The 144,179-nt window shown below is 42.0% G+C and overlaps 1 protein-coding gene and 1 pseudogene across 3 annotated transcripts; one reads left to right on the top strand and one right to left on the bottom strand.

The window, feature by feature from the left end:
* Window positions 1-44,371: 44,371 nt before the first annotated feature.
* On the bottom strand, window positions 44,372-118,706 carry LOC148026964 (putative potassium transporter 12). 3 transcript variants are annotated; one of them, XM_087691516.1, is made up of 10 exons: window positions 118,416-118,706; window positions 117,675-118,046; window positions 117,344-117,584; window positions 116,808-117,056; window positions 95,974-96,024; window positions 95,608-95,868; window positions 72,497-72,549; window positions 70,197-70,311; window positions 69,804-70,058; window positions 44,373-46,569 (listed from the first exon to the last, which is right to left on the bottom strand). In XM_087691516.1, the coding sequence occupies exons 2-10, from the start codon at window positions 117,909-117,911 to the stop codon at window positions 45,470-45,472; spliced, it is 2,562 nt and encodes an 853-aa protein (XP_087547642.1). In that variant the 5' UTR covers window positions 117,912-118,046; window positions 118,416-118,706; the 3' UTR covers window positions 44,373-45,469. The 3 variants fall into 3 exon arrangements, with proteins under 3 accessions (XP_087547644.1, XP_087547642.1, XP_087547643.1); XM_087691517.1 differs by lacking the exon at window positions 118,416-118,706 and adding an exon at window positions 118,153-118,312; XM_087691518.1 differs by lacking the exon at window positions 118,416-118,706 and having other exon boundaries at window positions 44,372-46,569; window positions 117,344-117,595; window positions 117,675-117,812.
* On the top strand, window positions 62,348-64,323 carry LOC148026965 (uncharacterized; annotated as a pseudogene).
* Window positions 118,707-144,179: the final 25,473 nt, after the last annotated feature.

Genomic DNA, 144,179 nt, shown 5'->3' with positions numbered 1-144,179 from the left:
AATTCTTCAGGCTTGTGGAATCAATAAGCGATCCGTAGATCTTGAGGCGTTGGGCATGCATCTTTGGAAGATGAGGTTCCAAGATCTATGCCAATGGCAGATCTATCTTGACTTGGTTCAATCATGGTAGCCATCAGCAGGCAAATGGCTGGACGCCGGCTCATGGAAAAAAGTTTTGGTCATTAAAGGATGCCGTGGGTGATCCTCTTCAGCGGAGTTGCCATTTATTGAAACTCAAACATAACCTGCAAGAAAAGTTGTGCACTCTGTAAGGGGTGTGTCTGCCTCTCCGTGTAGTGTGTGGTGGCTATGGTAGTGGAACTGGAGATGGGTCTAACCTTGGGCAACCCCTTGGTAAAGTCCCACACTTGAGGACCCAGTTCGTGCGTTGTTGGAGGTGTGGTGCAAGTCTTAGGGTGACAGGTCTAAAAGTACTGCCCTTGATGTGCCCTAAGTGTGAAGTGGGGAGGGGGCTAGGGAAGACCCTAGGTGCAGTAACTGTGATGCACTTTTTTTTTTTAATAACCAGGCCTAATTGTCTTCATCAGAATGAGAAGGGGAAGGGGGTCGGATAGATTTGCTCAAAAACTGGCGACTCTGCATGTAATCTTTCAAATTCATGCGGACATGAAGAGAAGTGGTGGAGAGGAAAGGGTGATTGCACCTAGTGAATTGGCTATCGTTCATATCTTCTAGGAGGGCTAGGCAAAAAGAGGGAAGGAGACTAGCCCTCATCATAAGATGAGCCATGGCGCAGTTGTCTATAGCGTTAGGGTCAAAGAATAGGGGAGGTAGGCCGCGCTCTTGTGGAGTCGGGTCTTGCTTAAGGAGTAGCCTAAGTAACCTAAGATAATTACAAGTTGTTATAAAAGCGAGGTCAAGACATGAGGAGAAATCCGCAAGAAAGCGCGTCATAGACTCATCTAGGCTTTCGGCGGTAAAGAGAAGGGCATGCGCGAAGGATACTATAGTGGAGTTATAAATAATCGAGAAGTCATACCGCCCGTGGAGGGTGGCATCAAAATCCACCCCTACCCTTCGAGGGTACGCCATGTAGGTAGGGTTGTTGCGCTCAAATGGCAGGGTATTACAAAACGCCATCCAGGTGAGCATGCTAATGTCGCATACTCGCCTCCTCCACAGGGGTTGGCTTTTGTAGCCCTGTACAGTGTGTGGGACTTCAAAAACTTTATTTTTCCAATAGTCAACCGCTTCTGTGTCCCAAGAGGTCGGGGTCTTTTCTCACTCGTCTAGCCATCTTTGCCCCAATCGGCCACCGATCGTGATCACCTTGTTCATCACCTTGAGCAACAGGACCCTCCGCAGACTGTTGGGTAGGAGGAAACTAAAGGTGAATGGATCCTTTCCTTCTTCCTGTATCTCCCACAACACCAGTTTTGCATGGAATCCTACGGGCATATCATCACGGCACGGTGGGAGAGGTGCGGACGGTAGCACGGCTGGTTTGGCTCTCAGTTTTTTCCTGGCTTCCTCCACCAGCTTTTTGCGTCTTTCTCTAGAGGCATCTTTTCTTTCCGCAGATGGGTCCTCTTGTGGTGGCTCTTGAGACTACAGAGCGAGGGCGGTTGTGGGATTACATCCTCCCTGAATCGATTCATATCGACTTCCAATTCTGCTTCCTCCCCCTATCGTTCTGCGTGTGATGCTTCTTTCTCGAATCCGAGGGCGTCGATTTCCTGGGGGGTTAGGCCGGCCAGCAATAGGTATTTTCGTTGCTCATCCAAGCTCAGCCTAACCTCTGTAGAGCAGGTAGGGGTGACATCTGCAGTCCAGCGTGTAAGGCCCTTCGTGCCATGCCGAGCTTTCTCTGCGTCACCTCCAATGGCTCTCCTTGCGCTGTGTGGGTGGCGTCCAGGATGGTGTCGAGGAAGGCTTTCTGTTGAGTGCTGAAGGCCACTTGGGCTACTTCTGCCTTGCTCTCTGCGATGATTTTCTCCTTCTCTACCAGAGCAAGGCGTCGCGCCAGTGTCTTCACCCTCTTTTCATTGTGCGCAGCCCACTCCTCTGCTCTTTTGTTCATCACTTCCCAGCTGTCTCCTTGCTTTAGGGTTAGCATCATGAGTTTCTGCTTGTAGTCTTCCAATTCCCTGACTAGCCTCTCTTGCTCTTCTTTTTCAGAGGTTAGCTGGTCTGTCAGGTGCTCGATTTCCTCCTGCTGTTCCTTCATGCCTTGTTTTCTCTCTTCGTCCCTGGCATTCAGCTCAACCACAAGTGCATCAATCTGAGCAGATTTCGCAGCAAGCTCCTGGTATTGCACTAACAGGAGCTTGTGCTCTCTTTGCATTTTTACTAGCTCCTATGTCTCATTTTCGAGTTGCTGCCTCCAGTGCTCCTCCCTCTCATCCTTAGCCTTCATTTCTTGTCTGAGATCTGCGATCTCCCTCTGTTGCATGGCTATCATTCTCGTTTTATCCAGCTAGAAGGCGGCCACTGATTCCTTCTCGGCTGCCAACTCAGCCACGGCTATCTTGCTTTCCTCCTTAGCTTTCTCCAATTGGGAGAGCAGCTCGGCGATGTATTTGTCGTAATTAGCCGATAGCGTCATCGTTGTGTGGATGGGTGAGGTTGAGGCTTCGACTTTCTACCTTTTGGGCTCTTGCCTGGATTCCGTATCCGTAGCTGGCCTTTTCTATCCTGTGGCCGTGGTTTCTGTGCTATGTCCCTGGCCCATCTCTTTGTTGATGAAATATTGCATCCATGCCATGAAGTTTGACACGTCGGCACTGGTCGGGATGCTAGGGGTGATGGTGGTGGGTTCAGCGAAAGGCACTAGGAGGGTAGGAATCGGATGAATCGGGGCTTTGCCCTTGCCCTCGGGGACTGGAGGTGGCACAAACTCCAGCACCTGTGTGCTAGACCATGGCCCCTCTTCTCTGTGCGGGCTCAAGTTTCCCAGTTCATCTGCTTGGCTCTATTGCTCGATGGACCGGCAGGTGGCTTCCACCAGTCCTCTTCCTCCTTCCTTCGTAGCTCTTCCTCTTCCTCATCCGCCTTTCTCTTCCTTTCCTCCTCCGCTTTTCTCTGCTCTTCCTTCTTTTTCCCTTTTTCTTCTTTTTCCCTCCTTTTCTTCTCTTCTGCTTCTTGCTTTGACGCCTTCTTTGCTTTCTGTAATTCTTCTTTTTCCTTCTCCTCCTCCTGTCTCTTCGTCCTCTCTCTCTCCTTTGCTTCTTTTGGGGACTCTTTCTTTGCCCTTTCCAAGTCTTCTCTCTCCTTCTTTCTGCCTTCGTCATCCTTCTTCTTCCTCTGCGTCGTCTTCTTCTTGGGTTTCCTGGTTGTCTTTTTGCTAGTCTGTCCCTCCCCTTCTTCTTCTGTTTCTGTTCTGTTGGTGGACTATCCTTGTCCTGGTGAGGAGGCGAGCTCTCTAGTGTTTCTCCTTCTCCTTCTTCCGCCTCCTGTGCTTCCTTCACACCCTCTTAGATGAGCGTAGTCAAGACACCTCCATTCCCGATGAAGGAGGCTCTGGAGGAGGCTTTCTTTCTTTCTGTAACTTTAGAAGCCAGAGATTCTCCTCCTGCTGGTACACTTCCTAGGGCCAACGCTTTGGCCGCTTGATCAATCGTTTTTCGCATGTACCCATTCCAATCTACTTCGTCTAGGGTATAGGCTGCTACATTCTCCAGCACTGGTATACTAATTTAATGCATCAAGGAATTGTAACGCTGGTTGGAGAAGAGCACATGTATCAGCTTGGCCTGCAACCTGGCTTTTGTGTCAGGGATGTCCTGGATGCTTATGCCGTCATTTATGAGCACCTCTTCCTTCTTCATTTTCAGCATGGCATAAACATCCCTTTTTTGTTTCCTCTCCGTCTTTGGTACCAATCCCAAAGCCTTCTCCACCAAGGCTAGATCTAACTGGACATGTACCTGCTTTGCACCTTCTCCTCTGCCCACTGTTACAATACCACATTCTTGGTCTGGGTTGTATGTTCTGAGAAACTCCATGCACTTTAGGTGGTCCGGCTTGTGCGAGAATTTTTCAAGATACTTTGTGAGGTTGCATTGTTCCACCACCCTCCTGGCTACTTCCTCCTTGGCCACCACGACTTCTATGTTGTGGATGGTTCAGAATTTGAGCTGGCTGAAGGCACGGTTCTCTAAATGGATGCAGTATTGTTCCCTTTCCTCGTCTGTGAACGGGAGTCGATGGGCGCGGTCTTGCTGCGACATTTTATGCTCCTGCCATAAATTGTAACTTTCATTAGTATTTTCCACATATCAATTCGTTGATTGCGGGAAAAGAAAAACTCTATGCTTTTTGAATGAATTCCTTAGGAAGCCATGTAGATTTTCCTTTTTAGACTTGGACTTTTGCCCTTTACTTCAACGTTTTTCCTGCCCATTTTCCTACCCCGTCTATTTTTTTTTCATACTACATGCTTATGCTTTTCACTAGCTTTACTTTACTGTATCCCTTTTGATTCATTTCTCATCTGATTCCTTCATACTACATGCTTATGTTTTTCACTAGCTTTACTTTACTGTATCCCTTTTGATTCATTTCTCCTCTGATTCCTTTCACCTTACCCTCCCCTTCCACTTTGAAAAGAATCCTTCCTAGGATTGAGGGGCAAAAGGTTAAGGGCTTTTGGCATGGTGGGGTAGGGGTTACTTGTGAAGGAGCCAAGTATAGAAATTTGGGTTGTATTCCAGTTGAGCTGCATGGTCCAAATCGAAAGGGTGAATTCCCACGTGCGTGATGTATGTGAGAACATCTATGAGGAGGTCACCAGAGTCGACACGGCTAGCAATGTGTAGCTCTTCCTCGGTCAACAAGCGATCGAGGTAGGGGTGTCCTTTGAGGTATTCTTCCATGGGTCAGCCCCGAAGAGTGGTTAACACTCTATACGAGGTGGGCGCGACGTAAATGGGATCATATTCTACCGTTTTGATGGTGCAGCGCTGCTCGGCATTGGTCATAACGCGACATCCTTCAACTTTCCATTACAACCTAAGACCGTACCACTTCCTCAAGAAAGGTGATCCAGTATCAGCCAGGTGTGATAACTCCGCGATTTCCTGGTTAGTGATAGCAGAAGTGGTCTATGGATCGTACGACGTGATAAGGCGTTGTTTGATGGCTTGCTCCTTGGAGATCTCGCTATTAATCAATTCCGCAGCGGAGCAAGAAGCTTTTGCAAATGTGAATTCAAAGGTCTCCCAAGAGCAAGGCATATTGCACACTTCCGTTGCAAAGGGTTCTTCTAATAGTCCTAAGTCCAAGCAGTCGTAGCTGAGGGCTAGCGACACGAAGGTGGCATCGAGTCTTTTAATGCATTCCACCACGTCATTCCCTGTGTCCTCCGCAAGGTCAGCGGCTAGCGCTAGGAATAATTTTCGTTCGTAGGAGGACATAAGGCCGATAGGTGGTTGCGGTTTGACAGAACAAGCATTTTTTACAACGAAGATGGGCGGTTGGAGTTTCCTTGAGCCTGCAGTTGGGCTGTTTGGAACATGGGTGGATTAGGGTTAGCTTCAACAGAGATGGACTGCTGCATTCACCTGTGCTTTGGGGAGTCAGATTGACTCGGTCGGATGATGCCTCCTGTGACGGTGGTTGTTGCTTGGGCCGATAGGTTTGTGCGACTTTCTTGGGCCAAAGCGTAGATGAGTTGGATGGGTGGGGCTCTAGAGAGCACTGCGTCTTATGGTTTTGAGATGTTAAGGGATGTGGGCTGATCAAGCTTGAGGGTGGCGTATGACTAGTGCCTTTGGCCATGGGGGCCTTAGGGATCCACAGTGAGGTATTTCCCTCATAGTAGCCTTGTGCATGCAAGAGGGCTTTAGGGACCCATCTTTGCTTATTCACACGGCTCTTCCTGTGATTGCGTCTTGGTCTCCTAGGTTTAGAGTTTTGGATCTTATGCGCATAGGTGCGTCGACTCCTAGCAGTTGTTGCGGCTGTTTAGGCACCCATTGAAAGCGAGGCTGTTGGGCCCTTGCTTTGGTTGCTGCTGGCTGCGGTTTACGGAAGTCGGGGAGCAGCAGCCACGCACTACCCCCCTCCTTAGTCTTGCTTACGGATGTTTCTACCGGTGGCTTTGCGGACGGTGATGGTTTCGCGCAGCCCTTGCTGAAAGCTGTGACAATGCGCACGTTGCCTATTGCTAGGTGGATGCGCTGCGACTCATAATCAACATTGCAATGAGTCTGCTTTTTGAAGGTTCGCCCCAGCAGTGACTCTATGCCTGTGTCTGTAGCACTTGGCAACACGTAAAAAAGCATTGGAACAGTCTCAGACTTGATGGAAACGGCGGCTCTGCACTTGCCAAGAAGTGCGTATGATTGAGCCCCATATGGGTTTAATTTGGCAGTTGTGGGTTGAAGTAGTGGTTTGCCAAGTTGGATCCAATGCTTGTGGGTTAAGACATTGAAGTCTGTTCCCTCGTCGATCAAGGCATTGAAAGAGCATGTTTGCTTGGCAGTGACCGTGACACGGAGGTAAGTGGGTTCTACGGCTTCCTCATCATCTTCGTTGATTTCAGTGATTGTAGCTACTTGTACTTTAACCGGCAGTTCTAACAATGGTGGCTCATGCAAAGGATGCATGGGAGGGAAGTACTTCTTGACACGACTGTCATTGAAGAAGCCTATTCCCTCACCGTCTAGTGTCTCAAGCTCGACATTGCCGGTTCGGCTGATAGCACGAACCTTGAAGGGTCCGAGACCTTTGAATTTCATTTTTTGCTTATGCCCCTTAACTGAATAAAGGAGCACTAAGTCACCCTATTCAAACTCGCGCTGCTTGACATGCTTGTCAAACCAACTTTTGCATCGGGCTTTCTCACAAATCAGCGTGTGGGTGGCTAGAAGACGAGTTTCTGATAGGCATTCCAGCTTGACCAGGCGTTGTGTCCATGCCTACTTCCCTTCCCATCGTTCTTGAAGTGCGATTCTCAGGCTAGGAACAAAGAATTCTAACGGTAGAATTTCCTCAGTTCCATAGGTCAGCCTAAAGGGGGTTTGTCCGACAGCCATTTTATAAGCTGTGCAGTAGGCCCATAGGGCTGCCCATCAACTTGTTGTCCCAATCGCTGCGTGAGGCTGAGACTACTTTAGTCAGGACATTGATAAGAATCTTGTTAGTTGATTCTACCTGGCCATTTGCCTAAGGGTAGTATGGTGAGGATTTGTGATGGATAATGAGAAAGGTGGATAGGAGATGTGCTATCACTTCATTGATGAAGTGTGTGCCTTGGTCGCTAACCAGTTCGATAGGGCAACCGAAGCGCGAAATCACTTGCTCCCATAAGAACTTGGCAGTCATCCTAGCGTCGTTTTTTCATGTGGCTCTTGCCTCTGCCCATTTCGTGAGGTAATTTGTGGCCACCATAATGTACTTGGCTTGTGAGTACTGCGCCGCTGGACTGATGGGTCCTATGAAGTCAATTCCCCATTTTTCGAAGGGTTGGCAAGCAATAATTGGGGTCAACTCCATTTGATCTTTACGAATCGGGACTTTTGTCTGTTGGCACTCGTCACAATGCTTGACGAATCGCTTGGCGTCGCGGAAAAGTGTGGGCCACCATAGTTGAGACTGCAGCACCTTTCCTGCTGTCGTGTCTCTACTAAAATGTCCTCCCGCAATGTTGTTGTGCGCCACCGAGAGCACATCGTGCATCCCATGCTCACACACGCACCTACGCAGCAATCCATCTTGCCCCAACCTATAGAGTTGGCCTACAACCAGCTAGTAGGGCTGGATCTTCAGGATCAAGCGCCTAAGTCGGGCCTTTTCTATTGGTCCCTCAGGTAGTCCGTGCTTGAGCACTTGGACTATGTCGTCCGCTCAATATGGCGTTAGATCAGCCTTAAATAAATCTCTCACTGGACAGGTGGAATAAGTGGGCGTCAGGTAACTCGTCAACGATGCCTTGTCCAACGGCTTCTCCTATGGGGATGCGTGACATGTGATTAGCCATGTAATGCTGTTTTCCCTTTCGTACTACCACGGAGAAATCGAACTCTAGGAGCAGGAGGAACCATCGAGCTATGCGCCCTGTAGTGCAAGGTTTGTTCACTAAATAGAGTAGGGCTTGATGGTCCACGAAAAATATGAAGGGTGTGGCCAATAGATAATGCCAGAACTTCTTCACAGCGAACACCATGGCTAGTCCCTCTCTTTCTATTGTCGAGTAGTTCATCTCCGTCTCAGTGAGTTGTCTGCTAGCAAAGCTCACTGGGTAATCTAAGTTGTGCTCACCAGGTTGGCACAACACTGCCCCCACAATAAACTTAGAAGCATCGATGTGCACGTGGAATGTGATGGTCCAATCTGGGGCTCGTAGGATTGATATTGTTGTTAGAGCCTTTTTCAATTCTTCGTACGCTCATCGGCATGCCTCGGTCCACTCGAAGACAATTAGCAGCTTGTACAATGGTCTGGCGATCAGTGTGTAGTTCAGCACAAACCACCGATAGTATCCTGTATGGCCCAAGAAGCATTGAACTCCCTTGTAATTAATTGGGGATGGAAGGTCAACAATAACCCTGACCTTCGAGAAGTCAATGGCAATGCCATTCTTCGACACCACATATCCTAAGATGCATCTGTGCTTTACCCAGAACTGACACTTCAAGGGGTTCAAGGAGAGACGATATAGGCGACACCATTCAAAGACTGCGTGAAGTTTGTCTAAGTGTTCAATCCAGGTCGAATGGACACACAGGTCATCGACAAAGACTTCTAACTCCTTGCGAAGCATGTCCTTAAAGATAGTGCACATGAGACGTTGAAAAGTGGCGGGGGCATTGGTCAACCCGAAGTGCATGACTATGTATGCAAAGACGCCCCACTCAGTGGGGGTGAAGGCGGTCTTGTGCCTGTCTGTAGGATGCACTTGCACCTAGTTGTACCCTGAGAAGCCATCCAGAAAACTGTAGGCTTCCTTGCCTGCCACCCTCTCAAGCATGTGCTTGGTGTATGGCAATGGATAGTTGTCTCTCTTCGTAGCAGCATTCACCTTCTTGTAATTGACATACACTCGGATTTTTATGTTCTTCTTCATCACAATGACTATGGGTGATACTTGGCCTGTGTGCTCAATTTCATAAATGAATCCAGCTTTCATCAGCTTGTCAATTTCCTCTTTGACAGCATGAGCATGTTTTGGATTCATAGGGTACGGTCGCTGCTTTGACCGGCGCCGCGTCCGACGTCATGGGTATGTTGTGAGTCACAACACTTGGATCTACACCATGTGGCTCCTCTAAGGACCAGGCAAACACGTCTATATACTCTCGCAAGAGAGCGACAAGACTTGTTTCTTCTTCACCAATCAAGTCGTCGGCAATGAATACTGGTCGGGGTGTTTCCCCTTCCTGGGCTAGGTCTACCTCCTTGACCTTGGCTGGTCCTTCGATTGGTTCGCTCGTCTGCCCTTGACATTTGGCACCTAACAGAACTACTACCCTATCCCCTTTTTTGAATTTCGTGAAGCGTTTAGGGAGCCCCTGCGGCTTTCGATGTTCTTCTAATCGTGTATTCCTAGGTTGCTTTGCCTTTTCCTGCCTTAACCGTCTGCGCCTCAGGTGGACGGGTAGGTCCCCCTTGGTGCGTCTAGTCATGGGCAGCCTAGGGACTTCTCGATCACTATCCAAAGTTACTTCCGAACCCTCCATCTTCGCTAGAAGAGGTGGTCTCCCCTGGTGGCCGCAGTTCAGATGGTGATTCAGTCCTAAGTATTGACGTTGTTCCTAGCTGGGCTAGGCCTACTTGCTCAAGGTCTCTGGCTCCTATGCATTCCAACCAAGTGCGATCACATTCCATGCGCATGACTCCTCTCTCTACTCTAAGGGCCTGCCTTCTCTGTGGCTTGGCGTCTGCTTGTATCTGCTCAATTTCTCGTCCTTCAGTGTCGTATTCTATGGTATCTACTTCAACCTCGCTCTCATCACTGAAGGATTGGCAGTCTTCGTATTCGTCGCTGGAATCTTTGTCATCCAACTGCTCGTCGTCTCCTAGGGCTTGGTATGCCTCGTCTTGTTGGTCAGGAACTAGGGCCCAGTTATACATGAGGTTCAAATCGTGCACCCTGGTCCATTGCCACTTGGATTCCTCTAAGAGATCCTGGAGTGGTTTGAAATTTGCAGTTGGGTTGTCAGCTAGGTGGTTCGTTAGGTATTCCAGTATCCCCTAGAGCTCCCTTTTGTTGGAAGGTACGTGGAAGGTGACAGGCTTAGGTTTTCCCCGGCGGCTTGCTGCCGTCATGTAGACTGGTGAAGAGAGTGGTTCGTTGGTCTTGTCGATCGTTTTGATGGCTTGCTCGTATGCCTCATGGTCTGGGTGGTAGGTCGATTGTAGCGAGAATGTGCATTCAATCCCGCTCATCCTCTAGGCATGGGATATACTTGGTCAAGGACCCATAAGGCTTCTTGACCTGAGTGTTCCCCTTGAGCATAGCAGAGATGGCGTCTAGGTCGATTGGTGAGGTCTTCCAAGTGTCCATCTCTATTCTTATGGCGTCCGTTCTATTTCCAAGGAAGATCAAGTTGTTACCCCAATCTTCGATGACTCTAGCGTTGCGCATCCAGGGTCGGCCTAATAGGACATCGTAGTCCACTCCCTTCATGACTATAAAGTTGACAGAGAACTGGACACCTACGATCTTCACTGGCCAATTTTTCAGTACCCCGAATGGCTTCACTCTCATACCATTTGCTAGCGTGACATTAAACCGAGCAGCTTCAACAGGCGGGTTTCCCCAAGTTTGAAGCACTGCATGGCTAAGCACACTAACCCCAACTCCCGTGTCTACAATCCCCTTTCTTGTTGTGTCGTGTAGGGCTAGGACCGGTAAGACCACATGCATCTCAGAGCCTTCCCAAAAGGCATTGACATGCAAGGATTTAGGTACGGAGTGCAGCGTCAAACTTGGTAATTGCATTTCTGCATCATGGTCTTGAGGATCTGCCGTGACCTGCTCTTGTGACCCTTCGACCCACTGCTTAAGATCTTGCCATAGAGTAGGATGCTGCTTAAGCAGATCTCCCGAGCTAAGTGTTACAGGGGTGGTCACTAGCGTGGTTAGGAGGTTGTTGGATACTCGTCCTTCCCTTAGCCTAGATTGTCCGTGCCAATGGCCACGGCTGATCTGCGGCTCTGTCGTGTCAAGGCTTTGTCTCTGCGGCACTGCTTGTGGCGCGGTTTCTTCTGCCGACCTTGGTCCAGGTGGCAATATCGGCGTGCTTACGCTGGAGAGGTCATCAACCTCATCCTTTATGATGGGCTCAGCGTCTTTGAGATGCTCTTGAGCCTCCTTCACCCATTCCTTCACCTTTTCTATGGCCTCTAACTGTCGCTTTGGATGCGGGTATTCCCCTACCTTAGCGCTTCCCTTTTCGGCTGTCTTAGGGGCTGAAGTCTCTGCCTCTGCGTGTCTGAAACCTTCTTTCCCGCAGGCACAGTCATAGTACTCTCAATCTTTAGTGCAACCTTAGCTTCTGATCTCTTCTTTTTCCGCCTGCGGCTTTTATTCCCTATGGAGGTTGCGTCAAGATTGCTGGGTCCTGGCAGAGAGATGCCAGCTTGCTTCGTTTGGGCTCGAGTCATGACCCGCAATGGGATAGGTGTGGCCTCCCCATTGGGGTTTTTGACACCAAACAGCCTCAATGGGACAGATGGCAAGTTGGTTGAGCTAGAAGATAGCTTTCACTTTGGGCAATCTATGAAAAGATGGGTGATTCCGCACTCTGCGCACCTTTGGTCAGCCTTGTCCATGTTTTGTTGCTCTCTTTCAGGACAGCGTGATGAGACATGACCGGGGTGTCTGCAAGTCCAACAAGTGACTGGATCCTGCGAATGCCCTCCTAGGCCTCTACCTCGTCCTCGTCCTAACGCCATCACCGGTACGGGTCGATAATCCATGAGGACCGTGTTGCCCTCGTCGTCGTGCGAGACATAAGGGTATATGTAGGTCTCTTCATCATTTGGCTCCTCCACGTATGTACTGGAGCGTCGCTCGGTGGGTGGGTCACGTAAGGACCAGGCGGTCTAGAAATACCTGTAGGATTTATGTCCATTCTGGGGACGGCTGGTTTTATATCATTAGGCGCGGGGAGAGCCAATGGGGCTCCCCTTCCAAAGAATGGCAACGGCCTGTTCACTAGATAAGGCTGGCCATAGGGTTGCGAGTATGGAAGTCTTCTTGGTAATCTACAATGCGCGACATCATGGCCAAACCTACCACAGTTAGCACAAGGTCTTGACCTAGGGTCTTGACACTCGGCCGGCAAGTGGTTTCCGCCACATACACGCATTGGACATGCGGGCGCATTGGTCATCTCAACATATCTTGTAGCTTGGCTAATTCCATCTTGACCTCAGCAAGCCTTAGTTTGTCTCGGTGGCCTTCCTCTTATCTTGGGATGATGGGATTGACCACTCACTAGAGGCTGACGTTCTCTCTGAGCTTCCGGGTTGGTCTCCTCTAGATTTGAGCTCCTAGAGCTCCGCTCTTTCAGCTGGTCATCGACTCTGATGGCTTCCTCAAACACTCTAGCCACCACGTCCCGCTGCAAGCTTGAATTGCCTACCAAAGCCTTATATAACTCTTCGTCTCGAATTCCACTGATGAATACAATCGAAACTGCTCTTTCAGTCGGTCGCTCGCCTAGAGGGATTCTCTTAAAGAGACTCCTCACATGGGTCACGTAGTCGCAGATGTCCTCCTTCTCTTTCTGCTTGACGTTCATCAAGCGTACTAGCAGGTTGTCAAAGTATCCGGGCTCGGCGAATCTCTTGACAAAGAGATCCTTGAGATTATTGAAGTTGCCTCGCTCTACAGCATCTAGGCTTGTATACCACGTCCTACCCTTGTCACCTAGGCAAAGCCCGAAGGCTTGCGAACGTTGAGTTTGGTCGTTGAGGCTGTTGGCTTCGTAGACTTGCTCAAACTACTCAACAAAGCTATACGGGTCGTCCTGAGGTTGGTACTTATCGAGTTGCTTGGCAACAATGGGTATTTTTGCCTAGCTTTTTGAGCCTTGGTTTGCCCCTAATCCTGCGAGCAGTGACATTGCTAGTGCGGTGGCACTCTGCTCTGCTGTGGTGTTATCAAGCAGCCGTTTCATGAGGAGTTCACTCAAAGTCAAGTCTCCCTCTAGTGCTCTCTCATGGTCAGTTTGGTTTCGGCCAGCCAAGTTCAGCACTCATTGTACCTCATGCAGCTCCATGCCTTGCCTTTGGCTCCTAACCTGCTGATCCCTATTATACTCGGCAATGCCCTGCAATGCCTTGCGGGCTAGCCTTCTCTTCTCTTCTAGATTTGCAATGATTGCGTTTGTTGTCCTGCCGCGGTGCTCGTACCGAGAGTGCGTGTCGTAACTACTCACCAGTAGCATCTGGGAATACACTCAAATCGATCTCCTCATTAGACCGATGGTCTGAGCTCTCTTCCGTCATGGTCGAGTTCTCGCGCTCCACTATGCTGTCGATCAGGTTGAATAGACTTGACAGATCCTCGTCATTGGCATTCCTTGCTTGGTCCTACTCTGTGCTTTGATGGTTTGTCTATATCTTGGGTCCTCTCCTATTGGTGGGTTCCTTGAGTGTTTTATCTGAGTGAGTCCCTTTGGTTATTGAATACAGACCTCAATTTATGGTCACTCGGTGAATGTGTCGTTTCTCGTGCACTTGTGCCCAACCAGGCTTTCAGCTTTCTTAAGTGCACTTCAAGTGCGGAAATTCAATGTGAGTGCAGCAAGAAATTCCTCAGCGTCTTACACACTCATGCTTGTTTGGGCCTGATAGGCTTGTAGGTCCATTTTCTAGCCGTTTTGTCAGGGTTTAGGGTTTCCTCATATGTTGCATTGTTCGTTTTCGGTCGATCAGGTTTTACGGCTCAACGGCTCGCGTCTAAGTCCTTGGGTCTCACCACTGTCCACTTCTAGCCTCTAAGCGGCAGCGCACTACAATTTCTCTTATCACGTGTGCCAAAATTTGGTTTTGAGTGCCCGAAGGGTTTCGACAGTTTGCACTGCTGCGTATTTGCCAGGTCAGGTCAAATTTCTAACGGATTTGACAAATAGTTGCACTCAAACCAACTGGTCCGAATTGCAGGGTCTAACTAGGTCACTCGGACGGGCCAAGGCACAGGGTCGAGGGTCGAATTTTAGGGTTTGACTCAGACGATTTTGACTCGGACGGGCCGAATGGCGAATTCGGACAGGGTGATTCGGACGGGCCGAACTGCGCTTGGCCAAGGGCCGAATTTGGGATGTGGCCGAGGGCCGAATTTGGGATGTGGCCGAGGGCCGAATTTGGGATGTGGCCGAGGGCCGAATTTGAAACTCGGACGAGCCAAGGCCGGATATGCCATGTGGCAAAAAGCTTTGACTCGGATGGCCAAGCGGATTGACTCGGACAGTTGCCTCAGGCAAGATCCGAGGGCTGAGGGCCGACTCTGGGACTCGGCCCAGTAGAGGCCACCCGGACGGCTGACTGCGGCGCGCGTAACCCGCGCGAACGCGATTTTGATCGTTCCACCAAATGTAGACCGGCGCCACGGTCATGCACTTCCAGATCCTATTGAAGGATGGATTTTAGGCCCCGGATTTTAGGCCCCGGAACATGCCTAAAAATAGGGGAAAAATATGGAAATGCGGGGGAAAATGCTCAACCACGAAGGCGGCAGCTCGACCTAGGACGATTTTAAGCATTAAGTGCTTGACGGGCGCCCGTGCGACACTCCGTGAATTTTCATAATTTTTCCGTGCGCCTGTGCCAGTCAGTGAAGCTGCAGGCCTGTCCGGGATGTTGAGACGAGCTCATAGGAATTTTCAGATCGAAGTTCCGAGTCCGGGTGCGGAAGATGGCCCGAAACCGGCCGGGGTGCCCAAGAGGGGGTCCAAAATGGAAATTTGAAAAGGTGTGAAGGAGGGGGGGTGACCTTTGGCACCCCCCCCTCAAAAAATCGTGGATATGGAGGGGGGGCGGCGGCTGAAAACAGCCGCCGAAAAAAACGCGACCCCCCCCCCCCACAATCGATTGCTGGCTCACAAAGAAGCCATGGTTATGGACCTCCAGGCCTGATGAAGATGATGTGCCGATCAATTCGCCGGTCTCCGCTCCCGCAATGGTGGACTGGTTGAAGAGAGAGAAAACCAGTCTTTCTCTCTCCTCTCTCTCTCTCCTCTTAGCCCCCGTTCGTGCTTGAAGGAATAGGATGAAGATGGACGGCCGGATGGATGCCGATTCTTGACGGGATGGAAGAGCAATGCAAAACCATTGTAGATTGCTGATTCCAAGCAGAATTCATGGCTGGAAATCAATCGTGGGACGTGCCAAATTTAATGGAAAAACCCGCAAGACACGGTAATAATTGTTTTTTCAAGGAAAATGGTCTTTTGATGCAAATTTGGTTGATAAAAATGTGTTCATATGGATTGAGTTTTGAGTATGTCGTGCTTTGAGTTGGTTTCTAGCTGTTCATCATTTAAAAATCTGGAAAACATGTGTGGGATAGCAGAAAATAGGGAACCGAGACACGAAAAACCATAAAAATGAAGGAAAACAAGGGTTTTGGGCATATAAATGGGGAAAACCGTCGATACACATCAACTAATCTTTCAATTTTGTTGCAAATGAACTAAGGGCCACAGCCCACAAACTGGTTTTCATTTTCAGCAATTTAAAAAATACAAGAAAATGAAGAAAATGGGGAAAAATGATAAAAACACCATGAAAAATAGGGGAAAAATACATTTGGGGCTACGAAAAATACAGAAAAATAGGATTTATGTTTGTTGATGTATAGCAAGGTTGGGGCATGAAGTTATGCTTCAGTTCAGCCTTGTTTATATGTTTTGGTGCGTGTTTCATTCCTTTCTCCACATAAAATGACAAGGAAACCCTAAAAGAAATGAATATAATGATGCACTATCAACGGGGAAGGGTAGAGTTGTGGAAAAATGGTTAAATGACACTGAGCATGAGGAATAATTTGCTGATTTTATATGCATTGCATCTAGGACGGAATAATAATGATAAAAATTAAAACCTAGTAGCACGAAGATCACTTCGGTGCTAGGTGTTGCAACGAAGCACAAAGCGGTTAGAAAGAAAAGCATGAAAGAGATGATTTGCACTTGCACGCTGCTGATTTTTAAGATGTTTGAGCACTAGGCATCCACCTCTTTGCATGATCATTTAGAGGAAATTAAAAGTATCAGAGTTAGCTCCTGGATATGCATTGCAATTGTTTTTGGGATATGACCTACGTTGAGAGGCAGTGAGGTTCCTATGTCGTAGGCTAGTCGTGGGATCATAAAGGGGAAGTCAAGTGAGGAAATGGTACATTCCTGGATACGTTTATTTGGTACCTTGAGTGACGTTTGTGCGAAATGTCTAAATGTTGAGCGGCGCATCGAGGGGCCAATCCCCAAGGTGTAGGAGAGTCGCAGAGGGTTGACGGCATTCAGCCGTAGGAGGAACCCCATGTGTATGTGATTCGAGCCTTTTGGCTATGTGAAAGGGACTCCCTTTGAGGAGCAATATTGGGTTAGGATCAGTTGGACTACAACGTATTACAAACGCAATGTTTAGGAAGGCAGAGATTTTGATAGACGCTCCTGGCCGCGAGGCCGAGGGGTTGTCTTGTGCATAGTGACGAGGTCCGGCTAGTGCATGAGCCAGTGCCGGCCCGTTTTTAGGTCCATCAGTGGTGCGTCTGCCGGGAGCTGCTTAAAAGTGGCGGTTCTCGAATCCTGGTTTTCTAGGGACCAACTAGCAGTTTATGCCAAAGGATACTGAGCTTGATCCGTTATTTAGTGATAAGCATCGTCTAGCAGAAATCCAAAAGCAAGAAAGAGACGAGAGAGCTAGGCGACGTGCTGAAATCTTTAGGAGATATTCCCCTAAGCGGAGCGGTGCTGAACCCTTACGAGGGAGTGGATCTAGTGGTCTTAGGACCCCAAGCAGTAAGTTAGGAGAAGGTGGAAGCTCTAGTGCTCCCCTTCTTTCCTTAAGCCAGTCCACGTCAATTGCGGGAGGTGTAACCCCACCGTTCCCTATTCCTCGTGCAAACCCAATCCTCGTCATGGCGCAGCCTATTGCAATTCCAGCAGGAACGACGGATTTGCCGGCTCTAGGCTACCCGCTACCCATTTTTAATGGGTTAGTTGAGGAAGATGCGGAACTCCACATTAGGGAGTTTCAAAAGCTGATGTTTAACTGTCGCATTCAAGAAGAAGGGCATTTAATGATGTTCTTCAACATGACTCTCAAAGGAAGAGCCGCTATATGGTATCATGGTTTAGAAGCCGGAACCATATTGAACATTGATGCATTTTATGGAGCTTTTCGAAGGGAGTTTGCCCCTGAAAGGGGTGGGCAATATTGGTTGCGTGTACTCAACGTGACCCGCCAAGATCCACACGAGGATATTCGTGCTTATGCGAAGAAGATAAAAGAGGTCTTCCGTAAGTTGGACACCTCTATTCCTATCCCCGCAGCTGCCCAATTGCAATATTTCCTACATGGTTTGGACTTTAATATCCAATTGCAGTTGAGTAGTGTTCCCTTGGGGGATATAGATACTGCCATTACACGAGCACAAGAGGTGGAATCCCGACTACAAGCAGCCTATGCTTCTAGAGGCAATTCGAACATGGGTCTAGTATTGGGAAACAATATGGCAATAGCCAATGGCAGTAGTGGCCAAGGGATAGCGATGGCTAACCCTAATGGGAGAGGGAACATGATGCAGAATGTGCCTTTATTACCAGCTCCCCCTAGCATGTCGATGCCTACGGGCAGTCAAATGGCTCCAAGTGGTGGAGGCCAGGCGGTCAATTCTAATCCCATGCCTGTGGTTCAACAACCAGTGCCTAATCGAATTGTTAGGCCGATGGAGCGACATGGTAATGACCAAGGCTATGAGTCGAGTTCTTCCAATGTTCTTGGCGAGGTTAAGGACATGATGAAGCATTATACCGACATGATTACGGAGCAGTATCGACAAATAGCTGTTGATGTCAACTTCCTTAAAAAACAACAAAATTTGATAGGAAGTAGATACCCGGAGGAGGGTGCACCGTCGAGGTTTAGTTGCAAATGGTGTGGCGGGCAGCACTATCCAAGAAATTGCCCAAATGTTAAGTGCGACATTTGTGGAAAATCCGGCCATCTAGCAGCTACTTGCTGGAGTAAGATCAGTTCTCTCCAGCGGGGTAGTCGGCAACCAGGGCCTGTTAATCATCGTGCCCAAGGAAATGATTCCCAGCGAGAGGATGGGCCTAAACAAATACTTCAACGATCAAAGACTACAGTGGAGGAGCTACCAAGTGGTAGTGGGGTTAGTTTGATTGAGGCTGTACGCGTTAATGATGCTGAAACCTCTAATCTACGAGCTGTCCTTACAAGAGGTAAAAAGGGTAGAGAAGCCGACATGGATAAGCCTGTCGACGGAAACCCTAAACAAGGCGACAAAGGAACGCAAGTTTTGGATCCTGCCCTAGAAGGGGGACCTTTGAAGCCCGTAGAGAGTAAAGCCGATAAGGAAGCACCAAAGAAGAAGGTGAAAGTTAAGAAAGAGGCAATAAAGCCAGCTCAGCGACCTAAAGAGCGGATGATTTGGCGTGAAAAGCGAGCTCTTTCGAACTATCATGAATTCGATTTGGCGGGCTCTCTTTGCGAAGTCAAGCCGGATGTGAACCTTTTGCAGCTTATTAAGCTTTCCCCAGGAGTACGTAAGGAATTTAGAAAGATCCTACGTACCGGGTATATTGTAGAACCTTTGGGTATTGCGCGAGTTGGTGATGACTGGTTCGAGCATGCTGAGAAGCATTGCCCAAGGGTTGCAGCCTATGTCGATGGGATATTAGTAGATTATGCCATTGTCGACACGGGATCATCTGTTAACATTATGAGTTCTGAACTGATGGAAAGGTTGGGTCTTGCGATTCAGAAAGATACTTCCACAATTCTCAGAATGGCAGATGACAGTTTGAGACAGCCGGAAGGCTGCATTACTAAGGTCCATGTCACTGTTGCAAATGTAGAATGCCTGTTGGACTTTAGGGTGATTCGTTTTGCAGGGCGGCCAAGTTACCAAGTATTACTTGGACGACCTTGGATCTTGCAAGCGGATTGCCAAGTGGATATACCCGCCGGTCGATTGTTATTCGGCAGAGGTGCCCAGCGTGTGGTGGTTGATGCTTATCCTGAGTCCCCGCAGAGTGAGAGAGCTCCTCTATCTTCTACAGAATTGGAGACATTAGAAGATTTATCTGCTAGTGAGACATCATCGAGTGATGAGTCCAAAGAGGGATCCACCACGGAGGACATCTATCAGATCACTTTGAACGAGCCGATAGAGGCCCAAGATCGTATAAGAGATGCAGATGTTATCGAGCTAGACCTTGGTACGCTTGATGATTCGCGGCCAATCAAATTAGGCTCTATGCTCAGCTCAGCAGAAAGGGAGGACTATGTGGCCTTGATCCAGGAATTCCGTGATATCTTTGCCTGGAGTTATGATGAGTTGAGAGGCATCCCTCCCAGTCTTGCTGTTCATACAATTCCGTTGAAAGAGGGCAGTCGTCCTGTACGGCAGAAAGTCAGGCGTATGCCTTTCGAATTAAGGGACGGGTTGTTTGAAGAGTTACAGAAGCTTCGAAAAGCGGGTTTGATTTTCCCTGTACAACACACGGAATGGTGTTCGCCAGTTGTGATTAGAAAGAAGAAGAATAATCAGATCCGTTTATGTGTAGACTTTAGAGAGCTGAATAAGCAGACAGTTAAGGACTACTACCCATTGCCATTTATTGACCAGATTTTGGATCAATTAGCGGGTAGGGAGATATATTCGTTTATGGATTGCTTTGCAGGATACAACCAAATGGCAATTGCAGAAGAGGACAAGTTGAAAACAACTTTCATCACTGTATTTGGCACTTTTGCGTACCATGTGATGGCCTTTGGTTTATGCAATGCGCCTGGTTCGTGGCAACGAACAGCCGATAAGACATTCGGTGACATATCCCCTGAAGAGTTGAGGGTGTTTATTGATGACTTAGGGGCCGCCACCGTGAGAGAAAGGCAGTTGATCATTTTGAGAAAATGCTTTGAGCGCTGTAGACAATTTTGCATCGCCCTAAACCCACGGAAGTGCGTTTTTGGAGTACCTTATGGGCTATTGTTGGGTCATGTGGTTAGTTCGGTAGGAATTGCGACAGACCCCGAAAAGGTCAAAGTTATAATTGCCATGGGTCCACCACGCACTCCGAAAGAAGTTCATAGCTTTCTGTCTTCGGTTGGTTACTACCGTAGATTCATTAACGCCTTAGCAGAAAGAACGTTGCCACTTACAAATTTATTGTCCTTTAGCTGTTCGTTTGTATGGGGTGACCCTTGTAAGGTAGCATTTGAGGACGTGAAACAAGAGCTAGCAAGAGCGCCCGTTTTAAAAGCACCTAAAAGAGGTGAGGTGTTCTATATATTCTCAGCAGCCACCATGTATAGTATCAGCTGCTGTTTAGCCCAAATTTGGGAAGAGAAGTGGTACCACCCGATTGCTTTTGCTAGTCGGAAGCTGGGGGTATCCGAAATCAATTACACCTACATGGAGAAGCTGTGTCTAGCGATGGTCTTTGGGGCCAAGAAGTTCAGGCATTACATTCTCTATGAGAAAGTTGTACTTTATACGAAGGCGGAGGGACTTCGACTATTGATGAATAAGTTACAGCCGCCTGATCGTTTAGCGAAGTGGTTGATCACTTTGCAGGAATTTGATTATGAAATCAAGAGTAAGCCACCAAGGTTGCAAGGCATCGTGGAATGTCTAGTGGACTTTGGGGAGCCGAAAGAATCTGTGGCTGAAGGTAGTGACATGGAGATGATATTTAAAATAGATACGGCATCTATTCCCTCCTGGTATGCTGCAATAACGCATTATTTATCAACAGGAGAGGCGGGATCCGAATTATCTAAGGCTGAGAAAAGGAAAATTAAGCAGCAAGCGTTAAAGTTTGCCTTGATCGCAGGTACATTATATCGGCAAGGGGTTGATGATATCTATCGCCGATGTGTGACGCCTGACGAGGTGCCGTTCATTTTGGAAGAGTGCCATGATTCTGCTTGCGGTGGCCATTTTGCTGGACGGCTTACAGCACAAAAGGCTTTAAGAGCAGGTTATTGGTGGCCTGCCATCTTCCAGGATTCGTTTGCGTATGTTAAGCGATGCGATATTTGCCAACGACATGATAGTCGAGAGAATAGGAAACGACCACTCACCCCTATTATGGCGATACTTCCATTTGAGAAGTGGGGAATAGACTTTGTGGGTCCTATTACTCCGTCATCGACTACGCAAAAGCGGTACATCATTGTAGCAACTGACTACTTCACAAAGTGGTCAGAAGCACGTGCAACAAGGAAAGATGATGCTAAAGAAACTGCTAGTTTCCTTTTAGAGCAGATAATATGCCGGTTTGGTCCACCGAAAGAATTAGTGTCGGACCGCGGAACTCATTTCCTGAATAAGGTGATCAAAGGTTTGACAGAGTTGTGGAACATCCAGCATAACAAGACAACCCCATATAATCCGCAAGCCAATGGTCAGGTTGAAAGCACCAACAAGCAGCTTGTGGGCATCCTGTCCAAAACTGTGTCGGAAAAGAAACGGGATTGGGATAAAAAGTTATACGTGGCAGTGTGGGCCTATAATACGACTTTCAAACGAGCCACTGGCCATACCCCGTTCAAGTTAGTATATGGGGAGGAGTGTGTCTTGCCTTTAGAGATTGAGCTGCCGACTATTCGGTTTGCCATCAATCATTCTTTGAGCGATGAAGACGCTCTTTTTGAGCGCTTGACGACATTGGCACATTTAGATGAGCTTAAGTTGCAGAGCTTGTTGCACCAAGAAGTGGCGAAGCGCCGAATGAAGCAGCTACACGACCTCAAAGCCAAGAAATACACCTTCAAGAAAGGACAGCTTGTTCTGTATTATGATGCACGACGAGAATTATTTCCAGGCAAGTTAGAGCCCAAATGGGATGGGCCCTATAGGATCGTTAGGATAGGAAAGAATAAATCTACAGTATTGTTAGCTGACCTTGAGGGGATAGAATTTAAAAATAAGGTTAATCTTAATAAGATTAAACCTTATTACTTCTGATTACACTAATGCTATGACTGCCTTGCAGGTCTAGGCAAGATCGATCAAACATCTGCAAGGAAATCGTGATAGAGGTTGATGGGTCGTCTGATCCCTTATTTAGAACACCCATATTTGGAACAAAGATATCATCAGGGAAAGCTCATTTGGTGGAGCAAAGGATACAAGGTGATTGAGCAAGAAGGCGGGACATTCATTTGGGAAATCAAGGTCTTCTGCCATCACTGCCTACAACTTTTGACGAGCATCCCTGTTGAATTCAATGATGATGGAGGGATGGAGCCTACAGTCCACCCGTTGAAAATGCTGAATTTCGATTACCATAATTACGAGTAGAGTTCTGGATGGCGGGATATGTAAACCCTTTATGGACGTACACCTTGTACTTTGATGGGGCGTCCAGGGGTGCATGCAAAAAAGGAAGTGTAGGAGTTGTCATCCGAGACCCCCGACGACGCATTGTCATGAAGTTAGCTGCTTATCTCGGGGCGAATTTTACCAATAATATGGCAGAATACAAAGCCCTGATTATGGGTTTGAATATTGCAAAGAAGGGTGGTATCCGCCAGTTGTTGGTGAAAGGGGACTCTCAGTTGGTTTTAAATCAACTCAATGGGACGTACATGGTACGGAACCCCATCCTTTGTATGTACCATCATACTGCCATAGCCCTGCTAGACGAATTCGATAGAGTGTCTTTTCAGCTGATTCCACGGAATTGGAATCAGTTTGCCGATTCATTGGCTAATCTTGCGTATGAAGAGGACCTCTTCTTTAATTGTGGCCCTTGTCCCGATATATCTATTGATGGTGATACAGGACCTGGTCGTTTGTGGGGTATGCTTTCTGAACATGCCCTCTTTGGCAGACGATGGTTGATTTGGGTGATGCAGAGGGTAAGCGAGACTCATCTACCTTTATTATCGGGGACCCATAGACTGATTCGACGCCATGTGATGCGAACACCTCTTGCGATATACGCAGGAGGGATAGGTCATAATTTAATGCACCTAGTTTAGGGCTACGAGCCTTTGTTTCCCTGGGAATGGTATGCTTTGATGTCTATCATGGTTGTTTCCAGGTGGATGTTCTGCATAATATTGGTTTATTTCATTAGGCCAAGAGGGCCGATTCAGTTTTGTAGCAAAGTCATGTATGATTTCATTAGGCCAAGAGGGCCATTTTCCTGTCTAGTGCGGGTGCGTTTAATTGGGTTTTTGTTGAGTGTTGTGCTGGACAGGTTTCGTGGTTCGTGGAATTTGGTGGAGCCTGGAGGAGCCTTTGCTGCGATGGAAGCTTCTTGTGGCCACTCCAGGTGATATTTCTCCTTTACAAGTACCTTTCTTTCCTGTTATATGTGTATTTGTACTTGTTGAGGGGATACTTTTTGTTGGGGACCGGCGACCAAGGCATAAAGTCCCAAGTTTAGGCTAAGTATGTTTGAGGGAGGTTGGAGTAGTCATTACCTCCTGTAAAGACATTGTTAGACATTAAAAGACCTGTTTGAGAAGGAAGTCCTAGTGACCCTGTTCTGCCAGCCTGCTAGGCAGCCGTTCTAGGCGTTCTTGTTAGTAGTGAGGCAGTTAGAGAAGCCTGCTAGAAGATAATAATAATGATGCCAAGAAATCCTGAACATCCCAAAAGATGAATATCAATACGAAGGTGTGTAAAAAGGGGTTCTAACCCCTATCACAGAAAAGCAATGAAATAAAAATATATAAGCAGTTGATCATTGCCTTGTGAAGGCCTGGTAGGTTCCTGGGGACGAGTCAGACCCGGGGCCGATACCTTGTCTTCCTAGGGGTGGCTTCTTGCTGGAAAAATAATATCAAAACAAGGAAGGTTGGAGCAAAAATAAAAGTGAGCGTTAGAAAAGGATTAAGTGTCGCCTTGCGAGGGCTTGGTAGGTTCTTGGGTGCCGAGACAGGTCCTGAGACCGATGCCCTGTTCTCCTTGGGTCACTACGCTCAGCTCCCTCCTTTTTACATGCCAAGTATGTTCATCCAATCAAAACCCTCAAAGAAGAGATATACTGAAAGAAAATATCCTTTGCTCAGGCTATAGGAGTCCTCGCCTTGTAGGAGCTCCTAGTTGCGTTGTCTTTAGTTGGTAAGTAGTTCAGACTACCATTTAGGGCAACCTCTTTGACAGTTCTTTTTAGTTTGGCTGTGTTGGAGCAGCTGGTTCGTGACTCACTTCGGATCTTCTATTAGATGATGCTAGGCCTACTCCTTGTGGATGTTATGCCTTGGTTCTGTCAGGGGTAGGGGGAGCATTGTGCTGAGTTTTATGGTGATAATTGTTTTGTATCAGTTTGATGCTTCTTTGGTTGTTTATGTGCAGATATGTTCGTGGGTTCGACGGACTGAGTCGTCCTATCCCGTGGTCGCCAATGAAGGATGGATTTTAGGCCCCGGAACATGCCTAAAAATAGGGGAAAAATATGGAAATGCGGGGGAAAATGCTCAACCACGAAGGCGGCAGCTCGACCTAGGACGATTTTAAGCATTAAGTGCTTGACGGGCGCCCGTGCGACACTCCGTGAATTTTCATAATTTTTCCGTGCGCCTGTGCCAGTCAGTGAAGCTGCAGGCCTGTCCGGGATGTTGAGACGAGCTCATAGGAATTTTCAGATCGAAGTTCCGAGTCCGGGTGCGGAAGATGGCCCGAAACCGGCCGGGGTGCCCAAGAGGGGGTCCAAAATGGAAATTTGAAAAGGTGTGAAGGAGGGGGGGTGACCTTTGGCACCCCCCCCTCAAAAAATCGTGGATATGGAGGGGGGGCGGCGGCTGAAAACAGCCGCCGAAAAAAACGCGACCCCCCCCCCCCACAATCGATTGCTGGCTCACAAAGAAGCCATGGTTATGGACCTCCAGGCCTGATGAAGATGATGTGCCGATCAATTCGCCGGTCTCCGCTCCCGCAATGGTGGACTGGTTGAAGAGAGAGAAAACCAGTCTTTCTCTCTCCTCTCTCTCTCTCCTCTTAGCCCCCGTTCGTGCTTGAAGGAATAGGATGAAGATGGACGGCCGGATGGATGCCGATTCTTGACGGGATGGAAGAGCAATGCAAAACCATTGTAGATTGCTGATTCCAAGCAGAATTCATGGCTGGAAATCAATCGTGGGACGTGCCAAATTTAATGGAAAAACCCGCAAGACACGGTAATAATTGTTTTTTCAAGGAAAATGGTCTTTTGATGCAAATTTGGTTGATAAAAATGTGTTCATATGGATTGAGTTTTGAGTATGTCGTGCTTTGAGTTGGTTTCTAGCTGTTCATCATTTAAAAATCTGGAAAACATGTGTGGGATAGCAGAAAATAGGGAACCGAGACACGAAAAACCATAAAAATGAAGGAAAACAAGGGTTTTGGGCATATAAATGGGGAAAACCGTCGATACACATCAACTAATCTTTCAATTTTGTTGCAAATGAACTAAGGGCCACAGCCCACAAACTGGTTTTCATTTTCAGCAATTTAAAAAATACAAGAAAATGAAGAAAATGGGGAAAAATGATAAAAACACCATGAAAAATAGGGGAAAAATACATTTGGGGCTACGAAAAATACAGAAAAATAGGATTTATGTTTGTTGATGTATAGCAAGGTTGGGGCATGAAGTTATGCTTCAGTTCAGCCTTGTTTATATGTTTTGGTGCGTGTTTCATTCCTTTCTCCACATAAAATGACAAGGAAACCCTAAAAGAAATGAATATAATGATGCACTATCAACGGGGAAGGGTAGAGTTGTGGAAAAATGGTTAAATGACACTGAGCATGAGGAATAATTTGCTGATTTTATATGCATTGCATCTAGGACGGAATAATAATGATAAAAATTAAAACCTAGTAGCACGAAGATCACTTCGGTGCTAGGTGTTGCAACGAAGCACAAAGCGGTTAGAAAGAAAAGCATGAAAGAGATGATTTGCACTTGCACGCTGCTGATTTTTAAGATGTTTGAGCACTAGGCATCCACCTCTTTGCATGATCATTTAGAGGAAATTAAAAGTATCAGAGTTAGCTCCTGGATATGCATTGCAATTGTTTTTGGGATATGACCTACGTTGAGAGGCAGTGAGGTTCCTATGTCGTAGGCTAGTCGTGGGATCATAAAGGGGAAGTCAAGTGAGGAAATGGTACATTCCTGGATACGTTTATTTGGTACCTTGAGTGACGTTTGTGCGAAATGTCTAAATGTTGAGCGGCGCATCGAGGGGCCAATCCCCAAGGTGTAGGAGAGTCGCAGAGGGTTGACGGCATTCAGCCGTAGGAGGAACCCCATGTGTATGTGATTCGAGCCTTTTGGCTATGTGAAAGGGACTCCCTTTGAGGAGCAATATTGGGTTAGGATCAGTTGGACTACAACGTATTACAAACGCAATGTTTAGGAAGGCAGAGATTTTGATAGACGCTCCTGGCCGCGAGGCCGAGGGGTTGTCTTGTGCATAGTGACGAGGTCCGGCTAGTGCATGAGCCAGTGCCGGCCCGTTTTTAGGTCCATCACCTATCTGGGGAAGTAGAGGGAGAGATTCGTATACCTGAACGGGCCGATAAGTGCGTCGGTGATGCAATCGAATTGATACATGCGCACAAATGATCCCTCCCTTGGCCTTCTTGCTCTTATATGCCTTCCCAAGTGTGGCCTTGATGCCCCCAATTACTCACTTGCCGATCTTAGGCATCACTAGCGAGCATTTTACCCATTTTGCATGATTTTTGCCCTGTTTTGCCCTGTTTTGAAACAGTAAACCCTACCCTTTTCTGGTTCGATTTCCTAACTCTAACCTACGCTAAATGCAACAAAGATCGAAGGCAAAAAACTGAAATAGATTCTCCATGCTTTCCAATCATCAACAACCAAAACATCCCAAAATACTTACTTGTTTTGAAGATCAAAAACACCCACACTTCCTACCTATCTCAAGCTTCGTTTCATGGATGAGTACCCTACTTCAATGCTCGATATAAGACGAAAGTGCTCAAGCTTGAATCCGTTGGTCTCGGCAACGGAACCAAAATGTGGGAGCTTTCGCTCAACCGCCAAGACCCACGGACCGCTTATTGTTTCAAGCGTTCCAAGCGAGCTCTAATGGCTATCTCTCACCTAGCCGATGCGTCATCGATCCTACGAGTGTAGTGAGCTTACCTTGATACTTGATCGAGTACCCTCCTCTCTCTTGCACTCTGGTAGCTCCACGATTCTTGAGGCTAGCTCAAACATCCTCAAGCCTCCTCCATCTACAAGCTCCATCCTCCATAGCCGCACGCTCAAGAGAAGAGAAGAGAAGAGAAGAGAAGAGGAGAAGAGGAGAAGAGGAGATGGTGAAGAGCTTCACCCTCTTGATCCCTCACTCCCACACATACTCACTCCCTCACGCTCTCACACTCCCTCTCTCAAGAGCACACACAAGCAAGAAGGAGAGAAGAAGAGAGGAAGAAGAAGACTCTTTTTGCCACACACCAAACAATGAGCTTCTCATTCACTTTTCAACTTTATATACAAAACCCTAAGTCCCTTTTGGGTGGTCATCCCCTTTTTCCCTTTTTTACATGGCTGGCCGTAGCCTAGGCCCTTTTTTCCCATTTCCCACCACTCTAATTTTATCATGTTCCCAACTAATGCATACAATTTGCACAGGAGCGAGCCTGGCACTCTTTTACAAGGATTCGGGAGCGCTTCCATATTTAATGGTGCGCTTTTTACCCTTTTGTTGCCTCGGGGCGACACTGAGACTTTCTGGGGATCATGCCCGAACATTTGAATTTTTCAGGATCTGGTTACCGATCAAGGCACCTTTTTCTGCTTTTATCCTGTGCCTTTTTGCTATTTTCTTTTTTCCGTTTTCTGCTCCTCTGTGCTGCAGGAAACACAGTAACAATAGGAATTGTAGATTTGGGATTGATTGAAAAAGAAAAATGTACTGGTAGATTGTTTACTCTTGATGCAAGTCTATCTAAAATGGATGCTATCGTGTTTGCACAAGGTTCAGGTATTGTGGCTGATATTGAAATTTTGCATAAGAGAATTAATCATGTGAATGTGCAACAACTGAAAGACATGTAGTTAAAACATGTTGTGGATAGTTTCCCCAAGTTTAAAGTTGATGGGATGCATAAAGCATGTGAAGCATATCAATTTGGAAGGCAAGGCATGCATTTCCACATGAAAAGTGTGTATGCAAGAAGCCACTTGATTTAATACATTCTAATGTGTAGGATCCTATGAAGATTGCAACTTTGAGCGGTTGTAAGTATTGTGTTTCCTTTAATGATGATTATACTCATGAAGTATGGGTTTACTTTATAAGTGAGAAAAGTAAGGTATTTACTTTAAAAGCTTTAAGGCTTTGGTTGAGAAGGAGTTAGGGCTGCATAGTGAATGCCTAAGCTTGGATAGAAGGAGTGAATCTCTCTCCAATATTTTTTTTTGTTGAAAAATAGTATACATGTAAATATACTATGCAACAAATAGAGTTATTGAGCAAAAAAATAGGCACATTGCAAAGATGGCTCATACATTGATGTCACAAAGAAACTTGCCTCATTAGTATTGGGTTGAAGCAATTGCTATTGCTATATACATTATGAGTAAAACACCCACTACTGTTGTACATGGTATGGCACCTGAAGAGAAGTTTACAGGTAGAAAGCCAAATCTATCTCATTCAAAAGTATTTTGATGTATTGCTTATATGCATATTTCCAATCAGTTACATAGTAAATTGGATCCCAAAGCAAAAAAATGTATATTTGTTGGATATTCTCTTGAGTAGAAGGGATATAGATGTTATAACCCTATTAAACGTGAGCTAAGAGTTAGCAGGAATATTGTTTTTTATGAAATGAGTAGCTGGTACAATAATATGCTAAATGTAATTGGGATTGATGAGCATGAGAGTGTGCATGTGTAGAAAATAGGTCAAGAAGCATAGACATTAAGGGGACCACAAGAGTCTCCTAGTCATGGTTCTATTTATAGATCTTAAACTGATAGATTGAGGTCATATGTTATTCCACCAAGTACATCATGGATGTTAAGAATAGATAAAGAAAAAGTTCGGGAATCACCTATTTATGATAGATATATTATCAGGCTTCTCTCATGTTGATGCTAATTCAAATGATTCTAAGTAGAGCTTGGATGAGGAGTTTGGGATTTCATCTATTAAAACACTTGGTGTGCGAAAAGCACAAGGGGATACTAAAGCATCTAGTAGTGATCCAAGTCTATGTAGGTCAAGTAGAGTAAGAAAGCCAACGTATAGCGATTGACATATGATAGCTATGTAGCTCATCACTATGCATACATAGTTAAGGTTGTACATGTTGTGGAACCCACTTATTTTGAGGATGAAGTTCATCATGATTATAAGGATTGTGCTATCAACAAAGAAATGGTTGGACTTATGAATAATGACACATGGGAGTTGATGCCTTTACCTAAAGGCAAGAAAGCTATTGGATGCAAATGGATTTACAAGGTCAAGATGGATCTATTGAGTGCTATAAGGCACACTTGGCTAACAAAGGGTATGCACAAACTCATGGTATTGATTATGAGTAGACTTTTTCTCCAATGGCTAAAATGGCCACTATTAGGACTTCGTAGCAGTGGATGTATCAAAAGGCTAGATCATGCATCAAATGGATGTTAAGAATGCCTTATTTCAGGGGGAGTTGCAAGAGAAAGTTTATGTTGACCAACCATCAGGTTATGTGGATGAAAGCCATCTAGATTATGTATACAGGATTCATAAGGACTTATATGGACTAAAACAAGCACCTAGGGCATGGTATGATAGGATTGTAGAATACCTTGTCAACATTGGATTTTGTAGAGCACACGCTAATCACTCACTCTATGTCTATGAGAGTGATGCATATATTGTGGTTATTACTATATATGTGGATGATTTAATCAGTGTGGGAGATAGTGGGACATAGATTGACCATGTGAAGGATCTCCTTAAGACTAAATTTGAGATGAAGGATTTGGGAGAGCTACGCTATTTTCTTGTCACATAGAGATAATCAAGAGTCTAGAGGTATATGGTTGTCACAAAGATAGTATGCATTGCACATGTTGAAGAAATATGGTATGGATGCCTGCAAGCCTATTGTTATAACTTCAAATATTAATGCTAAGATTAGTGCACATGAGGGTGACTTGATTGAGGATGTCACTATGTATGGGTAGCCGTATCTATTTGACAATCACTAGGCTAAACCTAAAATACAAAGTTTTCTTGGAGATTTAATTTATGCAGCTTCCACAAAATCCATATTTGGATGTAGCGCAGTGCACATTACGCTATGTCAAGTCCACATTGGACTATGTCTTATTCTATGGTGTAGGTATACCATTGAACAATCATGGTTACACAAATGTAGATTGGACTGATTATATTTCAGACAGAAGATCTACTAGTAGTTTTTTGTTTTCCTTTAGCAATGCTACTATTACTTGGAGTAGTAAGAAATAGTTGATAATTGCCTTATTTAGTAAAAGGGTAGAGTATAGAGGTGCTACAATTGCAACATGTGGGGTAGCTTGGTTACACAAGCTATTTGGTGATTTGGGGATGTAGATGGACAAAAATGTTATCATTTATTGTGATAAACTTAGTGGCATTCAATTGGCCAAGAACCCAATGTATCATGCATGAATCAAACACATAGAGGTCCATTAGCATTTCATTCAAAAGTAGGTGCTCGCAAGTGATATTAACTTGGCTTACATTAGCATAGAGGATCAAGTTGCTAATATTTTCACCAAGGCCTTGAGAGTTGAAAAGCTTCAACACTTCAGAACTATGCTTGGAGTTTAGGAACTCATGTTGAGCTCAGGGGAAAGTATTGAGATGTCGAGCTCTACATGAGTTGGCATTCACTATGTGTCTTGATGATGTGGTATGATATTACTCACTAGTAGGTTAGGTGATTGACATAAGGATACGTACCTACATGATGAGTTACCTTGCTTGCAATCAAGGGTATAGGTCAAATATGCATCTTGTCCCTTTTTCTTGCCTCTTGACAAAGCATAAAGAAATCTTCTTTAACATATTATCGTTCAATTTTCAATCATGGTTCAATGCTTTCATCAATCTAGGATCAACCAACTACAAAAAAACTCTTTATCTTTTCAGTTTCTAGAGCTTGTTGCTCCGTATTATCCAACTAATTATACATGTGCTTAAACTTCCACAAAAGCTCTCTATCGTATCAGCTAACCCTTTATTAGGTTTTATGAAACACTCCATGAAAGATTTATGAGTAACCAATCTTGTATCTTTGATGAAATATTATTCCTTGAAAGCTTTGTTAAACTCATCCCATGCATCCTCTTTTGCATAGATCTCATTTATGCCACTCATGGACTACAAGTTGCACAAAATACTAATTCATCCTAAGCAGACATATTTGCATATGAGAATCATATTTAAAGGCACACTTTAAAAAATTTTACGAATTTTTAGGTAGATTCACAAGGCATTTTTGTGCAAAATGAACCACATGATAGTGAGAAATTGACTTCATAGAATCATTATCTCCTACCTAGTCTAAGTCACACTTCCCCATCTAAAAAGCTTCAAAATTTTATGTGATACCATAGTCAAGAGTTCTCTTCAAGTATTTGAGCATCCATATTCTAGCTTTTCAATGATTCTAATACGATTTGCTTAAGAACCAACTTAAAACACCAATAACCAAATGAACATCTCACTTGGTGTTGCATAAATAGATAAGACTATAAACCAATGTCTTATATCTCCCAATGTTTGCTAATATTGATGCATCCTCAATGGATAACTTTTCATTGATCTCCATTGGTATTAGCTATCTCCTTGTAATTAGTTATACGAAATAATTTTAAGATCCCCCAACAACATACTTTTTTTAAGGGATGAATATTTTTCCTAACTCTTGCTAAACTTCAATCCCCATAAAACAATCTAATGATGCCAAGTCTATCATTTCAAATTCAGAGATTAAAGATTTTCAAGTTTGATGGATCATCTATTCATAGTCATTTGTAATAAGGAGGCCATCCACATATAGCACAATTACTATAAACATTCTACCATCCTTATTAATATAAAAATAAATACTTGAGGCATATCTTTTGAAGCTTAAGCTTAAAGAGAACTTATCTATCTATTGGTACCATGCTCAAGGGACTTGCTTTAGCCCACACAATGGATTTTTCAACTTACAAAGCTAGTTCTTAGAATGACAGGTCTTCATTTAGTAAACTTGTCACTTTTTGTGAGTAGCACTATTGTGCAAATAGTAGTCATTTTAGCAATTGCAGTAAATGATTGTTGAAAATAAAACCCTTGAGCCTATGAAAATATTTCTATAACCAATTTGACCTTTTACTTTTCTAAACGTCTAGCAACATTGTACTTTACCTTCTAAATCCACTCGGTACTAATAACCTTTCTCTTGTCGACTAATCCACTAGCTCCCAAAATTATTATTCATTATGTTGTCATACTTAGTATGCATACTTGCTCTCCATGTTTGATCTACAAGTGCTTCTTTCAAATCAATTGGCTCTTTTACTTCTCTCATAATCTCAGCCATCAAAGAAATACTTAACTATCTTAGAAGAGGCTTAGAAGAAGCCTTTCTTTTCTCCTCTACCCTTTGAGACCTCCTTGGTCCATATGCCTTTTCCTCAACAGATCATGTAGTCATAGACCTATTGCAATCATAGAGCTTCTTTACCTATCATAGCAAAGGCTTTTTCAGTGTCATAGCAACAAGTTAGTGAATTTTTTCCTCATCATGTGAAGACAATGCTTCCTCCTTCTTAGGAATACGGATAGCTCTTGGGAATCAGTTCATATTGGACTCTTTTCTTGATGATAAAGTGCTTGAGAACTTGAGTTTTCCTCATTGAAGATGGTTATTTCTTCAATACCACATCATAGCCTGCTAGTTCTTCTTTGTGTCTTAGTCATATAATTTTTAAGCCTTTTCTCATCACTACAATCCAAAAGGATATATTTGGTTCTTTTTGGTTTTAACTTATTTCGATAATCCTTTGGAACACACACACACAACATTGACATCCATAAAATTTTAAAGCACGAGACACATGATTTCTTATTAGTGTAGAATGTTGTTTTATTTGATGTACTGGGAGATGTAGTCTATGGTGGTTTAACTAGGGGGGTGGTCCCCCTTTATTGCTTGATGTGTTTTGTCCTTGAGAGACTTTATCTAGCTTTGGTTGAGAATGAACACTTATAGTATTAATAAATTTGGCCTAAACTTGGTTAAGAAATCCCTTTCCCTTGAGCATCCATATTTCCATTTCCACAAAGGTACGATTCAGGTGTTCAATAATACCATTTCTGTCAAGGTGTATGAGGCATCATCAATTCATGCTTAATCACTTTTCTCTTGTAAAATTCTTAAAACTCCTCTAAGTTGAACTCATCACTGCTATCTTGTCAAGGAGAGGGCTGGAGAGAGAGAGAGAGAGAGAGAGAGAGAGAGAGAGAGAGAGAGAGAGAGAGAGAGAGAGAGAGAAAGTTGTAGAAGAGAGGAGTGCAAAAGAGAGAGAAAGACTAGAAAAGGAGAGAGAAAGATAGAAAAAGCAAAGAAGCCATAGAAGTTGTGAACAAGGAGGTGAGGTAAGAGACAGTGATGTATTAATGTTCCAAAAAGATTCAAAATTTTACATGTCTCTCCCTTTTATACCTATGTCCGTGTGACAAGGTCTTATTATTGTTTCTACACTAAACATCTATTTTTCCCAGCTTTTAACAATCCTTTCCGTTCCAAAGGTTTTTGCCCACAAAAACAAACTTACATACTACTCTATTTTCAACTATACAAAGTAGGAAAAATAATGAAAATTTGAAGACATATGGATTGAAATGAAGAAATGAAAGTAAGCCTCAGCTATATACATGATCATGAGTTCTTCAAAAGAGTTTGGAGCCTTAAAGTCTTCAAGAAATAGACTCAAAATGAAGAAGACAATTTGATGTAAGAATAGATCCTACTGAACCAAATCTACTATAACTTCTAGTATAAGTATCCAAATGAAGCATGTCACATGTCAAAATGTAGCTCTTGAAGAGTACTTTGGCTATATGTAGGTGGCATAAGTCTGAAAATTTGACATAATAAAAATTGTTCTAAAATAGATTGATGTCAAGACCTTGATTGCATCATAACTAGCACCATAGTAATTATGCTTCAGCCACCCACCAATGTGTCTCGTAGATTTGGACCTCCAAGAAGTTCATTAGACGGTAAACCTCTCTATCTAATCAAATATTCAATGATAGAGTGAGAGCGAAGCTTCTTCTCATGCTAACCTATGATAGCCTCAAGAATGTATTGAATAAGACCTTCTTCATCTATGGGTGGCAGCTCATCAACTGTATCAATAGGAGCACCATAGAAAGGCTTGAGATGAGTAACATGGAATACATTATGAATCTTAGTGGAAGAGGGTAGTTCCAATCTATATGCCAAGTCTCCAATGTGCTTCAAGTTCCTGTAGGATCCATAAAACATGTGAGCAAGCTTGTTACTGGATCCATCCTTCAATGTAGAATAATGAGACTCGGACACTTTTAGCAAAACTATGCAAAAGGGGTTGCATAGAATTTGTCTAGAAACAAATAAGAAGATAAATGATACATGTTGGGACTATGCCTTCAGTTCCAAGCAAGGCAACTGAACAAGTAAGCAAGCATTCAATTTCTACAACAGGTCTAGTAAAAGGTGATGTAATGAATGAATCGGTAAAAGGCATGCATGACTTGCAACTTAGTCTTAAAAACTACAAGAGAAAAGGCAATCTATAGGACCAAGAGCTCAAATTTAAGAAGACTTTATGCATAGATGTATTTGGTGTGATAACATGAAGCATGAATGTAGAGACTATGAGATGTATAAAGTACCTTGGATAAAAATTTGATCTTCTTTAAGGATAGAAATTTTCATCTACATGAGACAGCTATCATACAATCCCAATTTTCAAAAGGGTAGAATGCAAAAATTAGTGGGTGGCATGGCTATGAAAAGTGTATACGTTTTAGTTGAAGCTACAACCTTTGGTTTACAAATTGAGAAATATCCTAATTGTGTGTCTATGCTTGGCAAGAAAATGAAACTTTGGATATGAGTCTAATTAGCCTTCACCTCATGTTAGGGCTACACCTAAGCATTCTATGAATGATGCATTAAAAGAAAAGAAACAAGAACATGCAAAACCAAAGGGAAAACAACCATGCTATAAATTGCAATCAGCTATTAATATTGCTACTAACTTAAAGAAGGTTCTAGAAGAATGGATATTAAATACTAAAGAGGAAGTTACACTCTTGGCATTGCCAACATAGAGTATCATGAAGAGAAAATGGTAGTCTATTTGGGATTTGACACATGCTATGGTTTAAGGAGAGGAAGACCCAAATTTATAGGGTATTCAGGCAATGCATGATGATGAAGAGCATGCTAAAAATATATTTGATGAGATAAAAATGTAGTTGTTGAGGCTGAAAATGCACTTGTTCAATAGCTATACATCAAGAGGAGTACATCAAATGCATTAAGTGAAAAAGTGGTTGTAGGGGTTATATCTAGAAGCTAGTATACTCAAAATCATTGGCCTAGACCAACCACTAAAATATTAATGAAAATTGGAGACCTTGAAGCACCTTTCATTTCTATAATTGATCATGATTTTTGAAATCAATGTTATGGTTAGAAGTGTATATGAGGACAACAAATGGATGGTGGATATAGAGCATGGATGGAGGATGTAGACTACTCCTAGGGACTTGTACGCAACCTGCCTCAATTTAAAGGTTTCTATTGGGGATATCAAGGTTAATCGACACATATTTATTCAAGATTCCTCTTTGTATCCTACCAACCTTGGACACCCATACATTACAACAATACACATGGAGACAAAGGTGTTCTACACTTTCTTACTATTTATATTAATCATGCAGGAAATTGTGATAGTCTAAGAGACCATTCTTTGCCTCCCAATGTGAAAGAGTTCTGGGATTTTTTCAAAACAATGGGTTTTCAACAAAGGTACCATAGTGAAGTGAGACTACGATGGTGTAAGATGGAAAAATATCTCACCTCATATATTAGAGTTAGGTGCTTTTTCTACAGGTTTTAGAGTAGCTTAGATCCCATTCAGTGGGTAGGATACCCAAGAGAGGTACAAATCCTAAAACACAAAAGAGGTGTAAATCCTAAAATGCAAATGGTCACCCTATCCCTAATCTCGGTCTATACAAGGGTGGGAGGTCTCAGTTGTATTGACCCTTTTGGTGCATCCATACTGCAAAAGCTCCACTAGTGTTACTATTGAAGATTTCTATTCACTTCTTATATTCTATCAACTTGCCTCCACTCTTGAGAGAAAGAGGTGTCTTAAGTGAGGGATTGATTGGAAGGTGAAGCTCTACTTCTTCTTGCTTTTCTTCCTCTTCTTTCATTCATTGGTAAGAGGATTGAGTTTGGAGTTGTGTAAAAGTATGTGAGATTATGAGAGAGTCAAGGATCTAACAAGGTGAAGCCCTTCTCCATTTGCTTTCTCTCCTTCCTCTCTATCTTCTTCTCTCATCATTGGCTACTTCGTGGTGGATGTGAAGAAGCAATGGCATTGGATCTTAAATACAATTGAAAAAGGAAAAGAGTTGTCTCATGAAGAAAGATGAAATAAAGCGAAACACAAAAACACCCACAAAAAAGAAAATTTCAAAAATTCAAAACCCAAAACACTAAACGCAAAGAACACGAAACCTTAAATTTTCTCGCTAAACAATGGTGTGACATTATTGTCTATAAACAATGGTGTGACATTATTGCCTATAAAGTGCTATTTTCTTTGTTGATATTGGAAAATTTGTGCAAAGCTTAAAAATCAAACTTTGTAAAATATCAAACCTCCAAAAACATGGGGACTCAATTTCATGGGAGCCAAGAAGATGAAAATGTGAAATGCATGTTGTTGATCATACACAAAACCCTTGGTTACTTCAACATCCGGCAGCATTGACACACAAGGTATGCTTTCTTGCATTTTCATGCATTTTTCTATTTGTCAGTGAGTGGATTTATGAAGAGAATGGTTGCTCTACCTAAGTATGTAAGGTTCTAATTGGTTGGATTGAGGGCTTGCGTCAGGTGCAAGTTGACAATCTACCTTTTGTTGTGCACTATGTTCTTGCCTTGATTACCATTGTATGTCATATCATGTATGCCATTGAGTGGCATGCACCACCCCAGGGTGCTAACTCGATACATTGTTTTGTCAATTGGCCACCAATCATTGCATGTGCATGCAATATGTACTTGCATCCTACAAATCATGCACAGTCAACTTCCTCGCCTCATGTACCATACTTGCTACCATTGCCATAATGCATGATTGACCCACCCATCACTAGTGTCTTTAAGCTTGATTTTGTGCCAAATTTACCTATAAAAACATTGAATGACCTTCAATAAGCTATTTTATTTGGCTCTTCCACCTCCATCTCTTGTATGTCTGAAATATTTTGGTCTTGCTTAAAAATGAGTTTTTTCCATACCTTAACTTGACCAGATATAGAGACTTCCATATTACTTGATGAAATATGGGGTATAGTTGTATAAAATGTGCTACATAGTTAACCAAACAAAAATTATTTAAAAAAACTATATGAGTTAGTCAATAAAGACATATAACAACATAACTATCATATCATATAGTGAGTGAAGTGTTGATTACCCCATGCTTCTATCATTGCCTTTTTAAAAAGCCTGATTGGTCTTTAAAGTCTTTGAGATCACCATATTTCCATATATTTTTATCATAGTAAAAAATATATTTCTCTTTTCTACTCCAAGCATGTCCATTAGCAGGGTGAACCTTAATTCCATCATGCAAAGATTTCCATTGATTGTACTTAATAGTTATGCCAATGTCTCTATAGTTTATCTTGAAACGTTTTTCATGAAAGCCCAAAGACTTTCTAGCCTTCACCCCACCAATAGATGGTTTTTTGGGGATGAAAATTCCATTCGTAAATTTCTAAGGATCTAGTTCAATGAAAACATTACCTCCATGCAAACCAATTGAAGATAAAAATTGCTCAATCTTGCTTATAGCATCCTTTCTAGCTAACGAGGGTTGGTTTAATGATAACATTATCTCAATGCAAATCAATTAAAGATAAAACTTATTCAATCTTGGTTATAATATCCTTTCTAGCTACTAACAAGGGCTTAACCTTCCAAGCAAATCCTATATATTTTTCAATTATTTTGTAAAGTGCATGAAATATATGGATATGAACATTGGCTAAAGGAATATCCAAAATTGCCTTGAATTATGTGTCTTTGATGTGCCAATTTCTTAAGTTCAACTTTGCTGCTAGAGACATATGATAGAGGCAAAGACATGTAGAAGTGGCTCCCTTTAAAACATTCTAGATGCATTTGAGTTTCTTCAAATCCTTGGCTATGTGTCGCTCTACTTTGTAGTTTCCAAATCCCTCAATAAAGAGCTCTTCTCTTGCTGCTTGTTGACTCTTTATCATATCAGGTATTGAAGTTTGATGGAAAACACATTGTGATACATTCAAATTATTTGTATCTACTTCCAAAGCTCCCAACCACCAAATGTTGTGTTCAAATTGAGTATTAATCACTACATGGACTTGATACTCTTGCGCCTCTTTTAGAGATAGATTACAAAATTTGATCATCAAACGTTGCAAGGTAGGCAAATCAAGGATTTATTGTTGAATTAATTGAAAATAACCTCTTTTTTCTTTCCCTTGAAGATGGCCCTGATACAAAAAGTTCACCCAAAAGCTCCATCAAATTACCATTGACTCTTTGTCTGATAGTCTTCACCAAAGATGATCTTGGAAGAAAAAAATTATGCGTTTTACATTATTTCATGTTTGATTGCATTAATTGAAAAAAATCAATATATACATCTCAACTAATGCCAATACTAACTAGTACCTTCTCAATATCCAAAGAATGATGAATAATGAAAATATTCAAGCATTATCTCTTTGCTCTTTTGAATTTTTTCATTTTAATAATATCCTTTGGAACTGTCAAAGGCAAAAGGTCACAATAAAATTGAGATGCTTTCGAAACATCTCTCTTATAAATATTCGATTGAACAAGAAACCTAAATAAGATCAATATCACAAATAAAATATGATTCTAAATAAAGCCATATGACATTTCTCAAGGAAGAGTACCTTACTTCACAAATTCTTTTAGCGCAACCACCTCCTCCTCATCCGAGATTTTCAATGTTCTTGAAATTTCTTTCACAATTTATAAGGCCTAAAATCATTTTTTTCCACTGATATGCTTTGATATGTTCTCTAATGAATGGATCTTCTAGTGGCAATCACGTAGTTTTTGCAACAAGTCATCTCTATGTTTCATTAATAAGTGATTCTCCCATCTTAGAACATCTTTCTATGCAACAAGATTAAGTCTATACCATAAAAAACCATTATAACCATCACCAATCTCATGAATGACGAGTTGTTCTAGAAAGGAGGTGCACTACTTTTTATGGGAACTGCACAAAGTACAACATTTTGATTCACTAAATTAGTGCATAGCTACATTTAAGAAGAATTTGTGTTGCCATAGTTGGTCACACAAAAAAACCTCAAAGCCTCAACCAACTTGTTCATCCCTCCACTTCTTACTTTTAATTTCGTTATATTGCTAAATCCCTTTCTCCTTTTAAGTCGCCCAAATATTGTATCTTAAAGATTTCAATGTTCTCTAAAACTATTGAATAATATCTTTGCTTGTCATAATTCTTCTATATATAGCCCATTTCTCTTTTGAAAGCTTAGCAATTTGTTTATGTTATATATATTTGTATGTCTCTATAATAACAATTTCTCCTCCAAATGTTTGATGTAATTCAATAGACCATATCTAGCATCACCTCTAAAATGCAATAAGTAATGTTCGAAAATGATGGCAGTGCATTTGTAACTAGACCCTTTGATGTTCAATGATCAATCTATCCACACATATAAATGGTCCAAATGGTCTAAATGGCACTCCCAATTCCTCCTATGTTCTTTCTCTTCATGTGATACATGAAATGCCTTCATCTATTTTCCTAGTGATTGATAATCAAACTTTATGTTTGTTTTCCTTCATCTATTTTTCTAGTGGTTGATAGTGAGACTTTATGTCAACATAAAGATGCTAGGTATCAACTTTTTGCCCTCTCTTAATTGGGTGCAATCCATGTGCCCTAAGTGTTGATGTTGATTGACATTAGCAAATGTCAAATCGGGGGCAACATTCTTATATGATGCAAAGTTTACAATCTCTACCACCATTCTACTAAAATGTTCAAATTAACTAGTAATTCAAAAATATCAATAGTGATGACAATTTACTTAATCAATAAGAAAGCATCAACTTATTCCATGACCACCCCATAGGCACAACAATCATCTCATGGGAAAATCATTCTTGAAGCATACAAATTTATATATACTTAACCCGCATAATATTCTCTTTATTAAATGTCATGTGTATGCATCTAGGAGTCAAACCATTGAAATGTAGCATATTAATACACATGAAGAGTGATTTCTAGTTTATTTTGCACTATGTAAAAGTAGATTGAAATACAAATGAGTCATTTTTTTGGGATGCTTTCCATTTTCTATTTCTCAACCAACTTATCACTTCTTAAAAGGTTTGAAAATAAGCCCATATTTCCAATGAGATTTGTGTGCTTGTGAACAAATCAAATCTAAAAAACAAGTGGGTTGAAGCATAGTGAAGTCGCATTAACTACTCTCCTAAATTGACCACTTACTTTTATACACTATATAATGTTTGAGTATCAACTTTTGCAATAAGTACATCTTGCTTTTCCCTGTCTAATGGCTATTCTCCAATTTTGAGATACATGTTCACAATTAATAGAAGATAGAGATGTACAAATCTAGGTAGACCAAATTCTAATATGGAGCATTATCTTCTTGATCATTCAATGTTTTTTTGCATAGAGCTTATCTAATTTTTAAAGAAAGAATAATGTGCCTATAACAATATGATAAATAAGACCTTGTAGATATACCATGAATGATCCACAAATCAACTAGGCTAGCAAGGCCCAACAAAGGGTTTTGATTGCGATTATACGAGTTTAAAATGGTATTCATCACCAAAGCTTAAGTGCCGAATGGAATAAGGCAACAATGGCTATTGGTACAACATAGCTAGCCTGTGTGTGTGTGTGTGTGTGTGTGTGTGTGTGTGTGTGTGTGTGTGTGTGTGTGTGTGTGTGTGTGTGTGTGTGTGTGTGTGTGTGTGTGTGTGTGTGTGTGCGTGCACGCGCACACAAGCGCGTGCGTGTGTGTGCGCGCTCGCGCATGCGCGCACACGCATGTACACGCATTCTACCTTGATGACATGACATTTCTCTCAACATTAGCTACTCCACATGGTTCTCTTTCAACACTCCTTAAATCCTAATTCACATTTAGTAATAAGCGCTCTTTTTCAAGCTTTTCCACCACTTCCCTCACAACGTGGGCTAGACTTGAGTTTTTGTTTTAATTGTGAGATGCATCCAAAGACTTTCAAAGGTCTTAGCAATACCATCCAAGCCAACACAAGAACAAAGCCCTTGGGAGGAATTCCTACCAAGTTTGTAACTTGGAAGCAAAAAATATGGTCCCAAAGGACTCACTTGTCAAAGTGCATCTATGCTCAACTAAGTTGTAAGAAAAGCTAACTACATAGGTGACTACAAATAATAAGAAGATTGAAGATGGAGGAAATGAAAAGAGAATAAGGTATGGAAAACACTATTTTCTCATTACTCAATGAAACTATATTGCAAATATTAAAATCCCATGGATATGGGGGCCTCCCTAACAAGTAGCATGAAGAAACATGAGGAAAATAGATGATAAAGATCTCCAAGTGTTTGGAGTCCAATAAAGGTGGTTTCCAATGCATCCACTAAGAAGAGAGAACAAATTTTTTATAGAACTCACCTTGTGCAAATACTTACTATTAATCAACTCGAGACATTGAATCTGAGGTGACTATTAATTTGGAAGGTTAGGAAGAGAATCAAATGAATGACAACTATCAAAAAATTGCAACAAGAAGTCCAAAAGAGAGAGATGATATGAGATTAATGATTTACTTCAAACCAAGGGAAATGCATTACAAGGTAGTGCACTTCTTTAATACAAGGGCTTTTGGATTGTGGCATGATGGAAGGCACCCCTTTAACTATGGAATATCCAAAATTAATTTGCAAACTTAGAAGAGAAATAAAATTATATATTGAGACAAAAGAATCATAGTAGTAGACCTCTAAAAAACCTAAAACGATGGGCTACTGAAATTACATGGTTTTGCATGCTTTCACCTTGCACCATATAGATGTTGATGTATTGTGCCTATTGTTCCATGTGGCTTTTTAGGTGCCCCGTGATAGTAGCATGAGAGCCTTTATTCTATATAGGTATCGTTGATCTAGAAGGATACACTTACAACAGAGAAGTACCAAACCTATTCAAGCACATTCCAACTTTTGGCATTCATTTATTCTTCATTATATGTATGTCTTGTACCAATACTTTGATACATTCTTACAACTTTCTTATTCTCGAGAAAATGGAGTTAAACAAGTCTTGGACTTTCATTTCTTATGTAGTCTACACTTGCAAAATGGTAGAAATAACACTCCAATGATAAACCATCAAATAAGTATGTTATTTTAAAGGCCCCCACCTATACAAACATAATAGAACTTGCAAGCATCACCACAATGCCTTTGCCATCCACTACTAAAAGATGCATATGAAACACATCATATTCTTGATGTGTTTAAATTTTGCAAATACAATTATTGATTTTTTGTTTTGTTCATTGGTCCTCAAACCAATTCAACACATGCAGTTCCTCTCTCTTCAAAATGAGTTCATCGGTCCTCATGAAGGATACAAGATTTCCATATGCAAATTCAATCTCTAATCTTATTCATCTATGCTTAAATGTGTCCAACACAATAAAATTGCTCTCCTCAAAATGAGCTTCATTCACATGAATCAATACTTTATGAGAACAACTCAATCTATCCTTTCCTTATGGCTCATGTGATCAACATGCCTTTCAAGAGTCTTGGCATTTCATTGCTTTATTAACTAACATAAAAATTACAACATTGATATTTATATGGATTGAAGGGATGATCCTAATCTCATTTCTTTTAAGTAATTAGCCTACACCTTTGGAAAACTTTGATTACAAAAAAGCTACTTTGCGACTATTTGATTACAAATTGCACCTTATGATGTACATTGCAAGCCCTTAAAATCCCCCTGAATGGATAGTGCAATCCTCAATTCAATGATCTACATTGCAAAACTACAATTACATTCAACGATCCTACTACTGTTTGAATCTCCAAATATCATATGAATCTACATCCGCATCAAGTGTCAGTCATTATGCTTGTAGAATACATACGCCTCTTCACACAATAACTAATTGCACTAATTGTGTGTATCACCTAAGAATAAAAAGAGCAAAGACAACATAATCCCTAATTACAAGTTATTTTGGATTGATATTGAAAGATATCTCGAACAGCAATAGATTATATACATACAAAATATTTGGGATAACTAGTACTACAATCACTCACCACAATATAAATGTGCACGGGCTTACCACTGCAAAAGATGTGCTTGAGCTTGTAACTCATCCTTTAAAATGTAATTTCAAATTGGGAACTTCAAACCAGAACGTCTTGCAATAATAAAAATAGCAATAAAACAACAAAAAATAAACAATGAGTTTCCATCTACAATATAAATGTGCACATACATTTTATTTGGGCAATGGTGCTTTTCGTTAAATCCACCTTTAGTTATCTCCCCACAACATTTATTGGTCTTCGCATAAGTAGATTGTTGACATACATTACTTTCTATTCTTGATTGTACTTCTGTTATATTGCTTGACTGTCTTTCACATAACGATTGTGTTGATACTTTCTTGTTTAAGCTACCTTCATGAGATCATGTCTTTCTTTTCAAGATGCAAGCATTTGTTTCTTCTAAACAAGATAGTTGCAAGTTTACTGCCAAATCATATCTAAAAGGGACTTTTGGAAACGCGAGATGATGTATTCAAGTTGTAATAAAATATTTCATTGCAATTAAGATCATAATATATTGGCTGTAAATGGATGGTCAATTTTGTACAAAGGTTTCATCGATTTAACTGGCATACTGGTTTTGGAACTCATAAACATGCTACTAATTTGTCTGAAATGAGAGCCCAAGCCTTTGCCAACATTAAACTTCTGAGACCTCTCAAAAGATGTTATGTCCTCTAAATGAACATGCTTGTAAAGTTTGACCCAATCTTCTGGGAGTGCGCACCCATCCTCCACCCATGACCTGTAGCTACTTCTAAAGCCATTTGCCTCTTGCAAAGCATCTACATAAAGAGCTATGGGCACTTCCATGCTACTTATCTTTGTCCGCTCAAACCCAGCCTCATGAGTTAAATGCCACACAATTATCAACTGTCTTAACAAACACGAGATAATGAAGAGCCTTGAGTCATGCCTCTTGAACTTCAGCAAGTTTTGACAAGCATCAGCCCTTCAAAACACTTGGGAGTCCATCTGCATTGCTTGGATTGTACTTGCAAATATGGTCCCATAAGCTCCCTCTTGATTAAAGTTACTATAAGGGGTCAAAGATGGCTGCCTTCTGGCTTCTACTTGGCAGGGTTTTGCAGATCCCAGACAAAATCACTGTTTGTTTGCTGTTTACATCTTCACAACCCTAATTTCAAGCCAATCCTAGTCCCAAGGGAATGCCCCTTTGTGTATGCGCATCTCCCATAACCATCATCTGTGAAGAGCCATAAGCTGTATCCATTGCCATACAATTGAATCTACAAACTGATTGTGTAAGGCACACCTTTTATACTGAGCGCATTCAGCTGATAGAAGACATTAAACTGAGTAATAGCCCCATGTGCATAGCATATCTGGAAACATACATCAGAGAACATCTGTCCTATAAATACAACAGGCATGCTATGAGAGTGAGTCTGCTGCTTCTGTTATAAGTTGTGGCACTGGCTCATAAATCCAAAAAAGAAGATTGGGAAGGAAATTTGAGCCAAAAACTGAAAAAGTAAGTTTTCAGTGACAATGAGAAATTTCTTAATTTGCTCCAGACATGCCGAAAAATTTTACAGGAGCAAAAAATGTGGTATCAGACGCTATATCTAAACCATGTATGTCATTCCTACCTGCAAAAGATGAGTATGTGGGACACTTAATGTTTCAGTAGTTGCCCTACAGTTCCTTGACAAGAAGGAAAAAAAGTAGTTGATTATAAGTTTCTTAAGAAACCAAGATTCTTTTTTTGCCCTCACATCTGCATGACCAAGGAGATAAACCACACCAGACTCCTTTGCATCTCGCAGAACTGCAAGCTCCTTCACAGCAATGTCATCAAGTACACTAGAATTAGGTGCACCAGACGTCACAACAGAGGGGAGGTCAGAACCAGAGCTCTCATATGACCGGTCTACAAAAAACTCTGCCCTTTGAAAGGTTATTGATGACAAGGGTGCTGCAGCTGATAGCAATGGTGTTGTAAGTGGCTCTGAGGATGAAGCCCTCCCTAATAGAGTGTCTGACAATGAAACATCTCTATCGCTATCATCTGACTCCATTCCAAAATTTTCAAACTCCAGAGCTATTTCCTGAGCTTCCTTTTGTATAAAGGTCTCAAGGCTTTGAAGAAGTAGCTGCTCAAAAATATAATGGTTTTCTTTGCGAATATCCTTGTAACCATATCTAGCAACACACCGAAAAAGATGGTAGTCACGTGGGCAAACCCGTCGAAACAGGAAACGCTCCGACTGTGGAACCACTGGCACAGGTACATATTTAATGCAGACAAAAACTATTGTTGAGTGAACTGCAGGAAGACTCTTCATAAAATAACCAAATATGGCTGGTACTCCTCGAACCAGCTCATTGTAGAGCAGCCCTACTCCTGGGACTCGTACTGTCCCAAGATTGGAGCCCAACTCTAGCATGTAGTCCATCGAGATTCTCTGCTCTACTTCACTCCGATACTTCATACAAGTACCGTAGTGCCAAATAAACATGACCAGAAGTAAGACCACTGCTAAAACGAGAGGTACCCAACCACCATGCGGCACTTTCAAAAGAACAGCTGATAGGTATAACAGCTCCACAGCCCCAATTACTAGAATGAAAGCAAGAGCGATGAATATTGAAGTTCGCCAAATCATGACCATTATCAAGGTCACAAAGCCAGTTGTAACAAGCATATCACCTAAAACTGCAACACCTGTGGATGTAAAAATTTGTTGAAGTTAGCAAATGGTAATTAAAAGAGAATACCACGCGATGTAAAAATTTGTTGAAGTTAGCAAATGGTAATTAAAAGAGAATACCACGCTACAGCTAAAATACCACCAGTACAACAAACATTATGATTGTATACAATGCAAGATCACTGTGGACTTTTTACACCCCATCGTGGAGTAAGGGGCAGCATTTGTTCTAGTTTGTAATCAGATTTTATTTCCATTTCTTTCGGAGAGTTTATGGACATATTCCATGTTTATGTCTCTCCTGTTGCTTGTTAGTTAGTTGCTTGCTTCAAAAGTGCAATATACCAAATTGACTCAAATTACAAAAGAGTGTCATATTAAACTATTGCCTCATCATGGAAAACTAGTGCCATGTATGTGTAAAAGAGCTCTAGGCTCTCATATCCAAAACAATACAGGTAAGGTTTGCTTGGTGTACAAATGAACAGGATGAACCAATAACACCCAAGACATTGTGGGCTCCTTCCTTGCTGGATTAAAATGCAGAGGTATGGCGGGAGATTCTGCATTTGTGCTTAGAAAGTTGTCAACCTGGACCTGATGTTTCTTCTTCAAGTTGCCCTTCTCTTTCTGGCCATCCTTCTAACAGTGATTTCTCTTGCAAATAAAGTATGGATTATTATCTTGGAGATTAATCAAGTACTAGGTTGCATTCTGTGCATGAACGGTACATTTCGTACGGTACTGTACCGTATGTTCATTCCATACAGTACCACACAGTTTGCATGTGTTCGAACTGTACCCAAAAAAAAAGATCATTTAAACTGTCCATAGGTGCATTTTTTTTCCTATTTTTTTGGCCTGCTACACAAGTAAACTTCCCTTCATTCACACTCCTCCCTCTTTCATACTCCCTCTTCTCTTCTCCCTCACCAGGGATGGAGGCTTTACGGACGGTCAACAAAGGGTTAACAAAAAGTCATCAAAAAGTCTTTAGCTCAACTTAAATCATTCAAAACTATCAAGAATCAATCAATAAGCTTCCAAAAACTCTCAAAATCCATCAATCATTATTCCATCCCCTCATACAGAAAGAAAACAGAGCAAAGCAAAAGCTCAACAAACCCAAACAGAACCGATCAAACATAATTAGAACATCAACAAGAACATGTCAAAACATCATATCTCCACTAAAAAATATCATGAACTTCTCAAACCTAATCAACCTCGTGCAAAAAACTCCCAAACACTTCCAAATCCATTAATCAATATACAAAATCCATCAAAAATCAACCATTCAACTCTTATCAAAGGGCAGCCCTGCCCCCCTATCTCACCACACAAACAAGCCTCCATCTTCATCAATCTCCCTCTCTTGAGCTCAACTTTCAAGCCACTATGCTTCTCCCTTTTCCTCTCTATCCCTCTCCCTCTCTCTCACTTTCAAGTTTCATTCATACATATTACACCCTCTCCCTTTCTCAAATCCCTCTTCCTCTCCCTCTCCTCCGTTCTCCTCATTCTTCTCCACAATGCCTAGGCCTCTTCATGATCTATCTTTAAGTTGCACGTTTTATGTGTAGGCTGATTTTATATATAACTTTATATGTATTTTTTAATGAACGTACAAAACAACGTATTTTATTATTTTTTAAAAATTGTACGTTCCATACCATACATATTCATGTACTGAACATACCGTACTAAACGTACAAAACCACCTCGATCAAGTACATGGGGCCTGCATCACATGAACACAAGGCCACTCCAGAATCTAGGAGGAATGGGGAATAGGGGAAATTAAGCCATGATAGGGAGTACAACACCATTTCTTGAGCCCTTGAATTAGGGTTTCCACTAATCCTGAATTACAATGCATTAATCCCTATTTACTTCTCCTTAAAATAGCCCCAAAAAGCATTACTTTTTTTTACCCAAAGAAAAGGCTTTATTTTTCAACAATAGGACAAATACACCAAAATCCTCTAAATAATGTTAGTTGTGGCCATCCCTTCATCTTATTCTTAGCAGCCATCATTACCCTCAGCCTACACCCATCTATCCTCTCACTGCTGCCCATATCCCATCTTGGAGCTCCTACTGGCCAGCTAGAGGACATCACCATCAGTGCATGAAGACTGTTCCAGCTGCTGCCCAAACTGCCACATCATTAGCAAAATACCACCCATCAGTTGCCAGCATTCCAAGAGGTTCCTGCTGCATTCACAGGCTGGTATTGCGGCATTTTTTACTAGAGCAGACAACCTTGCTGTTCCATTATCAGGTGGCTTATTTCCACCTGATTTAATCTGCTGTACTGCTGTGTTTTGCAATTCTACAAGACACCCTCTAATTGACTCAATCGCTAGCTGCTATATAGATAGCTGATGACATCATCTTGTTGGGGTAAAGTCAATGTGGCCTACTACCCATCTTAATCACTAACCCTAACTATATATGTAAACACTCATTCTCTATTCTTTACGTGATAAGATAATAAGGTGCCAATCTCACAAGAGGGGAGGCACCATAAACATACCTCTGTGTTTGTGTGTGTGCACGCGCAATCTCCATTCTCCTTACAGCTCCAACAATTGGTTTCTGAGTGGGAGGGAGTCTCCAACCAATGCTGCCAAGAAAAATCTTCATAGTCTCCATTTTGGATGAGATTCAACATGCATAAAGAGGTCAACAAATTCTTCGGGTAAGCCCATAAGTGCTTCATTAGCTCCCGTTTTTTTATCTCAAGCTGTTACATAGGCCATTTCATCCTTTTCTACACTTCTACATAGGTTGTTCAAGACATGCATACCAAGTCAAGGCTTACAATGTCCACACTATTATTTTGTCTCTCTTAAAGGCACATTGGCTTTTAAGTGGGAGGTCGCTAGGGTAAAGATCAATGTGGTTGGCCGCCCATCTTACTCCCTAACCCTAACTATATATGTACACACTCAATTCTTTATTCTTTAGAGTGATAAGACGATAAGGTCTTGCTCACAAGAGAGCTATTCGAGGCACCACAAACATAGCCTCTCTCTCTCTCTCTCTCTCTCTCTCTCTCTCTCTCTCTCTCTCTCTCAACACATCTACTCCTACATTTTACAGTTGTTTGCATGTGTTTTGCTACCATCTACACTCCTCGCATCCGTCAAACATCTAAGGTACTATTGCTTCCTCTCTTGCCATCAACATCATGATCGAGCTTGGACAGCTATTGCATTTTGATATCTGCCATGAGTACAACACACTCTACACCATTGTCAATCACTTCTACCCCAATTCTTGAGACAAGGACATTCGAGGTGTCATGGGAATGTGTATTTTTAATGCGTAGCTTTGGCATTATTAAGTTGTGCATATGTAAGGTGCACATGTGATGTGCAAGTTAATCAAGGCATCTTGATAGTCCAAAACCTACGTAATGCATTGGGGAACATTGCCAAAAGTTGTCAATTATGTAGGGCATGTACTTGTAGGTGCTTGGTGTCAATTGTGGCCTAGAGCATTAAATGAGCCACTAAAATGACTTACGCTATCATGTGGCTTAGGCAAAATAAAGCATTTAATGCTAAGACTATGGCCAAGTAAAAGTTTAAAAAGCTTTCGTGTTCCAAGGGCTTAGCACATTAAATGAGAATGGGCACAAGCCAATTAATGCGTAGGGTACAAGAGAATTATTATTTTTCAGTAATTAATTGATTACTGAAAATTAAGTCTAGAGGTGGTGATGCTTCACAATTTGAAGGAACAATGAACAATGAAAATTAAGTCTAGATTGGTGAAGATGCAACACCCAATCTTGGTACAAGTACACAACATGGGCAGCATGTTGAGAATGCGGGTTTTGGCCATGAAGCAAGTCCTTCAAGGCCACAAAACATTGATGACCAGCAAGAAGAAGAAGAAAATGATGATCAATTCAAAACACAATTGAAGGCAGCAGCCGATGTATTTTGCCCAATTGAGGAAAGATTCTCAATTTGTGCAATTATTTCTTTGCACCTAAGAAGGAAAGCTAAGTCAAGGAGAAGATATCATCATCTAGAGCTTTAAGACAACATGAGCTACTGAACGAGGAGCCACCTCTACCTCAAGGTGCACACAATGCTATCTTGGAAGAGCCGCTCCAATGAGTTTTGGACAACAAGGCATGCATGCTAATGTCGAGCTCCCGAGATACATTGGTGGATGATCTATCTTTCATGCAATGGCTGGTCAAGGCTTGTCTATGGGTATATATGGCCTAAATCCTTACGGAATGCAGCAACTAATGCATGGGATGCAAGACCCAATGTATCCAATTATGGCAAGTGGAATGCAAAATCCCATGTATAGCAATAGTGGCATGGTACCTAGTGCACAATCTGGCATGTTTGCTAATGCATCTGCTACCCCCGGGGTGTTTGGTGCTCATGGTATTAATGTTGATCATGCAAATGCTTCATTTAATGCTGGTCATGAGGAACATGCAACCAATGTACATCCCTTGCAGCTACCAATTTATGACAACTTGGCACCAAAAGGCAAAGCAAAAGATTACAACAAGGGTAGCAAAGGTGTGAAGTTCGAAGTTTTTAGTAGTGTGCAAGATACAGTGAAAGCTTTGACTTCCATCCAATAGTGGCCTATTCAGAAACTTCACCAAGTCAACAAAGATCTGAAAGGCAACCACTTTCTTGACAGAGTATGAGTGATCATGTTGTTGCCATGACCGAGCAGCCAAGCGTTTCTTTGTGGCATGGCCAGTTGGGACACATGAGTCAAACAAGAATGAAAGTTCTTTCTCGATTGGGTTACTTGCCTTTTCTTCATTATGCTGATTTTGAGCATTGTGATCATTGTATTTATGGTAAACATGCTCAGACGTCTCATAAAAAGTATCTTTCTTTGAAATCTTCTCCTCTAGAGTTAGTACATTCAGATGTATGTCAGATGCAAGGATTATCTTTAGGAGGAAAGAAATATTTTATCACCTTTATCGATGATGCTACACGAAAGGTATGGGTTTATCCTATTCGTAGCAAGGATGAAGTGCTTGACAAGTTTAAAAATTTCTTAACATTGGCTAAAAATCAGACAGATAAGACACTCAAGCGTCTTCGCTCTGACAATGGTGGGAAAAATGTGTCCAAGGCCTTTCAGGCATTTTGTGACAACAAAGGAATAAAGAGGGAGCTCACTGCCCCTCATAATCCACCCCAAAATGGAGTTGCAAAGCATATGAATCGGACCATACAGGATAAGTTCCATACGATGCTATCTCATGCTACATTACCCCATGGTTTTTGGGCAGAGGCCGTTATGACAGCCATACATTTGATTAATCGGTCACCAAACAGGTCTTTGGGGAAGGGAGTTCCCCAAGAAGCGAGGTCGAGCAAGCCACCTTCATACGCTCATCTGAAAGTGTTGGGCTGTGAGGCTTTTGTGCACATTCGTAAAGAAAAACGCAGCAAACTTGAGCCAAAGTCCTGTAAATGCATTTTCCTAGGATATGGTGATGAGGGTGAAATGGGATATAGATTGTAGGATCCCGAGAAAAGGAAAGTAGTATGCAGCAATGATGTTATCTTCCGGGAAGATCGCATGCATAAACAGCCCGAAAAGACTGAGGAGGTCCGTAGGGTTGTATTTAGGGAAGAAATACCTTTTGGACAGCAAAATGTGCCCGTTGTACAGCAGCAAATACCTGCTGTAAATGAACCTGTAAATGCAGAAAATAATGCTAGAAATGATCAGCTAGCTATTCCCCATGATAATGAGCCACTACATGTGCATGAACAGCCAGGACAGCAAGCTGTTAATGCTGATTTGCAAGCTGAAATGCCAGGACAGCAAGCTAAAAATGCTCAACAGCCAACAAACAATGATCATTGGGTTAGGAGATCGTCTAGGTCTACTAGACAACTTGACAGATTTGTTCCTGGTACAAACAATGTGGCTGATTATGTCATGTTGACAGACTGCGGTGAACCACCTTGCTTCAAGGAAGCAATGGACAGACAGAACAGTAAGAAATGGTATAAAGCCATGTTGTCAGAAATGGAATCTCTTAAGAAAAATGGCACTTGGGACTTAGTGCAATTGCCTAAAGAGCAGAGAACACTTCCATGCAAATGGGTTTACAAGATGAAGGTCACTTTTGGTTCCTCACCAAAGTACAAAGCAAGATTAGTTGCAAAGGGGTACAAACAGGAGCATGGAATTGACTTTGATGAGATTTTCTCTCCTGTAGTCAAGATGACTACGTTGAGAACCGTTTTGGGCTTGGTTGCAGCTGAAGATATGGAGCTCATACAGATGGATGTAAAGACTGCATTTTTACAGGATGATCTGTATGAAGACATATATATATGCAACAGCTTGAAGGGTTTGTGAAAAAAGGAAAAGAAAAAATGGTATATAAACTCAAAAGAAGTTTGTATGGGCTGAAACAAGCACCAAGAAAATGGTATCATAAGTTTGATACATTCATACAGTCTCAAGGTTTTCATAGAAGTCAAGTGGATCATTGATTGTACACTAAGAAGGTAGCAAATGGCAGCCTGATTATCTTGGTTCTGTATGTTGATGACATGCTGATTGCTGGCAGGGATACTCATGCCTTGGATTCACTGAAGCAAAGTCTTCATGGCAGCTTTGATATGAAGGATCTTGGTGATGCAAATCACATTCTTGGCATGCGAATACTCAAAGATAGATCAAAAGGCCCACTCTATCTATCTCAGCAGGAGTTTTTCTCCAAGGTCTTGCAACGTTTCAATATGGAGGGTGGGGGGGGAACAATTGGGATTCCATTGCCTCCATAAGTGAAACTCAGTGTAGAGAACCCCCCTACATCTGATGATGAGAAGACTGAAATGGGCAAGATACCATATGCTTCAGCTATTAGCAGTTTTATGTATGCTATAGCTGCTATACGTCCTGACATTGCCTTTGCAGTGGGACTGGTTAGCAGATACATGGCAACCCCTGAAAGCAAAAGGCATCTATTGTTGGCGTTACGAATGCAGACTATGCTGGTCATGTGGACTGCAGAAAGTCCACTTCTGAGTATGTGTTTACTTTCACAGGAGGAGCAGTCTCTTGGATCTCCAAGCTACAAAAGTGTGTTGCATTGTCTACTACAAAGACAGAGTATGTGGCTGCCACTGAGACATGCAAGGAGGCTTTATGGCTTTCACGTTTGGTGGGAGAGCTTGGCATCATAGAGTTACCTGTTCTCCATTGTGATAGTCAGAGTGCTATCATGCTAGCACGGAATCATGTCTTTCATGCAAAGACAAAGCACATACATGTGAAGTACTACTTCATTAGAGATGTACTTGACAGCAAGAGCATTGAGCTTGTCAAAGTGCATACAGATGATAATCCTGCAAATGTTACCAGGTGGTGATATTTTTTTACAGTTGCTTTTCTTATTTACTTATATAAATATTTTATTTTTCTTTTTTTTGTTACTGTTGCTTTTTACCCCCAGAGTTCTCTTGGAATAAGCGAGATCTTCGCATGGCTAGAAGAGACAGCCATTGGAACAAATTGGACTAATGGTTTGTCTGAGCTTTAGAACCAATTCCATATTGAATGGACACTGAAGAATAGAATGCTAGTGGTTTGGGACTGTGTGCTTAGCCACTGGAGATGGTGCATGACAATGAGTCTGGCCAAGATAAAAGATGCACATGTGAGAATGCTCACGGAATAAAAGTCACTGTAACTGAGCCACATTACACTTTTGATGTGGTCACAATGATAAAAGTTGCACAGAACAACTTGAGGAATGCAGGGGTCACCATCCCTAAAATTTAGGGAGTTACTATTTTTAGACCCCAGAATTTGTTCGCGTCATTGTCTTCATTTTTACACGAGGATTAATTCTCTGGTCTGTGCCGAGGTCAAATTTTGCACCCATCATGGAGAATGTTAGATTGGAAAGTTTAAATGGGAAAATTGTTACATGTATGCCATGTGGCACAAATTCCCAAAAGAGAAAGAAAGAGAGAGAGAGAGAGAGAGAGAGAGAGAGAGAGAGCCCCCAGATCAAGTAGGCGTGAGAGAGAGAGAGAGAGAGGAGAGAGGATGTCGCCGCGCAAGCGTCCCGCCCTGCTGCCGGCCGCCTGACCTGCAGGCCTCGTCGCAGTCGTCGCCTGGTTGACCTACAGGTCCTGGTCGGTGGTCGCTGTCAGGCCTGGGCGCTGTCGCCTGTCTGCTCGCCACAAATCGTCCTCTGGTCTGCGTCACCTCTCAGCCCGCTACAGCGACTTGTCTTCAGCTTTGCGCCCCTGCCTGCTTGCGCGACCAGCACCACGTGCCCAGGCCTGTGCGACTCTGCGTGGTCCCCTGTGCGCAGGGCTCAGGCAGAGAAAGCGAGAGAGAGAGCAAGCAAATCGGGGATGCTATCACCTGTGCTGGCCCTGGGCGCCCGTCAACGTCACCTGCACACTGCCTACCTGGCGCGCCAACGTGACCTGCACACTGTCTACCTGTAACCGTGCTGCGCTGCATCGTGGAAGCCCTGACCAGAGAATCGCCAGGATCAAAGGGTGTGCTTGCAAAATACGTCCCTGCACAGGCCGGGACACGACAGTTTAGGGACAGGCAGATAGACATTTTACAAGGACAGATCTGTGCCGAGGAGGCAGCAGATTATTGAAGAGCAGAGACTGTAGACAGTGCATCCTGCTGCTACAGTGAGGGAGCGAGCGAAAGAGAGAAGACAGCGGTATGGCTGGCCTGGATATGGATTTTCTCGACCGGACGGTGGCAGCCCTTGGCCCTGATTCCGATACCGAGGAGCTGGAGGATATGGTGCCATGCACGGAGGAGCCGCCTCCGGGTTCTGAACTGCCGCCGGCAGGCAAACGCTCTAAGCACACTTCAGACGAGCCAATGGGTCCTCAGGACCGTTCCTATGCGCAGGTTGCCTCCGAACCTGTGGATTCCCAGGAAATAGACTGGGAGCATTTACTGGGCTTTGCCAATACTCTGCTTGGCGATTATGTCCAGCATAATAATGAAACTTTCTCTGCTGCGGCTGCGGATGATGTGCTGGAAGCGACAGTGGACCCAAAATCAGTCTTGCGGTCCTTCTCAGTGTTCTATGACCGTGCAGTTATACTTTTTTTCACCGGCAGGATCCCAGTGCTCTCACATATTCGCCAGTGGATGCACCACTTATTGCAAGGGGAGTATGTTGAGGAGATCTTCCTTGGACCTCGCGGCTTTTATGAGGTGCTGTTGAAATCCGAATCGCATCGAGCTGAGCTACTGTCCAAGTTGCCACTATTCTTTGACCGCCGCTTGGTCCATGTGGTACCATGGCGCCCTATGGCTGACTTCCAGCGTCTGCTTCAACGCGAATGCCCGGTGTGGGTGGAAGTGGAAAATTGTCCAGCGGTATATTGGCCATTGTTGAAAGACGCGATGGCGGTTGTGGGCACAGTGCTGGTTCCCCCTAGCCTCAGGGCTATGAACCGAAACCGTCTATGCATGTTATGGGATACGGCCAGGAAAAGGCCTGCGTGGCTTCGCCTCAATTGCGCTGGCATGCATCCTTTGCATTTTCGCCTGAAATGGGGCAATTTTGCCGGACACTGCTTTTCATGTGGTAAATTAGGGCATTTTGTAGCTGAATGCCCGGAACGGCAACTGTCTTCTGAGGAGGCGCAGGTTGTGCAGCCCAAGGATGACATGGTGCTTGATGCCCAGACACAGGAGACCCTTCAGCCCCCTACTGTCATGGAAAAAGGTAAACAACAGGTCCGAGCTTTGGATTCTCCTAGCTCTGATTGGATTGAGGCACGACAAAAAAAAGGTAAAAAGTTGGACGCAGGCCTGGCAGATCCTGGGCCTCATGTTTCCCCGGATTCCGTGCGCACGTACACGCGCAGGAAAGACATGGTCACCCCACAGCAGGTTGTGCGTACCATGGCCCCGTCAGCCCCCCGCAATCCGTCTTCAAGGAAGGTCTATTCCGAGGGCCCCAAGGGCCCACCTGCTAAGCTGGCGTTTGATGCGAAAGGCAATGTGATTACTCCTTGGGATAGGCGTTATCCCCGCCCTGCTCCCAAGGTAGTGGATTTCCCTTCTACCTCTAAAGCAGGTCGCCCGAATTCATTTGCAGTATTGGCTGATTTTCTGGATGAGGGTGTCCTGGATGCCCTCGCGGAAAAGATGCAATCGAGGCAACAGGCGCCTCGTTCCTGACTTCCTTTGTTTGAAAATATATGAAGATTGCCACGTGGAACGTGCGAGGCATTTGCTCTCGCCATAAGCAGCATACCATGTGGTCTGTCTTGCATGAAAATCAGTGGGATGTATTATGTGCAGTGGAGCACAAAAGTCATGGTGAGGCAGGAAAGGTTGTGGATTGTCGTGGATTTCGTCTGTTTTATGCAGGGACACATGCTAAGCATTATTCGGGCGTGCTGATGATTGTTCATGAGAAATACCAGCCTGTTCTTGTTAAAAATGATGTGCACGGCCGCTTTCTGGTAATCGAAGTCCTATTTGAAGGCGAGATTTTATGGCTGCTGGGACTTTATGCTCCCAATGATCCCACATCCCGACGGGATCTATGGTTGACTTTGCAGGGCTCCATGGCACTTGGCCGCAGAGGGTTTTTAATGGGAGATTTCAATATGTGTGTTGACTCTTCTCAGTCCACCTCAGGGCATTCGGTAATGGATACGCCAGAAAGCCGGGTGTGGAACTCCTTTGCTTTGCACATACTTAAGCAAGATCTTTGGTCGTGGCTTCACCCTTCTGTTTCAGGTTTTACTTTTCATTCTGCGCAATATGCAACCACTTGGTCGCGATTGGACAGAATGTATATCATGCAGGGGGATGATTTTCTTCCCGAGATGCTGGAGATGAAGGTCTTGCAGCAATATGCGTTGTCGGATCATTTTCCCCTCCAGCTTGAGATGCGGGCACAATCTGTTGCACCTTTTATGCAGTTCCTGGATAAGCTCCCTTTACGCTTCAACTCCTCTTATTTGAAGCATCCAATTTTTCAGGATTATATGCAGCAACTGATTGAGAGGTTCTTATTGGACTTCGCCTCTGAGGGCTTGGCTTCGTTTGCACGCCTGCTATCTAATGTGCAGCGGGTTGCTCGGCAGTATGGGATTCACACTGCCTCTCTTTGTCGTCGCCGTCGACTTGCAGCAGAGGACTTATTGGCCTTGGTCCGTTCCTTGCTCCTGGATTCCCCGGATGATGATTTTCTGCTGTCACTGGAGCGGCGTTTGGCCCATCTTATTCAAGTCTTTAGCTTGAAATCTTATCAGCAGGCCAAGCTGCATAACTTGACTGACACATTGCAAGATAATGCCTGCCAGTCTCATAAGTTCTTTCGCGCCTTGCATGCTTCTCCGGCTCGCGAAAATATGACTCGACTTCAGGACTCGGAAGGTCGCATGGTCACTGATCCGCAGACCATTATCAATATGTGCAGAAATTATTTTATGGATCTTTTTGGTTCTTCATCCTTGCCGTCTAGCCAGGTTACGCATGCCCGCTCGGTCTTCTATCAGCTGGTCCACCAGCAGGTTCCGTTTGATATGCAAGCCTCTTTGGAGGCGGATATTTGCGAAGAGGAGGTTATGGATGTGTTGTTGCACCTGCCTAAGGATAAAAGTCCTGGTTGGGATGGTCTCACTAATGAATTTTTTGAGCACTCAGCCACGCAGTTGGTAAAGCCTTTAGTGGTTATGTTCCAGCAGGTTTGGGAAACAGGGGTCATGCCTTCTTCATGGAAAGAAGGCCTCATCAAACTGATCCCCAAGGTCCCTTCGCCGTCAAAGCTGCAGCACTGGAGACCAATTTCGTTGATGGGCGTGATGTATAAAATCTTTTCCAAAGTGCTGGCAAATCGGCTTCACAAGCACCTTCCAGCTCTTGTGCACCCCCTCCAATATGGTTTCATTAAGGGACGCAACATTTTGCACAATATCTTGAATGTGCAAATGGCTATTGATTATGCGAGGCACTCCAATCAGCAAGTGGTCTTGATTCAACTGGACCTGGAAAAGGCGTTTGACTGTGTGGACTGGTCTTTCCTTGCAGAGCTTATGTCTGCTATGGGCTTTGGGATCCGCATGTCCCGATTGATCTACACCATTAGTACTGAGGCTTCTTCAAGAGTTATGCTTAATGGTGGGGTCACAGAGCCATTTCTCCTTGCACGCTCGCTCAGACAAGGCTGCCCTTTGAGTCCTCTCTTCTTTGCCTTGGCGACTCACCCGGTCCTTTCAATGTTATCCTCCATGGCGGCTTCTGCCCAGCTGGCAGGGTTATCTCTTCCTTTGGGGCAGCACTTCATTAGCCAATCTTTGGCTGATGACTCCTTTATGATTTTGCAGGCGGACAGGGATAACATTCGCAAGGCATTAGATGTTTGGACGCTCTTTGGTCAAGCTTCTGGTCTTCGCATCAATGCCTTCAAGTCAGCCATTCTCAGTTGCACGGAGCCTGATTTAGAGTCATTAGGCTGGCAGGGCCAGGTGGTTTCTCGTGGCTCGATTGTCAGGCATCTTGGATACCCATTGGGGGTGGATGTACGGCCAAAGGCCCTGCTGGAGTGGATTTCACACAAACTGGCCGTGAAGTTTATGTATTGGAAGTCGCAAGCCTGGCCGTTCCATGTCCGCCTCAAAGTGGCTCAGACAATTATGCTACCAATGCTGACGTATTTCATGCCATTACTGCCATGGACGCCCAGTACTTTGAAGGCTCTTACTCATCCCATTCGTTTCATGCTATGGAAGAAAGATTCACTGCAGGCAGGCATTTCCTGGATTTCATGGTCACATGCATGTACCCCTAAGCGCATGGGTGGTGGAGCTATTTTGGATGCAGAAACTCATATGCTGGCTCTTCGTTGGTCTCTGTTCCGTGCCATGTGTGTGGATCATCACCCGTGGACCATCATAGCCCATTATTTTCTTGAGGACAGCGGCCTCCGCCAAGGTAACACACGGCTTCGAGCCTCATGGTGGCATGTCCTTAATGCTGACGCTCGTTTCTCCAGTCCCTCTTCCTCTTTGTTAGTGCATTTGGTCGGCTCTTGGAAAGTGGTGCTCCAAAAGGCCCGTTGGCATCCTGTAGGGGACCGCGTGCAGACAAATTCTTTTCAGCTGGAATTGTTGGCGGTATCCACATTACTTTCATGGGAAGATAAACATCAGCTCAGACCAAGATTTAACCGCATGGCCCGTTTGGGTGTGACTTCGATTGCGGATGCTACCCTTGCCACTCGCAATGTCCTTGCATCATTTCGGACTGCTAGGAGACTTTTCAGGATCCCGCGCGGATACCGTGATTTATGGGGGAAGCTTTCCTCGGAACTTCAGGGTAGGCAACCCTTTCCTGCCCTGGCTATGGATCGCCCTTGGCAGGACTGGGACCTTGCAGGCCGGTTGAGTCTGGAAAAGGCCTCTACTAATCAGGTGTATCATCTTCTCATTAAAGATCACCAATGGTTGGGCGTGAAAGTTAATGCTGTTTGGGGCCTGCGGAAATCACTGTCATGGTGGCAGGCAACGCTGATGGAGGGATGGCAGAACAAGACACCTTTCAAATGCAAGGTCTTTCTGTGGCGGGTAATGATTGGTGGTCTTCCTCTTGCCTCGGCCCTTTCCAAGCGTCGAATCTCGAATGGCACTTGCTTCTTCTGCACCACTTCGGCGGAATCGGCCCGACATCGTTTTCTTTCTTGCCCGCTCGCCAAGAATATCTGGTCACTCTTGTCACGAATCTGGCACGCGGTGGTGGGGTCTTCACTGACTCCCTTCGATTGGGTTTTTGTGCGCCCGAAGTATCCCACACCACCACCGTTACATATGAAGATCTTATTCCATTTTTTCAGATACTGGGGATGCTGGCACATTTGGACCACCCGAAATGCTTTTCTCTTTGATTCGGCTTCTAATGTACCGCGACATATTGCAAGGCTTAAAGGGCTCTTGCATTGGCAGCTAGATCTCATCAGGCACTCTGACTTGCTCCCTCGGGAGGATTTGTATTCCTGGCATTTGGCAATTGCCTCTGGGTCCTTGCCATGATTGGTGTGACTTTTTAGTACCCTAGTCCGGGGATTTCCCACACGTTGGCCTATGGCCCTCGTGCCTCTTGTACTCGTAATCATGTAATCTTGTACTTTCTTCGTAATTAATACAATTACCTTTTACGAAAAAAAAAAAAAAAGAGAGAGAGAGAGAGAATAGGCATAAGGGGCAGATGGGAGAATGAAGTTTTGAGGAGCTGAGGGCAGATTGGTACAAGAAAACCAGCCATGGTGAGTACTTCTACGTCTCTGACTCAAGCACATAGGTAGAGCTTGCTCCCTCTGATCACCTCTCTCTCTATTCTCAGAAGAAATGCTTTGCATGATGGATTGATTCCATAGAAGGTAGAATTCTGTGTTTTTTTCTCTGCACACGCTGAATCGTAAGAACAGTAAACTCTCTTCATGTTGAATGAGAACAGTGAACTCTGCTCATGCTAAATAAGAACAGTGAACTTTGCACATGCTGAATCAAAAGAACAGTGAACTCTGCTCATGCTGAATAAGAACAGTGAACTCTGATGAATAAGAACAGTGAACTCTGCACATGCTGAATCGTAAGAACAGTGAACTATGCTCATGCTGAATCGTAAGAACGATGAACTCTGCACGTGCTGAATAAGAACAGTGAACTCTGCTCATGCTGAATAAGAACAATGAACTCTGCACATCCTGAACAGTAAGGACAGTGAATTCTGCACATGCTGGACAGTAAGGGATGTTGATCTGGACATGCTGTACTGTTACTATGCAGCTGAGGTTTACTTAGAAGAGATGAAAACCAATTGTACACAGGTTATGTATTTTGGAACATTACCATTTTTGTAATTTTCTATCTTTTAATTGATAAAGAAATACCGAGAGGGGCGCCGGTCTTCGGGGCCAATGTGGTGTTGAGCGAGGGAGAGAGGTCTCTGTTTATGTGTGTGTATGTAGTCCAGGTGTTAACTGAAGGAACTACCGCTTTATGTGAGTCATAGACCGGTTGCATGGTTCCATCCCCGGGATTTGAATTCTTTTCTGTAAGAATTTAAGCTCGGACAGTTTTGGGTGAAAAGGCTATACACAGGTTTTACAGAGATTACAAGACTAGAGAGATTGCAGACATGGATAAAGGCAAAGGAAAACTCCCCCATGAAGAAGAGAGTTCTTCTTTTGCTCATAGACACCAAAGAGAGTATTGGTGCACAGGTGTCAGCACCTTCTAGAACCGAGATTGAACCACATGATGAGGAGCAAGAACGCGAGGACTTGTTTATGGCACAACTCCTTAGTATGGTTGGCTCTTTCCAACAGCTGGTAAAGAATCCTCGGATGCAAAAAATTTTGATGTCACATAATGAGGATTCTCAGGCTGAATCATCATATCATACCATGGAGCGCTCAAAAAGGCAAACCTCTAATGCGCGTGAGCATGTGGAAAAGTCACCAAACATGGAGACAGGTCCAGTGCAACAAAAAGCACAAGCACAGGATCAGGGAGTGAATGGTCAAGGCAGTTATGCACAAGTGACACAGCAGACTATTCCTCCTCAGTTTGCTACTTATCCTGGTTACTTTGGTGGTGGGTCAGTTTTTCAAGCAATGGCTGGATTACCCACGGGTTATTAGGGATACTTGCCTAGAGGGCCACCAGGAATAATGCTTATTGAGGCAGTGAACCCACTTTATGCTAATATTGGTCTGCAGCCAGTTATCAGACTCTATAGAGTCTTTATTTGATGCCTGGAGTACAAAACGCAGCCGCTGATTTTTCTCAGCCTAGTGGGCATATGGCAGCTAAGATAGGTGAAATGAATGTTGATAATGCACCTAAGGGACTCCTCTTTTTACAGCCACCTGTCTATGACAACCTGACACCAAAAAGTGCAAAGCCTAAAGACTATAAAGAGGGTGGTCATGCAATAAAGTTTGAAACCTTCAGTGGTATGCAAGATAAGCTGAAAGCTTTGACATTTATATAGTAGATTGATGCAGCTTACACAGGAGGGAATTTTACTGAGACTTCTAAGGTGTGGAAGGCTGTAACTTTTTTGAAAGGTAATGCTTTGCAGTGGTGGAACATATTGTTGATGCAAGGATATGCACCTGTCACTTGGGTTCATTTCAAACAGTTGTTTGCAACCTCATGGTTAACTAACACGTTTGAAGTAGATGTCATGATTGCATGGCATAAATTGGACGTGGCAAATTGTACGGATTTAGAAGAGTACAATAAGAAATTTTGGAAAGCACTTTTGCCCGTGAGTTCTTACAAGACAGTGCCCCTGTCAGAACAAATTGAAAAGTACTATTGCGGTTTGCCCGAAGCCATCAGGGATTATTGTACCAAGACTAGGGTTACAAATATGGTACAGTTAATTGAAAATGCTGGTGTGGCAAATGCATTGTTGAAAGGAAAAGCTAACAGCTTTAAAGGCACTGAAAAGAAGGATTCTCAGTTTAAGCAAGATCCTAGCAAGAAGAAGAAGCAATTTCCAGAAAGGACCAGTTTTACAAATAAGTCTTTTTGAAAGAAAAGATTTCAGTAGCAACCTAAGACTTCTTTTAAACAGGATAAAGGACAAAAGAGGCCACTTTTTGGCAAAACATTTAAAGAAAGAAAGGCTTTAATGATGGCTGAAAAATGCTTTATTTGTGAGCAAAAAGGCCATATTGCTTCCAAGTGCCCATAGCAATTTTCTAAAGATGCAGAGGATAAAGATGCGCCAAGTAAAAAGAAGCGCAGCATTGGCTTAGTGCCTGATATGGTGGGAGACCAATCAGTTGATGATGCTACATAATTGTGCAGAGCTTGGGGAAAGATCAAAGATTCCACAGTGCTTATTTTCTTTGATCCTGGAGCTCGTGCAAACTTTATCTCACCAGCATTGGCAGCTAAATTGGGTATACGTTCCGAGGAAATGGGACCAGTTGGACAAGCTGATTTGGCATGCCCAGGACATACTGAACCTATCACCCCCATTCTTGGCAAACTTCATATGCATATTCAGAGCTATGTGGACACAGAGGAGTTCCATATTATGCCTCTAGAGGGCTGTGATGTTCTGTTGGGTATCCCATGGTGCCACAAGAAGCATGCTATCTTGGATACTTACAATAGAACGATTACTCTTGTACATAGGAGCAAGACTCATGTGTTAGATGTGAAGCTTAAAGGAGAGTCTATCCCAATTGTTTCTGCTTCTGCAATTACTTCTGTAATGAAAAATCATATTTCTGCATACTTGGTTTTTACAAAGTAAGTTAATGAAGTTGATAGTAATGTGTCTGTATTAGATGAAAGTAGAAGGGCTTTCTTGGATAAATTCAGTGACTGTTTCTCAGATTTGTTACCAAGAGAGTTACCCCCTGAGAGACCTGAAGATCATACCATAGATCTTATTCCAAGGACTAATCCGCCCAATAGGCCACCATACAGGGTCAGTGCAGCGCAGCAGAAAGAGATTATGACACAGGTTAATGAGCTTTTAGAGAAAGGACTAATTCAGCCCAGTAGTTCTCCGTTTTGTTCACCTATGTTGCTAGTTCAAAAAAAGGACGGCTCTTGGCGAATCTGTATTGACTACAGAGCCTTGAATAAGAACACAATCAAGAATAGGTTTTCGATTCCGAGGATAGATGACATTCTTGATCAATTACAGGGAGCATGAATGTTTAGCAGGATAGATTTAAAAAGTGGATACCATCAGATCAGAATCAGGCCACAGGATATCCATAAGACTGCTTTTAGAACGACATTTGGTCTCTATGAATTTTTAGTCATGCCGTTTGGATTGACCAATACTCCTGCTACGTTTAACAGGATGATGGATAGAATTTTCCGCCCTTATCGAAGTTTCATTGGCACATTTTTTGATGATATGATTATCTTTTCAAAGAATGAAGAGGAGCATAGAAAATACCTAGTTGCAGTCTTTAATGAGCTTAAGCGTAACAGATTGCTCATTAATGGTAAGAAGAGTGAATTCTTTTTGAAAGAGATTCACTTCCTTGGGCACATAGTTTCTAAAGATGGTGTGAAGATGAATCCTGCAAAGATAGAAGCAATTGTCTCTTGGCCAGACTTGAAAACTGTTCATGATGTCCGCAGTTTTCTTGGCCTATGCTCTTGCTACAGAAGATTTGTAAGACACTTTGCAGAGATTGCTTCTCCTTTACATACACTTGAAAAGAAGGATGTCAAATGGCAATGGACTGACAAAGAGAAATCAGCATTTAGATGTTTGAAGGGGAAAATGACTACAGATCCAGTACTTATTTTGCCAGATCTGTCTAAGCCATTTGTAGTGCAGTGTGATGCATGTGGAAACAGCATTGGTGCTGTATTGATGTAGAATGGCCAAGTTGTGGCATACGAGAGTAGAGTACTTTCTATCGTTGAAAGGACTTACCAAATTTATGAGAAAGAATTATTGGTTGTGATCCATGCACTCTCTAGTTGGAAGCACTATTTGCTTAGTGTTGATTTTGTAGTGCAAACGGATCATCAAACACTTAGATACTTTCTTACACAGGCTAAATTGTCAGAGAAACACATGCGTTGGGCAAATTTCCTATCTATGTTTCATTTTCAGATAGTGCATGTGGAAGGCAAGAAGAATGTAGTTGCAGATGCTTTATCTCGCAAACCACAAGTGCCAGCTGTTTCAATTCCTTATCACCATGAATTGGATGATATGAAAGAGCAGTATGCTGATGATGAAGATTTCTCTGAAATCTATGAGCAGTTGATCAATGGTCAACACCATGACCATTATGTGTTCAAAGAAGGCTTTATCATGATGCATGGAAGACTATGCGTTACAAAACAGCCAAGGCCAGAAGTTTTATTAGAAAGTCATACTCCACCGTATGCAGGACATCGTAGTGTTGATGCTACAGTCAAAGCGGTAGAGACTTTTTTCTATTGGCCAGCCTTGAGACTACTTGCCATTGGTTGAGTATACATACAATAATACAGTGCACTCATCTACTAGCAAAGCACCTTTTGAGATTGTGGAAGGTGGAAAGAAATTGCCTCCCATTTTGCAGACAAAAGATAACATCTTTGAAGCACATCGTTATGTAAATGATTGGGAAGAAGCATATAAAAAGGTCAAGTATGCCCTAGAAAAGTCACAAGCTAAACAGAAAAGAGCTGCTGATAGTCGTCGTCGGGAGCTCTTGTTCAAAAAGGATGATTGTGTCTTATTGCGTTTTGAAAAGACACGTTTGAGAAAACAGAAGGACAAGGAACATTTGTTTCCAAAGTTGAGTATGCGTTATTATGGCCCTTTTCAAGTCTCAGAGAAGATCAATGACATAGCATATAGGCTGAAATTGCCAGAGAATTGGAAAATTCATAATGCATTCCATGTGAGCCTATTGAGGCCTTTTATTGGTGAACTGCCAGAAGATTTGGTTCAAGAGGAATAACCTGAAGTAGAGCAATTAGATGAGATTCTAGTTCCTGAGTAGATCCTGGCACATAAGGATTGGAAAGTGAAAGATAGAGTTATAAGAAGATTTTTGGTAAAGTTCAAGAACTATTCACCAATGGATGCCAAATGGATGGAAGAGGCTGAATTGGCAAATTCGCCTCAGTTATTGCAACTTTACCGAGAAGCTTTCGTACTGGAACCCACAGTGACTTAGAATGCTTTTTGAAGCAATGTACATTCTCTATTGTACAATTGAATATTGTATCTCATTGAATGAAATCTCAGTTCTTTGAAGTTATATTTGTTACACTTCAGTTGAATGAATATGCATTTTGTGACACTAATAGTTCGTGCATACGTGCTATCGCCCTGTGTTGCATCCGGAAACATGTATATTAGAAAGGCTCCTAATAATCATAGTTGGATCCTTGAACTTGCGACGACACAAATGGTAGTGGGAAACTCCTACCATCACCCCGTGTCATCTCTTAGCAAGTGATACATGCGATGGCACTAATAACATGGAGAATCTTGTTATCGCCCTGTGTCATCCATTAGCATGTGTGGCATGCAATCAAGGTCGCTTGCTTCTTTCAAGAGGAGAGTATGTCACAGGTGGTGATATTTTTTAAGGTTGCTTTTCTTATTTACTTATATAAATATTTTATTTTTCTTTTCTTTTGTTACTGTTGCCTTTTACCCCCAAAGTTCTCTTAAAATAAGCGAGATCTTCTCATGGCTAAAAAAGGCAACCATTGGGACAAATTGGACTAATGGCTTGTCTGAGCTTTAGGACCAGTTCCATATTGAATGGGCACTGAAGAATAAAATGCATATGGTTTGGGACTATGTGCTTAGACACTTGAGATGGTGCACGACAATGAACCTGGCCAAGATAGAAGATGCACATATGAGAATGCTCACGAAATAAAAGTCACTGTAACTGAGCCACATTACACTTTTGATGTGGTCGCAATGATAAAAGTTGCACAGAACAACTTGAGGAATGCAGGGGTCACCATCCCTAAAATTTAGGGATTTACTATTTTTGGACCCCAGAATCTATTCGCGTCATTGTCTTCGTTTTTACACGAGGATTAATTCTCTGGTCTGTGCTGAGGGCAAATTTTGCACCGATCATGGAGAATTTTAGATTGGAAGGTTTAAACGGGAAAATTGTTACATGTATGCCATGTGGCACAAATTCCCAAAAGAGAGAGAGAGAGAGAGAGAGAGCGAGAGAGAGCATTAAAAAAAACGTAATAGACATAAGGGGCAGATGGGAGAATGAAGTTTTGAGGAGCTGAGGGCAGATTGTTGCAAGAAAACCAGCCATTGTGAGTACTTCTACGTCTCTGACTCAAGCACAGAGGTAGAGCTTGCTCCCTCTGATCACCTCTCTCTCTATTTTTAGAAGAAATGCTTTGCATGATGGATTGATTCCATAGAAGGTACAATTCTGTGTTTTTTTCTCTGCACACGCTGAATCGTAAGAACAGTGAACTCTATTCATGCTGAATGAGAACAGTGAACTCTGCTCATGCTGAACAAGAACAGTGAACTCTCTACATGCTCAATCGTAAGAACAGTGAACTCTGCTCATGCTGAATAAGAACAGTGAACTCTGCACATGCTGAACAGTAAGAACAGTGTGCTAGACAGTAAGAACACTGAATTATGCACATGCTGGACAGTAAGGGATGTTGATCTGGACATGTTGTACTGTTACTATGCAGCTAGGATTTACTTAGAAGACATGAAAACCAACTGTTATGCATTTTGGAACATTACCATTTTTGTAATTTTCTATCTTTTAATCGATAAAGAAATACCGAGAGGGGCGCCGGTCTTCGGGGCCAATCTGATGTTGAGCGAGGGAGAGAGGTCTCTATTTATGTGTGTGTATGTAAAGTCCAGGTGTTAATTGAAGCAACTGAGTCATAGACCGATTGCAACAGACCTTCTCACGAAGGGTCTTCCAGCAAAGCGGTTTGCTCATTGCCGACAGATAATGAGAGTTGAATAGATATATGTATTTCAGCTTTGTACATACCTAGACTTAGTTGATTCTCTTCTCCTCTTAAGCCACACTACCTTTAGGAGGGAGGTTGTTGGGAATAAAGGCCCTCATGCCTTTAAATATGCTCGGGTATGAACACACCCTTAGCACTTGTACTTACACATATATATCTATCTAAAAACCTAAAGTGGTACACTCATCATTGTACCTACAAACGTGCTCACTCTCTGCTCTGCCTCTCTCACTCTCTCTGTCTCTCTGCGACTAAGGAACACCCACTGTCTCGATCTTCATGCCTAACCCGTCACTACAGTGCATTCAAAGAATGAAGAGGAGCACAGCACTTGGCAATAGTGTTTGCAAAGCTAGAAAGTACAGATTGGTAATTAATGATAAAAATAGTACATTCTTTTTGCATGAGATTCACTTCTTGGGGCACATTGTATTTCTTCATTGTGGGCATATGGACCCTACAAAGGTTGAAGCTATATGTACATGGCCACAATTGCAGAATGTAAATGAGGTTGCGGTTTCTTGGGACTGTTTTTTTATTATAGACAATACATTTGGCACTTTGCTGAAATTGCTTCTTCACTTCCTGATTTGCAAAAGAAGAATGTTCCTTTTACATGAACAGCAGTTGAAATTTCAACATTTGAGAAGTTAAAGGAAAAGATGACTTCCAATCCAATGTTGGCATTGCCAGACCTGAGAAAGTATTTAATAGTGAAATATGATGCATGTGATAACAGCATTGGGGATGTTTCAATGCAAGATGGACGCATGTGGCCTATGAGAGTCGTATTCTCCAATGTGCAGAAAAAAATTTGCAGGTTTATAAGAAAGAATTACTTGCCGTAATTCATGTTCTGTCTACATGTAAACACTATCTTCTAAGGGCGGATTAATGTCAGACTAATCTACAGACTTACCATAGAGTCTATGATAGACTCATCTTATCCTATAAAAGAAGTGGCTAAAGCACATGAAAATTTCCCATTTACCTTGAAGGAGACATCCATGTGAATCTGGAGAATCAATAGTGAACTAAGTACAAGTAACCCCCAATAGATTATGTTAGCACAAGACTACTAACATGGAATGGACATATTGCAATCTGCAATGGCTCTCTAAACATTATCTTCCAGGGTGGTATTATGGCATAAAATAAATCCCACATGAGCATACTGGAGACCCATGTAATCAATGCCAAAAGATGGCATGAATCTGCTTTACCCGTGAGAAAGGATAGTAACTACCACTAACAATGCATCAGTTTTTAAGTCCTCATATATATGGAGTCTTATAAAGACCACTGCACTCAACATCAGCATGGCCAAGAATACTGCACCTATTATCACTAAAACTCGCTTAGAGGTGAGCTCTTCCAATAGCAAAATCTGCCAACAATTTCTCTTTCATGACTGTACTGATACAAACAATGTTAGGAAGGTGAGGGTATAATCTGGTTGAGACTCCTGCACCCAATAAATCATGTGCACATGACACCAAACATACCACCAATTTCAAGGCTCAAATTATTATGAAATCTGACATCCAAGCTCTTGCAACAATATTAAGTTGATTCTACTTTCTTATTGGCATATTCAGTTAAAACTGAAGCTATTTAAATACAGGGACTTCAACCAAAGAAGACTGTCAAAAACTATGAGCTCGCAATGGCAAACATATTTCAAAACAGAAGTCAATGTCAGCAAGCCTGATTTTGCTTACCGTAAGCATGTGCGATCTGTTGTGTGGTTCTGAAGCAAGCTGCTATTATAACACACATGATCATTAAGAACCAGTTAACCACAGGGATATAAATTTGCCCCATGAAACGCTTTGAGGTATGAATTATCTTGACTCTTGGAAAGCAGTCTAATGCCAATGCCATTCTGATCACAGAGAATGTTGTCAAGATCATTGACCGACTTGCAATTAGTGCGGCAGAAATGGCCAACACAAACATAGGCCAGAATAAGGTCGCTGCAGGGGGGAGGCGGGGGGGGAGGATCCAAAGAAAACAAAAATAAAAGGGAAATTTGAGAATAAATTCATGGTGCACAGATCAAGCACAATTGGCATTTACAAGGATATGGATTACTGTCAAAAATGAAAACTTACCTGGGATGGAGTTGTAAAATGCATGACTCGTACCAAGAGGATTTCTCAGCAGATATGCAGCTTGGCCCATGTAGGATAGCAAAAGACAAGGGTATACTATAGTTGCAAATGCAATCTGCAATTCAGTGTCAAGAACTTGTTATTGTTAAAGACAATCAATACCCACAAGTATTTTAAGTTTCATTCAAAGAATACTAGCTTTAAACATTCAACTGCTTCTTTGAAGCAAAATTGACAGGCATATACACTCTAAGCGAGGTGGTTTTGTATAACAAATTAGATTTTAGTTATACGTATTTGTAGATTCTGCAGGTATGGATGGAAACGAGACAACTTGACATCCAGCACCTAAACCTCCCATTTTTTGATGACAGACCACCCATATATTAATAATGTTAATGCAGATGCAGATGACAGCTTGAGATCTCTAAGTCTTTCAATGTTCAGGTAAATCATGTTCGAGAAGCTGCGAACTATGCGTATGAAGATATCATTTGTTTGAAGCAGTGTGCTCTGAACTCATTAGCCAACTTACTCCTCCAATAACAGCTGGCAGGCCAGTTACTTCGAATGCATAGAAAACCTCTCCCTGTCCAAACTTCTGGCCTATACATCTCAGGAAATTTTCATTGGACAGTCTCCCACTTGTTGAGGATGGAGATCATACACCTTCACTACATGTACGTGTGTGTGAGTGCACACGAAGAAATGCAGAAATCTAGTACTGATTTTGAGTAAACAAGCTCAAAATGCAGAATCAGGATAGATGTCTCCCATTTGTGAAAAGCATAGCAGCCAGAAACGTTTACAAACAAAACATCAAAAATGTGTAAGAAACTCAAGTTTTTTATCTAGGGATTTTTAACAGTTTTAACTAGGGAAAGAGATTTTAAACCTCTATGGAACTCTCTCTTAAAGTTTAAACAAAGAAAGACCAATTGAGCTTGAGTGATAATACATGAGAGTCAATTGAGAATAATATGTTACATATCCATGATTCATTATTAACTTATGTCAAAGTTAGTCTTTGGACAAGCTATACTATGGTTCAGACTTGAAACATTATCATTCATACATATCACAAAGAGAAAATTGAAATAAACGTGTAAAAAGTCCACATACAATATGGATTAAGTCAAGTTGCAATATCATGATTCTCATTCCAAAACAAACTGATAAAATGTCAAAATCCAAAATGAATCATAATATATCATAAATAACTCATAAATGAGGCTCAAGTCATATAATAATCAACTCTCAAGACAAGAATAGATACTAGATTGACAGAGTGCAATAACAAAATCCCAAAAAAGTAACTCTCTCATCCAAAATCTTGAGTCCACACAAGTCATTACTCATCATCATTATCATGTTTAACATTGCCCAGCAGTTTTTGTCAAAAACCACCCAAAAAAAAAAAAAAAAAAAAAACTCACATCTTTTACTATCAAAAACGTTTCTTACTTTAAGAAACATTTCGTAAGTTTCAAACTCAAAGAAATGTGTTTCTTTGAGTTTGGCCTTACCCAACAGTTTTTGTCAAAAACCACCCCAAAAAAATAAAAAACTCACATCTTTTACAGTAAAAAACGTTTCTTACTTTAAGAAACATTTCATAAGTCTCAAACTCAAAGAAAGAAATGTGTTTCTCTGCTGCTACGATGGAAAGCATGAGTTATTGAAGTTATTTAATGACCCATGAACCCATTTCCACTCCAAGGTCTGTTTAGAAGTCAAGCTTGAAAATGCTTCAGGAATTCAGAAAGTTGTGAAATGACCCCTCAATCTTCAATCAGGAAGATACTCCACTATCACTTGATGGTGATTTTTCAATGTAGCATCTAAGTCTTAGCAAGCCAGATCCATTCCCCACGTTGCATAATAGTTGGACTCTCTTGGATAATATAAAAGAAATTTCCCCATTTTCCCCTCAAGCAGCCACAAACAATGTTGTGACCCTAGCCCCTTAGAGTTATACTCTCCACAGCCTTATCCTGGATCTCAACCTTTCCCTGTCCTTTGTCATGTTCAAGCACTTTCTCCTGTGGTTTTGATTAGATGGTTGTTCAATGTTTATAGCCAAAAATATTTAGACCATTTAGTCCTCATTGACAAAATTCCTTAAGCCATATACACAAACAAAAATTCCTTAAGCCATATACACAAACACAGATTATGTCTGCCCGAAGGCTAAGACAAACTTTTACAAATCTATTTATGTTTGCAGCATTGTTCTATCAATTGCTGAAACTTTGAATTAGAATTCCACGCACATGCCACAGCCAAGAAAAAATATGTACCTGCACTGACTTCACAGGAAAATTGCCAAGGTCTGCAAACATCGCTTCCCCTCCTGCAAAATAGCACAAAACTATATAGAGCTTTCATACATAAGTGCAAGACAAGTAAACCATTTCATGGACAGTGAGCTACAATTTAGTAATACCGCAGTGACACGAAGTACCAATGTCACCCATTTGCTTTGGTAAGGGCCACTTGTTTTAAGTGAGTGCAGTCAGTAGAATACAATATTAGTATGACCGTTATATTCATTCAAACATAGGACACTAGCCCCACAGAGCAAACATGCTTGCAGCATACAGACTATGAACCAGTAGCCTCAGATATGCTTAGACTACTCTATGAGATAACTTAGCGCAAGAATGTCTAGCATCATTGAAAAGCATGCAGTAAAACCTAGAAAGAGGTGCATGTGATGTGCAGCTAACAACAGGCTGGCAGGATTTCCAAGCCAGGGTTTGGTCTGCTCTTACATGAGTGTCCTTTACAAGTATAAAAACATAGATAGGGGGGGATGTGGTCTAGGCAGATTTTCTCAAGGGCAAATCAAAAACCCAAGGAGGTCATGCATAAGAGCCTGGAGAAGCTTTGGTACTACTACAGTCATGTAGCCCAAGTGGTTCAAATTCCTCATATCGGGAGTGTGCCTTCATCCAATATATGTTTCTTGCTGGTTGTGGTCCAGCTTTGTTGTGTTTTCCTATACTTGCTTGTTTTAAGATCCTCCAGGTTTCTCAATGTCACATGGCTTCAAAGCCACTACTTAAAGGAATATGATTCTAGGAAAAAAAATTAGTGAGACTATTCCATGATTTTTCCTGTTACAGCCAGCTACATATTGTGTGGCTATGGTCCAAATTTACTGAATTTTATAGTGTTTGCTTGTTTACAGATCTTCCAGGTTATCAAAGCCAATTGGGTCCCGACTGGAATAGGGATTGATGTCACTTTGAGTCAAGTGGCTAATAGGGAGAAGGATAGAGCAAGGAAGCCAAAGAGATCTGCTTGGTGAAATAAGGTAAAAGAGTGGATGCTGTCACATGTACAAGGGTTTGCACTTGGAAGCCGCCCATTCAGGTTTTGACCATCCAAGCACCCAAACAGTAAAACACAATGCTGTGCAAAGGAAATGCGAATTGGGACATGCATGCAGTGGGTTTTCATTTAACCAGCACCCTCAATCGGGTTTTCACTTACTCAAGAGCCCTTATATAAAGAATATGAATAGTATAGACTGAGACAGATGTCAAAGCCAATGACAAATGCAAGGCAAACAGAACCCTAAATGTACTAAAAGAAAAATCCCTTCCTCACCATCAAGTCAATGCCAAAGCCAGAAGGGAGTCAAGAACCCCCTTTCCCCATCATGTCAATGCTGTAGGAAGAGGAGGAGCATGCACCATATCTCTAACATTGCAAGGATACCCCATTCCTCACTGGGCTGGAGAGTCGGAGACCTAGGATTTCAACACTCCTTGATGGCTCCATGATCTCTACCATGAGGTGTTAAGCTACTGCAAATTTTAGCCTAATGTTAACCTCAAACTATAGGCTAATTTCTTCGGCCCTTATACGACCCCGAACCCAAAATTCTAGAGAATTCATTAAAAAGATGACATTCAAGAATTTTGGTAGGATAATTTGTTAGCAGAGTACATATCCTAGGTGCCAAAGTGTTTATACTTGGTGCCGGAACCTCCAACCAAATTGCATCTCATTTTCGTGTTAGGTGCTTTAAATGTGGCTGACTAATATTTTTGCCACATTAAATGCTGGCCAACCACAGTTGCCAGGCGTTTCCAAAACAGGAGGTGTGAAACGGGTTTCCAAAGTTTCACTCGAGTTTGCTAAAATGTAAGAAACGAGTTTCTTTCAAGATAAGAATTTCTGAAATTTTATATACATGTAAATATACTTCATGTCTCATGGGCCAGAACAAAACATATATTGAATATGATTCAACATTGTAAACAAAATCTAAGTGAACAGTCAACAAATCAACAATTTACAAAATGCATACATAGCACATCATATTCCATGATTCATTATCCAAATTCCAGATTTATTGTATATGTAAGAAGCATAATACAATAGATCTGCTCAAATATACAAACTACAATTAATGTCAAAAAAATAAACTATTATCAATGTCAAAATAGCAATAACAGTCCATGTCTCTATTGGACATCAAAAAGAATCCACAGACCATTTAACACGTGACATGTCACATGAATCATAAAAGCTGCTAATAAACATGTCCAAACTTCAAACGACAATAAAAGTCTAGTCAACAAATTGGAGTTGGGACCAAATGCAAACATAACAGCACGTTCTTCCACCAATCATGTATGTCATCACCAAAAAGCATGAAAAAGCACCAATTTTAGATATAGGTAAGAAGGCTACTTTTAATAGGCCATAGAGAATTATTAAATCCAACTCAAAAAAGACATTAATGATCTTTTTAAAAATGGACCAATTGGAAATTCGTGACCACAAAGATCAATTTGGATGTTTCCTATGTTTCTAAAATGTCTTCCCATCTCCTACAGTTCCTACACATAGAAAACATGTTTCTTGGCAACTATGTGGCCGACTACATAATTTGATGCATTTATTTCTTCCTATTTATAGGCTGCTCCCTCCTCACACATTCATTCATCAAATACAAGCACACTACTTCTGTTGGAGAGGGGTAGACTCCACTCTATTGACTATCTTCAGCCCTATAGAGTTGAAGCAGATGCAGAGAGAGAGAGAGAGCAGGCACATTAATCGAGGTGCTCAATAGTACTGAACTGTGAGAGAGTGAGAGTGAGTCGACGGATAGGTGTGTACCAGTGTGGTACACAAAGAATAAAAGAATGTATTTATACTTAGGGTACATTACACTTACACCCGCTAGGGTAAGTTCTCGTATGTGAAGTAATATATGCACGGGAGATACATGGGAAAGCGTAAAGGGCCTTTACACCCAACAATCTCCCACTTAAAGGTCCTAAGCGAACCTTTAACCAACTCCCACAAGCCTAATGCAATGCTCATGTTGAGCCTTTGCAAGACTTTTAGTGAGAACGTCTACAGGGTTATCCTGTGATTTGACCTTGATCAAGGTGACTAGACCATCATCCAGAACCTGTCTGATAAAATAATACCGAACATCAATATGTTTGGTACATGCATGAAACATGGCATTCTTAGCCAGGCATACAGCGCTCTAGCTATCACATCCAAGTATAAGTGTTTTGGTGGGCAGCCCAAAATCCTTGACCAAACGACCAAGCCAAACTGCTTCTTTTGAAGCTTCAGTGGCTGAAATATATTCAGCCACTATTCAGCCTAAGTGGTAGAGAGTGCTACTATTTTTTGCAATCTAGAGCACCAAGAAACCACCCCACTAGTCAAGGTAAAGATGTACCCGCTAGTAGACTTGCGAGTATCCAAGTCACATGCCATGTTTGCATCACAATACCCCTACAGATCTAATGTACCCTTGCCATTGCAAATACATTTTCTTTGTGTGCCCTTAAGGTACCGCAAGATACATTTCACTGCTTCCCAATGTGCTTTGCTAGGATTTGACATGAACCTCCTTACAACTCCCATGGCATAAGCCATGTCAGGTATAGTGGCAACCATAGCATACATGAGTGAACCACAAGCTGAAGCATAAGGAACACCCTTCATAGAACTGGCTGCCTTATCATCTTTTGGGCAATCTGCTTTGCTAAGCTTAAGATAAGGTGAAAAAGGTACACCAAGAGGCTTAGCATCACTCATAGAAAAGCGATCAAGTACTTTGCTGATGTACTTTTCTCTTGCTAATGTACTTTTCTTGTGAGAGAAAATAGAGCTATTGCTCTCTATCTCGTGTTACACACATGCCCAAAATATGTTCAGCTGCACCCAAATCCTTCATGGAAAAGGCTGAATTCAGTTGTCTTGTCAATGCATTAATCTGGCTTTTATTCTTACCAACAATAAGCATATCATCCACATAAAGCACAAGTATAATAAGGCTTCCATCGTCAGACTTCTTAATATATAAGCAGTGATCTGCACTACTCCTTTTAAATCCATGTGAGGGCATAAAGGCATCAAACTTTTTATACCATTGTCTAGGAGCCTGTTTCAAACCATACAAGCTTCTCTTAAGCTTACATACCAAATGCTCCTTCCTTGTATAGCAAAGCCTTTGGGTTGTTTCATGTACAACTCTTCTTCCAGATCACCATGCAGAAATACAGTTCTAACATCCATCTGATCAAGTTCAAGATCCATAGATGCTACAATGGAAAATAATACTCAAAGAGTGGTCATTTTGACAACAGGAGAAAACGCTTCCTGAAAATCAATGCCCTCCTTTTGTGTATAGCACTTAGCCACAAGTCTGGCTTTGTATTTGGGTTTGCCATCCACACATTTGATTTTATAGACCCATTTGTTAGAAATGGTTTTCCTATCCTTGGGCAATGTAACCAAATCCCAAGTATCATTCTGATACAATGATTTCATTTCCTCCTGCATAGCTAGCTCCCACTTTTTCTTTAATTCACATGATAAGGTCTCTTTATACGTAAGAGGCTCACCTTCATCTGTGAGCAAAATGCAGTCCAAAGAAGGATCAAACCTTTCTATAGGTCTTCTAACACGTGTAGACCTTCTTACCCAATGATCTGTGTTATCAGGTGGATCCACATCCAAGGGAATGTCAACGATCTCATTGTTTTGGCTGCTGAACTGCATGTTCAGGTTGCTGTAATACAATTTCAGGCTGCTGTAATTCATTTTCAGCATGCTGATTTTGGTGCTCAAGCTGATGTTCAACTTCCCCTTGCTGCCCATTTTCATCTGGCTCAATAATGATACGTGATTGTCATAATCAGCATCAAAAGGAGCTGAATTTTCAGTGGCTGATGGCTGCTCAAGTAACCAATCATGCTGAAATTTAACTTTCTTTTTGTCTGAGTCATTAGATGTGACATTTTTCAGCAGCTGTGACTCATTAAATACCACATCCCGACTGCGTAGCACCTTTTTCATGCTTGGAACCCAAACTCTATAGCCCATTTCACCTTCATCGCCATAACCTATGAAGATGCCTCTATGAAATTTCATGTCAAGTTTGGTTCCGCTATCAGTAGGTACATGTACATAGCATTCGCAGCCAAAGACCCTAAGTGGTCATATGAAGCAGGTTTGTCAGACCAAACCTCTTCACGGATGCCACTTTCAAGTGCACGATGTGAATATCGGTTGCAAATATGCACCGCACTTTTAAGTGCCTCTTCCCAAAACGATTGCAAAAGATTAGTTGTGGACAGCATGCACTGAATCTTCTCACATAACGTGCGGTTCTAGAATGGTCATCAATAAAAGACACAAAATAACGAAAACCACTATAAGTTTTTATTGACATGTTACATACATCAGAATGGACTAAATCTAAGATACATGCCTTCCTAGAGGCTCCATGAGAGTATGGACTCTTTACATGTTTACCACGAACACAATCATCACTATCAACTCTTCCAAGTGAAGAAAGTGCCTGCAAACCCTTTTTGCTCATGTGTCCAAGACACTTGTGTCATAACTCCATGTGTGATTGTACTTCAGCAATTACAACAAACTTTCTAGGAAGTGCCTTGCAGTAGAGATAATACAGAGTCCCCTTTTTACCACCTCTAGTGACTAGCATAGACCCTTTCTGTATTTTCCACATTCCACCACCAAAAGTAGTGAAGTAACCTTTGCTATCTAGTTGTCCAACAAAAAGCAAGCTCTTCTTAATGCCAGGTACATACCTAATATCATGAAGAATCAATTTCTAACCATTTTCTATAGCCATGTGTATGGTGCCCATTCCTTCAATATCACATGCATGATTGTTGCCAAGTAGATTTTTCCAAGATTACCTTCTGCATAAGTAGAAAAACACTCCAGAGATGGAGTTACATGAAATGAAGCACCGTTGTCAACAATCCACGATTGTAACAAACCATCATGAGCCGACAACAAAGCATCTATTACATTTGTTTTAGTGATATACATATCTTCACTGTCATAGCAAGCGGATCTGAAAATGCAACCAGCAAATCAGCATCTTTATCCTCTTTTATTTCCTCAATAACAACACTAGATACCACATTTGCTTTTTCTGTCTCTTTAGGGGTAGAGTTGCCATCCTTGTCATTCTTTTTGCCTTTTGCATTAGCCTGCTTCTTGTGTTCTTGTTCCCTTTTAAAGTACCTGCAATTGGGCTTTTTATGCCCTTGGCGACCACATTGATAACAAGTTACATCTTGTTGTTTTTTCTTGCTTTTGCTGCTATTTTTGTTTTTATTTGCAGCATTAGATCTTGTTTCAGTTCTTCCTCTTACATAGTAGACTGATCCACTATTTTTCCCACTTGCCATGTACACCATCAAATGTCAAGTTGGGGTTATTGCTCAATGACACAACCAATGCTTCCCATGAATCGAGCAAGGTCATGAGCAAGAAGATAGCCCTCAATTTAGGATCAAAAGCTGGAAAATCTGCATCCTCTAACTGACTCAAAATACTAGTGAAAGCATTCAAATGCTCTAAGACAAGCTTAGACTCATCAAGCTTCAAGTTGACCAACTTTGACATGAGATGTACCTAATTAACAGAAATTGTATTCTCATAAGTAGCCTTGAGTTTCTTCCAAACTACATAGGCAGTATCAAGTCCCTTTATATCAACCAAGATATCATCTGTGCCAACCATTTTAATGTAAGTAATGGCCGTTTTATTCATTTTAGCCCAATCCTCATCTGACAAAGTAATAGGCTTATGTTCTACTAAAGCATCATCACAATCCTTTAGAAAGAGTATACCCTGCATACAATCTTTCCAAAGATCAAAACCATTGCCATCAAATTTACGAATCTCAAAGAGATTCTTTGTGTCAGATGTAGATGCACTACCAACCATCTTTAGCAATACACAATTGCAATAAGGGATTGAATGCTTTCAGCCAATAGTAAGGTTGCTGAATTGTAACAGCAAGTACACACTCTTGTACATCCAAGGTGTCCAAGAAGCATATGTTTAGCTGCAATTTCAGTCTCAAGTATTGATTGAATCAAAACTGATACATTTGCATTAAAGGCATCTCCCACTTCAGTAATACATCACCATAATACCCAAATGCTATATTTACCACTGTTTCACTGCATAATGAGTATTTAGCAATACATATACCAAGAGAAGCTACCCTTTTTCAACATTTGAAGCATTCAAAGCTAAAAAAAAACTCCCACTCAGTAATGAATCTGCTGAAAATTTCACTGTCCGATCTCAAATCGACTAAAAAATTCATCACCAATGTGAAAAGCCCCAAAATTTTTGCAGTGAATTTGCTCCAATTGCATCAATACATTTTCCTAAGCATCAAGTATGGACTAATGTTGCAGAAATTTCACGAATTCTGCAAAAGCCCCAATTTTCAGGGTCCAAGAGTGCACAATTTCCAAGAAATTGGCTCAAACAAGCAAAAATTTTCACTTGCATCTGAAAATCCCCAAAAATTTTGAGACCCGTGCACTCAATGTCTGCAATTTATAGGTCAAGAATCACTAAAACATATGTCGACCGGCACCAAATCAAGGAAAAGCCCTAAATTTTGAGGAGTAGATTTGCACAACTTCGTGTCCTGTGCTTGCTCGCACGAACACCCAGAAGAGAGGAAATAAAATGAATCCAAATTTTCTTGGACCGTTGACCCGTCCCGAACGTCAGTCCATGCAACCGCGTGACCTGAGATCCTGCCTGCACCTGTCGCTTGTAGCAAGCAATCAATCGCGACTATCGCGCTGACCAAGAGCCCCACAGCACGCGTCGCCTTGGTCTTAGTTACGAGCAGGTCCCGACTGACCCCCCCTTTCGACCTATTGCTGGCCCTGTCTGACGTCTGCGCTACTTGCCTACGTGTTGCCTAGACCTGACTACTGTCACAGTCCGATTGCCTACGACTATAGACTGTACTTGTCGACTGCATCTGTTACTTACTCCCACTGACGACGACTACACTATGTACAGTGACTGCCACGTTGTATCATGTAGCTCTGATACCAGTTTGTAGAGTTGAAGCGGAAGCATAGAGAGGGGAGGCACATTAATCGAGGTGCTCAATAGTATTGAACTGTGAGAGAGTGAGAGTGAGTCGACAGATAGGTGTGTACCAGTGTGGTACACAAAGAATAAAAGAATGTATTTATACTTAGGATACAGTACACTTAGGGTGGGTTCACGTGTGTGAAGTAATATATACACGAGAGATACATGGGAGAGCGTAAAGGGCCTTTATACCCAACAAGCCCGTATCTTTATACTACTCTTGAGCCTTAGTATATGGATTCCATTTCCCAAGTCTATTTTCTCTAAGTTCTTTTGTGTTCTTTCTGTTCTTTTCTCTTCACTATTGTTAGAATTTGGTAATTTTGGGTAGTGCCCAATGTATTTTGTGTGGGGTGGACACTTAAAAATTTAAGTGTCAATGTAGTGTGTGTACCTAATGTCTTTAGACATTAAAGTAGTGACACTTGAAACTAGAGTAGGTTAGCCTAACTCTAGTTAGTTGGTGGAAGGCTGGTTAGGTCAATCAATGACCTAAACTAGTGTTGTACTTTCACTCTTTTTTGTTTTTCAATTCAACAAGTACACTCTACTCTCTTGCTGCAGCTCGCTCATTATCACTGTCGTGTTTCTCTCCCCTCCATTGCTGGTCCTATTTTCCCACATTTGATGTTAGAGCAGCTTCTACACACAGATTCCAAACAACCACCGTCAACCGAGGACGAAAAGTCACGACCTGCTCCTTCACCCGCCCAACTACGCCATTGGTCAATGTGCTCTGAACAAAGCCACCCCTGCCACAGCTAACCTGCCTAGTCACTGGCCATGGCCGCTACAGTCGACAACACCTTTCACTTTCACCACTGCCTTTCAGCCCGTTGCCTCTCCTATGCCACTCTCTGAACTAGCTGCCGCCGCCCTGTGCACCACTTGCATTGCTCGTCACAGCACCTTACCTATCACCTTGCTCTATGCCACACAACAAGCACCTGATTGGCTCCCGTGAACCTATGCCTGTGCCTAATAACAAGCACCACCTACTGTCTGCCTGACACCCTGCTTTGCAAACCACTCTCCAATCTGCAACACCACCTAAGCCGCCACGTCCACCTGCCTACAACCAATGGCAACCACCAAGTCACTAAATCCGCCACGAGAGTTTCCACCTAGAGCTCCACCTTCGCACAACAATTGATCCATACCACCCGCACACATTCCAAGGCACCCAAAATTTGGAGATTTCCATCGATTCCGCCTCCAACACACGGATCAACACCTGCCTGCCCAACATTGCAAAATTTTCTTAAAATTTATGCACAAAATTTGGGGCTTTTTGGTGTAGAAGTTCCAACATGCATCCCAAGGCATATTCCAACTACTCCCTATTGACACACATCCCAAGGTGACATTCTGCAAAAATTCAATGTAAAACTTTCTTCAATTTCTTTAAAATTTCAGGAAGAAATTTGGAACTTTTGCTTTGGTGAGCAACGGTATTAAATTGCTGGAATTTGTACTTTTGTGGGCACCCATTACAAGCAGTGCGGTATAGCTATGTACAACAATGCATTGTTATTATTTTTTTACTAAGTGTTGATTTGGGTGACATTGTGCGCACTTTGGCATTTGTGTGACAATTCCATACCTGTTTGATAATCCCGTGGTATTTTTTATACTACCGAGGAGTATACACACCAAACTTCAGCATCGAAGTATTTGGCTGCAAATTTTGATTCATTAGCATGGCACATCAAGGAAATAATGATCAGAGCAACATTCTTGGAGTCCTCACTTAGGAGGACAAACTTCATGGCTTAAACTACCCATTGTGGAGTTTTATGGTCCGCAACCTTCTTGTTACAAAAGGACTTATGAGACTATGTTACAGGTGACTTGCAGCAACCAAGAGGTCTCACACCTCAAACACCTCAACGTCATGCTCGAGGACAGGTGGTTGGTATTGCTGCCACTCCTTCCCCTCCTACGAAGGATCTGAGGAAATGGGATTCGAAGGATGCTCGAGCACTTTCTTTGATAGCATTGTCAGTAGAAAGGGCTATCATTTCACACACTCGGTCTTGTAACACCTCAAAATCAGCATGAGACAAACTTGAGGGTACAGTTATAGCACGGATAAAGACCAGGATCTCCTATCTTCACAAAGAGTTGGCAAATGTAAATATGGATGAGGGTGATAGCATGACGGATCACCTTACTCGTATACAAGAGTGGCATGAGCAACAGCTCAATGTTGTTAAGATTATTCAAGATACTGAATTGGTGAACATTACACTGAACTCCCTTCTAGAGTCATATATTGGTTTCCACACCTCTTTCATGTTGTCATTGGGAGGGGAGGGCAACCCCTCACATTTGTGGAGTTGGAAGGCCTCTTGTTGCAAGAGGAGCAGATACTTTTTATGTGAGATTGCACATTTGGCTCATGATAAAGTTGTTGGTTTTATAATTCATACTATACCCTTGGGTCTTGACTCTTGAGTCTTATTTCAACTCTCTTCTGCACTTACTTTTGACTTGAATCTCCAAGTTTATGTTTTAAGTCCAAACATTAAGCATAGACTTAAAATTATATGGATTTTTTTTCATCGGATGTAGATCCAAGATTTATTAGTCTGATTAGTATTGTACTAGCATCAGACTGTACTAATCGGATGCCATCGAACATGACAACCTTGTCTCTGTCTTTGGACAGTTTTTCCACTTGACCAAATGCTCAGAATAAACGGTCCTACAGGATCGTTTAGTCTCATTGATTTTCCCCTTCACCATGTGAATGACCAAAGAGTGACGCATCCTCTCCACTTGATTCCATATCACCGTGTGAAGACGTGCTTGCTGTAATTCACCACTGAGAACAACTTCAACAAGATTGCAATGATCCCAAGTTGCAATCAAGTGCCATAGTCCCACCAATTCAATGGATTTGATGGTATCTCGTCAATGGAACCATCCAATTAGCCTTTCTTCAATAGATGGGTGGTGATGTTGAGCTAAAAATGCATTACTTTCACTTAAATAGCCCCAAAACATGCTTAATTAAGGAAGAAACCTTGTTTATTTAAAAAGAAATGTGTTCCTAGAGAGTGTATGTATCCCATAAGCACAAATCCACTTGGGGAGGCCCAAACTTTCTATAAATAAGTATGTTGCCCTCCATTCAACCTTAATCTCGTTTTTGCAGATTTCACGTATTCCAACTTACTGCCCACACCCTGAACCCACAGGACATCAGAGACTAAGCTGGCAATTGTTGTCTACAAAAGTCTAGCGCCTATTTCAAGCCTACCACACTCTGTTCAGAGCTCATTTCAACATGCTGACTGCTGCTGCTAACTTGTCCTTCGGTTTTAGCCTTTCTCTCTCTTGCAGCCTGCGTTTTATGTTTTCTCTCTTGCAACCTGCGTTTTTAGTCTTTCTCTCTCCTCACCTGCGTTTTTAGTCTTTCTCTCCCTCATTGCCATCTGCATCAAATCCAACCTTCCTTGGCTGCGTTTACTAGTGTTCAACATCCAGAGGCTATCTTGCTACGATTCGGGATTTGTTCACAGTATAATACTCTCTCTAGCTCATTACCCCTGCCCTGATCCTTGAGATACAGGAGTTCGAGGTATGGTATTCATTCACAACATAGTGTGTTTGCTGCATAAGCATTGTATATTCAACAGTCATATCACTTCATTCATTCTCTGTGTTCATTGTCTCTAAGTTACCCTAACTGTGCTTTATCATACGGTGTTATTTGTATTTGTGTTAGGGTATTTCTTCACATGGTATTAGAGCCGAATTCTCTAAGAGAAACCTAGGCATTGATCTGAAAGCTCTACACAAGAAGCAAGAACAACAGAAGGGTAGATAACTTCAAATACTACTTCCACACCACTTCTTACATCCAAGCTAAATCCATCGAGGTACGAGTTGGAGTGGGTCTCCCAGCTTGATTCACAAGCTCCCGACATGGCCGGACAGACTTATCAGGATAGACATGGCCGAACTACCATAGAGTTCCACGACCTTACGAGATCATTGCATCTGAGTACGATCTCACTTTGATGCATAAAGCCTAGCAGCAGATAGAAGGTAAGTCTAAATTTCACCTTTTAGATTCGATGCATCAATCTACTGACCATGCAGGAAGGGCAGAATCTCCACTTAGGACTCTCCATCCGCAAGTGGAAACTAGCATAGAGTACACTCCATTGCCTTCATACTTATTCTCTCTAGTGCCAGGTATGTCTACCATTTCAAATTCTATTAATGATTAATGATGATTCCCCTTCTCCTATTGGTATGGATGATTTTCATGATGAAGGACATATGCAAAACAATTTCTAGTTTATGAGTAATGAGGAAGACAAATATCTCTTTATGAACTCAAGACCAGGTAAGCACTTGAAACAAGAAACTATGAGTACTCTTTCAAAACGAAGTAGATGCATCTTCATCATCATTATATCAATTTAATGCATTTAATGGACAAAAGGAACCGACATTATTCCCCACACCTACATCTATCACAAATCCATTTAAACTCCCTCCAATCCCACCCTGTTATTCCGCTGCCACATCCTTTCAACCTCCATTAAGTGCACCGCATGTTGCCTCTCATGTAGCATCACATGTGTTTTCATTCACCACATCGGGGGGTTCTTCAAACTTAGACACAACCGTTAGAACCTCATCTCTTCCTCAATCGGCGGTGTTCCACCTTTTTCTCACACACTTTCAGGATCATTGGAACCTGGGTATTCCCCCCAATCTCTCCAGAGTGTGAATCAGTCGATGCCACAGTTTGCCTCCATGGCATTACCTAGTGGACCCTCTGGTCATTATGCTATGTCCCAACCGAAATTCGAATAGGGCTTACATGTCCCAATGTCTCCACCTCAATCAGCATCTTATGGAAACATTCATGTTCCAGTGCCTCCACATCAATCGGCACTCGTTGGACACTCACAGCCTATTTCTGCCTACCCACCACTTCCCCCTCCTCCTCCTTATCACACACCTTCACCACCATCTTATCCTCCACATCCATCTTACCCCACATTCCCGACACCTCATGGTTCTACCTCATCTTCCGCCAAGCATGCATTCAATGACAAGACTCGTTTTAACGGGTCAAACTTTATAACTTGGTCGAACTTGATGAGACATGTCCTTGACTCACAAAACCTATAGAATCTTGTGCAAGGGTTGGAACCTAACCCGATCGCGCACTTGTTCCCAACGAGGCCGTCCACTCATGGAAGGCTAGGAATGCCTTTGCTATTGTAGAGCTGATACGCGGCTTATTATCTAAGTTTCATTCTTAGCTTCAGTATTGACTTGGCGTCAGAGCGATGGACACTCTTGATTAACCACTATGCGGCTCGAGATAGGACCCATTGAATAAATCTTGACCGTGAGCTTCTGAACTTCAAAATGTCTGACCGAGATGACTTGAAAATCAAGTTGCCTAAGTATCGTCATCTCCTTGCCGTATTCTCCACTATAGGGACTCGTAAGTCCTTTGAAGATCAGGTCACATTGTTTCTTAACAAGCTGCCGCGTAAATACTTCAATTTTGTGCAACAAGTGGTTTCTCTATCCAATTAACCCACATTCTATGAATTTGAATGTCAGCTATTGCGTTATGCACAACTATTCGATCAGTTTCATATGAATAATCTCTCAAAATGGCTCTTGTTGCTCATTCTCAGAAGGGGTAGCAAGGAAAGGGTAAACCAAATAAAACTTCAAATCAAAATCAAAATCAAGCAAGGAAATAACAAGGAAACTCCCAGTCTCAACTCAAACCCGAGTGGCATAATATACCTAAGAAGAATAGGTATTCTCAACATTGTCAAAAGGCTGGCCATTTTGACGAGGAGTGTCGATCAAAGGCAAGAGGCACAGTACCAAAATCCAAGTCACAGACCCCCACCCCTCAGTCGGGTAACCCCCCTCAAGGGAGGCAGAGTGATGGCAAGGGGTAGTGGAAAGGTCAAACCCACACTGCCATTGGTCAGCCATCTCAATCAACAACAATCTCAGCTCCAAAGGGCTTGTCTAACTAGTCTGCAAAGGCCTACATCATCTCGGTAGAGACATCCGGTGTAAGTCTTATCCACATCTATGAGTTGCCTCCCAGCAAGGTTACTATAAAGACCCACTCATCACAGCCAAGCACATCAGCACCTGTTTGGATTGTGAACAGTGGAGCTACATATCACAAGACTCCTATAGAGAGGACATCTTCCATACCCGAGCCCCTGCAGCCGGCTGGGCAGACCCATGTAGGAAATTACTCCTCAGTCAAGATCCAGGCTCAAGGTTGCGTCAGTTTTGCCACCGACAAGGATTTGGATCTTGCTTCGATGAACAATGTATACTATGTCTCTCAACTTGGGGTAAACTTGTTATCTGTTCAGCAGCTTTGCTGGTTGGGGCGAGCACTTTTATTTACAGCAACCACAATCAAGGTCCTTGACTCTCAAACTAATTTAGTGATTGCTTGCGGTGAGGCACAGCCTAATGGCCTACACCACATGACCCATTTTCTTACCAAGCTAACAGCCAAGGGCTCCATGTGTCATAGCTTCCAGGCATTAGCCACTCGACAGCCTATGAACAATGAGCGTCTTTGGCATTTCCGCCTAGGGCATCTTGGCTATGACTCTCTTTATGAGTTGTCTCACCGTGAGATGGTTGAGGGCCTTCCTTGCTTGAAGCTAGCTCGATATGTCTGTAGAGCATGTCAGCTCGAAAAGCAGCACCGTACCCCATTTTCTCAACAGTCTACACATAGAGCTGAGATGCCTCTTAGATTGATTCATGTTGATCTTTGTGAGCCCACATCCATTGCTGCCTTGAACGGCATGTTGTACTTCTTTTTGATAGTGGATAATCATTCGAGATACTTATGGATATACTTCCTTAAGCATAAGTTTAATGCTTTCACATATTTCTCTACTTGGGTGCTGTTGGGGTGGTTCATAACCAGACGGGTCGTAGTGTTGGTTACATGAGGAGTGATAGCAGTGGTGAGTTCATCTCCCACGAGTTTTTTGAGTTTCTACAACAGCATGGCATCTCTCGCCAACTAACCTCTACCAACTCTCCCTCTCAGAATGGAATCGTAGTGCATTGGAACAGGACAGTCATGGAAATGGCACGCTCTATGCTGGTCGCAACAAAGCTCCCTGAGCGCCTTTGGGTTGAGGCTGCTAATACTACGATGTACATCCTCAACCGGTGCTTGACTGTGGCTCTTCCTTAGAAGATCCCGTACGAGGCATTCTTTGGCTCTTGGCCTATCATAACCCACTTCAGAGTCTTCAGGTATCGTATATACACACACACGCCTGATGATAAAATAGGAAAACTTCTTTGGTTAATTCTACTAGACCAGACTTAGCTTACTCAATCACTATTTCACAACACCTAGGATGTCACATTGGATTGCATGTCTTCATGTGTTGCATTATTTACGGTGTGCTTATTCTTATGGCCTCACTTATGGTTCTAGTTTATGTTTACAAGGATACACTGATTCTGATTGGGCGAGAGATCTTGACACCCGATGTTGCCATGGCGACTATCTCTTCACGTTGAGCACGGCTCCCATTTCTTGGTCCAGCCGTAAGCAAGACACGGTGGCAGCTTCCACGGCCAAGGCTAAGTATAGGGCTCTCTTCAATGGCACCACTGAGGCAATCTACCTAAGAACTGGTGGCGGCGCTTCACTTCCCTTGTGACTCTCCCACCATTGTCTACTGCGACAACCAGCGTGCCATTGCCATTGCGGGCAATCCGATCATCACACCACAGACGCGGCATGTGAAAGTCCCCTTCCACTTTTCCAAAGAGCAAGTCGAGCTAGGCACTATTCGCCTAGAGTTTGTGCATTCATCAAACAATTTAGCAAACATTTTGATCAAAGCGATCAACCGGCCGATTCTTCAGTACCTTCTACCCAATATCGTCTTGGGTACACCCTCCCCTACTTCTTTAGATTGACACGGAGAGGGTGTTTCCCTTCTAGTTTGAGAGGGGACGGCTACTTCTCTTGATAGTAACAGTGATGATGATTTTTTTTACAACTAAAATGTGGCTGATTATATTACTCAAAAAAATTGATTACAACGGAGCGTTCATGCTCAACAGACTAGCTGGAGCTAATGAAAGTCACAAATACATCATGTATACAAGCCTCTCAAGGCAGTCAGGGGGGATGGGGGTGAGAAGCCATGGAGGGGGGGTGTATCGCCATCTGGGGTTGTCTGCCTGCATCATGAAAAACATGTCCTGGCCGCCCTAGGTGCGCATGAAATGACATCGAAGCTCCTAACAACCCCTGGACTCGCCCTACACCTAATCCCATCGGCCGCAGAGGGAGTGGATGATGGAGGTCTAAAGCTCTGCTACTAATGTCGCATGTACTGAAAGTCTCTCTCTGCCGAAAGCCTCCTGATACCACGCCTTCTAGATATGCCAACCAGTAGGACTCCCTATGATCTCCCATACCTCAGAGCGGTCTGTTGTGGGCTCTAGTACCTGGCGAATGGGTAGAGCCTCCATACCGACCACTGCACATGACCCTGCCTCGATGATGAATATCGTGTCTTGCATCCCGACGTCATACAAAAGGTGACGGCCTTGGATGACCACCTGCCAATAGAAAGCTCCCCATGAGATTCATCCAAGGTTGGGTGCTATACGGCGAAGAATGCGGCATGCTCCTCTCCACACAAGCTACGCCGCCTCACATGACCAAAGGCAATGCTTTGGGGTTTCCAAAGGCTGCTATGTGCAACGCTTCCAATCTCCCTCCTTCTACATCTGGGCAAGCCACCTTCCCACCGCCAAGCTTCCATATACCACTAGCTATAAAAAATACGATACCCTCCTCGGCCTCCATCTATCCCATAGGCAACACCAAAAGGTCTGTCAGAAAGGCTCTGTGATGCAGTGCTCCGCCCAGTGCCTGCTACATAACGGTGACCAATCCATATCCTTCTACATCAGTACATGTCTGCCAATCCTGGCGGTGTACTCTGAGAAGCTAGGTGGCTTCTTGGCGACCGCAGTGGCTCGCCATAGCCACTCTCTCAGATCCCATCCCAGCTCATCAAGTGGCCTACTCTCCCAAATCCAGAGGTGCCACTCCCTGAGCTCCTACCAGAAGACAAAAGGATCCAACCCCCATGTCTTCTCCTGAAGGCCAACCACCCAGATCCTCTTCCATGAAAAAACAACTATCTCCTCATCCTGCTGCCCTCTATCAAGAGCCAGACACCCCCCCTCCTGTACGGTGAACAAGGTCCCAGGTGGAACGCCGCCCACTCTACCTACCACCTATAGGGGGATGCCTGCTAGTGAAAACCTAGCGGCCCATACCTCCCCGGGCTCTATCGGCTCTCATATCGGGGGAACAAGCCACTCCTAGGGTATCGATGCGTCTATCTCCCTTCTCCTCAACTCCTCCTAAAGACCCTCCTATAATAGAACCTTCTAGGTCTGCCCTCCTAGTGTGAGGCCACAGACGACTAGCTTGCCCAAGTGGACCATACTTTGATACTTTGGGTCTATGATTCCAAGCCCTCCCTCTGACCGATGCCGTATGATGATCACCCACGCCACCTTGGCCTTGGAATCCCTGGAACCATCTGACATAGACCAAAGGAAGTTCCGCACTAGGCAGTGAAGCTACACTACGCAAGATGAGGAGAAGCACCAACACGAGGCGATGTACCAAGCCGTCGCTAGCAGGACCTGGTTAACCACCAGGGCTTGGCCGACTAGTGAGAGGCGAGCCGTGCTCCAGTAGGTCAACTTCCTCCAAATAGAATCGAGCACTGGAAGAATTGCTAGGCGGGAGTGATGTCAAGTCCCACCTGGAACCCTGGGTACCGAACAGTCTACCCTCTGCTCACCCATCTAAATTCCAAGTGGACGCCCCACTCCGTGCTAGAGTACGGGTCTATGAGAAAACCAACCGACTTTCGCCAGTTGATTTTTGCTCCTGCTGCAAAACAGAACACCTCAAGAGCTAGCCTCACTCTCTCCAGCATCAACTCATCGTCCTCTATGTAGAGTGATGTATCATCTGCATACTCTGAGTCTAACAACTCAGTCTCCTCTCTCACTAAAAGTCGGAGGCCGCATAATCCGCTCACACGTGACCTGAGGAAGTGAGACATCACCTCTGCAAAGAGTAAGAACAAGTACGGGGCCAAAGTGCAGCCTTGTCGGACCTCTCTCTCCACCCAAAACTCCTCCCCTCGCCTACCACCTATGAGAACCCTATTGGTGGCCGATCTATAAAGTGAGGAGACCCCACGAATCCAAGCCTGGGGAAAACCCAACCTCACCATGGTGCCCTCCAGAAAATCCCAGTCCACCCTGTCATAAGCTTTCTCGAAATCCAAGAGTAGTACGGCCAGTTTCTGCCCACTGTGCTGAACCCACTCTGTCGCCTCAAAAAAGGTAAATACATTGTCTAGGATGCTCCTATCCTGGACAAAGCCTGTCTGTGTGTCATGGATGATGTAGTGACAGTGATGATACTTACAGTTTTTAGACATTCATTCATTCATTCATTTATTCTTTTATAATGCACTTATAGACATTTATAACTTCATCCACCCTGTCAGCATGACATGATTGTAAAAGGGCACTTGGGCAAGTGAACAATTCCCCTGCGAGGACATTGTCCAAGTGGCACCGTTGCGTTGCATCTAGTGAGCATGATATCTTACATCTCCCTTTGCATTACCCCGTGCATTGCCATTCTATTCATGTAAATATGCATCTGTTCGCATTTATCCCTTTTCAGTCTTTTGGAGTGGTTGACTCTAGATCCACCATATTCGTGGCATTGCACATGGCAGTTTCCAAGCCACTTCTCCCTAGCTTGCTTGTTTGCTTGCTTTGCTTGTATTGCTTGCTTCACATCTTTGCTATATTTATGTCACCCACACCTTAACCATTTTCCTTTTTCATGGACACCCAGTAATGGTAGAGATAGTATACCTGTTTTGAGAAGGTCTTAGGTCCAACCATCTCTTATCACTCTCCCCTTTAGGGCATGGATACTCAATAGGACGAAAACTGATTTAAAACCCTCACTTAATGTTAAATCTATCAGGACTACAAAGCCCTCTCAAAACAAAAAAGTCCATAGGTAATTCCATCCGCCATTGCAAGACTTGGTAGGCCATTAAGCAGTCGGCGTACACCCTTTGTCCGATACCCTTGCCTCTCTAGGGTGATCACTAGGGCTCCATTGGTAAGATAACCATCGCCTCAGTATTCTTAGTAGGCCACTTGGTAGCTAACGCACACCCTTTGTCCGATGCTCTGGTCCTTTGGGGTGGAATGCCTTGGGCTAAAAAAAAAATTTAAAAATGAAAAAAAATAGGCTTGACTGACCTACTTTTCGTGGCACCATTGTTGAGCTTAAGAGAAGATATTGAGCTAAAAATGCATTAGCTTCACTTAAACAACCCCAAAACATACTTAATTAAGGAAAAAACCTTGTTTATTTAAAAAGAAATGCATTCCTAAAGAGCGTATCCTATAAGCACAAACCCACTTGGAAGGGCCCAAACTTTCTATAAATAGGTATGCTACCCTCCATTCAGCCTTAATCTCGTTTTTGTGAATCTCAAGTATTTTAGCTTGCTGCCCACACCCTGAACGCGGAGGACATCACAGTCCAAGCTGGCCATTGCTGCCTACAACAGTCTGGCGTCTGTTTCCAACCTACCACATACTATTCGGATCACATTTCAGCGTGCTTTCTATTGCTGCTGATTTTTCTTGCGTTTTTAGTCTCTCTCTCCTACAGCCTGTGTTTGCTATTTTTCCTCTCTTGGAGCCTGCGTTTTTAGTCTTTCTCTCTCTTGCATTGCCATCTACAGCAGATACCGACCTTCCTTGGCTGCGTTTGTTGGTGTTCGACATCGAAAGGCTGCCTTGCTACACTTCGGGATTCATTTGGAGTACGACACATACTCTAGCTCATTACCCCTACCCTGATCCTTGAGATACAGGAGTTCAAGGTACAGTATTCATTCACTACATAGTGTGTTTACTGCATGAGCATTGTATATTCAATAGTCATATCACTTTATTCATTCTCTATGTTCATTGTCTCTAAGTTGCCCTAACCCTAACCGTGTTCTTCTATCAATTTGTGCTTTGTCTTACGATGTTATTTGTGTTTTTGTGTTAGGGTCTTTCTTCACAAGTGATTCCCTAATTACAACTAAATTACAGCACTAAGCATTTATTGCAAAACTAAACATACAAATTTACCTACTAATCTTTGAACAATTTACACCCAATCGACCCCAAAATTGTTGCCTCTTTCGGTATTTCCTTAGCTTTTGTTAAAGGAGAAATTGAATTACAATGGGATTCTCCCAATCCCCCTTGGTAATCCAAACTCCCCTTGTTGTCCAAAGTGACCAACAAGTCTTCAATCTAATTTGCCCCTTGATTTGGAAAATCAATTGGCTTTCACCCACTTCGAGAAGAGTGAAAATGCCCCAAATTTGATGGTTAGCTAGTTCTCCATCCGATTTCAGCTGAAATCATGTTCAGCCATGAATAACTCAAGTCTTGGAATCTTCAATGACTACCATGCTTCCTGAACCCTCATCTCTACTATAAATTAGGGTTCACAGCAAAGAAAACTGAAATCCCTCAGCCTCCAAGGGTCCAAATGCTGAGATCTTTGAAGCAAGGCTGTGAAATGGCAGGGGAATAATAGAGAATGCTAAGGAGAGAGAAAATTCTCAGTTTTGTCACGAGAAATGACTGAAAAATCAATCAAATGTAGCTACTACCCTGTCCCAACACCAATAAATGAAGATCTGTTGACACCTTCAACCTGTGGCTATCGCCCAACTGCCTAGGATCTTCTGCAACTATCGACTGCTCCAAATCTGCAAATGCTTGCTAGTAATGCCTGAAACTCAGCTCACAATGGTTGCTTCAGCTCCTCACGATGCGTTTTCAGCCGAGAATGAGTGATTCTCTCTCTCTCTCTCTCTCTCTCTCTCTCTCTCTCTCTCTCTCTCTCTCTCTCTCTCTCTCTCGCTCGCGGTAAGCTTCCGTTTTTGCTCTCTCAACCTTCTCCACATTTTTCCCAACCTCCCTTTAGAAAATTTAACAAGTGGCAACCTTTCCAAATGAATTTCTAGCATAATCCACATTATTATATTAATTTTCATTCCAAAATTACTGAAAATTTAATATAATAATTATTTTGGTGCCCAAAAAAATAGTCTAATCAGCCTGTTATTGAATTTGCTAGCCCACTTCATCTCCCAAGTGTCCCTATGCCATTTTTTACCATCAGATCGACGTTAAGTACCATTATACGCCACATCTCTAATGTTACCAAACTGTCACTTATGGCCAAATAAATGACTTAGGCCAATAATCGGCACCAGATACCTAGTATTTGTGCGACATAACTAGCTGCAACTTTTGCCTTTGACATCCACTCATTCTCTTGGGTCCTGGGCTCATTAATTTGCACTAACCTCAGTTGCACCTCACATGTGCAACATTTACTTAAACGTGTGATTACAAATTAATCCACATGTTAAGTGAAGCTTGCAAAAATACATGTCCTCAACACCTCTTTGCAGCTAGAGACAGTGTGACAAAGCACTAGGAGACGATGAAAGCAATATTATAAAGCATGTTCATTGCTCATTTGATGGCTACTTATAATCATTGTGTTTTTCTAACACCCAGGGAGTTCTCTAAGGCCAAACAAAAAATGAGTTAAGTGCATTAACAGCAAGCACATTGAGGCAAGTCAGAACATGAATATTTTAGTCTGAGCTTGCTTTTATCTTAAAAATTATTTCTAAAATAGTTTCATGATTACAATTAGCATTTGCAAAATGTCGAGCTACTTGTCATAAAAGGGTACAATTTTAGAGTTTGGTCTGTCCTCCAATGGTGGTTAACTCATAGAGGAAAATATCAAAAACACATGGCTTCTTTGCAAATTTTAGGTAGCGATATTAGTGGACAATTTGCTGAATGAGATTTGACTTGGAGGTCTCTCTCTCTGATTAACAGATGTTCATCAACTTCAAGAACAAGTGGGCCTTGTGTTGCTGGACTGCTTAAACACTTTTCCTATTATGTTACTTCTGTGACACCAGTATCTTTGATGCTAAAATGCATTTCTGGCCTTTCTGATCTGAGAAAATAGACTCTACCAAACTCGCAGATGTCACCTCAGCTACTGAATCCAACTGCTTGGTGCACTGGTCCTCCCTATCACATTAATCACCTATTCTATTTTCAGTCAATGTGACCTAGTCTGATGAGAACCCACCAAAATGTGTAAAGTTAGATATAGCTCTTTGAGAGGGCCAAATTGTGCGATGGACGCCTATGATATAACACTTTTAGCGAGGGCCACATTCAGCCTTTAGATACAACAAACTTGTGAAGGACAAGTGATTAAAGTGGGAGTACTTGAGCAACCCTTCAATGCAGGAGAGAGACATTCTAACTTGACCACCTATGTAATAAGGACGCACAGAACTGTTCTATATCAATAGCATAAATATTTTACACGCAAACTTCTCTGCATCTTAGGTGCAGTGGCACATCACATAAGAAGAGACTTTTTTCTGGACTGTAGCAGTTTGCCCATAAACTTCACCACATGGATAAGATAGATCAGCATTATCTTGTGAAATATGTTACCTTAGCACTCATGTCACATGTGACATACCACCAAGGCTATCCCCATTTCTACCGGACCTTCCACACATCTATCAGACTACATGTTATTGCATGCGCAGTGAGCATGTCAGCACATTCTCCAATGAGTGCTCAAGTGTTTACAAGTTCATGGAGACCTATTTTTATGATGAGGTACAGTGATTGAAATCTCTCACATTTTAAAGTAAAAAAGGTGCACTCAAGCTTATAATGACATTGAAAACCTGCATCATATATGTCCAATTACCTGTTATACAAAGTACAAGGCCTCCAAGAGCATGCCAAGCATTCAACTTGTTTCTCCTGAAGAAGTAATAGATATATGCTGGATTGAATGCTTCAAAGACATTTGAATCATATCTGATGATATTGCCTATCCCAATAATTGCTATAGCAGCAAACCAAACACACAGTAGTGGTGCAAATAAATATGCGACTTTGCCTGTGCCAAACCTTTGCACACTGAACAGAAATATAAGCAGCAAAATTGTAATCACTACTGGTATATCTGCAAGACAACACTTATGTCTAAGCCACTTGCAAAGAAATCCATATAATAGTAAGCAAGTAAAATGGAATATGTGCATAGTAGTTTTGGTTACCAATAGCTCACCTTGAGATAAAGCAGGAACTGCCACATTCAGGCCACTTACAGCAGACATAACTGCGAGAAAATAAAGTAAGTTAAAAATCATATAATCCTTTCATTGAAGCTGAAAGAATTGAGAGAAAGCAATTTCTGAAATTAGAAGGCCAGCCTAGCAGACACTAATAACAAATGCTCGACCAAAATGAAAGTGCAAGGAAGATTGACAACATCGAGATGAAGCAGATTAGTCCAGCTGGGCACCCCGTGGACCCAGGCCCCGGGGGGCGTTGGTTGTTTTGGACAAGGAGGAACAAAAGATAAATTTTAACTTCTCCAAAAGGCCTTTGTAGGCCAATGAGGGCCAATGTGAAAAAACCAAAGTACATCCATCTCTAATGTCATCTCTTCATGAAAGTTAAAAAATAGCACCTAGTATAAGACTAATGTCTAAAATTATCGAAATCTAAGAACCGAATGTACAAGATATCTAGTTCTAAGATACTGCAGCTGTCTCTCTGGATCGCAAGGTCGACACATGATCCCAGTCGTAATGAGGTATAAGGCCCCTCTATTGATGCGCCTAGGGTTGCATCTCCTATGCCTCACAACAATGGCTTTGATCTGACTATGGTGTGAGTTCCTCAGTCATGGTCCCAATGATCAAGGTCATCATGCCCAGCATAGTGCGATGGCCCTATCCAGTTTGACTCCATGGCACCCGTAGAGGGAAATAGAATCCATATACCAAGATGAGATAGTACCACAATAGTGAGTGGCTGAGTAGGCATTGGCACTGGCTCCCTCTCTCCAACAAGATCTAGAGCTACGATAGTATGCTGACAATGACTGAATGACAGGAAAGGAGAGAGCAATGGCCAATAAATAGGGATAGTCAGCAAAAAGTCAACCGTCTTATAAGTAATAAAATAATCAAGTCAGCTAGCACATAAATGCCCAGTCAGCCACAATCTAGGGCAAATAAATCAAGCACAATCCAATCAACACTGATAAAAATAATGTGCCCAGCCAACTCCTCATGCACACACTCACAACTCCTCCTTTGGGGAGTAAAGGTAAAACGGGGACCAATACAGATGGTGCCCTGATAGCAAGTGAGAGCCCTAGATGCTCCCAAGGGTAGGAAGTCAAAGAGATGGTGGGTGGGAAGGAGCCCAACCACAGTTCAAACCACCATCTAATACTCAATCTCTTTGTTCTTTACAACAATCCTCTCAATATCCATGATTGTGTTGGTCTTTGCATCGACCCTCTCATTCTCGATCGTCGTAACCCAATCTTCACAATCCTGGTCATTGATTCATCAATTCTCACACTATTCATCAGACTGACAGTCCACTATTTCTTGCCAATCATACCACTCAGCCATGGATATCCTTCAAATACTTGCAAAAAAACACAAAAAGATGCTGTGTTTTGGTGTTGAGGGCTCGAAAAAGGTGAGAGGCCTACTACAAGGGGTGTGTTTTGTGGGCAACTGGGTGTAGAAGGTGCTTCGAGCTAAAGAGAGTGAAACAAACACTTGGAGTGCTGCATTTGTTGTTTATCCCGCAATAGGAAGGTCTTGTAGACTGGAAGTGCTGCAATTGGGAGTGAGTGGCAGCACTTTGAGGTCTACCGAAACAAGCCTTCCTTCTCCAAAAGGATGGTGAGTGACTTGATTACATACTAATTACAGCCAGCAATAAATTCACATAAAACGAAATACAAATGATACCAATTAATCTTGGACAATAGACTCCTAATCGGCCCCCAAAATTTGACATCCCTTGTAGTATTTCCTAACTTGTATTGCAATTGGAAGAAGTACACTAAGATTGCTCCAATCTCCTTCAAAATCTAATGCCTCTTGTCATAAATGACCATAGAAGGTACAACCTCAATACAACTCAAAGTAGGACACAACATAGCATTCTCAAATTTACGATCTGGCATGGAATATAAGGGCGTGTTCACAATGCAACTCATTTAGACATGAATTGTGTGTAAGTAACTCCAAGAGGAAAACTGTTTGGTAAAGGCATCACCTTAGGTACTCTACAAACAAATCAACTCTCTTTATCCAAGTGATAGCTCGTAGGTATCATACACACAAATTAACTCTCTTTATCCAAGTGATAGCCCGTGCATACTCATAGTTCTCATCCAAATAGATCACACCCTTAACCTTTGATTACTCAAAAATCACCATAATCTTTGAGTTATCTTCACATTTCCATGAACACTCGAGCCTTTGAGATGAGCAATCATAGCCTTCGCAGTCTATCTAACTCTCTCTCTTCCTCATACTTAGTCTCCTTGCTTTTCCACCACCAAAGCTTACCTTCAACTACTCTACTTCACCAACTCTCTCCATATGCCACCGCCATTGTCAAGCTTCGCCATATTCCTCACTAGTGACCCATTCCTCATTGGTGCCTCATCTCTGCCTTTTATCCCGACCTCCCCCATCTCCACGAATACATTGACTTGCTACTACTACCAGAAAATAAGTTCTCCTCATCCGCTCAAATTTTAACATAAAAATCTCATACTTTAAAGAACGTGGTGTGGTTCCCCACTTGAACCAAAATCATGTAATCAAACATGCTCTCCTCATGTCCTCAGCTTCTGGACTCATATATGAAACTTACAACAATTTGCCCTTGATTTGGCAAGGAATTGTTCTCCAAGTGACCCTTGATTGGTCATATCTAGCCCCAAATCCAATTGGGATGGGCTAACATCTTGGAATCTCTGAAAATACCCAATTTCTAGAAGTTGATTCCAAGTGCTAGGCCTTCAATTCTTGAGTACCGTACACAAGGTGGCTAGTAAAAACTAAATTCTGCTGTAGATTAGGGTTTACAGTAGCAAAAAAAAACTGCTGAGAATTTCTAAGAATTGCTGAGAATGGGTGGCAAATGAAAAAGAATGCCGAGTAGAGACAAATTCAGTGGTCTGCTGCCAAAAATTGGCTGAAATCGCAGCCAGCACTCAAGGTAGAGCCAAAAATGGCCGTCGCCTACTGCTAGGGACCATCAAACAATTGTCACCTGCTCTGATTGCTGCCATTCTGCTGTAGTCAGCCTTTCCAAGCTGTTGCCTGCTGCCAGACAGGTCCTAGGACTGGTCGCATGCTGTTGATGGATGCTCAGCTGGCTGGACTTCCCCTAGAATGGCTGGTGACGGCAGCCAACCTGCTTTCCTCCTCTCCCACCAGCCCAGAATGAATCCTCCAGCCCCCAAACAGCCTCTTCTCAGTTGCAAGGGAAAGTTTGCCACTTGGCAGTCTTCTGATTGAATTTTCAGCCATTATAATTACTTTTTAGAATTGCTAATTCTGAAAAATATCAGCTCTTTGTCCCTACCCAGAAACTAGCACTGCCCATCCATAGTTAAATTGGCAAGGCCATTTTAACCTCCAAGTGGTCTTGAATTAAAATCAATTCATCAATTAATATCTAGTTCCTAAAGTCATCACTAACATTTACTAACCAATTAAATGTCATAGGGCCTAGGCCAAACCAATACCAAGCACCCATTGGTGCCTGACTAATATAAGTTATTACAACTTTTGCCTTTGACACCCACTACAAACTTAGGATCCTTGTCCCGTCATTGTGACTTAATTGACTTGCACATCACAAGTACACCTCACACGTGCACATTTAATTAATGCCTAGGCCAAATGCTAAGCAAAGGATTAAAAATACACATCCCCATGACATCCACTCTTCATGGCAACTCTGGATGTGTATGAAAACACAATGCTTATATCCTATCCCATCCCTAAGTCTTGCTTTTTTGACCATCAACAATCTCTTCACTCCCAAACTGCCCACCCCTTGAAGGAAGCCACTGTCTAGCCTCTAAAGGTCATCATCAGCCTGGAGGACATCCATCCGACTGCCACCCAGCCTGCTGCCTCTATCACCAGCCATTTAGAGGTGTTACCCACCCTGATTTTCTGTCACCCACCAGAACTACACCATTGCCACCATCTAGAGCCTAGAACCAGCAGTTGTTCATGTCATCGTCATTGTCATCTGCTCCTGCATTTTTTATCGGACCAGCCTGTGTTTTCTGCACATCAAGGACAGACAACTGAAGTCATCATCATCGACACCATCTATTGCCTAAGGAGCTGCATTTAAGCCAACCAGACTTGCCTTTGCTGCTCAGACCTCTCAGCTCACCTCATCCTTGATCCTTGAGAGAGAGATGTTTGAGCCCCCATTGTATCCTTTGCATTCCTATACACATTCATCTTCATTGACCATTCATCAAACTGTGTTCATCATATTGTCGTACATTCTACGTTCCTCTATGTTTGCCCTAGCACTTCTTTATATTATACCAAAGCACAGTGCTCTCGAATGACACCTGAACCTTGAACAAGAAAGTTTGCTAGTCAAGAGCACATGAGAACACTATCTAAGATGTCAAAGTCATCTTTATCAAAGCAATCCCCCTCAAAGCCAAAAAAGCCGAGAGGCTACTCCACATAGACTTCCTCCTCCAAATAACCATTCAAAAAGGCATTTTTGATGTCCATTTGATAGATCGGCCAACCGTGGTGAGCAACAAGCACAACCAACAGACAAAATGATGTCAACCGAGTGGTAGGTGCAAAGGTTTCTTCATAGTCAATGCCATGCTTTTGCCAGAAACCTTGCACTACAAGGCAAGCCTTGTATTTATCTAAAGTACTGTCAACCTTTAACTTTGTCCTAAAAATCCACTTAGTCCCAATGACCAGCTTGTGACCAGGACAATCCAACAAGGTCTAGGTCCCATTTCGGTCGATACTATCCAGTTCCTTCTCCATGGCCTCATGCCACAGAGGGCCCTAGAGATCCTCCTATTAATTGTATGGCTCGAAATATGCAATGTAATCAGCTGTAAATATATAGCAATACATATAAAGCCTAAGGGGCAAGCCGAGCAGACTTCTAGGACTCTCTCGAGTGGAATCCAATGGAAGAATCTCCGAATCCTACATGGTCTGCTAGTTTCAATGAGATAACGGGTCTCATGGAGGAGGCCTGGGAGCTGAAGTGCCTGCAAGAAGGTCAAGAATAGGCACTAGACTAAGCTCAGAAGACACAATCTCATATGATGTGAGGGAAGGTGAGAATGTTGAGTCCGATGTAGAAAACTGTACAGTATATCTCTCATCAAAGATGACATCCCTCCCAAAGACCACCTTGTTTGCCCGATGATCGAACAAACGATAGGCTTTCGCTTCGAGATCAAGAGATCTACTCGAGGGGTAAGCTTTCCTATCTTTTCATCTAGAGTGTGCATATGAGCACAACTACCAAAGACTTTGAAGGAAGAAGCAACAAGCCGGGAGCCAAGAAATGCCTCATACGAAGTCTTTTTAAGAACCGTTGCAGTGGGACATTGGTTAAGGATGTACACTAAAGTATTAACAGCCTCAACCTGAAGGCGCTCAGGAAGCTCTACTGCGAACATCATAGAGTGTGCCATATTCATGACGGTCCATTTCCTATGCTCTACGATTCCATTTTGTGCAGGGGAGTTGGTAGAGATGAGCTTGCGTGCAATCCAGTTCTCCTGTAGAACTCAGAGAACTTGTGGGAGGTAAACTCGCCACCAAATCATTCCTCGTAGTACCCACATGATGACCAATCTAGTTATGAACCAGCAACGTCCAAGCATAGAAATAAGTGAAGGCATCAGACGTGCTTGAGGAAGTACACCCACATGTACCTAGAGAAATCATCCACTATCAAAAAGAAATACAGTGCACCATTCAAGGCAGGGGCTCCTCAATACGGGTAGTAGACTGCTAAGGGAAGGGTGCACAATGCTGCTTACCTAGTAGACATGCTTTACAGATCTCTCAAGATAGGTTTGGGAGTGGAAGGCCCTCAACCATCCCCTAACACGACAGCTCATAAAGAGAGTTGTAGCCAAGATGTCCTAAGTGAAAATGCCAAAGATGCTCAAAGTCTGTGGGCTCCAGTATGGTGGCCAAGACCTAGAAGAGATGGAACCCGAATCATTAGCAGTCAGCTCAGTAAGAAAATGGGTCCCGTGGTAAAGGCCATTAGGCTATGGCTTATCACGAGCAATCACTAAACCAGTCTGAGAGTCGAGGACCTCAACCATGGTCATTGTGCAGAAAACTACTTGCCCCAACTGGCAAAGTTGTTGAACAGACAACAAGTTCATCCCAAGTTGGGTAACTTGATAGGCATCATCCAACAAAGCTAGATCCGGACCGTGGTTAGAGGAAAAACTAGCGCGACCCTCAACTTGAATCTTAACCAATGAGTTGTTTCCTATGTGGACTCTCCCGACAGCACAAGCTCAGAAAATGAAAATGTCCTCTATAGGAGTCATGTGATAGGTAGCTCTATTGTCCACAAGCCAAACAAGTACTGATGTCCTCGGCTATGACGAGTGGGTTCCTATGGTTACCTCGTCAGAGGCAACTCACATATGTAAATGAGATCCGCATTCGATAGCTCTAAGGAGACAATGTGAGCCTCTACAAACCTATCAAACAAACCCTCTAGAGTTTAGTAGTTCGCCAACTATGATGGCTACCTGATGGCAGTGTGGGTCTAACCTCACCACTGCCCTCTCGCTAGGAGTTGTCACTGCTAACAACCCCTACTTCCCCTACTAGGGGTTCCTCGACTAGGGTACACGGGTCTAATTCTTGGATTTTGGCTATGTGTCTCTTGCCTTAGATTGACACTCATCATCATAATGGTTTTGATTTCAATTTTGATTCAAATGTTGTTTGCCCTTGCCTTGCTACCCCTTTTGAGAAGATGCAACAAGAGCCTCCTCTATCGATAACGTGTTATGAAATTGATCAAACAACCGTATATAACGCAACAGCTAACACTCAAACTCATAAAATGTGGACATTTGAGACTGTGAAATCACCTACAGCACAAAATAGAAATATTTTCATGGCAACTTGTTAAGAAACAAGGTAACCTAATCATCAGAGGACTTAGAAGCCCCACTAGATGAGAACTCTACGAGAAGACGCCAATACTCAGCCAACTTGACTTTCAAGTCATCCTTATCTGTGATTTTAAAGTTTGAAGCTCACGATCCAAATTGATACGACAAGTCCTATCCCAAGCCACATAGCGATCAATCATCTGTGCCAACACTTAATGCTAAGTCGAAATGTTGCAGCTGAGAATGATACTCAAGCAATAAACCCTGCATAAACTCCACAATAGCAAAGGCATTATGAGCCTTTCATGAGCAAATAACCTTGTATAGAACAAGTGCGGGATCAAGTTGGGGTTCCAACCCTTGCACACTAAATCCCATAGGTGCTAAGAGTCTAAGACATATCTCATCAAGTTTGACCAAGTGCTGTAGTTTGACCCGTTGAAACGAGTCTTGTCATTAAAAGCATGTTTGGCAAATAAGAAGCTAGAACCATGAGGTATCTATGAAGATAGATAAGTAGAGTAGTATGGAGGAGGAGGAGGAGGAGGAGGAGGAGGAGAAGGAGGATGATGATGATGATGATGATGATGATGATGATGATGATGATGATGATGAGTAGTAGTAGTAGTAGTAGTAGTAGTAGTAGTAGTAGTAGTAGTAGTAGTAGTAGTAGTAGTAGTAGTAGTAGTAGTAGTAGTATGGAGGAGGGCGAGGACTACTACTACTACTACTACTACTACTACTACTACTACTACTACTACTACTGGAGGACGAGGACGAGGACTGCTGCTGCTGATGATGAGTAGTAGTAGTAGTAGTAGTAGTAGTAGTAGTAGTAGTAGTAGTAGTAGTAGTAGTAGTAGTAGTAGTAGTAGTAGTAGTAGTAGTAGTAGTAGTAGTATGGAGGAGATGATGATGATGATGATGAGAGGAGGAGGAGGAGGAGGAGGAGGAGGAGGAGGAGCAGCAACAGCAGCAGCAGCAGCAGTAGCAGTAGTAGTAGTAGTAGTAGCAGTATGGAGGATAAAATGATGATGATGATGATGATGATGATGATGATGATGGAGGAGGAGGAGTAGTAGTATGGAGGATAAGAGGAGGAGGAGGAGGAGGAGGAGGAGGAGGAGGAGGAGGAGGAGGAGGAGGAGGAGGAGGAGGAGGAGGATGATGATGATGATGATGATGATGATGATGATGATGATGATGATGATGATGATTGTGGATAGGTAAAAATAGATTGTTAATGTCCAATGAGTGCCAATTGATGCGGAGGTACAGAAACTGTCATATTTTCATATTATACTGTACATGGAGATGGAGGCATTGGGACATGATAGCCCTCTCCAAATGTCGGCTAGAACACAACATAATGACCAAATGGTCCACTAGGTAAAGCCATAGCGGCAAACTGCAATACCAAACGATCCACACACAAGTATGTTTCGAATACATTCCCAAAGGGATAACCCAAAAGCGTGTGTGGAAGGTGGAGCCTCCATCACAAGTACACCATCCGGAAATGGATATGTAGAGATCCTAAAGGCTATGCCTAAATGTGCAGAACCCCCAAGTATGGTGTGTGGTAGTAAATGTGGTGCACTTACTGGAAGCAGAAAGAACGGTGCAGCAGAAGATGAGAAAGGGATGGGTGGAAGCCCAAATGGATTAGTGATAAATGTTGTTACAAGAAACATGGTTGGTTTCTTTAGTCCATTAAATGCATTGGATGAGAATGCACCTTTTCCAAATTGACCATGAGAAATACAATCAATTGAAGGAAAATAAAGGGTGAAATACTTACAAGTTCTTTTAGCTTCTTACCTAGTTTTAAGTTCGTAAAGAAATACATGTCTTCCTCATTAAAGGTTATTTTGAAGAGTCCCTTCAATGAGTATCCTCCAATCCAACAAAAAATACAAAATCAGTTGGCATAGAATCTAACATAATAGGGTTCGTACTTGGCATTGGAGAAAAGAAGTATTGAGAAAGTGGTATGTAGTCTGAGCCAAGTTTCACTTGCAGATAACCAATCCATAGTAGAGATTTCAAAGGTCCTGCAACATCATTAGTTCTATGCACCGAATCTAAAGGAGATAACCCAAGCTTACCTTCAACTTCCCGCTAAGCCTTATGCATAAGGATGAGATCATACTCACAGGCCAAAATCTGATATGATATGTGGACTCCATAGTAGTCCGATGGTTCTCCGCCCATGTCAGATCGGACAATAGCAAGCCGGGAGGCCCACTCCTAACTATTTCTATCCATGTTTGCCTATGGAGACTAAAGCGGTGATCTAAATGCGTTAGAAGTCATCTGACCCTTCTATTGTTCCTACTTTTGCAAATGAGCTTTTCGATCAAAGGCCAAGGTTTCTCAAAGATTATCTAGCTCCGATACCATGTGAAGAAGTCCTCTAAACGCAAAAAACACAAAACCAATTGTATGACAAAGCACAAACCGATAAGCACAGAACACAATTAGGGTTAGGGTAACTTGGAGACAATGAACAGAATAAATGATTAAGTGAAAGACTATTGATTATACAATGCTAATGCAGCAAACACACTATGTAGTGAATACTGAACCTTGAACTCTCGTATCTCTAAGATCAAGGCAAAGTTTATGAGCTAGAGAGTATGTCACACTCCGAATGGATCCTGAAATGCAACAAGGTATCCTTCACGTGTTGAATAACAACAAGCGCAATGAAAGAGGCTCGAGTTGATGCGGACAGACAATAGCAGAGAGAATATGCAACAAACGCAAATTACAAAGGAGAGAGAACCTAGTGACTGTTCAGAAACCCTTCACCCGCAGTTTGCGTTTTTGCGTTTAGGGTTTGCAGCCCCAAAAAGAGGCGCCATCCTAGACTGTTGTGCCTATTTATAGGCCACTCTCATTCATTCCTTACGGCTGATTCATTCAGTCTGTCACCTCTTCTCTCCAACCTCTCCACTACCCTCACACCCCTTCAGGAGGACATTGCGGTTCGTGGTTCCTGGCTGTCTTCATCATCTTCCTTGTGCTACGGCACACTTGTTCCCTTGTATCACATTCACTCCATGATTCAAAACTTCCTCATTCCATTCATCAGAGTGTCTTCTCTCTTCTCTTCTCTTCTCCATGTTTGCCGAGTTCACGTGTTCCTCCTTGCAAACCCTACTGTCTCACTGGTACGTCATCTTTTGACATGGTATCAGGGCTGGATCTGCTCACCTAGCAGCGAAGATCCTCCACTCCAATAAAGGCAAAGACCGGTGGCGGGTTCGGCATCCACTTCACTTCTTCTTCCACTGCATCAAAATCTCGTTTTTGCAGGTTTCAGGTGTTTTTAGCTTGCTGCCCACACCCCTTTTGTGGAGGACATCGCAATCTCAGCTGTCCCTTGCTGTTATCTACAGTTTGGCGCCTGTTTCCAGCCTTCCCCCCCCAATTTGCAACTGTTTACAGCAGAGCGACTATTGCTATTCACTCTCCATTCAGAAAACAATCTCGTTTTTGCAGATTTCAGGTATTTTAGCTTGCTGCCCACACCCCAGACACAGAGGACATCGTGGTCCAAGTTGGCCATTGCTGTCTACAACAATCTAGCGCCCGTTTCCAACCTATCACACACTATTGGGAGCTAATTTAAGTATACATGATTCATGGCTGACCTCTTCGTTCTTCAGCAAGGCACACTGATATCCATGGCTTCTTTACCAACAGATGACCAGACTATTGGGTGCTCCTACTATGGCATCACCGGACACACAACTGATGCTTGCCGACTTCGACCTTTGCTCCCCACCCGCTCAAAGTATATGCGTCTTCCACCAGGCACTCCTTGTGCCACCTCTCCTTTCTGGGCCACAGAGATCATTCTACATGGGCTATCAGTGTACTATGCTCAAGGCAATAAAACGCATCCAATGTGCACTAAGTCCTTTCGAGCACATGGAGGATCAATTGGCGCTACGACCTCGTGGAGATCATTGCAATGCCAGCGATAGTCTTCTCCCACCTATTTTCAGGTACAATGGCTTCCACGACCTGCGGTTCTGCAGTCCGCTCCATCAAGAGATAGTGATTGTTTGATACCATCTCCTCATCAGTCTGCTCCTTCGAGAGACAGTGGCTGCTCAACTCCTTTCTCTTCTTCGGCTACCCAGTCTGCTCCACTGAGAGATAGCGACTGTTGCCCACCTCTTGCTCATTCTGAGCCCCACCCTTTCCCACCCTCAACTATCAGGTTCGAGAGGCTACCTCTGGGAGCTCTTCAGCACCCCAAATACCTTCTTCAACATGACCGGCGGCACTTCCTTCGTCATCATACATTTCAGAGTCCGTGATCCATGAGTTTTTAGATTCCCTATCTACTTCAGAGGGGGATTTCGAGGGGGGTGTTATTTCTTTACCCTCAGAGGGGGCATCTACTACTTCGACTTCAACAGAAAACCTCTCCACCTCCCACCTCAGAGGGGGAACCTACTCCACATGAAGTTCTTCACCCATCCTCTACTTTCTTAGGGTGGCTGTCTTCGACCAGTCATCTCTTCTACTGATACCCAAGATCTTCAGGTACCACCTAGATATGGACCTCGGAGGTTCAGCTGCAACTTGGTGACGAGGCCTTCGTATTCCTTCCAGCATGGATGCACGGAGCTAGTGGCTTCTCTCCCAAGGTTGAGTTTCGAATTTTCCAATTCACTTTGTCTACTGTTCTTTACTGCAGGTTCCCTTTCCGATGGAAATCTTGGATCTTAGGGATCCTCTACATCTTCTTCCTCCTCTTCTTCTTACCTTCATCCCTTGGCCCGCATGGAGCCACCTCCCGAGATCGAGTACGGGAATATCCTTATGGTTCTCGGCACCACACAGAGTCCGACATTCCTCCTATGCATTGCATGTTTTCATCATCTTTGTACTAGGGCGCTTGGGCAAGTGAACAATTTCCTCACAAGGGATACTGTCCAAGTGGCACCTGCTGCATGAGCATTCTTCAACTTGTAGCATTGATCTCCACCTCACTCTTCTCTTGTTTCCCTTTTTGGGCCTGAGAGGGGGTGTTGAGAAACCCTTCACCCGCAGTTTGCGTTTTTGCATTTCTGTGTTTTGCGTTTAGGGTTTGCACCCCAAAAAGGGGCACCATCCTAGACCGACTGTGCCTATTTATAGGCCACTCTCTCATTCATTCCTTACGGCTGATTCATTCAGTCTGTCATCTCTTCTCTCCAGCCTCTCCACTACCCTCACACCCATTCAGGAGGACATTGCGGTTCGTGGTTCCTAGCTGTCTTCATCATCTTCCTTGTGCTAGGGCACCTTGTTCCTTTGTATCACATTTACTCCATGATTCAAAACTTCCTCATTCCATTCATCAGAGTTTCTTCTCTCTTCTCTTCTCTTCTCTATGTTTGCCGAGTTCACTCCGTGTTCCTCCCCGCAAACCCTACTGTCTCGCTGGTACGTCATCCTTTGGCAGTGACTGTGCAGGCAAACCCAAGCTAACTGATGTTGGACGACAGGTGGAAACCGATGGCAACAATGCAGATGCTGATAACGACTACTAGAGAAGAGAGATTGAGAAGAGAGATTGACTACAAACACAAGTATGATAATGATAGGGACAACTCCTACTGATGGTGACTGAATGTAGATAATGGCGACAGTGTGTGAAGGCCCTAAAAGCAACAAACGCAAGCTTCCAAATGATGGCGACAACCCCAAGCGGTAGGCAAAAGGTGGAAGAGGATGGAATCAGATGCTAGATAGATGCAAACTACAATGGAAAGCTTTGATTGCGATATCCTCCGCAAAGGAGGCGTGGACAATAGAGATACAACTCCTGAAACCTATAAAAACGAGATTGAGGAAGAGTGGAGGGCTACATGCTATTTATAGAAAGTTTGGGGCACCCAAATTAGGGTTTGGCACGTGGGACAAAGTCTCTAGGAAGGTTTCTTCATTAAATAAGCGTGTTTTGGAGTTGTTTAAGCCGAGGCTTTTTGGGCTGAAATTGGACATGATCAAGGGTAGGGAATTCAGCGCAACTTCAAGGAGAACAAGAGTGCCATGTGCAACGAATTTGTTGATCAAAAAAGTAAAAGAAAAGGCAAATATATCATGTTTTTTGTTCATGAAGAGAAGCAGTTCATAGCAAGGTAACAATGAGAAAGAACAAAGCTTGAAGAGAGAGAGTTCTTGGAGATCTTTGATGGATTGATCTATAGCAGATCATTGCTGTAATGCAAGGTATACAGGCTGAACACTGCAGTCCATAGCTTTGGCAGTCAGAGCTCTCTTGATCCAAGTGCCTAGAGAATTCAGCGCAACTTCAAGGAGAACAAGAGTGCCATCTGCAAAGAATTTGTTGGTCAAAAACGTAAAAGAAAAGGGAGATATATCATGCTTTTTGTTCATGAGGAGAAGCAGTTCATAGCAAGGTAACAATGAGAAAGAACAAAGCTTGAAGAGAGAGTGTTCTTGGAGGTCTTTGATGGATTGATCTATAGCAGATCACTGCTGTAATACAAGGTATACAGGCTGAACACTGCAGTCCATAGCTTTGGCAGTCAAAGCTCTCTTGATCCAAGTGCCTTCTCTTACCTACAGCTATCCTGATAAGACGTAGTATGGACAGATTTCTCGATTTACTACCGAAGATCTTGATGCAATAGTTTATTTCAGGCTGAAACAAGTGTCTTCCAAAAGCTCTAGCACAGAACCATTATATTTATGTGGGCTGGTTTGTCTTGAATGAAATTTATGCATATAGGGGTTTTATTCCTAGCATAGAAACAGGAAACAGCCCGAGTGACCCCCCAAGATGCCAAAACACCGTTCCCATCTAAAATGTGTCACAAATTGTGTCCTCATTCGGCGAAACGTTCCTTGTCCCATTCCTAACAAGGAACGCCACATGGCAATCACTTACCAAAATCATCCATTGGCTCCCGCTCCTGCCTCTTGCTCAATTTGCACCTGCTATCCAATTGCTCCCGCTCCCGTCTGCACGCATTCGCCTACCCGTAGATCCACGACGCCATAGCCGCACAATGCCACGCTGCCCACCATTGGTCAACTATCTTCAGCAGCCCAACTGCCCTACGCCATCACCTACTCTTCTCTCTTCCTTCTCTTCTCCCACTTCCCACTTCCCTCTTCTTTCTTTCTCCACTTCCCTCTTCTCCCACTTCTCTTCTCTCATTCCTTTTCCCTTCTCCCTTCCCTCATCCCTTCTAAGTTATTTCTCTCTCTTCGCAATGGTCAGCCCTTTGTGCTTTTCTTCAACCATTTTTATTTCAGTTTTCAGCTTGAAATGGCTTCATCTTCCCGTCTCGCTCGTCGTGCCGGCGGTCGAGGAAGAAGGTCCGATGATTGGTCATGGTGAGAAGAGGTAAATGCTGACCGCCCACCATTGAGTGGTGGAGGATCTCAACCATGGGGTTGGAAGCTTTGCCCATACAAGAGAACTAGTGGAGTAAACAAGGTAATCCATTGAACCGAGCATTTCTATTTTGAATTTTCATTGATTTTAATTTTTCAAAGTTACTTAAATATTAGAATATGGAATATCGATTGTTGCTAGTTCCCTCTTATGCCTAATTAGGTCCGAGCTCATCTCCTACATGAGCCAAATTCAAGTGCAATTTTGTCCTAATGTGGGACCTTGAAGAAGCAAAGGGAGCTTCATGACCGTGTAGCAAGTCAAGAAGCTTATCTTGCATCTAGACCGTGTTGCAATTAACCCTATAACTTTTGTCACACCACCCCCATCAGATGTGTCTAAAGCAGGATCAATATCAGGAAGTGCTACCTCCATGCCTACTGCAGGCATTATATCGGCCATGGCATCAACAGCACCACATGTTGCACATAGATAGGGCACACTTAATGCTAGTTAGGATCCCAAGAAGAAGGAAGAGATGGATACATCAGTGACTCATTTTTTCTATCATGACCACATTCAATTTCGTGCAGCCAACTCAAAGTATTTTAAATTGATATGCAAGCAGATTGGTGAGTGTAGCCCTTCATATGTGCCTCCATCATCAGGGACCTTGTGCACCACTTTGCTGGACAAGGAGAAGCATCTTGTTAAGCAAGCAATAGTGACTAGAAAGAGCCTATGGGCTAAAAATGGAGTTTCATTTGCTCTTGATAGTTGGAGTGATATAAGAAGATCATCCATTCATATGGCATGGTGGCTTATTCTTATGGGGAGATGTATTTCATATCTTCACATGATGCATCATGGACATGAAAGTCGACAAATGTACTTACAACAAAGTGGATTACAGGTAGCTTATTGGGCCGGAGCATATCGTGCAATTTCTTGGAGATGAAGAGCCTACAAACAGAGCAGTAGGTGCTATCATCCAAGAATATCTGCATATCATAGTTTCATATTATCAGGCTCATTGCTTGAATAACCTACTAAAAGATATTGGTAACTTTTTATGGATTGCACCTATCATAGAGCCAAGAGCTTAAATGGTTAGCTTTGTTTTGAATCACTAGTTTCTTCGTCATCAATTCTCTCTATAGCATAGTAACAGGGGACGGAGGGGACGGCAACGTGGGACAAGGGGACGCAATCCCAAGGACGGGACCGGGCAGGGACGTTCCGAAACGGATGGACGTCCCGTCTCTGAGTGGGGACGCCGGTGAGCCAAGCGGGGACGCATTCCCGGAACGCGTGCGTGTCAGGGACGCCAATTGGGGACGGCCTAGGGAGCCGTTGGGCCATTTTTGAAAAAAAAAAAATTGACTGTTTGGCTGCCAACGGCCATTTCCGCCATGCTCTTGCCAATGTTGAGTGACGAGTGGTCACAAGCCTTGGCTCTTGACTCTTGAGTGACGAGTAGTCACGAGTCTTTTGGATTTCCTAATATGATGCTCTATTTTCTTCTATTTGGTACAAATGTGTCCTTCAAATGTTCCTCTCTTAGAGTAGATTAAGTGTGATTTTAAAATACTAAAAAAAAAACAACTTTTTGATTGCCGTTTTTTCCCCCGTCCCCAAGACGCGATCCTTTACCCAACCCCGTTCCCGTTCCCCGTCCCCATCCCCGTTCCCGTTCCCGTTCCCCGTCCCATGTTACTATGCTCTATAGTCAAAGAAGATGCTTTTAAAACACTCTTGATACTAGGTTTGCCTTCAACTTCTTGATGCTAGGCAAATTGAGAGAATGTAGTGTTGCCTTAAGACAGTTATTTCTTAGTGATAAGTTCACCTCATCAACATTGGCAAATACTCCTACAAGTATTTTATGCTTGGAGAAAGCAAATAACTCAACTTTTTGGAATGATGTAAAGCAAATAGATATTATGGTATCAACTATCGTACATTTATTAAGAGTTATGTGTAATCGGTCTATGACTCACATAAAGTGGTAGTTCCTTCAATTAACACCTGGTCTTTTCACACACACACACAAAAACAGAGACCTCACTCCCTCGCTCAACACTAAATCAGCCCCAAAGACTGGCGCCCCTCTAGGTATTTCTTTATCAATTAAAAGATGGAAAATTACAAAAATGAAATGTTCCAAAATACATGACCTGTGAACACTTGGTTTTCATCTTTTCTGAGTAAATCCCAGCTGCATAAGGACAGTACAGCATGACCAAATCAACATCCCTTTTAGGAAAGCATTTTCTGTAACCATAACTCAATGATTCATGTGCAGAATTGCAGTCTGCAGATCTCTGAATTCATTGTTCTTACTGTCCAGCAGGTCCAGAACAACATCCTTTTTAGGAAAGCATTTTCTGTGACCAAAACTCAATGATTCATGTGCAGAATTGCAGTCTGCATATCTCTGAATTCACTGTTATTACTGTCCAACATGCCCAAAACAACACTAAATCAGAGCTGATAGACCTTGTTCCTGTGTGGCATGGTCATTACTTCCTTTAGTTCATGCATTGGAAAAGCCAACAGCTGCTCTTGAACCTGGACAGTGAGGCTCTTGCCTTAGCAGAAGTGTAAAGAAAACACAGAACTGTACCTTCGATGGAATCAGCCCATCGTGCAGAGCATTTCCTCTGAGAATAGAGAGAGAGTTGACTAGAGGGAGCAAGCTCTACCTCCGTACATGACTCAGAGACGAAGAAGTACTAACTCTCCATAGCTTATGAAACTCCAGCAATCTACCCTCACCTCCTCAAAACTTCATTCTCAAATCTGCCCCTTATGCCTATTATGTTTTTTTTTAATGCTCTTTGTCTCTCTTTTGGGAATTTGTGCCACATAGCATACATGTAACAATTTTCCCGTTTAAACCTTCCGGTCTAAAATTCTTCATAATCGGTGCAAAATTTGACCTCTGCACAGACCAGAGAATTAATCCTCGTGCAAAAACGAAGATAATGACGCGAACAGATTTTGGGGTCCAAAAATAGTAACTCCCTAAATTTTAGGAGTGGTGACCTGAAAGATGGCTTCGGGAAAGACAGAGAGAAAACGATAAAAATCCTGAGCACGAGTGATTCTTCTCCTCCCAACCACGCCTAGATAAGTGCTGGCACCTTTCTCCTCATTTCCTCTGCCAGCCGTCCACTATTGGTGAGTCCTACTATTCTTGGACTCTCTTACTCTCTAGGCTCCCCTTAACCCCGTTCGGGCGCCCAAGAGCCCGGACGGTCATTCTCGTGTATGTTCCCCTAGATTTACCTTAATGTCACATTAAATGTCACTTTAATGTCACATTCCATATTTGTGACCTTAACGTGACATTAAATATCACTTTTAATGTCACATTAATGTCACATGACCCCTACATTCCTCGAGTTGTTCTGAGCAACCTTTATCATTGCAACCACATCAAAAAGTGTAATGTGGCTCAGTTACAGTGACTTTTATTCCATGAGCATTCTCACATGTGCACCTTCTGTCTGGCCCAAGCTCATTGTTTTGCACCATCTCCAATGGCTAAGCACACAGCCCCAAACCACTGGCATTCTATTCTTCAATGCCCAGTTAATATGAAACCATTCCTAAGGCTCAGACAAACCATTAGTACAATTTGTCCCAATGGATGCCTCTTTTGGCCATGCAAAGATCTCAGCTTAATCCAAGAGAACTCTGGTGATAAAAAGCAACAGTAACTAAAGAAAAGAAAAATAAAATATTTATAAAAGTAAATAAGAAAAGCAACTGCAAAAAGTATCACCACCTGGTGACATTATGAATGCTATGCAGCCTTGCATTAGCAAGGTATATGAGGTTATGAATAGGCCGTATGAAAAGCTGCAGGAGTTGACACCAAATGATGAGGCATATGAGGAGATACGCCATTTAGTTGTGATGACATGGAACTCCTATAGCTCACCCATGCATGCAGCTGCATTTGTTGTGGATCTTGAGTTCCAAGGCGAGGGTCAGGAGAGTGACACTGAGGTTATGGATGCATGGAGACTTATATTGTCTCGTTTAGTGCTCGATCATGGTACTAGATTGAAGATCAAAGACCAGCTCTCATGATATAAGACCTTTCGGGTTCTTTTGGTTGTGGGGATCCATAGGAGGATAGCTAGAAGATTGGGACAGCTTTGTGGTGGGAGAACTATGGTTCTCGGATGGTCCTAAGTGCAGCAACTAGCCATCTATATTTTAAGTCAGTCAATTAGCTCTTCTTGTTAGCAATTGTGGAGTGCATATGCTCACATTGCTTCAAAGAAGAGAAACCGTCTTGGTGTGGAGAGGGAAAACAATCTAGTATTTGTTAGTGCTAATTTAAGGATGTTGTATAAAGATAGCAAAGCCCAATCCATTCATAGAGTGGGAGATGCAGCAAGAAGAGGAGACACATGTTGATGTTGAGCGAGATACAACACTTCATGGTACACATGATGATGAGGCTGCCACTTCAAGAGCAGCTAGAGCAACCTCAGATCATGATGTCCTTTGATTTAGTTTGCTTATTAATTGTCTGATGACACATGTATATGATCATTAATAACGGTGTGACACTTGGGCCGTTGTGCCATACCGACATTACATTTGTACTTGCAGTCTTGCAATTGCCCTTTGAGCTATTTTGGCATGCCGCATTTTGCTTCAGTCTAGAGATTAGACTTCATATTTGTAGTCTTTTTCGGCAATGGACATGTTCTTTCAACTTAGACTTTAAAGTTTAGTTCATTGTTCATTGTTTTTAGGTATATGTATTATATGTTTTATAATTGACTAGCTTGACTCTTGAACCTTGTAAGTTGTAATTCAATTTATAGTAACTAGTTTTAGAATGATGCATGATATCTTTAAAGTAAAAATGATTTGTCCTTTTGGATTATATACCTTTGCTTTAATACTCCACATGAATTATGAGTTTTCAAAAAAATTCACGAATTTTATTTTTTTAATGCCATTCCTATTCCCCCATCCCCGTTCCCTAGGTTTGGCATCCTGTTCCCTGTTCTAGTTCCCCCTTTCATGTTTCTATGTTTCGTGGTAAACAATCTCTATCTTGGTTTTAGATCATGTGTACAACAATTAGATAGATGCATACATAGTATTTTTAAGCTATTATCTCAATAAAATTATCTTGAGCTATCGTCTCAAACTTGTCTAGCTTAGATTCATCCATGCGGTATAAGATTTGAATCAAAGACCCTCCTATACCTAAGTTTTCAATATTTCTTGTGTCTCTATTGTAGAATACATTTTTTCTTTCAGAGGTTTATTCTCTCTCTTCTCTATGACTCTTCTCATTGAATCCCTGTAATTAAGCCCTTTCATTTAAATCCCCCCCAACACCGTTTCACCAAAAACAATGCAATGTATGTATGGTTTAAATTTTACAAGTTCTTACGTTCCTCCTTTTGAAATGCACCTAATGGATACAAAAAATCATAAAGATCCAAGCTCATGCCAATATGCAAAAGCAAGAAGGGTTGATTATAGAAAGAGGTTGAGTAATAGCTCTACGTCTCATGCATACTCTAATGAATTTGCTTTTGGAGCTTCATCATCACTTGATCAAAATCAAACTTCACAATTTCAATTTCCAAGGTTTCATGACAGCTAACTTTTCTCATAGCCCTTCCAGCTGAGGTGCTTCACTCTCCATCTTCTGTGCAAGGTTACTCAGCACCTTAGCCAACTTCAAATCCTCCTCCCCATTATGTGCATGAAGTTTCCATGCTTAAGGATTTCGTGCACAATTGACCATAGCCATTTCCATCATCATCATCCACCTCTTTATCATCAAATCTCTTAATTTCCGTCTTCTTTGACTGCTGCTATTCAGACAAGCAGATTTGTAAATTCACTTCCAGCCTTTCTTTAGAAGCATTTCTACTTCTCTTCTTCCACTTTAGGATAGTGAAGAAAGCCATGCCAATGTACTACACACTGACCAAGAAGAATAGCAATTTTCCATAACCTATGAGACAAAGCCTCAATGCTTGCATATTAATCAAAACCTTGCAACACTCTAGAATTGACTGAGTGCCAATTCTGCAGCTGTTCATCTACCTTGCACACACAGCAAGTATGTTTAGAGTTTCCAAAGAGAGAAATGGCCAAGTAACAGCATTATGTAAGGGCCCCCCCTTGTGTCTCTAATAATATCAAGGAGTAGTGCAGAAATTCCTTCAGATTTTTCCACTGCTTTAAGGGGTAAGATGAATGTGATAACCCACGTTATTCCAATCCAACATCTTCACTGCTACCATGTGCACATATAATAAAATTTTAAGGGGAAACACAAGTACCATAACAGACAATCTTCAGAACCAACATTTTCAATGCTCGCATATCTGACCATCTAAGAAGACATGTGCATTTAACAAATAATCCATATGTATTGTTGTTCTCCAGAAGGCTGAGACTCGCATGAGCATACGTGAGTTCAACTTTATTTGTGGTTTTGTTACTTGGTTGGTTACTGAAAAAGGAGGAGTAACTGACCAACCTGAAATGCAAGGCGTAAATATGCCATCACCAACTACCAAGCTGGCTCCCCATAAAGCAATCATTAATAGCGCAGTTTTCAAACCTGTGTTTTTCTCCAGTCTCTCTTTAATCTTCAAAGCTCTCTCTAGTCTATCTGTGGGCTGTTCAATTTTGAAATTTGACAGCTCCTCATCAGCAGGCTGCCTATTTGGAATAAGGCTGGCTTTTGCAAATCGACATATCAGAGCATAGAGTGAGATTGTGCCACCTGCAAAACAAAAACTACCATGAATTATAACATAGTTAAATAGATTATGGCATCATAAAAGTATTCTAAGACTCCCTAATACCATCACACTAAAACAAGAAGACAAAATGAGTTCTTAACACAGTTTCATAATACATGGATGCACCTTCAGTTAGATTAACACAAAAAGGAGCTGCGAGGCAAAGTCACACTTTCAGATTCTAGCTTTTTACCATCATGAAACTTACTAAGCTATGATCCAAAAACAAATAATGACAGCTCAAGAAGAAGTTCCTCCAGCCAGTGACCTTTAAAGTCACCTTCCCCGTTGCTATTGGCACGAAGAACAACGAGAACATATTTAACGAGAGGGATGAGTGTAAGTGTGTAAATAATGATTGAGAGTGCCCCCAATATATCAAGGCTATCAGCAACATCAAGCTCCCGAAATGCACTGCTGTAAACATACATCGGACTAGTCCCAATGTCACTGTAGACAACCCCGATTGTCTGAAATGCCAGTTGTAATGTTACAGCCCATGTCTGATCCTGCATCAATACTAGTGCCACAATTAGCATTTCACAATCAGGTTTCCAGCCAACATTTGTCAACGCAGATAAAGCAGGATTTATTGCTACCTTAGCACGGCCATAACTCATGCCTGGTAACTGCATAGCTTCGACATCTAGAGAGTCCACATGAGGCACTGCCCTCTTAAGCCTTTGGTTGAACTCCCCCTCAAATAATCTAGCCGCATCGCTTGCAGTTGAATGCTGCTCATCACTGCTGATGGCCGAGCCCAACTCCTCTTCATACTCCCGCCTACCCAACAGGTATATGCTGTCTCCAATGGACTGCTGGCGTCGACCATCCATGTTAGAAGAATCCTGCTACCAATTAAAAATGATATTCAATCTTCCGGAATTGCTTGGCCTTCCTGCCTGTCAGTTAGGAGCTTCGCATGAAGTGGGTTATTCTGCATCTGCTCAATCATTGTTTGGGGCCGCTACCTGAAATTGATATCAGGGTCTTTGATTCAGTCTCTGTTAGGACTACAAAGTCCCTGTTTTAGAACTAAAAAACGTTTTTAAAATGTGACACACCAATGAGACTTACAATCAACATGAACAGATCTAAGCAAGAGAAAGAGCCCCTGCACTAAAGGGGCAGGCAAACACAGACACGAACTTTCTTTCCTAATTCACAATCCTTCTTTGGCAATTCACAACCACAATAAATAACTTGGCATATGAGGGAAGATCAGATGTGTTTGCTGATTACTCAGTGATGGAGTAAAATCTGGAAGGATCAAATGAAGTCAACAAATAATGATTAAAGCTTCAATCAAAGGAAGATTAAAGATGAAAGCAAATCAAAACCTGGTGAGGAGGATCCGATATGGATTGTTGGCAGATGAGCTGATGAAAGAAAAGAGTTGCGCCCACGGAAAGGATGGTTAGATCTGTTCTGTCCGGTGGGCATAATCATCAGAAGTGCTCTGCCCCTGCTTTTTGTTATTGTTCCTGCCAAGGCTGTCACAGAGAGAGAGGAGGGTCCTGCCCTTGAGGCTAACCCAGGTTAATGAAAAGGGAACCCTGCAACCCCAAATGCATATCTATCACCTGCCTGTGACAGATCAGGACTCGTTTTCTCAGTAGATCGCTTTCCTAAATAGGCCCCAACTCCTCGAGGACTGTCATAAGTGCCCTTTTCTTTTCTTTTTTTGTAAAAGTGCATTGAAAGAGTCCCTCTTTGAGAGAGATTTGTTTTGTAACAATCATAGCAATTATACAAAACCCACCGAAAAATACATCACTTGATCTAGTTTGCTTCGATCCAAGACACATTAGCGTTGAACATCGACAATTATGTAAGCCCATGTTAGGAAATTGACACATTAGCTTTAATCAAAGACACATTAATCTTGAACATTGACAAGTATATAAGCACATGTTAGGAAATTGACAAATTCTACTATTTACCCCATCTTGCACCCTTTGGGGGTAGAACTTCACACATTGGTGAATAACACCCCCCCCCCCCCCCCCCCCGGGGACAAAGCTGCCCAACCAAATATATACATATCCCCTTTTGTTTTCCATCTATATTTCATGCTTTTGTTCCCAAATCACCCCCACAGTCCATATGCATGGAGAATTACATGATTTGTTCCCCAATCACCCCTACAATCGATTCCATACCCCTAACTTAGAAGCTCGAAATATGGGGAACCGTGACCCAAACATGCCATAGCTAAAGGGAAAGTTTGATTATAACTCGACTTTCTCAAATGAACAAGTAAGGTTTTCTACATACTTATTTTTACAATAGAGGAGGTTGTATCCACAAGCATTCAATAGTTCAAAAGTTTATGTTTTATTAAGGGTTTGCTTAAGTTAGACAATGACCATGAGTGCACAAAGCATTTCCATGCTATGTCAACAATATGACAAGACACATTTGTGTGCAAATGTATGTGTCTATGGTTTTTGTGAAGTAACGGACTTTCACTTAGAATTCTCAAATAGTAAAGTGCAAATGCTTAAATCTATAATGAAACTCAAAATCAATTCACAATTTCAATAGAAAATGTACAAAATGCCCATGGCCTACATATTGCATTAGGTGCATCCACAAGCATGCTCATTCCCAACAAGGATGATTGATTGATGGGAGGCTTATCAAACAGGGTGAAAAGAAAGTTATTTCTTTTGAGAAGATGGAATCTGTCCACATGCTCCTTGCTTTGACTCTTGTGACAAGTTTTTGAAGTAAGCTACAAGCATTACTTATGTCTTTTGTCCCTTTGTCTTGGTTCATAAAAGCAAGTTTCTTTATATTCTCATTTTTGTTAAATGAATTCACCAAATTACCTCAAAAGCCAAATCAAGAAATTATTGGCATGCAAAACTTTATTTGATTGGTTCTCTTATTACAATTTAAATAGCATAGTTTATACAATCCAAATCAAATTGAATCATCGCATTATCACATCATTTGCATCTAATTGGTACAAGTGAAGCCAAGGTTGCCATTTGCATAACCTTCGTTTTACAAGGCAAGTGGAATGAATGCCATCGAAAAGAGTTGTAGAATATTAGGAGCTTTTTAATAGATTGTGGTATTTGGTGATGCTTTTAATGGTACATGTTTCATCCCAAAGGTTCCCTTTTGTATAACCTTCTTTACACAAGGAAAGTGGAATGAATGTCATTGAAAAGAGTTGTACAATATTAGGAACTTTTAATAGATTGTGATATTTGATGATGCTTTCAAGGGTTCATGTTCCATCCCAATCTCTTCAACACATATATTTGCTTGCACCAAAACTTTTTGGCTTGTCAAAGATTGATTATGGGGCTGATTGGTCAAAACACTTTAGCAATTGGATAAAGCTTTTGTGGTTTAGATTGAGTGTGAGATGTATGCCTTGTAGTGCTTTTTGACAAGAAAAAGAATGTAAAGTTTTCACTTTGTCCTATGATTTTGGTTTTAAGGACATTTTAGTAGAACTAGAGATCAATCTAATTTTGTAGATTTCCAAGTGTTAGCTAAAGGACATTTTAGTAGAACTAGAGATTAATCTAATTTTGTAGATTTCCAAGTGTTAGCTAAACAAGGAGAACTTTAAATGATTGCTTTTAAAAGGACAATCATAACAATTCTCATTTAAGTGATCGTTTCTACAAGGACATAGGGAAGCTTGATGTTATGACAATATGCACATTCTGTGGATAGTTGTCTCTAGCCAAGAGGGGAAGAACTCAAGAACAAGATTATGGGAAAGCCTAGCCTTTTGACAAACTTTGGTGAGTCACTCTTTAATGCAACAGGAAGGAACTTGAGTGATTGTGGGGAAGCCTAACCTCAAAACAATAAGCTCATGGAAAGTCTTATTAAATTACACTCAATTATTAAAAACCTCCAATGCATGCCTTGGAGATATGCATGATAAGTTCCCATTGTAATGGTTTTTTGTCATGAATTGATTTTGATTTTGTTCATTGTCATCATTTCTTCATGCCATAGTTTATTGCGACTTTGCATGGCATGCCTAGAACTAACTTTAAGAGATAGTAACAGCATGTCTGTGTACAATTTGGCCACATAATAACAAAGTAGTCATGACAAATAACTCTAAAATCCTTGTGAGTTTTTGCACCCAAGGTGTGAGATTATTTATAAGTAAGTGGGTGTGACCTAATAGTATGAGTGTCGATCCATAAGTATTTGTATTTCAGATTATTCAATGTGTATTATCCTTGCAAGAATCAAGCAACCTAAGGTAATTATAGAGTCATAAGCCTTTGATCCATAATATTCTAGATGGTTCAAAGTTGCAATATTTTGCTTATATGTTGTTGTTGTTGTTGTGTGTGTTCTTTTTTTGTCATGTGACCATATTATATTGAGAAAGTAAAAAAGATTGCATACACAAATGCGTCAAGCCAAAGCCATGGACTTAGACATTAAGGAGCTTTTTATACATGACCTCTTCCAAATATATTTTTGCTATACTACCATTAGTATCAAGTTCTTGAAACCGAAAGTGGCATATATGGCTTTCATGATTTTCTCGAGATTATGTCAACTTTGTCACTATTAACAATGGAAAGTTTCTTGAATGGCGTGCATTGCCACATGTTAACCTTGACTAAGGGGTCGCCTTTTATACTTGTCTATTGTCACATGAGTGACCACCACATATTTTTTAACTGATGAGAGCTACATAGAGGGAGCAATTTAAAACATTCTAATAATGACCCATTGATTCTAGGAATAGAGTATTTACTATGTTGTACAAACCTCCTTGTTTCAAAGCATGACAGAAATCCCAAGTGGCAAGCATATGATGACACCTTCTTGTTGCAACTCTTAGAAAACCCATATTTTCTATTTGCTTTTTTATTTTCTAACCAACATTGATATTGTTAATTGTAGCCAACTCATTTCAATACATGTATGCATGTATCTACATTTTTTCCACAATCTTAAGTATTATACCCACCATTTTATTTGCATATTCATGAAGTGCTCAATTACCATTTATGCATGTATTTACATTTCCCCATAATCCTAGGTATCATGGCTACCATTTTAATCATATATCCACCAAGTGCCTTATTACCATCCTCTATGAATGGTGGTGTAATGCATCCAACATTATAAGACTACTTTGAGATTCCCAATAAATGGTATGTGCTCCAAAATGATCCATTAATGATGTGCCTACTACTTCACATATGCAAGGATTTGTTGCTCCCCCTCTCCCACGCACATAACAAATGTAGGGGCAGACCGAAGGCTTCTCTCTCATACACATTATATCCCTTATATTTATTCCATATATTTCACTTATTCTACCCTTTGATGCAACCACCACCATTGTTGCCATTATTGTCTCCATTACTACCACCACATTTTATGTATGTGCATGCACTTGTTCACGTGCATGAAATGAGCCCTATGCTCAAATGAAATATAGAAAATGAGCTTACATTGAAATGAACTTGCACTATTGTCTCTGTGCTTAGTGCTTAGTGAACTACAAAGTCTAATGGAGTGCGAGTGAACCTACAATTGCATCTTCCCCCTGAAATGAATATGCATTGCTCCCTCTGTGAATGAACCTGTGCACTTGCAAATGACCTATGGGAAGTGAGGTTGCAATGTTCTTAAATGCTCTCTTGACATGCATGTGATATGGGAGGCTGTGTGACACAGCCACCAGAGACATTGCTATGGATTTGTTTAGGGAAAATGTAAATGCCCTCTTGACATGCATGTGCTATGGGAGGTTGTGTGACACTTCCATAGACATTGCTATGGATTTGTTTGGGGAAAATGTAACTGTCAAGTTACTATAATAGTGTAGAAATGTTACAATGTAGTTTGGACACATAGTAGGGTGATTCTAGGGCCACCCCCAATATAGCCATGTACTCTTATGCAAGGTAATGTAAACTTGACACTCAGACAGCCTTGTATACTAGTTTGAACCAAGCAAGTGCAATGATTGCAAAGAAAATGCTATGTTATATATCGACTGCAAACTTCAACTTGATTCTAGATAGTGAAGGTTCCAATGAATGCAATTGAAACATCATTTCAAACTTTGATGGAAGACCTAAAGACAACTTGCTTACACATGAAAATACCATGATTGGGCTAATCAATGGAGGATACACAAGTAAGAAAAAACCGATTTAAGTCGATAAGATGGGAGTGTGCCCAAAAAATCAAGGGCATGTATAAATAACTAAGAAATAAAATGATAACTCTTCTGATAACTCTCCCTTGTGGTGTGCAACCTTGTGGAGCTGTCATCTTGCTTCTTACTTACATCTTGCATCTAACATGAAAATACCATGATTGGGCTAACCAAACCAATGGAGGATACACAAGTAAGAAAGGATTGGTTTAAGCCAATAAGATGGGAGGGTGCCCGAAAAATCAAGGTCATGTATAAAAACTAAGAAATGAAAGGATAAGGTCATTCTCGTAATGTGCAATCTTGTGGAGTTCTCTTCTTGCTTCTTACTTGCATTTTGCTTGCGTGAGAGAGGGAGTGGGAGGTAGAGTAAGGGATTAGAGTGGGTGAAACTACTACTGCTATTGCTATTGCTACTGCTACTGCTACTGCTACTGCTACTGCTACTGCTACTGCTACTGCTACTGCTACTGCTATTTCCTCCTCCTCCTATTGTCCTCAACCTTCTTCTATGTGAAGCTCTACTACTACTACTACTGCTGCTGCTGCTGCTACTGCTACTGTTGCTGCTACTGCTGCTGCTACTGCTGCTGCTACTGCTGCTGCTACTGCTAATGCTACTGCTACTGCTACTGCTACTGCTACTTCCTCCTCCTCCTCCTATTGTCCTCAACCTTCTTCTATGTGAACTACTACTGCTACTGCTACTGCTACTGCTACTGCTACTGCTACTGCTACTGCTACTGCTACTGCTACTGCTACTGCTACTGCTACTGCTACTGCTGCTGCTGCTGCTGCTACTACTGTCCTCAACCTTCTTCTATGTGAAGCTCATGTGGCGATCAAGGTTATGGAGATGGAGCTTGCTTGAGGCACATCACTTGAGTTGTCGAGCCATCAATAATGAACCTTGGCAAGTAGACTACAATGAGAATATAAATTAGCGAGTTCACTTTATTTGTTTTTAGAGCATGCAATGGTTTTGTGAGAGGTAGTTAGAGCTGCATTGCTCAAAGTGCTTTAAACAATAAGCATTTTGTCAAGTTCGGCATTTGTCGCTTTTGAAAGTAGAGAGAGAGAGAGAGAGAGAGAGAGAGAGAGAGAGAGAGAGAGAGAGAGAGAGAGAGAGAGAGAGAGAGAGAGAGAGAGAGAGAGAGAGAGTGTGTGTGTGTGTGTGTGTGTGTGTGTGTGTGTGTGTGTGTGTTTTCTACGAAAGGCTAAAGTGGCTTATGAGACCTAGGCATATAGCACAACTATAGTGATGTTTCATCTATAAATAAGAAGTGATCTCAAAAAACTAAAGATGATATAGTCTTTGTTGCTCATCCTAGGATCCTCCTCATAAGCTATTGTAGTAGCTGCTCCAATCAAGGGGACTAAGATATCTCATTGAATGTCTCCTATGGTGAGCAATAATGGCATGTATTTGTCATCAATGGTGAGGAGAGTGAGGAGAGAGGTCATTGCCTCAAGGGTCAAGAGAATGTCTCACTTGACATAGAGATATGGCTCATTCTAGTGCAATGCCACATAAACATGAACTTCCTTGAGCTAAGACAATGGAGGATGGTGAGAAGGAGCCCTTGTGGTCCCTAGTGTAAGAAACTCTATGAGGTCTCCCTATCTAAGTGGACCTAGACGTATTGATCTCGTGTCTCCCAAAAGAGTCTCCCTATGTGCACAACTCGAGCAAGAATAATCCTACACATCTCTAGTCCTTCTACTCCTTGTGATGAACCCATCGTGGGAGAGGTCTAGAAAGTGTGTTTGGTAGAGTATTATCTTTGTGCCTAGCTATTGCACATGGTTCACCCAAGTCCTCTCAATATCCACTCTCATAGTATCCATCCCAATCACTTCGGCTAACTAAGCTCTAAGAGTAGGATAGTCAATTACAATCAAAAGGTGGGAACCCATCTCTCCTTATCTCATGCAAGCTTAGCCAAGTGCACATCTAGGCATACTAGTAATGTGTATCTCCCTAACTACTAGCTACTTGGAGGGCATACATGCCAAGTGGGAGTATCTCATCTAGGGGAGCTCCCATAATCTTTGAAGAAATGACATCACCTTAAAGAGGGCCTCTGTGACTAAAAGCACAACACCTAGCTTTTCTTTAAGGCAAGCTTCACTTGCACTAATATAATAGGGTAGCCTAACCTTAAGGGAGCCCAATCTTCCACTTGTGTAACCTATATGTGGTGCCTTCACCACAACTGCTTGCACATAGGATTACATAAGCACCTGTGTAAGGCCTCTTGATATTCATAGGCTAATCATGTAATCCCACATCATGGGCTAAGACTCAAGTGACTTGATCATCGACCAAATGAGATAAGGTCATTATTTCTCTATTGAAAGTCTTAGTGTCATTAGTTATTTCCCCTTCAAGCATGTAGAGATTACTAGCTTTAGTTCCTCTCTCTATCAAATCCTCTTGAGGTTCTTTGTATACAAAAGTAGGTGGGTTAGTTTTTGTGTCTAAGAATCTAAAACAATTCTATCTTGAGGAATAATAATAGTATATTGGTCATAGATCCATTTGTTACTCATGAACAATTTCATATTCCTATACTTCATCTTGTTCTTTTAGAGGTCATCATACTTATAAATTCTAGTTACATTGAGCTCCTCAAGCCACTTAAGTAATTTGAGAAGGGTCTTCAAGCCTTTGGGAAGACTCCAATCCAAGTAAAAAAGAGGATGAGCTATACCCCAAGTCACACTCCAACCATAGCACCTTTGTAGACTAAGGTAGATGAAGATTGTTTACTCTAGGATAGTCATGATGACCTCTTAAAGTCTAGCATGTGTTATTATTTAGCTATCACATATACAATTTCAAATATTAATTGGATATGATGGACTTCATTACTTACCTCCCAAAGAAACATAGTCATTTAGCACACTCTTACCAATCACTCACATCTTACAAGTTAATCATATGAGTGCCCTTACTATTCCCATTAACATAATATAAGTTGACTTACAAAAATTGTCGACTCAAAGGTCAATCTATACAAAAATTGTCAACTTAGGTGAAAGATAAGAGTGTACAATGGAACCATCATAATATTGTATTGAATGTTGTTTTGAATTCAATATTCCTATATACAATATGATGCATAAGAAATATTAATACTCATTACAATTGAAATGATATAATTGAAAGGCAAAAGGGCTTTGAGAAAATTAAAATCCATGAATCTCAACCATCAAGTATCAATCCATGTTGAAAATGAGGGGAGTGCCCCGACCTGAATATAGGATGACAAAGGAAGATCAAGTGATGTGTGACTGAGGGAAGCCAAACTCTCTCTCAAAAATTTTCTCAAACTTAGGAAGATTCTACCTCTCACTATAATGCAAAATTGATTCAGGTACCTTCATGATTGGGAAATAGATGGCTTGAGTAAAAACTCATGACCTTGAAATGTGGTAGCAAAAACCAATTGACCACTAGCAGGACAAGGTATTTGAGGTGGGAAGGATTGTGAGGGGCTATGACTTCCAACCACATTGGAGAAAGAATGTATTGAATAAGAACATGGAAGCATGGGTATCATTGTATATTGCACTATCCTTTGAAAGGGGGAATCCCAACTACATGCCTTATCTCAGAAGGCATAAGGTTGACTATGACCCAGGAAAACATGGTAGGAATGATTCCCCTCTAATCTTCAATGTTAATGCTAATAAGTTGAAAGATAGACTTAAGTTCCATGAGAAATACTTGATTCCCTCCTTCAAATAGTTTGTGGATGACTTCTCACTTTGTTTAGACCTTTATTTCATTACCACATGCCACTACATATTACTTCTCCAACTACTCTCAAAAGAAGGCAATAGAAGAATAGGGTTTGCATTCACTCTTCTTTGAGCTTCTCTAGGAACATTCACAATCACATCACCTAGGGATCTTGAAATAAAAATCTTTGTTGTACCAACCAAAAGGAAAAAATGGAGGTAGAAGAGAATCCCAAATGGATCAATGTAGTGAAAGAATAAACAAGTGCATCAACAATCAAGATAGAAGTGATAGATGCAACCTTGGAAGAGGATGCCAAAAGAAGGGCAAGAACCTTGCATGTGCAGGTCATGAGTTGGGAGAAAAAATGAACCCCACAAGAAGATGCCAAGGCACTTGGCACAAAAATGGAAAAATTTGAGAGACATCTATTACATATGCATGAAGAATGGGCAAGGACAGTACTAGAACTTGAGCTCTTTTCTTGAAATTCTCAAATTTGGAAAAGAAGAAGACATTTCTCTCTAAGAGAATGAGAGAAATTTTACCTAAATGAGGACTTTACAGTTGCGTAGGTAGTACATAGCATGTGCCACAATGTATGAGGCACAAGAGGGGAGATGGGCAATGTATAGAGATGGGAAGTGATCATCATTGAACATTGGGTTTCATGAAGGTGCATGTCCTTGATGCATTGTAATGTACACTATGGCACACCAATGCATAATCCCTAGTGGTTACAAATGGAAATCAATGTATTTCCCTCATCCATGCATGGCTAGCAAAAGTAGAGGACCTAGAGGTGTGGTAATGCTATATAAAGAGGATCTATATGACGCGATTCATGTGGTGCATAAAGATGAAAATGCATGTTATATGTGGATCAAATTGAGTACTAACACATTGCAATACATTATTTTCCAGTAGAATGCTCATGATATATATAGTGAGATGAGTCATCATATATGCCATTATGTGAGGATGTATATTTTCCACTAGCATACTCATGATATGCATAACAAGATGAAAGAACCCACATATCATGAGTGGCCAATTTAGGATATCAAGATACAAAGATCAAACTTGGATAAAGGAGATATGAGAGAATATGGTACACATTTTCTTGCATTGGGAAGTGCTCATAGACTCGCTACATGCAATGGTTTGTTTACTTGGCCATGCTTAGATGCATTCACATGTTGGAGCAATAAAAAGGATGCTAGCATAATAGATTACTCGAGGGAATCATTGATATTGATAATGGATATACAACTTTACTATATCTAACAGACCAATTGGAATAGTAGCAAATCATGCATACCTGACCTTCTCTATAACTTATGGTTACATGAAATGCAAATCATATCAAATATCTAAGATACCACTTTGCAAGAGACAAAGAAGGTAGCAATACAATATATGAGAGATTATGGAACATGGATTCCAACCCCATTCCAACAAGAAGAGTGAAGGTCCCATGGTCCCTATCAATTATAGAACCATCATGATTGGTCATTATCTAGCCAAGATATATGGTTCCATCCTTGAGCATGAGTTGAGTAGTTGGGCAGAGAACCACAAGCATAGAGATAAAGGATAGATTGGGTTTAGAAGGAGGATACACAACATTGGAGCATAGGATTATCATGGAGGAGGGATGCCCATGAGGGAGGAGGATATGTTGCTTCTTTGTAGACTTCAGTAAATCCTTTGAAACTATCACATTAGCTAGGCTTATGAGGAGACTATAGGACATTGGAGTGCTAGAGAGGCTATACTAGAGGATTTATGCCTCATATGAGTTAGTAAAATAGGTAGAGTACATACATCGATAGAGTTAGCAACACCATTGGGGTAAAGTAGGGACGCCTATTGTTACCTACTCCCTTTGGCATTTATATTGATGAGATAATAGACTACATAGACAAATTAGGGAGTCCTAATGTGCAGCTTGTGGAGGTGATGATACTCATTCTATTATATGTAGATGATATTGTGGTTATTTCTAACTCCCTTGAGGGTGTACAATAGCATTTCGATGCACTATGTACCTTTTACATAGATAGAGACCTCTCAATGAACCTTGGAAAAACCAAGTTCATGGTGTTTAATTCCACATCGACATGGGTATCCCCCTTAGAGTATCAATGCACTTTTGGGAGAGAAGTTAAAAGCCAAGTGTCTTAGGTTTATTAATGTGAGTGCCCACTAATGGGAGTGTTTCATTGACGAAATTAATTACTTTCTTACTTTAATATTTATTTCACACTTACTCAATTTAAAAAAGAGAGAGAGTAAAGTCCAAAATAGTTTGCATCTTATTGAGACTCCAAGGAGAGAAAGTGATTTAGCACTATGTGCAAGTCATCTGAGAGTAGGGTGTGTGTGTGTAGAGAGAGAGAGAGAGAGAGAGAGAGAGAGAGAGAGAGAGAGAGAGAGAGAGAGAGAGAGAGAGAGAGAGAGAGAGAGAGAGAGAGAGAGAGAGAGAGAGAGAGAGAGAGAGAGAGAGAGAGAGAGAGAGAGAGAGAGAGAGAGAGAGAGAACCTAAGGAAATAATCATGGGAAGGTGGGGAAAAAATTGTTACAAACCACATGTTTTTGAGATTGTCAAATCTTATGTATACTCAGGGGTGATCCTTAAAGAATCACAATTTTCCATTTGAGTGGTAGCAGAAGCTAGGCTAGTGCAAGGTTTTGTAGTATTAGGGGTGCCTAAGAGACTCATGCATATCTAGGATTCTAGGAACTATGCACCAAATTATAGCTTGTTGATATAGTGGTCACCACAAAACTTCTTTATGAAGTAGAGATTTAGGGGACTAGCCTCTACCTCATGAGGAGAGGGCTTTTTATAGGGCAAGAAGGAGTAGAGATAGATCATTATGTTGGATGGTAGCCCATGGAGAGACCATTGGTGATGATGATAATACATATGATTAGGAGTAAGCAGTCGGTGTCTCATGAGATCATAGCAAGTACAATTGAGATATACAACTCAAGAAAACAAGATGTGTAAATCTATTATGTTAAAAGAAAATGATTTAGTTTGGCTGTGTATTGAAAAGAGGAGATTGAAATTCATTGAAAGGCATCCTAAAATTAAATTAACTCTAAGATGCCACGGGCCATTTTGTATTGTTCATACGATCAATGATAATGTATTTAGATTGGGTATTTCTCCCCATTGGCAAAATCCATACTACTATTCTATCCCTGTAGTTGAATCCAATAGAGAATTATTAACTTGGCGCTAATGTAACTCCTAAAAAGGAGAAAAAATCGTCCCAGCCAAACCCTATCCATTCCCAAATAATTGTACTTGAGGCTTACGTTTCCCTATGGTTAAATAAGAATTTTATGTTCATCTGAATGGTTGCAATGGAAAAATATGTGTGCGTTGATTTAAGTTATATAGCGGTGCACATGTGAACCGAGCCTTGATTGCTAAGCTCAAGCTCACCAATGAGGCTAGGCTGTGGTGGAAGCAAGGGTGTAAAGACCAAGCAGTCAGTGAAAGCACAATAACTTGGGAAAAACTAAAGGAAGCAGTGCAGGGGAGGTATATGCCACCTGCGTATAGAACCCAAAAAATGAATGAGTTTTTTAAGTTGAGGCAGTTGGGCATGTCTCTGGAAGCATACTACTCGAAATTTGTTTCTTTGCTAAAATATGCCCTAACAATGAGCATCCCCTAATAGGTCTCAAAGTTTTGTGATGAATTGAATCCACCAATAAACACTCGGTTGGAATCAATGCGTCCCTCGGACTTGCAAGATGCATTGATAAGAGCAAGACCTATTGCCCAAGAATTCCAGCCAAAGTCCAGACCTTGGGCTTACAGAGACCAAAATCCAGGGATGTCGAGCGCTCAAATTAAAAGGGAGCAAGGATAGGGTCAAGGTCAACGGAAGAAGCTAAGAGCAAATGCAATCAATGACTTTGTCCCCACTCAAAGAAGTGAACAAAGCCTGCGTTGTTTTCACTCTGCAATGAACCCGAGCATTTCAAAAGGGAACGTCCCAAACTTGGCGGGGACTGCCGTCAAGGGGAATTCGGAGGCCAAGCTAGGGCTACCCATGGCTGTGATCGTGCAACAGTTGGAAGGGCAAAAACTTCCAATATTACCATTAAAGGATTAAATGAAGAATAAGATCCGTGCATGGAAGCCGAGATCGAGAGGGCAACTGTTCATGCCGCCCTCCATAAGAAGGGGCCAAACCGGCAATTCCCGATGATTCAAACACCATCGGACTACAGGGTAAGGATTTCAAAACCCTGATTGACTGTGGGAGCACTCATTCTTTCATCTCACTGACATGTGCAAGAAGGTTAGGGATAGTCACTATAGTTGCACCCACTTTGCTTGTCGAACTAGCAAATGGGCGAGAAGTCACTTGCACTAGACAAACTGCTAAGGTGGAATTCCTACTCGGAAACGAGCCCACAATTGTTAGGTTTAGAGTAATGAATCTAGGTGTCCATGAATGTCTACTCGGGATGGATTGGCTAATCCCCAATGATGCTCACATTCATTGTGGAAAGGGCCAAGTCTCCTTTCGGAATCCTAAGGGCGAGCTAGTTACAACACAATGTGAAGTAGGTAAACCAAAGATCCAGCTAGCTAAGGCAACACGAATAGTCCAAGGAATAAGGAAGGGGTTACCTGTCTACCTGATCAAGCTAAACAAACCCGATCAGGCGGAAGACACTAATGAAGAACCATCATGGCTAAAAGAATATGTGGATGTGTTCCCAGAGGAACTGACTGAATTATCACCACCTAGGGAAGTGGATCATGAAATTAAACTACTCCCAGGAGCTGCTCCAGTTGCAAAAAGGCCCTACAAGATGTCCATTCCTGAGGTCATTGAGTTAAAGGAACCACTCAAACAACTATTGGACCAAGGTACACATGCCCTAGCAGTTCTCCTTGGGGAGCTCCAATCTTGTTCCAAAAAAAGAAGGATGGTACACTTTGTCTTTGCATTGATTATAGAGGCCTGAACCAAGTAACCATAAAAAATAAATACCCCATTCCAAGGATAGATGAGTTACTCGATCGGCTGCAAGGAGCAAAATCTTCTCCAAAATTGTTTTAAGGTTAGGGTATTATCAGATTCGTGTCAAGGATGAGGATATTCCAAAGACAGCATTCAATATCAGATATGGTCATTTCGAATTCACGGTAATGTCTTTTGGATTGACTAATGCCCCCACCACCTTTAACAGGCTATTGATATTCATATGTATGTAGAAGCATCCGATATCTATTATAAGACATATAAGAAGAGAAAAAGCCTTTTTGATATTAATTATATATAAGTAATCTTTGAACTAGGCAATATATGCAATAAATATAATATGTATTATATTTTGCTTAGTAAAAGGCCAATAGAGTTTAGAAAAAAGAGTGCAAATTGCTACACTAGGACAAGACACACACACATGCTCTTTAGTTGATCAAAATCAATTAGGTAAACTAATCCAAAGTGGGCCTACTATAGCCCACTACTCCAAAGGTGAAAGTTTGATGAGTTGAGACTGATCTAAAGCATAGTAAAGCCATAAAGACTATTGTATATATTGTATATAGCAGTATATGATAGTAAACCAAGAGATTGGGACAATCACAACCCTGCACCACTAAAAAAGTTTAACTAAATCAATCCCACTATCACTAGAATTGATGTAGAGGAAAAAAGAGGCAGATGACCACCTCTATATAAGTAAGTAAAAGCTTCCATGGCTATACATAAGTTGCAAGAGAAGTGTATATGCTATTATGATAAGCCTACACCTTGTTCTCATCCTCTATTTAATCCCTACATGATCGAAAGTTCACAGAGTCATACGCTACCTGCATAGAGCATCTAACTCACTTACAACTAGTAGGACATGCTTAATAGGATATTTTATCCCCAATGGACCAAGTGCCATGCAACCATAATGAAGCCTGTCATGGCCTTAGTAAGAGTAGAACAAATGATTGTTGTCCTTCTACTACCTCTACCACCCGTGCATTAGGTGCCATAAGAATTAGTATAAATGGAATTAAGTAGTGATGAAATATATTAAATTGGGGATAAAAAATGATAATGTTAATCCCATTCAGATTCTTAGTTTTATTTAATTGATAATAATTATGTTAATATAGTTTAAGTAGTAACTCAACAATCACATATCAACTATTAGTAACTATAAATCTAAACAAAATTTTATAGATCATGTCACATCATCCAAAGGTCCATAAATTAGATGACAACATTACCATGGACTAAAGATATCATGAAATAATGAGCTTTTACAAAAATATCACTAAGAATTAAGATAGTTAGATTTACTAAGTCAACATGAGACCCAAAAATCATATTGCTATTCAATGAAAATCTCGAATAGATTGTCTTGATTTAAGACAATAATGTAGATTGAAACTTGTTGGAAGAACTTGAAATGGATTTAAAAAACTTGAGAAACATGGAGGATTAACTAAAACCATGAATGAATTTGTCACATATTGAGGAATCACTAAATTTCTAGAGATTTTTGCGCATTGAGTACAATCACATGGTTATGTATTGTGGCTAAAGTGGTGGGCTTTATCTTCCCTTTTCATTCATTTTGAGGCATATCATGAGGCCAATTTGGACATGTCTTTTGAAGTTTTGATTTTTTGAAGCTTGGGCAGGGCCCTATTCACTATTGGTGCTCACCGCCCATTTACTTAAAAACTTGCCCTTAGGGTCCTATGACCCTTCGAGCTATCTATTTTTTGCAAGATGCTAACTCACACACTCGCATGTCATTAATTATGCTTTTGATTTTACAAGCTGCATGAGAGCAAGCCCGACGCCTGAGAAAATTTAATTTTACTACTTCTGTCCATAGGTGGTGTGGCGTTAAATATCAACACATTTAATATCGGTCCATCATCTTTTACCACCACCCACTCTCTCTTTGACTTTTTTCTAATCTTTCACATGATTTTCTCATTTTCCTACTACTTTTTCCTATTTCCCTTGGTTGTTTCCTCTCACATGCTCCACTTTTGCCCCATTTTGTCATTTTTTACCAAATTGGTTAACATTACCCCCCTCAGTATTGCAGTGCCAGTCCCATGGCGCTTGTAAAAGTGCATGGAAGCTATGTGGAATGATGAGAGGTGGGGGTAAGAGGTTGAATTGAAGATGAAGGAAGGGTAGATGTCAGTGGGTCTTCGTGACTTCTCAAGATACTTGTTGCAAGGAATAGTGTGTGTGTGTTGTGGAAAGGTGGGTGATTGGTGTGATTGGGAGATGGGTCTGTGCTAAAGAAGCCAAGACTATCTAGATAATCTGTCCCACACTTGAGAACCCAATTAGTGAGAGGTGGTAATGTGCTATGTAGTGATGCTTAGGGAGACACGTATTGGGCACTATGCCATTAAGGATCTTGAACCTATTGTGGGGGAAAATTGGTTAGGGGATTGAGGATGGAGCCAACCACAACAATAGTCACTAGGCTCTCTGAAGCTTAAGAACTCCTTGGTGTGGTGCAAGTGTAGGGGACACACACACACACACACACACACACACACACACACACACACACACACACACACACACACACACACACACACACACACACACACACACACACACACACACACACACACACACACACACACACACACACACACACACACACACACACACACACACACACACACACACACACACACACACACACACACACACACACACACACACACACACATTACTCTTTTTTTTCTTTTTTTTTCAAATATATAAAGATACATACTATTTTCTTTCTTTTCCTTTTTTGCAGGGTGGAGGGGCTTCAATGAGTGCTCAACATAGGGCTTGCTCATGATGTAAGGCTTTACAGTCCCTTTCTTGGAAATTAAGATAGTCATCCGGTCCTATGGCTCTTGCATTGTAGATTAACGGGTAGTGATACTTCCCATGGATGTCGAGGTCATAATCCACTCCATGACTCCTAGGGTAAGGTAGAAAATAGGGGTTTCCTCTTTCAGCATCAAGCCATCCATGCCATGTCATTAGTTTCTAGAATGGATCATCTCCAGGATGGTTTCCCCCTTTTAGGTCCTTCTCCAACCTTGTCAATCCAACAATGCTCCTCAGTGCTCCACGACCTTGGGTCTTATAATTTTTGGTCAATTTAGCATTGTCCTAAGGCTTCCCTAATTTAGCTCAAATGGACATGATGGGTGGGTCTTATATTTGGGCTTCCCTAATTTATATTTGACATGATGGGTGGGTCTTATATTTGTCCTAAGGCTCATTTGAGAAGCCATCTATCTTGAGTTGATGCACTACCTCATCTCTTGTGAGCTTGTACTTAGCTAACTATGGCAGAGGCCCCATAGTGTTTTGAAGTGCCTCTTTGGCCATATGTAATTTCCTTTTGAGGTCTTATATCATGTCTTCTTCTATGGGTTCTGTGACTTAGATCAGTGTCTTCATGAAACTCCTTTGCTAAATCTTCATTATTCTCTCTACCACTTTTTCCCTATCCAAGGCCACTTCCTTATCGTATTTAGCCTTTGCCAATTAGGGAGCTAGCTCCTGCATGGGTTCTTCACTTCTTTCTTCTAGTTGTTCCATCTTCTTCTTGGCTTGTTCTAACCCTCTACTACTCTATCACTTTGTCAAGGTTTCCAAAGTGGTAGTTTGGTCCCTTAATTTTGCTAAAGTTATTTCTCCTTGTTGATTTCTTCTATTCTTTGATCAAGGTCTTTCTTGTTCCTATTGGCTTCCTCTTGTTGCCCTTCCAACTAGAGCATCCTATCCTTCACCTATGTTATTTCTTCTCTGTCTCGTTGCAACTAGTTTATTTGGTCTTCTTGTTGCTCCACCTTCTCTTCTAGTTGAGCCATGGTAGACATGGCCTCCTTGTGATTTGCTTCCCATTTTTCCCTGCTCTCCTTCTCTTGTGTGTGTTGTCATAATACTTCTTCGTACTTGTTATTGTCTACTCCTCTCTTTGCTAGTGAATCTATCTCCATCCTTAGGATGTAGATGTTCCTTGTGTACTATTGTTGTAGGGTGACATAGGCCTCTTTTTCTTTTTCTAGTGCTAGCATGGCTTGTTTCCTCTCCTCTTCCTTATGGTCCCTTTTGCTCTTCTAGGGACTTTAATAAATCATCAAATTCTTGTCCAGGACCTTATGTAATGAGTGGCATGTGAGATGATGTTTCTTCTACCCTTGGGATCTCCTCACCCCTCCTCTCTGATTCTACTTCCTCTATGGCTAGTCTCTTTGATCCAATGAGTGCCAGTTCTTCTTATTTGCTTCTAGAGACCAACAAGTATATTGCATCGAGCCACTTGCTACCAAGGTAGCTTGGTTGCTTCCTTCTCCTATAGGGGTTAATGATAGGGGTGGTAAGTTCATGGGTGGTGTGGCTTTTTTTGTGTGTTGGCTTGGTGATGGGAGTGGTGGTAATGGTCTTGGTTGGATTAGATCTTTCCCCTTTTCTTCAGCCCCATGGTGTCTCCCACTCACTAAAATTCCTATTTCTTTGCTCTTTTACTTTATCCTACTCCAAGTTGGGGTGGATGGGTGGAGCATCCATGTCTACTCTTCTTTCCCCTCATGTTGTTTGCTCTATAGATTTCATACAACCTGATGATAGTCCTCATTCTCATGTCTTTCCTTGGCTTGGCATTCCTCTTCTGTCTTTTGGGATTCCTCCATGGCCATTTCTAGTGCATCATTTTCTTTTGAGGGCATTTTTTCTTCTTTACCTTGGTTCTTGGTGGTGTCTTTCCTCTTCCCCCCTTTTGTAGAACCCTTATCCATGCTTATTTCTTGGTCATCTTTCCTTGCATTTTCTCCATTTCTAGCTTTCTCCTCTTTTTGCTTTCTGATGGCTTTGAGCTCTACTTGTTGTGCATCTTCCGCCCTTTTCCTTCTCTCTTCTTTGATCATTTTATTCCTCAGCATCTCTATTTTTCTTTTGTCCTGAGTGGTCTGCGCACTCTCCCCTTCTTGGGTTTGCCTTTACTTCTCCTATGTATTGGATCTTGCTTTACTTGTGGTCTTTTCCTTTGAGGTTACTTCCTGTATTGAGGAGGTTACATGTCCTCTTGCATGCTTGTTACCCATTGCCTGACTACATTTTGGTCATTTAGAGATTCCTCCACAATGGTAGTTAGTACACCACCAAAAGCCACCATGGTATCTCTTCCTATAAATTTTCCTCTAGTCGATTTTTTGGCTTCCCCTAGTGACTTCCTTAGACTCCAAAGTCTCCATAAAGTAACTTGGCTGCTGTATGTATTGTGTTTCTTGTGTATGCGTTTAGGTCCACATCCTTCAAGTGCCCTATGACCAAGTCTTTAAACATGGTCAAGTGGATCTTGTTCATTGCAGTATTATGGCGAGCACTAGAGAACAATGTGTATATAAACTTGGCATGCAACTATAAATTGGGATCAAGGATTAGCTTGATGCCATCATTACCCATTTCCTGCTTTTCAAATTTGAATTGAGCCACAACATATTTTCTTTCTTTTGGTTTGAAAGGGCATTGTGGTAGCCTAAAGCTTAATGCACCAATTCTATTGAGAAAGGAATCTTTGCCTTCTATAGTCCTTGTGATGTTTTCACCTTGATAGTCCTTGCTCTTTTGTCTACACCATAATTTGTCAAGAACTCAGTATATGTTGGATGGTTAACTGTGCCCCGAAATTTCTCCACATACTTAGCAAAGTAGCACACTTCCATGAGTTCTTTGGCTTTCTACTCTTTGTCAACAACTTGTTTAAGGTTCTAGATTTGTTTGTACCTTAGATCTCCATTTCTCAGGATGTCTACATTCATGTTATATTTTTCTTGCTCTATCTCTGTAAAAAGAATCCGTGGCTTCTCGTGCCTCTCACTGACAACCTTCTCATCGACTCTTGCCATTTTTTAATGCATTTATAAAAAGGAGAATCTGTGATGAGAAATAAATTTGAAATTATATAAGCTCGTATATTTCATTTGTTAAAAAATTAATAGCTACTTTATTCCTTACAAAAAGTACAAATTGTGAAAGATATTGACTTTGAGCAAATGATTGACTCCCTCCCCTCCCTAGAAGTTTAGCAATGCCTCCTAGCATGCATGGATGGATTGGCAGAGGGGAGGAAGTGGCACACGGATCATCTATGCTTATTATAGAATGATGAAAAAAACAAAAGGACATAAACAAAAAAATTTAAAAAGCAAAAACTATAGACATACACAAGAATGTAGGCTAATGAGATACTGTAGGACCCTTTTGTAGAAGCCAATCATAAAAATTAGGATTGTATTCCATGGCAAGATAGTGGTCTGTGCCACTTGATCTTATGTCCACATAGGTGATGTAGGATAGTGAGATACTGTAGGACCCTTTTGTAGAAGCCAATCATAAAAATTAGGATTGTATTCCATGGCAAGATAGTGATCAGTGCCACTTGATCTTATGTCCACATAGGCGATATAGGTGAGGACATCTGTGAGGAAAATCTCTTGTGTTTAGGTGGGTAGCAATGTGTAATTCCTCCTCACATAGTATTCTATCCAAATATGGATGTAGGAGAAAATGGTTCCTTGAGGTGAATTTTTTGTGTGATGGTGGCCGAGACTCGAAAGGAAGTGGATGCAGTATAAGTGGTGTGTCATACTCAGTGGTTTTGATGGCTCATCATTGTTCAACATTATTAAGTGGTTGTGTATGGCTTGCTTCTTAATAACTTGCATGGTAATGAGTTCTTTGACAATAGTGGCATTGTCGTGATGTTATGAGGACAAAGTGTGAAAAAGTATGGAATGCATAATCATTCAACTTCTCTATTGATCTAGAGAGTCAATGTGATCTGAGCCATTAGTACTAGTGTGAGTTGCATGGATTATCCAAAAATACTAGATTTTTGGATACTTTTAGTCTATTTTTTATATTATTTATTGTAAAAATCCGAGAAAGTTAGAAAAAGCCTCTAGATTAGGATGGCATGCAAAAAGCTAGTTGCTTTTTTAGCCAATTAGGAGATTTTTCATAAAAAAGACAGATTGACGAAATCGCGCGCATCGCGATCGCTAAAAACAGGCTGAAAACTGCAGATTGAATTGAAAGAAGAAAAAGGAGTGATCTGGGAGATCCGTGAGCAGGTGTCTTGGGGTTTTACCCCCCTTTTGGAGCCAACAATGTCAAAGAGTTTACTGTTCATAATATAAATCATGGGATTCTTATGAACACAGAAGAGCTTCACTGGAAGTTATATGAGAAATTTGCATACAAAATTCAGACATTGTTATCCAATAACCACCTTAGTTATACAAGTTCTTTTGTATTTAGCATATAATTTTCAGTTATACCCATGTATATTTATGAAAAATAAGTCTATGGGAACCTACAACTTGGTCATCTGGAAGGAATTGACAGTCTGTAGGATAAATCACATTAATTCAGGTACAAAAATATGGTCAGAACCCAAGAAAGATGCCAAAAACTGCCAAAAGTCCACTAGGTCCACATGGGACCAGGAGTAACAGACTTAAGTGACCAGCAAGTGACCTAGGCTGGTCAAAAAGTGACCAGGGACTGAGCAGGGAGCAGCCCGCATTTTTCAGCACAAAATGCAGGCTGCACTGTCTGAAGTAAACTGGAGAGAGCTGGAGCTATGGTGCATGAAATGGAGCATGCAAACTGAAGATCAACAGGCCCAACTACTGAAGATGTAAACATGGTGAGAGCTCCACTTCTCTGCCTCTTTGGTCTGACGAAAATGCATGCTGAAACAGTCTATAAAAGAGGGAAATCTGAGAGAAGAGTATTGAGCCTGCTCTTATGCACGACTTCTCTCATTTTGTTTACCTTATTCTTGGTCCAATGAAGCGACTTGTACCCAAGTACTTGAGTGACTTTGGGGCAAGCAAAGGGTGAGGATATTGAAGACTTATGGGCTGTTATGGGTTGGAATAACCAGTCATAAACAGGGCAGCCCACTGTTATGGTCCATTTTTATGAGCAAAAATGGGATTTTTATGGTTGTAATGGAAGGAAATGACCTCTTTTCTTCCGGACATTGTTCATGAATGATTAGAAGTGCTTCTTCTTGAGTTTATGCACTCATTTTGAACTTGATTATGGGCTGGAATTTTTTGTTTTAAAACAGGGCTGAAGCTAAAATTATACTTTTTCAATTCATTTCATGTATCTTTGGCCCAAATCTTGGACGCATTTGAATCTATCAACAATATACTTGATCCAAAGGGTTGAAATCTATCTATGTACTTGAAATAAATGCCATTAGAACTTGCATTTGACATTCATAAATGAATTGAGAATCTGAAAATATCCTTTATGATATGATGTATGTATCCAGAGGCATTTGATGTAATCCAGATAGACTATTCCTTCTGTTCATGTATGACTAAGTACATAATGAAAAGGCTTGAACTCCTCCTCCGTACCTAAATCATTTCTAAATCCCAGATCTTATTAAACCCCAATCTATTTTCCCTTCCCGAATCTTGAATCCTAAACTTTTCTTCTGCATTAAAAGCCTCGGTGGTAGACCTTCAACTCTTAACGCGACGACAACGAAGCCATCAGATTCAGGTTCTGGACAACAGAGAAAGAGCTGATTTTTATGATCCACGTTTTTGGTCTACAAAGGAGCCCCAGGAGAATTAATGCCTGGAGATTGCTTCTAGTAGTGCAAAGATTCCAGGTTCTTTCAATACATATTGATTCAATTCATTATGATTTGTTTTTGTCGTGTTTACCACTTGGGGGTATTCTCTATCTTCTCTTCCATCTCCTATCTCTACTTCCTTCTACTTCTGATCCCCGGTGGATTTGACCTTTCGACAAAAACCCCTCCGACAGCGTGCTTGGTGAACTATAGGTGTTTTTGGTTTAACATGACTTATAGATGATATACTTATATACCTGACCTCACAGGAGGATTTTCTTGATTGTTGTTCAACTTTGGTGCATACTGGAATAGAGGTGTGGTCGTCATATTAGCTGAAGATTGGTCTTGAGGTGTAATTGGACTTGAAGTAGAGATAGATGACAAGTCTCTTTGAGTTTGAGAAGGTGTTGTCTTTAGAACCTAATGCTTGGTGACTGCTGGGGTAGCTGGAGTTGATGTTATTGTGAAGGCCATGGGCTTTTGGTATTTAGGCTTCCACCTATGAGCAAATGGTGGTGGTCAATGATTTAGAGATCTTCTAGCACTCAACTTGATGGCATCAAAGCATTCTAGCTGGGCACTTGTGGCCTCAATTGCTAGCTACTAGAGGAAAGTGCAATGGTTAGCTTAACATTAGTGTCACTAGTGGTGTGTGAATGAATTGGCTTGCCTTTTTTGAGGTGTGTGGTTGTGGCAATGATTACATATGATCATTAGAGTCGGACCATCCGGTTCTCCCTCGAATACATTGACTGGCAGTGGTTAAATCATCCTTAGTTACCTTGCCTTGCTCCATGCGTTCCAAGGCATGCGTCCACACTTTAGATTTTGCATTAGTTTTACATGCTTTAACAATTTCATTAGTTGGCTCAATTTGCAACCCATAAGTTGCGCACATGTTATAGTTGAGACAGATTGCCTTCCACTCTTGGGAATGATTGCCAACTGTTCCACTCCTGACATAGCCATGCTAAGATGGATAGCCTATATTAAATCCTTAAATCCTGATTTGAAACATATTGCAGGTAGAGATAATCCAGTTGCTGACATGCTTTCACATGCCAGATATATGGATAAAGAAGAAATGATGGATGAAGAAGAATCAGAGTTTATAAATGATGCTGTTAATGCATGTACAAATCTGAAAACAACAAGTATAGCTGAATCTAATATTGATTCAGCAGTCAAAAAGGCTGGTACAACAAAAATTACAGCAAATACAATAGGTTCAGCTGCTAAAACAAATGTTATAGCAGCAAGGAAGGATGAATCAACCAAAGAAGGACAATGGACAGCTAGTAAACAGCATATTCAATGTTTTGTTATGGTTTGTTCACACTTTAAAGAAGAATATTATGCAAATGATTGGCTAAAAATTGGCCAATTTTTGAGCACTATGGCAAAGAAGGAAGAATGGACTAATGAAGAGTTCAAGAGAATTAAGAGAAAAGCCTATGGTTTTTTTCTTAAAGATGGATACCTCTGGAGGCATGCGAAAAAGAAAGGAAGGGCACCTGTTCGTGTCTTAGGAGATAAAAAGACACAAAGACAGGTCATGCAAGAATTCCATGAAAGCCTACTTGGCTGATCATAGAGGCATATGGGGCACTTTTGCCAAAATAAAAGAAAAATTTTGGTGGCAAAATATGTATAAAGACATTGAGCATTTTGTTGAGTCTTGTCATGTTTGTCAAATGTATTCTATGGTAAAGCATAGAGATGGGCTTCATCCTACCTATCCTTTATCCATTCACTATAGATGGGTTATTGATTTAGTAACCATGCCTACAGGAATTTGGAACATGAGATATCTAGTACTTGCTAGAAAAGATCTCACAAATCAAGTGGAAGGAAAAGCCTTGACAACAAAGTCCACTCATGCTGTTTGTAGATTTTTACTTGAAGAAGTATTTTGCAGGTATGGATGTGTTGCTAAAGTAACTGCTGATAGAGGAGAATTGGATGCCGATGAGGCTCGCCATTTCTTTGCTCAATTGGGAATTAAGCTATCTTTTACCTCAGCCTACAATCCTGAAGGCAATGGTAAGAGTGAAAGAGGCCATCAACCAATTCTTAAAGCTTTAGCGAAATCATGCAAAGGAAAGTTGAGGGAATGGCCTAAAATGCTACCATTCGCATTATGGGCTGATAGAACTATCCATAGTGCAGTAACAGGATATATGCCAGCTGAACTCATGTATGGACAGCCACCCGTTATGCCTATTGAGGAATCCATTGTCACATGGAGTATCTTGCCTTGGGATGAAGGCATGAATAGAGAAGAATTGCTGACTTTACGCATAAGGCAACTTGAAAGAAGGCCAGAAGATGTCAATACAGCCATTGAAAGGCTAAAAACAACAAGACCAAATAATAAGAAGAGGTTTGACAAGCATCATCGACTCCGTCCAAGAGCTATTCAAGAGAATGATTGGGTTCTTGTCTATGATAGCAGCCTGGACAATCAATATAGTGCTCATAGGAAGTTAGCCAAGCGATGGTTTGGACCATATGTTGTAAAAGTAGTACATAAAAATGCTACTTACTCTTTGGCTGAAATGGATGGGACCATGATAAAGATTCCAATAGCTGGGAAACGAATCAAACTCTTCAAACGAAGAGAATCTTCAACTTATGAACTTGATGACTTAAATATAAGCCCTCTACTTGAAGACATGCAGGAAGAAAAAGACTTAGAGAATGAAGATGAAGAAGAAGACCCTCCTTGACCTGTAATCTTATGAAATGGCACATGCCAGAGGATGTGCAGGTTAGGAGGGGGTGAATGTCAAAGAGTTTACTGTTCATAATATAAATCATGGGATTCTTATGAACACAGAAGAGCTTCACTGGAAGTTATATGAGAAATTTGCATACAAAATTCAGACATTGTTATCCAATAACCACCTTAGTTATACAAGTTCTTTTGTATTTAGCATATAATTTTCAGTTATACCATGTATATTTATGAAAAATAAGTCTATGGGAACCTACAACTTGGTCATCTGGAAGGAATTGATAGTCTGCAGGATAAATCACATTAATTCAGGTATAAAAATATGGTCAGAACCCAAGAAAGATGCCAAAAACTGCCAAAAGTCCACTAGGTCCACATGGGACCAGGAGTAACAGACTTAAGTGACCAGCAAGTGACCTAGGTTGGTCAAAAAGTGACTAGGGACTGAGCAGGGAGCAGCCCGCATTTTTCGGCGCAAAATACCAGCTGCACTGTCTGAGGAAAACTGGAGAGAGCTGGAGCTATGGTGCATGAAATGGAGCATGCAAACTGAAGATCAACAGGCCCTCTACTGAAGATGTAAACATGGTGAGAGCTCCACTTCTTTGCCCCTTTGGTCTGACAAAAATGCATGCTGAAACAGTCTATAAAAGAGGGAAATCTGAGAGAAGAGTATTGAGCCTGCTCTTATGCACGACTTCTCTCATTTTGTTTACCTTATTCTTGGTCCAATGAAGCCCGACTTGTACCCAAGT

This window comes from Lygodium microphyllum, chromosome 13 (genome assembly GCF_053477565.2).
Source record: "Lygodium microphyllum isolate KBCC chromosome 13, Lygodium_microphyllum_v1.1.10, whole genome shotgun sequence".
Classification (NCBI taxonomy): Eukaryota; Viridiplantae; Streptophyta; class Polypodiopsida; order Schizaeales; family Lygodiaceae; genus Lygodium; species Lygodium microphyllum.
This window is presented reverse-complemented; position numbering and strand designations above follow the sequence as displayed.

What these genes read in the sequence shown, in the direction of transcription:
- LOC148026964 (XM_087691516.1), bottom strand. Translation starts at nt 117,911, where the DNA reads ATGGATGGTCGACGCCAGCAGTCCATTGGAGACAGCATATACCTGTTG. An exon ending in TGAGTTATGGCCGTGCTAAG is followed by an intron (nt 117,585 to 117,674) that starts GTAGCAATAAAT and finishes GTATTGATGCAG; the next exon opens with GATCAGACATGGGCTGTAAC. An exon ending in TTCCTGTGAAGTCAGTGCAG is followed by an intron (nt 70,312 to 72,496) that starts GTACATATTTTT and finishes ACTGAATTGCAG; the next exon opens with ATTGCATTTGCAACTATAGT.